Source organism: Carassius carassius, chromosome 19 (assembly GCF_963082965.1).
Source record: "Carassius carassius chromosome 19, fCarCar2.1, whole genome shotgun sequence".
Lineage (NCBI taxonomy): Eukaryota > Metazoa > Chordata > Actinopteri > Cypriniformes > Cyprinidae > Carassius > Carassius carassius.
The window spans coordinates 12635810-12751855 of record NC_081773.1 but is presented as its reverse complement, the minus strand read 5'-3'; the positions used below and the strand labels follow the sequence as shown (position 1 = coordinate 12751855).

The 116046-nt window shown below is 36.8% G+C and overlaps 5 protein-coding genes across 6 annotated transcripts; 2 read left to right on the top strand and 3 right to left on the bottom strand.

Moving 5' to 3' along the window:
• The first annotated feature begins 8805 nt into the window (after positions 1–8805).
• Positions 8806–12910, top strand: rnaseh2b (ribonuclease H2, subunit B). Its single transcript, XM_059499876.1, has 11 exons — positions 8806–8985; positions 9231–9302; positions 9429–9536; positions 9663–9739; positions 9823–9937; positions 10039–10103; positions 10198–10300; positions 10380–10461; positions 12117–12162; positions 12438–12515; positions 12745–12910. Exons 1-11 carry the CDS (start codon positions 8922–8924, stop codon positions 12853–12855), a joined length of 921 nt encoding a protein of 306 aa, XP_059355859.1. The 5' UTR covers positions 8806–8921; the 3' UTR covers positions 12856–12910.
• A 2213-nt stretch (positions 12911–15123) lies between these two features.
• On the bottom strand, positions 15124–18721 carry LOC132095651 (uncharacterized protein C13orf42-like). The gene is made up of 5 exons (XM_059500785.1): positions 18581–18721; positions 16761–16904; positions 16509–16519; positions 16154–16290; positions 15124–15950 (listed from the first exon to the last, which is right to left on the bottom strand). The coding sequence occupies exons 1-5, from the start codon at positions 18719–18721 to the stop codon at positions 15700–15702; spliced, it is 684 nt and encodes a 227-aa protein (XP_059356768.1). The 3' UTR covers positions 15124–15699.
• A 3192-nt stretch (positions 18722–21913) lies between these two features.
• On the top strand, positions 21914–22818 carry LOC132094699 (TLR adapter interacting with SLC15A4 on the lysosome-like). The gene has a single exon (XM_059499356.1). It carries the CDS (start codon positions 21964–21966, stop codon positions 22777–22779), a length of 816 nt encoding a protein of 271 aa, XP_059355339.1. The 5' UTR covers positions 21914–21963; the 3' UTR covers positions 22780–22818.
• Positions 22819–24089: 1271 nt separating this feature from the next.
• Positions 24090–24703, bottom strand: LOC132094698 (zinc-binding protein A33-like). Its single transcript, XM_059499355.1, has 2 exons — positions 24473–24703; positions 24090–24388 (listed from the first exon to the last, which is right to left on the bottom strand). Exons 1-2 carry the CDS (start codon positions 24492–24494, stop codon positions 24180–24182), a joined length of 231 nt encoding a protein of 76 aa, XP_059355338.1. The 5' UTR covers positions 24495–24703; the 3' UTR covers positions 24090–24179.
• Positions 24704–29914: 5211 nt separating this feature from the next.
• On the bottom strand, positions 29915–105360 carry il1rapl1a (interleukin 1 receptor accessory protein-like 1a). Of its 2 annotated transcripts, XM_059499871.1 has the most exons (12): positions 104984–105360; positions 89222–89319; positions 69343–69628; positions 65641–65827; positions 64863–65016; positions 53835–53909; positions 41307–41439; positions 35745–35890; positions 33441–33587; positions 33086–33256; positions 32434–32478; positions 29915–32215 (listed from the first exon to the last, which is right to left on the bottom strand). In XM_059499871.1, the coding sequence occupies exons 2-12, from the start codon at positions 89304–89306 to the stop codon at positions 31494–31496; spliced, it is 2151 nt and encodes a 716-aa protein (XP_059355854.1). In that variant the 5' UTR covers positions 89307–89319; positions 104984–105360; the 3' UTR covers positions 29915–31493. The 2 variants fall into 2 exon arrangements, with proteins under 2 accessions (XP_059355854.1, XP_059355855.1); XM_059499872.1 differs by lacking the exon at positions 32434–32478.
• Between the last annotated feature and the right edge of the window lie 10686 nt (positions 105361–116046).

The window sequence follows — 116046 nt, the reverse complement described above, 5'->3', positions numbered from 1 at the left end:
TACAACTAGGCCTTAAATTATCCGACAATGCAACCTGGTTATGTAATTTCAATTTACAGGCCCGCTCGTATAAAAGTATGAATACGTGTCCATAACACTTAGTGTGATTTACCAGGGGTTCAAATTGCAAGAGAGAAATGTGAGTGAAGTTGCAATGCTGTGGTACAGTAGCGTTGGATCAACACAGTATGACGTGTTCGTTCGATCGAGAGATGATCTTGTTCTATAAACGAACCAAACTCTCTTTCATCGCATCTTCTTCGTTCACATATCCAACTCCTATTTACTTTTTTTGTCAAACAGTTAGTGCCTTTTTACACTTTAGATGGAAATTGTTTATTTCAATACATTTAACGTTACCATTGCCCCACACACAAACAAATATTTATTTTCAAATTTACGAACCAAAAACATTTTATGTAAAATATTACACTTACCTAAAACACCTGGACATATTTGTAAATCCACACACACAAAAAAAAGTTTGCAGTTAAAAATTCTGACGGCGCACTCAATACAGTTCTTGCAAGAAAAAAAAAATCGCAAAAAAAAGGCACTCTGGTCATCGTCGTTTTCTCGCTGAAAGAGGAAGAAAAGCTGTAGTAAAGAACAGCAGTGTTGGTCGGTGTGGCATCCCGGTGTATCGCTCGCTGATAGGCTGTCGGCTCGCCAGCAGTCTCGCGCACATCACCAATCCCGCTCAAACTTAACGTTTAAAAAATGCACAAAACCACCTCGCTCCACCAAACAACCCACATCGATCTATTCGTCGTCGCCTGCGAGAATTTTCCGAATTTTTTATAGAATTTTCAAGTCATCCGCGTATTTGCTAGATTTTTTCGAAAAATAATACAAAAATATATCGTTTCCACAGCGCGGCTCCGATCGGACGCCCCTTCTCGGCTGGAGATGCTAGCCGGATTAGCCTCCTAGCTCACTTCAGTCTCCACTTCATTATTTGTTGTCACTACACATCGTCTTTTGTGTCCGCTGCATTCATCCACCGGGAAACAGTCGTCTCAAATTTGAGGTCGAATTCAGAAGGAAAATCTCTCTTTGTTTTCTGGAAACAAAAAGAAAAAAGTGTCCCCTCACTCAAATGACTGGACTACAGTGCGGAGCTCTCTGTGCAGCTGTTGTTGCTGGAGCTGCTGCTCAGTCGAAAATGGCGCCGAAAGCTTCAGTCTTCATTCAAATTGGCCGGAGCCTCCCCCTGCCCGCATTGGGCATGCCGGGACCTAGAGCACCGCGCAGGATTGGTCGAGACAAAATGCACCCTCAAACCGGCTAGCAACCCAGAGCCCACGCACAATATCCTCCTTACACGGCCACCAGAGCACGTTTTAACTCTAGCTCTGCCAGTCGCTGTTTGAAACAACGATGGTTACCATTGCAATCGCCTTCACACTATTGATAGTCCGTGTGTGCTTACATACTAAATTTAGTTTAAGGTTTCAGTTGCTTAAAAACCAGATACGTTTCTAGGCTAAAACTGCCGTTGATTTAACGCCAAAATTAACGTGTATCGTCTGCTTTTCTGGTGCATGTATCACAAAGCAAGCGAGCTTTATTTTTCATCATTCGTGAATTTAAGAGGGAAATAAAACAGGGTATTAGCGGTCATGCTTTCTTTCTCTACGTCCGATTTTGACAGTGCGCGTGCAGTCGCTCGAGAAGGATGAATGCATGAAATGAACGGAGCGTCAGTCGATGCTTTCCGTGAAGACGGAGCGAGTAGCTTGGCAACAGAGGCTGCGCTTACTACAGCAGCAGACAGCGAGAGCGACCGCGAGCTGCGTCACTCACACCACCAACAGCGTGAAGGCTGATTGGGAGAAGAAAGAAACTGCGCTCCATCTGTCAAACCCGCCCCTTTCTGACTACTGCCGACTGCATCATTCGGATAATGGCTTTCAAAATTTGGCACCGCTTTGTGACCATTTGACCAGCAACCCCTGATGATGCATTTAGGAGAATTTGGTGGCTATGTGACTAAATACTTTCTAAACCTCAGCCCTAATTTGGAAGCAATAACTGCAACAGTGCAAACCAAGACAAAGGCTATCTAGTGCTTCTGCTAAAGAAAACACTATGGGTTTATACTACAGTCATAAACTACCCACCTTTTAGCTAAAATAATAATTGGGTGACATCATTGCATCATGCATATTTCTTATTTTTAGACACACATAAACTCGCATGACACTGCTGACACAAATAAACATTAAATATCTGAGATTGAGTGTCCCTACACGGTCAACAGTACAAAACATGTCTTTGCGTTTACGTGTATGGTAGCATTAGTGGATGTGCACAGTGGGAAAAGGAACTGACTCATTTTATTTGGAGATAAACAGAACAGGAAGCATGTCTATAGTAAAAGAAAAGAACATAAACTGTTCTCTACTTATGCACCATGATGACTAGGCAGAATGCTACAAATCTGCACTGAATATGTGTACAATGAACTTCTTTCAAAGTAAAATACTTTATGGAAAATGTTTGTGCCTACTCTTTGCATGTCACTTGTAAGTTTAACTTTAACTGAATATTTCTGGATCTGGACTTTGATGCTGGATATACTAAACTTGACCGGCTATTATTATTATCCTAATCTATTCAAATCTATTTTGTGAGGGTATATGTGTCATATAGTTTAACAAATCGCTTGTTTTAGTCCAGTCTTTTGAAAATGTATGCGTACGCAAATTTAGGCCTCCAATATTACTTCCACTCAAGGCCACTTTGAAGAGCAACAAAACCTCAGTGTATAAGTTATAGCATGTCATAAACTACTATAATTTCTATTCTTTTCCTCCCATCATCACAATAGGTGACTATACAACTGAACCGTGTCACCACCCACAACATTCAAATTCACATCAAGGTCAAGTTAAGACTCGATTTTCTCCTTTCTTGTCATTCATCCACCTCTACATTTATTAATTCAATCACTTGGTATTGTATTTATTAAAATCACGTCGCCTTTACTCCCTCCCCTCAATGGTTACAGTGAACAACTTTATATTTAATAACCACGACAGACAATTCATTATCCTTTCATCGTAAATAAATAGTCTGTTAGTTTCTCTATGCTTTAAAAATGTTGAAAGAACATGCTTCGTGTTTTGATCCGTGACAGTTTTTTATATTTTATCGGCGGGGAAAGTAATAACAAAGCGCACTGCTGGCAAGTCCAGACAAGCGCGTCAATCCTCGCGGATGTCCCGCCCCTCAAAGGCAGTCCTCCGATGATGTAACTCTTTCCAAATATAGCGTGTTGCCGAAGCAACCCTGGCACGCCATTGGCGCAGCGCTCTGTCAGTCTTGCCTCGTCGTGAAGCTAGTGTTATTATTGTAAACAGGGTGCTTACTTTCCACGGGCTCTCGGGTCCCGAGCCTTTGCTACGCGCTTCTTTGTTCACTGCATGAGAAGATCTACACGACAAAAGACTACTCACGAAAACTCTTTGTACACGTTATGGGTATCCTGTAATCGTTCTTGGACAATGCAAATAAAAACCGAGTAGTTTAATTCGGTTCTAAATCAAACCTGTTAGATACTTTAAAATAACACGACGTATCTCGAAGACAGCCGGTAACTAATGCATAGCAATTGTTGCTGAAAATTTGTCAAGCAGCGCGTTTTTTAGTTTTAATAGCCTACAGCGTTGTACATAGTTGTTTACAGTAACTTCCTTGATTCACGGAACGCTAGAATGTAACAACTTTTTAGAACAGTAACATCATGATGTAAAGACAGCGACTCGGTTAAGAGTCAAAAACCTTTCGACAATAGTTCGACGCCGATATTCCGCTCTCGACTGTTGTCACGCATTGTTTCAACAAAACATATTTCAATTTCCTCATTTACTCTTGCTCTGCCACTTTAATACCTCACAAAACGCTCAAACGTGAAAACAGTTGTGCTCATTCACAGATCGAAGAAACTGATCAGCAGCTACCTCAAAGTCAATATGAATGGCACTTACCCAAAGCGCTGAGGGAAAAATTGAGGATGTGTATGAAGACATCATTTGACTCAAGGGGGTGTTCTAATAAGTAGCCTACCTCCTCTAGCACGTTTACAGGTTAATTTCAGTTCGCATAACAGTTTCAGCTTATTTACTGCCGTTTCACAAGGTATCGAGGAAGTTCTTCTTTTGTTCCAGTATTTATGCACAGCGTCAAAGTTGCGCTTTGAGGAGGCGGAGCGGTAGCGCTACGCGAAAGGAAGGAAAAAAAGCAAGCGCCAGCGCTCGACCATAGATACTCAAGACTCAAACCCTACGACCCACACTGGATCAAATTAGGTCACGTGCTACTGAGACTACCGAGTCGGGTGTCATAACTGCACACAACTCTGATCTCGACGACGTAAGACCGGTGTTTCCACAGCATGGCGCGAGAACCAGACTTTACTTTTAGCTGCGCGAGAGATCCCAAGTGCTTTACTATGATCCGCTCAAGTGCACGTTCATAGATGACTCATCTTGTGTAGGCCTATTGTTAAGTCTCCTTCCAGTATGTGATATTTTGTTGAAGTTATGATAGAGGTAAAAAAGAAATCAGATGAGATGAGATGAGATCTTCAAACTGATACGCGATAATAAAAAACATTTTCTCGGTGCATGTCATGCATGGGGAAAAAAAGAAAGAAAAAACATTGTTTTCAAAAATTTTGAAGTTGATCTGCATGTCTTTTTTTATTTGCCATACACATGCATAAGCATTTTTTGAGAGTATATTTGTGTTTTATGGGGGAAAAAAGTATAATGAAAGAACTCCCTGTGATTTGAAACAGCTGACTTCATGCTATTGGCTGGTGTTTGGTGTGTTCAACTGCACTAGAGCAACTAAAGCCTGTCAAATATCATCTTTATGCTAAACCTCACTTTGGTTAGGATGCGTGGCACGAACGTTCAACAGTCAGCATAGCTGCTTAAGCACATGTGTTTTCCGTTTCAACAATTTCGTCTTTAAACCTATAATGGTATAAAAGATTAACATGGATCATAATAATGGGTACAGGGAATTTTGTGTGTGTGTGTTTGACCTCAGCTCCTTAAGACAAATAAGCACTTTTCACCTTTGAGTATATATATATATATATATATATATATATATATATATATATATATATATCAAAAAGCACTTATAAAACAATATCTATGGGTATGCAAAACAGTGATTTCGAAAGTTAAGGGTGATCCAGCTATTAGTTAATTAACAAGGGATTCTGCTGATTAATGCTAAATGTTGCCTACAATATAAATATTTTATTTGAATAGTTTTATTTTGGATGGCACGTGGCGTTTAGGAAGTTAATTTGAAAGTGGGGCTATATATAACAGGCAAAAACACTCGGCCTGTTGACACAGCTGAGGTGAGGTTTTCAGCATTTTCCAACCCTCCACTATACACACTCTCAAACGAGCAAATACAGTCGAACGATTATCACTACGTGACTGTAGGTGATTTTAGGATTAAGTAAATATATAAATAGGAATCCAGCAAAATAGACTAGAATTTAATTTAATTAAAATGATCTAAGCAATTTAGGGTAATAGCCTACAGTTAATAGGCTATTTACGCCGTTTTACTGGTGAAACAGTCAGATATTTGCCTGTTTTCGTTATTATTATCATTCTCTTAGTGATAAATCAAATCATCGTGACTAATTCCAAACACCATCAATCAGTCTGCTGGTATTTTGCAACGATTTGTTACGTTAGTAAATAGGAGCATTTTCTAAATAAAAGTTTAAAGCAACAATATAGTCGATCTGCTACATAAAAAATGCATAACCCACGGATTTCAAGCTGCTGCAGAACAAATGAAAATGTAGAGTAACGAATTCACTCTTTCAACTAATGCATTCATTAAACAGTACGTTACCTGCTCGAATGACTAACGAAAAAGTTTGTATCCTTTCATTCCCTGTTGTTTTTTCCAATTATGAAAATGATCAATTTTCACAAACAGTTTCCGTGTATAAAAATACATAAATTCATCATCACATCCATATAGTAAAGCTGCTTATTTTAAAACACAGTAGGCTACATTTTGTAAAATGGCACACGTTTATCTACAACAGTTTTGAAACAATCAGTTTGCTATCTATCACACAATAAGTTTTTTATTTTTTATTTTGGAAAGACAACGCAAAATAAATGGTTTCATCCAGCTTGCGATCTTACTAGTAGCCTACCTTCACGTTTGAGCTTCTTATACTCTTGAAAGTAAGAGCCTAGCTCGTATTCTAACTGCGACATTTTTAAATTACATTTTTCTTTTTAAGAAGTCAAAACAAATTTTCCTGTGGATACGAGTCAAATGATAGCTCAAATAGATCACGCTCAGTTTGACTCATCAGACCTCTAGTGACAGACCTGTAGATGGACACCTGACTGTATAAATAATGCACACAGTACAATAAATTAGCGCGTGACTTCGAGGAGCGATTGTAAGATTACGCGGTCAACCCTGTTTGTGGCCCGATGTTCAGGAGTTGGAAAGCATTGTGTGGGCTATACTTCGCTCTTGTGAGTGTGTTAGTGAGTGTGCAAAAGTAAAAAAATAAAAAAATAAAAAATAAAAACCCCACCCCAAGAAAGATGTCACTATTTTCTTAACAGCAATGTTATAGAGCATGTTAATGTGAAGGTGTGTTTGCCTAATTTTGCATGTGTGTGGGAGGAGGTAAGGCTCAGATGCAAAATAAGAATCGGTATTCTGATCTGTTCCATCAACCAGTTTATAAAACAGAGCAACAAGTCAGATGTGTATAACAAGCCTTAGCTGAAAAAGTCACTGTGTGCCTTGAAGTTGTGCCATGCTCTTTTTTCCAACCAGATTTCATTCAGTCTGTCTCTTACGACACTAATGGATTTACTCAATACTGTCTTTGTTATATCTGTGTGGAAGTGAGAAAAAGAACAGACAGGGTGCAATGAACCTCGTAACTAATAGTTAAATAAATTAAAATCTAAACTGTGATGGATTTTTGTTTCAGAAAATTAATCCATCTGACAACTGAATATATGCAGTATATATAGAACTACTCTTGTACAGCTGGGATGTCCTGAAACCCCTCCTCCCCTCCACATGTCCTTGCTCAGCAGACCTTGGTTGACCTGAATACCTCAGACTTATAGCAGAACAGGGGGTCCCTGATTCTTAATCAGCAACACATGAATGCACACGCATAGACCGTGTCAGGACATGTCTTGGTTAGCTGTTTTAATGAGTGACACAAGTGCAAAAAGACACATTTTCCCTCTCACACAATATGAGAGATAAAGTCAGTGATAAAGACAGAGGGAATTGTCAGACATGTCAAGCTGAGACACAGTCTGACGAAGTTATCAACAGACTCAGCAACAACTGTGTTGTAAGATCCTGAAAACCAAGAGAGAGAAGGTAAGAGAGCAACTGTTATGCATCTGGATTCTACATCACAGTCAACATACACAGCTCAGACTACTGCTTTGCTTTATAAGTCTCATCTCTCTTTATCCCATTTTTTTATAGCATTTTTTATTTTTATTGTACATTTTATTGTACTTTATTATTATCATATTATTATTTTTTTTGCCAATTTAGGCTATTTCCGGTGTCATCTATGTTTGTAGGCTATAATGTTTAAATGCTTTGATTATTGTAGGCTAATCTGTTGTGACAAAAAAAAAGCTTCTTTCTGATTAATATAGCTAAGATATGATATAAGATCATAATGACGGCTTACAGCATGTTTACAACTTTCATGCTGGTAATATACTAACAATTAATCCGCAGTGAATTCAGTCTAAGGGCATTACTTTATGCATTTTCAAGACTCTGGCGCCACCTTGAGGTCACTGTGAGAAACATCAATTTTGTATGGAGGATGTGTCTTGTTTAATCTTTTTTGCTGTAAAATCTTTTTTTGCTCGTTCATTATATTAAATGTATTGTCTGTTGGTCACAAATTGTGGACACATTGTATAAAACATGTCCCATAACTTACCCTGCGTTTATATACAAATATTTTCTCTTAATTTCCACATTTAAATTGTGCTATCAGAAATGTAGCCTACCATTTGATTTGATTTTCTCAAAATTATGACATTATATTATCACTCACCTTTCATCCATTATTTCAGTTTTATCAATAATTATTGTGATGAATAAATCATAACATTTTACACAAAATAACCATTCTTTTAAGACAAAGCTGATTTTTATATATATTTTTTATCTTTGGGTACAGCACTTTGGGTTCTGCCTCTCATTTTCAAAAGTAAACAGATCAATCCAGTTTTTCTTTTATTTATTTTTTTTAATTCACAAAATATTCTTGCTTTTTGTTTTGTCCCAGTTCTAACGGTGAACTTATGTTTATATATTACTGTAATTTAAGCAGGCGACCAACAGATTGCAAAGATAGTAAATATGCGACAGCCATATTTGTTTATGACTTTTAAATAAATATCATGCCACGCAAAGTAATTACGAAACAATACGAAGAATATTGCTAAATATCTTCCCAGCGGTACATTTAATGGTGGAAAAAATAAATGTGCTACTATGTCTTTAAGAAATGCTGGGAGATTGTACCATTTTGAGAAAGGGGTGGTTGGTGACGCGGTTTCAAATTAGGCGCTGTTCTCTTTTCACATTTATCATTTATTTTGGATAAGATTTTTTTATTTAGATATTATATAAAAAAAAGTAGTTATATAAGCCTAACCAGACTTGAAGTAGTATCAGAATAAAACGTCACTTCGAGTTTCAGCCCCTATCTGTACTGTGCACAAATATTTGCCGCCATTTCTCTGGAGGCAGAACCTCTGCTAAACAATGCTTGCGTCCTTACGTTATTATCATCATCATCAGACAACCGGTTTACACAGTTAAACTATTTAAGACAGTCCTTCAAAATGACTTCTAAAAAGAAACGCTCTGCGCACAGCGATAGCGACAACTGGGTTGTCATTGCTCCAGGTAAAGTTACCTTACATCTGAAGTTGATTGTGTTGCATGTTACACACGTTTTTTACAGAAACATTGTTACAGAGTCTTCATTGCTCAACTTATTTTATTGTGGCTTTGTAATAATGACACATGTTGCATTAGTAAGTATGCAAACTTTAGGTTCAGTATACTTTAAAGTTCACCTAAATCTCCATGCAATTCTGTTTTCTTTGAATAAATCTAATTTAAATATTATTTTAACCCTTCACTATTAGATTCAGTACTGGACACATGCAGGTCTGGAGAGGGTGATCCGTCCTTCATCAAACTAAAGAATCCTGCTACTGGTATTACTATATCAATTCAATTAACAGCAACTTGCAGTTTAGTATTATGTAGTGGTGATGTCTATCAGAGGTTTATCTAAATAAACTGCAGCTGACTGACAAATCTGCCTTTGTTTGTGAATGCAGGCAGTTCTTCACTGTACCTGTTTGGCTGTGGTGATGTCAGTGTTTATGAAGTAAAAGCCTTTTCTGAAGACTTTCGGTCTTGGTTCATTGGACAGATCGTACAAAGAGGTAAGTTTTTCTCACAGAACATGAACTATCCATTCGATGTGATTATGGATCATTGATGTATATGCTCAGTGTTTAGTAATCTGCTCATGACATCTAAATTGTTCACTTTTTCATCTGTGTCCTCAGATGGTAGATTGCTGTATGTGACTCCCGTTGATCCTTTATTTCTGCTGTTGCCGTACATTAGCAGTACTGCCACCGAGGTTAACAATTAATTAAAATACAAATATTATGGTAAAAGCCATTGAGATGAGCTTCATCTGTAATGACAGCACTCTTCCGGTAGGGAAAGTTCCAGCCGGCGAAGCAGATGATTATGGATGAGGATTACCCTGGATGCACAAGACTTCTGCATTGCAAACAGGGACTGGATTCCCTTCATCATGTGGCTGATGAAAAAGGTGTGTGTTTGAATCCGTAGGCACGTATGGGCCAAATTAGTTACAGACACAGTGTGATGTACAAATTTTGTGTTGAATGTAAATTGAATCCTCTTTTTCAGAGGCAGGCGGTTTAAAGTTTCACAGATATAACCAGGAGAAGACCTTGGAGTGGCTCAAGAAAAAGGTTTATAAAATGTTTAACTTGTATAAGAATGATAAATTATGTCAACTAGGAGTTTTTAAGTTGCATTTAAAAATATTTTAAAAATATCTTTCAGGTCCAGCGCACAGTAAAAACACTCAGAAAGAGCAACCTATCTGTGGGTGGAGGAGTGAAATCCAGCATGTTCGTCAGAGTGAAACATGAAGATGCTACTGAAGGTAAATGGATCAATAAATATGGTTGGATTATGTTTGTATGGATAACTCATTAATTTTAGTGTGTTTGTTATTCTTTTAGAGGACTACTTACGTTATGCACATGGTCTCATATCAGAGTACATCAGTGAAGACCTGAGCAAAGCTCTCCTCAAGCATCTGCAGTATGTGCACCTACACTGATCTAACACTGATCGTTCACATCACCTCACAAAGAGTGGTTGACTGATATATATTGCCAAGGCTAATATATCAGCTTATATTTGGAGTTTATTTTTTTTGTTTGTTTTATTTATAACAAACCTTAAAATATTTTTTATAAAAACATTAATGCCCTGGCCGTGTCAAATAGCTGGTTTTATATTTAATTTGATTACATTAATGTTATAAGTTGAGATTTACAAGAAATATTTGAACTGCTACTATGTAAACTGGATACTGCTGTAAAAAAGCACCTGATTTGTTTAAAGTATTTGAACTTTTGTTCATATAGCAGTACTTTTAAATGCATTATTGAATTTTGCGCATTACAATGCAATTAAGTGCAATTAAACATTTTAATCATTGCCCAGCACAAAAAAATTATTACAGCATTGCATTATTATTAGTAATAGAAAAGAAAAATATATGTATTTTCTTATCTACATCAGCATTTAGCAAATTCTAATTTTATTTAATGGAGTCTTTTTATATCTATTTTTTATATTTATATATTTTTTATATATTTAATTTCACTAAAATTACAAACTTTGTAAAATTTAGAGATCCTCTAAAAATGTGCATTTGTTGACTGCATAAACACACATTAATTGTTGGCCCATGCAAATTATTTATTTTATTTTAAATTATACAGTCAAGGCCAAAATTATTAAACACTAGTATTTTCACCAGCTAAAAAAATGGTTTTAAGTCAGTTATTTCCATCTTTTTCTGTAGTGTGTCAGTAGGAAATATATGTTTACATTTTCAAAGATTAATTTTGCCATTAATTGTAATAATCCAGTGAGAATTTTGTTTGAACAAGGAATGGCATGTAGAAACAGAACAAACTGAGACAGACTAAATCCAGAACTGTGACAAAGTCTCCAAGGTGCTTCAAGAAACCTACCTGCAAAGCTACCTGAAAAACAATGCGCAAGTGATTTATGTTGATTTAATTTAGTTAATAGAAGTTAACTGATAAAGGAAATCTGTTTATGACATTATGACAGTATCCTCATTTTACAGCATTTTTACACACTACTTTTAACAGTGCTGTAGCTTTTCAGGTAGGTTTCTTAAAGCATCTTGGATATGTTGCACCAGTTCTTCTGTACTGAGTCTGTCTCGGTTTCTTCAAGTTATTCCAGACAGACTGGATGATGATCAGATCTCTGTGTGGCGCACTGGCTGTTCCTTTTGCAAACAAAATTCTCACTGGATTATTACAATTAATGGCAAAATGAATGTTTTGGAAATGTAAACTGATATTTCCTACTGACACACTACAGCAAAAGATAGAAATAACCAAGTAAAATAGACTTAAAACCACTTTTTAGCCAGTGAAAATACTAGTGTTCTAATAATTTTAGCCTCCACTGAATAATTTGTAAATGTAATGTAAAATAAATATAAATTTTAATTTCAACAATTGTTATGCATGTATCTTTAAATTAAACTGTGTCTGTGGCATAATATTCAGTGGCTTTACATCAGCCTTGGCCACTCTGCTCACTTTTGCATTTGCCATAAAAAAAAAAAGTCCACAATCATTTGACCACCACTTTGAAACATGCAGGTCATATAGTTATGCTTTTTGTTTTGTCTCTTATGTTACAAGGTTGCCAGAGATATCCAGCCCTAAAGAGACAGAGCCGCCTTCTAAGGTACAGCTTTCTACTTGAACTACCAGTGTTTTGTTTCACTACTCGCATGTTACTGCCATGCTTGAATGTTAATAGTTGAGTTATGTCTGGTCTTGCTTCACTTCAATTTATGTCTTGTTAATCATTTGCTTTCTGACTCCTGTTTCTTCTTAAACTCAATCAGCTTGTCATTGTTTCATGCAGCATCAAACATGCTTTGTTTCTGAATGGTGTAGCAATTCAGTTAGATCTTTTGATGGTCTTTGTGTTTCTGACTGCTGTCTTGCATTCGATAGAAACGGAAACTGTCAGATAAACCAGTAGAGGCTGGGGAAGACTACACCAAGTTCAACAGTGCTGATTTTGCACGAAAAGTGAGTTAGAATTGCAAACACAGTGGTGATGGGATTGATGATACAAGCATTGAAAGAAATGGCATTACTACAGCTGAAGTGTCTTTTTCTCTGTCTATGCCTTAAAAATCTTTCAGCAGTTCATGCTTCAAATACTGTTGGTCGTAAATGCATTTTCCTGCTTAATTTGAGATACTGTGCTACAGTTTTGATAAATCTAATTTTTAAAATATGTGCTATGTTATCTCAGCCCTCAAAGAAGATGACTGCAGCTCAGAAGAGTCTTGCCAAAGTAGACAAAACTGGCATGAAGAGCTTGTCAGCATTCTTCAGCCCCAAAGTCAAACAAGAGAAGAACTGAATGAGTGTCTGTGTGAGTGTCAAAACATTTTGCTAATAAAGTTATTAGAAAATAATTTCTGTTCCGTTGTTTGATTTGTTTGCAACTCATTATGTGCTGTGCCTAATGCAAAGCTGTACTAAATTTTTTTTTTTTTTTTTAAATCACTTTTGGTGAATTCAATGCCTCCTTGTGGAATAAAAGTATTAATTTCTTAAAAAAAAAAAAAAAAGTAATTGACCCATAAATTTAAACACTAATATATATATTATACACATAGTCTTCGCTGGTCCATGATTTGAGATAGTTTCAGTGTGTAGTAGTAGTTAATTTCCCTTAACTTTATTCACTATTATTTGCTGATAGACGAAACCTGACATTTTTATACTCTGGATTCAAAAACATGCATCTAGTTCCTCTTTATAGGCTTTAATGCTTTAAAAAAACAATCTCACTAGTAGAAATACATCACTTGAAAAGTAACTGAAATAGTTAACACACAATCGAGCACTCTTTTGCTGCTTTGCTTACTTAATTGCAAATCATCATAGACATAAACATAAAAAAAGATTGTACAAACCTACCCACTTAGGCACCTAGTACCAGTTTGAGGGATTTAAATAAAGAAATGCTATAATAAGGATCCCTAAAGATTTACTGTATTAGATTAGACTTGACTTAAATGCAAAGTGGAGGTGTTAGTTTAGCATTTGGTTAATTAAAGGGATAAAATAAAAATTTGATGTTTATCTGCTTACCCCCAGGGATTCCAAGATGTAGGTGACTTTGTTTCTTCAGCAGAACACAAACAAAGATTTTTAACTCCAACCGTTGCAGTCTATCAGTCTTATAATGGAAATGAATGGCAATCACAGCTTTTGAGAGTAAAAAAAACCTACATAAAACCAAATTAAACCCTGTGGCTTGTGATGAAACATTGATGTTTAAAGACAAAATGATCAGTCTGTGCATGAAACTGAACAGTATTTATGTTGTTTTTTTTTTACCTTTGATTCACTGTAGTATCCAAACTTTCCAGAGTAAGTTGTTCTTCTTGCTTTATGGCAGACCGCAGACTTATAAGTCCCTTACTGCCACCTAGCTCTCAAATGGGTCATTGACACACTATCTATAATCTCAATTAGGAGTGTCAATAGCCGTGTTTCCACTGTCAGGCCAGTGCGAGCCAGGGCTTAAAACGGGAGGGGCGGGGCTAATAGCCTCGGGCCAGTAGCACCGAGGCCAGAATAGCGCAGCGTTTCCACTGTCGGTCCTTAAGCACTGCTGCACTTCAATAAAACACGACCTTTACATGCCTCTCAGGAACAACGTCACGAAACCCCATCATTTCAGCAACAAAGAGAAGTTATCAGAAAACTAAGAAATAAATCACTAGAACTAGCGCGATCACAAAACGAACATGATAAAAGCGGCCGTTTGTTTGCATGCTTTGTTAAATATTTAAATTCAAAAGCATCTATGTTTTACTATAGAGAATAAGAAGCTGACGTCTGATTTCTCCAAGTGGTTGCATTTATCATGTTTATTTTGGTAACGTTAATGTTTAGCGTGTCTTTTGCATCGCTTATCAATATTTCTGCCTTTTTTAGTGATTATAATCCACATCGGATCAAGTTATTTCAAACATTCGCTGATGACTGAAAGTTTTGAGCTCAAGTTATTTTAAAAAGATTTTAATGCTGGTGTTAAAGTTGTTATCTTTCTGAAATGATCTGCGGTGCTGACGATCTCCAGACGCGGAGAAACTCTGCCTTTGTTCATAACCACTCCTCTAGCCCCAGCTGGCCCACTTTGGCCCAAGGTTTTCGTCAGGCCAAAAAACCCGGGCCGTTGGCCCAGAGGAAGCCCCAACGAGGCACGATCAAGCACCGGAAGTGACAGTGAAAACGCAACTAGCCCTGGCACGCACTAGCATGCCCGGTTTAAGCTCGACAGTGGAAACGCAGCTAATGGTCCACTTGAGAGCTAGGTGGCAGTAATGCACTTATAAGTCTGCAATCTACTATAAAGCAAGAAGGAGAAGACGCCTCATGTGGAGGCTGAAGAAGTAGAAGATAGTTTGCGTAAACGCACTCAGTAAGGTTCAGTCATTGCAGTGAAAATCAGAGGTAAAAAACTATATATAAATATTGTTCTGTTTCTTTCACAGACCAATCATTTTGTGTCTTTACAAATCAATGTATCGTCACGAGCCGCTGGGTTTAATTTGGTTTTATTTATTTTTTATTTACTCTCAAAGCTGTGATTCCCATCCACTTACATTATATGACTGGCCGATTGTAACGGTTTGAGTTAAATTTCTTTTTTGTGTTCTACTGAAGAAACAAAGCCACCTACATTTTGGATGCCCTGGGGGTAAGCAGATAAACATCAAATTTAAATTTTTGGGTGAACTATCCCTTTAATGTTCGCCTATAACAATTAGGCAGTAAATAGCTATCTCCTTGACCTTTATGTGTTTAGCATCACTCATATGTCTGATCCCTGTCTAATTATCTGATTATTGTTCATCAGATAGGTCATCCTCAGATCTGTGTTACTGTTGTAAGGAAATTCCAGTTGCTCTGTCTGGAATCAGTGCACAGGGTTATTGTTCAGTGGTTACGCTCTATTAATGGCCTTAAGCATTTGCTATCGCAAGCTACCGAAAAAGAGATTCTGATCTGCTGTGTATAATTTATGAAGCTCTGGCAGTGAGTACACACTGACATGCGTCACAGAGGTCACATCTTCTGTGGTGTGTCAGATTATTCCTTATTCTTTCTTCCAGATCCAACTTCTTGATTGCACAGCTGTGAAGTTTTAGTTGTCCTCTGGGCACAACAAGTGGAACCGCTTAAGCAGCTAGTCTTTCTTCTTGAGCTTGGGTTTGAAGCGTAGAGTCTGAAAGGCACTCTCCACCACTTTTGGCAGGTGGATTGGGTTTCGTTGCAGACATCTCCTGGTGCCTGTGCTTCCCATGACCCCCTTCTGCTGGGCTGCCTGCCTGTGACTGATTTCTGAATTCTTGGGCTGCGACTCCGTCATGGAGATTCGACGAGGATCCCGAAGCACCCAGTTAGAGTGAAGGTCATGCTCACTGGTACTGGTTGCCACTGTAGAAACATTAAAATGGTAGTATGGAATGAAACAGACATAACGAACAATAAAAAAACGGAGGATTGAAACATGAAGGGGAAAAAACTAAATACTTCTAGTTGACCAATTTTTCTGTTACACGTGTGCAACATCCCACAATTGTATTTTCCATGCTGCCTTTAGAGTACACTAGAGATTAAGTAATAAGCTCCACACTTACCTATGAAGTCTACATCTGCATGTCCATTGTCCACATGTGGTTTTCGACTGGGCTCTGGGTCACAGCTTGCAATGACTGCATCAAAGAACTGGAGTGTGTCTTCTTCACTTGGGATAGGTGGAGCAGAAGGTCCAGGCCTTGAAATCGTTGAAATAAGATGATGGATACATTTTTATATACCAATTTTTTTGCTTTTTTTGTTTTGTTTTTGACTATATGACGATACATTTTATAGTTTAGAGTTGACAAGAAACGAAGTGTGAGAGAGATGGATAGGGTCCTCGAGCCAGGATTTGAACTCGGGAATCTTGTAATAAAATAACACTTAGACTAAACAAAACTAAAACTGTTTTACCTCTTAATATTCTTAATAAACACCTCACGACTAGATTATAAATAGGCTATCCATAAGAAACGAAATAATATGCAGAATAAGACTGAACCTCTATTTTCGTGAGTCATATATGTTTTTAACAGAATGCAGATATAAGTTAATGATTTCGGTTGATAGCAGACAAACTGGCATAACTTGCTTTACTTTGCCCAAACAATGTTCAACACTTCTTTCTATGTTTAAAGATGTAAGCCTTGTCCTGTTTCCTCTCACCTGTGCAGCTCTGTTTTGCGGGGTCCGGGGTGCGGGCTTCTTCTTGCGGAACGCGGTCTCGCTGTTCTTGAGGTCGCTGATGCTCTTGGTGTACTGCCGCCTGAGCGCGACCAGTTCCTGTAAGTACTCTAAGCAGTTCTGGTTCTGGGAGTAGCCATCAGTGTTGTGCCTGAACGCGTTCATTGAACGATAGTTCATGAACTCGTTCATATTTTGGGCGAACGTGAACTGAACGTGCTGTATTACTGCCTGATGAACGTTCCTGTGAACTCGTTCATTCTGGTGTCTGTGAACGGCACGCTCTCTCACGTTAACTTGGTTCAATAGGGTGCCAGATTACTATAGGGCCTTCCAGGCGAAAACCCGGCTAAAACAAACCGTAAACGGGTATTAGTATGTAGAGGAAAAACACCCAATCTGGCAACACCCGCCACCAGTGTCGCACAGCCGTCCGCCGCATGCGTGTCGTGTCATCAAAAAAAAAAAAACATCTTACGACAGCAGCATGTAGTTGCGAGGTAGTAGTGAACCTTTTAGGCAATCATTGTTTAAAAACAGGTTTTGCTAAATGGTGTTGATATTAAAGATAGGAAATGTAATAATATGTAATAATACATTTTTGTAATAATAATGTAATAATGTAATAATACATTTTTCAGATGCCTAATTCATTGCCCTGCAACACCTCGAAATAAATACTTTTGGAATGACCATTTTGAAAATATTAATTGGAGATTGATTTGGACTTATAATAACAAATATTGTATCAATAATAAAGTTTATGAAATATACTTTAAAATTATACATAAAATATATCCTACAAACCAGTTCCTAAAAAGATATAAAAATGACCTTCCTGAATCTTGTGCATTTTGCAAAAAGGATACTGAAACTATTTTGCATCTTTTCTTTGAATGTATCTATGTTAAATTATTTTGGATTGATGTGGAATTTTTATTTAATAGGTTAAGTGGATTTAAAATTCACATAGAGAAAAGATGTTATTTTTTATTATGACAAAAAGGATATAGAAAAGAGTTACATTTTTATGTTAAATCTTATTATATTACTTGGTAAGTTCTATATACACAAATGTAAATGGTCTGAAAGGATACCCAACATCTTCCATTTTAAGGCTGACATGAAAATTTACTTTGAAACATTGCAAGGACTTTCCAACCGAAAAGCAACCAGAACTATGGACATCTACAAAGATTTAAACTCCTCCTCTGTATTTTGATTATACAAGTAGGCTATACCTCTTTCTGTTTCTATTTTGTTTTATTTTTTTTCCCTTCCTTTTAAGTAATACATAATGAGTATTATATGTGAGTGTGAAATATTTGTTTATATTGTATTATTACATGTACAATGTTGGAAATAATAAAAAAAAAAAAAATAAAAAAAAAAAGACAGCAGCATATGATGTTTATGACAAGGTCGGTGAGAATGGGAGACAAAGCATTAAAGCAACAATGGGGAAATGCTGTCCTCTCAATGCTAATGTAAACCCTGGTTGGATAAGGATTCAAAATTGGATATGAAGATGAAATCTGACGCATAGCTTCATTGTTAAAACTGATAAAATAATTGCTGTCTGTGATTCTATATGGGCTGTGGCAATAATTTTGAAAAATAATAGCTCGCTGCAACTTATGGAAAAAAAGAACTATGAACTTGTTAATTTTTGGAACTGTGCACTTTAGTTCAAAATTTTGTAGTTTGAACTATGAACTGAACTAGTTCATTTTAAAATTTGTGAATTGAACTTTGAACTAGTTCATGTAGAAAGTGAACTTTCCCAACACTGGTAGCCATACCTGGTCCTCTCGGCTCTGGTAGTAGTACAGGGCCATGCTGACCTGAACACTCATGGCACTCACGCTCCGCTTCAGCGTGGAGTCCTGCGGCGCGCGACTGCTCTCCCCCACCACGAAAACTGCGTTGATTTTCTTAAACATCACAGTCGGTGTCTGGGTGCAGCAGTTTATTGGTTAAATATCTGGGCTTCAAACCCCACGAGGGTTCTATCACCATTGTGCTCTTTATCAAAACATTTTATACCATAAATCACTTGAAAATATTAAAAGACGTCATGCTGGTTTATTAACCTTTAAATATAAAATTACTTTTACTGGTGATAGTCAGCGTGCTCTGCTTCTTCATATCCCTCTCTCCATAACTTTATATCCTGAAGAAAGTCAGAGCCAAGACAGAGATTTGTTGGTCGATTTTGTCCATGGTGACGAAGTGCTGTTTTTGATCCAAACGCGTTAAGGACACATTGCAAACGATGACCATTTCTTACCGTATGAAAGAAGCCACGGAGACGGTGCGCTTGTAACGCTACACTAATAACATGAATAATTAACCAGCATTAGACATAGTAGGCCTAGGCTACACACATGTGCTGGCTATCACAGTTAGTCATGATGCACTTGTTACATAACATGCATTTTCGTATGCATAAACATTATTTAATCAGAATGTAGATGTGTATCCACAATTTCAGGATACTTCAGGTAAACCATAAATCACCCTGGATAATATATCTCCTATATAATAGCTATTATAACCTATTTTCTTTTCTTTCCAAACATATACTAGATAATAATTTAGAAAAAAAATATTTAATTTATTTATCCCCTATAAAGAATTAACTGTTTCTTTCATCTTTTGGAACTGCATTTAAATATTCTGAATAAACACTTTCTTTAGATATCTTTAAGAAACAAAATAAATTTATAATTCAAAATGTTATTTAACATTTATGCAACTAAATATATAGATAAAAGATGGAAAAGGAAAACTGCATTTGTGTTTAACCCACCATTAAGGGAGTTTATTCCTTGTGTGTACTGAAGGATCTATGGATCCTCAAATGCAAACTGTGAGTGTTGCTTCAGGATAGCAATCATTTACTCATACATAATTATGCAATCATTTATAAGATTCAGACATTTAAGTAATTTTTTAATTCAGACATTTAATAATTTTTCATTTGACTATTTACATTATTTAGTCATTTATCTCATTTATCATATAATTATTTATTTAATAACTATTTTATAATGTTTTATTTTATATTTCTTATTTTCTTTGCTTATAGTGTTTTCTGTAGTTGTTTAATCTTATGATTGTGGAGTTTCATGAAATGTGTGTTCAAGAATAAGTGATGAGATGGAATATCGCAAATGCAAGGTTTTGTGGGATGTTGCTGTGAAGTAGCTTTGCTGGTCAGATAAAGTCTGAGCACTGAAACGGAGAAAAAAAATAAAATAAATAAAGCAACAATAATAAAAATGACCTGAGACTCTCCGCAAGTTGTTGTACACCTTAAAACATTTTGACTTTGTGATCTGAATTCTAGTCTCAGTCTAAATAAGCACTAATTATTTTAACATTCTGAAAACAATGTTCTGCTTGTGCATATCTAGTTAAGTGCATACTGGGAGAACATTGCGAGAAATGTGCTTGTTCACTTGTTTGTTGGTTCATCAGGCAATCTTTCTATTTTATATAAGATAGACAGATCATCACATGAATAATGAATGTAGGTGATGCAGCATTTTGTCACCGTCCCTTTAGCCGATTAACCACCGCTACGTGGAACGGGGTTCAATCTACGTGTCTAGTATGGTTTGAGTTACATTGGTAAAATGGGGAAATGGGGATATGAAGACTTACTGTTACATAAGAATCCAAAAAGCTGCAGGTGCAGACATTGGTTTTAGGGGAAATATGTGGTCTGTAGAGACATTTTTCATTCTAATGAAACTGCAAAATATAACTGCTGCATGAAGTAGCGTGAGACAGTTTAAGAGAAAAATAATTACATATTACAAGGTGCCAATAAATACCCAGAGTAGGACCATGGTCCAGCACCTATTAGCACAGACAGTCCTTTAATTCACAACAGTAGCCTTTATGCTTTATGTACTTAAAGCTAATATACTTTCAGTTATGGAAATTACCAACGACCCCGTCTTACAAATACTGGAAGTCTGGGGGAAACACAGCAAAGGGAGTGGAATGTGCTTGTCCAAGGTGTGTGGAAATACTCTTAACCTGTTGATGGCTATAGCATATTACAAAAATTGCACAGCTCATTGAAGTCTATTGTAATGAATATAACAAGCTGGCATCATGAGAACAGGCATGCATAAATGCATATAAATGTGACTTCAAACTTACATGGAAGACAGAATCTCAACATACTTTCACTTCCTCCTTCAGTGGAGCATAAAATTGCGCAACTATAGCATAACTTTCACTTACAGTGAAATAAAAACCATTACAGCAGTGCATAGAAACTGAGTCAGAGAAAGAGAGAACAGGACAGATCCACTGCAGCTCAACAATAAAAAATTCTTCAGTAGAAAAAAGGTAGGCTTAGGAACCTTTATATATCTATCTATGATAATTCTCCTTTTGTCACCCATATTCTAGCTGGATTCTAGACTCGTTAGTTGGTCTGACGGTTTGAGTAATGACAATCACAGTAAATTTTGGAAGACGGTGATGCGAATATGTCCAAGATTCCTTTATATTGGGGTAATGTGAGGTGGACTGAGCTATGATATTATATTTTTATATGGGCCAGCCTTGAGATTCCATATGTGTAGTTTATCTTTTAATAAAGTTTATATATGTATGTGTATGTATGTATGTGTGTGTGTGTGTGTATATATATATATATAGTTTTCTATTATATAGTTTTTTATTGTCATTTATTTTTTTTAATATACACTTCATTAGAAATGTTGTCTATAATATTTTATTCTGAAAACAGTGTTCTGCTTGTGCATAGTTATCTAGTTATTTTAATATTTATTTAGACACTCCAGTCTTCAGTGACATATCATCATTCAGAAATCTTTTTAAAATGCTGATTTGATGCTGAAAAGACATTTCTTACTGCTTTTTTTTTTAATTTGGAAAACGTGATGCATTTTTTTTTCAGGATTCTAAAGAATAGCATTTATTTGAAATACCTGTTATTTAAATTTCTGTGATGTTCTAAATGTCTTTACTGTCACTTTTGATGAATATAATGCACCCTTGCTCAAAGTATTTTCTCCTTTCTTCATACAAAACAAACAAACTTGTAAATGCTTAAAAAGCTGAAATAAACTTTTGAATGCTAGGTCTATTGAGTTTAGACTCCTTTTTAAACCACTCATTGTGTTTTTGTGCACTGCAGATGTTGTGTGAAGGTAAGCTGTGGAGTTTGGTGTTTGAAGCTGATCCAGAGTGCGTAAATCCTCCTACGTGCTGCACGGTCAGGGCACAATCATCGTCTTCACCGAGTTACCTCCTCTCAGCACAAAGCCCTGACCACTCATCCCTAGAGGATACAACCCAGACCAGACAACCCCAAGGGGGAACCCATCCTTCCCCCACAGACCCTGCAGCAGGACGGCAACTCGCCATAGGTGTGGATGTCCCCAGGCATGCGCACGCCCCAGAAACAGAGGCATTTTTGGTGCCCTCAAGCTGCCACAGCATCTGCAAGCATTACAGTGATTTACACATTGCTGGTGGCCAGGTGCTGCCACTCAGCCCCAGCACATTGGAGATACAGGGCAATCTCATTCAAGACCCCAAGCCTGGGCCCTTCCTCCTGTCTGGGGATGTTCCCTCCCCCTCCCTCCTGCCTCCTCTGGTCCATGAGAACAGGAATTCGAGGTGCTGGAAGGAAGAAAGCGGGCGCGAGCGTCCCTCTCTTCTGCAATTCAGCCGGCCTTTCTCTAATTCACAGCTCAACAGCTACCTGGAACAGAAGCTTTTGGAGCTGTACAAGCAGTACCTGACCGAGGGACCTGCAGCAACCGTCATGGCCTATGAGCTTCTGCACACCAACCTGGACCAGATGACTCTCCAGCTGAGCCGTGAGCAGAACGTGGAGACGGCTAGGGCCAAAGACATGCTGCTCAGCTGCCTGCTGAGAGTCACCAGCAGTTACCAGTCCAGCGAGATCAGCACTCCTCTACTGCAGATCTCCATTGAGATAAGATGAGTTTGATAGTGGGAGGAGATGAAAAGACAGAGGAGGAAAAAAAAAAAAAACCTTGGAGATGGGCTTTCATGTGTAACATGTAATAGTTTAAAAACTAGCATGTTAATCAGTGATTATGGAAATTGTAAAGTAATAGTAATTCTAAGAATGCAAATTAAATACAATCTGTAATTCAAATGGTGTTGATTATTTGAGTTCCCACATTCATTAAAATTCTGGATAAATACATGAATAAAATAAACATAAAATAAGTTTTAAAAGGTTTTGTTGTTTTACCTAGAAAACAGTATGTAAAACAATATTATTTTATTATTATTTATGTATAATTATATTATTTATTTATCTTTTAAATAAGCTTTTGCATGTTCAGTTTTCATTTTTATTTCATGAACTTGTTATAATGATTAATTTTTTAACATTTCTAAATAGCCTTAATATATTTATTATTTCTGTTTTAGAAATTTAAGTACATGTTTTAATTTAAGAAAATATTTTAATTATCTGCCAGGGCAACATTTCAAAATTTCTCCCTTTTTTTTATACATATAAATGTTTATTGTAGCCTACTTCAGCTTAATTTACCAAAAGTGGTATTTAAGGTTTTTAATAGGTTTAGTTGTCAATAACAACACTGCTGTGAGAGCAATCTAATAAAAATCTGTAAATAGAATTCAATCACTGATCAAAAGGTTCCAAAAAACTATTGTTGTCATAATCTAATCAGACGTAAAAGTTGAATCGCATAACCTGAAAGGGACATATATCTTATACGCAATGTATGATTTGCTTCAAAAAAGACTTTAGATATATAATCTCAGTGGATAATGAAAGTCATTGGAGACTAGCAGCTGTCTGGTTACCAACATTCTTCAAAATATTTTCTTTTATGTAAACGGGTTTGTAATAATTTGTGGTTGAGAAAATTATGACAATTTTCATTTTGGGTTATTTATTCCTTTAAATATGTACATGCCTTTTAATATAGTCTCAACATTATGTCATCAATAAGCATGTTTTATTTCTTTATTTATTATATGTCTAAACATCAGCAGTCAAAGATTATTAAATGAAGACATATTTTAGGTCAAGATGAATAAAGATTTTTTTATACTGCGGAATTTACAGGTAAGATATGAAGAGGAGAAATGTCACAGCCAACACCGAAGGATGGAAATAATCTTTCAGTGAACCTGTGTGTGAAAGTGCATGCGAGTGTCAGTAAGAGGGTCAGAGAACGACAGCTTTCCATTGTCCCAGTCCAGCTGAACTCTGATCCAGTTTCTCTATCACTGGGAGGATAGCTAGTGGTTATGGTGGTTCATAATCGCTTCAGAAATGACCCACCAGCCAGAATCCTCTCCTTGAGAATATTTTATTCCTCCTCTGAGCAGATTCGCACATCACTCTGAGGAACCAGCCTGTGTTTCAACTTCAACATCCCAGCAGTAAGAGCCAGAGTCAAAGCCCTGTGAGCACAGAACACATGCGAACATGTCGAATTGCTCTGGATTCTCAGGAGTCTTTTCCTCATCACTGTATCTCCCACTGGTCAGATCCTCAGACAGGATGATATTACAGTGAGCAGTGTTAGGGTTAAAGGTCACAGGAGCTGAAGAGAGAGACACATAAACATGAAATAAAAAAAACAAATGACTCTTACGATGGAGATTAATTAATTGTGTGTTTTACCCACTGTAATCAACAGTTTTCAGCATCTTCTGTATCACAGTAAACTTCAGGTTGCTCAGGTGTTTTGGCACATTGATCAGAACTCCAGAAATGTCCTCTGGATCTGGCGCTTTACACTGAGACACTCAGGAAAAACACTCAGTAGTCAGTGATTAGGGTTAGAGTTCATAACAACAGAGGAGAAACCGTACAAACCTTTTCAAAGTGGCATCATACTTCTGTGAAAAAATATTGATTATAGAACAACGTAGCATTTGTCTCCAGTATATTGAATCTGCTGTACGTAAACGGACATGCCTCATGCTTGTAGGAATAAAGCATCTTCAGCTTTCATCTCCTTCTCTACAGCTCTGGTAGTGTCTGAAAGAGAGGAAATCTCTGTGTTCATTTTCTCAATATTCTCATTCACTGTCTGACTCTTCTGCTGCTCTTCCTTCCTTCTTTTAGTTATCCTTACTCTGACTCTTCAACACATGGAAACTGGTGAAGTTTCTTAAACTCCTCCTTAATCTGACCCTCTATGTGCTGGGCCTGAAACTAAAAAAGAAAAGAAAAGCATTTTAGACAATGGTAACACTAAAGTTTATCCACATTATTTTTAATGCAAGTGCATGCAGCCATTTATAACTTTAATGAGCACTTCCAGTTATTTTAGCTGTTCAAAAGCAGTTTATCATTCAAACTATTTTATGTGATATTAATTTATTATCGTAATCATAAACACATTAGTTTGAGGTGCAAATAAAACTTCAATTTAGGAGTCGGCAATATGGCTAAAATATCATATCAATTTTTTTTCATGTAGGATTTCGATCCACAATTTTATTACTTTTTTGTCAAGGTGTGTAATGTCAAAATGTCATGTCATTTTTTTGTTGGTTTGTAAGTCTATGTTTTTGCTAATTACTGAGCACAGTCAGAATGATTTCCCCATTTAAAAAAAATATACAATGTAACAAAATTCACAGGAAATGGCTTTTTAACTAAGGGTTAAAAAATAAGTTGAAAAGATATATAAACATTTTCACTTTACTGGAGTAACAGTTGAATTCTGACCTTCATATGTTTTGCTGTATTATGCAAAGTCTGTTGAAACTCCTCAGATGCTCTGATGGAGAATATATAAAATTCATTATAAAAATATAATTATATATTTTTATACATTATAAAAATCAAGTCAGAGTAGGCTACCATATGCTACTACTGTCTGAAACATCCAGGAGTAATGCCTGCTGTTTATTTACTATTTATTAAAACATAACTGACACGTGATATTTATTAAGTACTTTATTCTGAACAAAGGAAAACAGATATGTCACAATTTATTCACGTTTGCCTCCATAAATTTGGCTTCTGGCAAGACATTCAGTCAACAGTTTACCCGTATATTATCCCACAGACCACATACAAGTAACGTTACTCTATGCTGCCAGTGATTTTGGTCCAGTATTTTCTGCTGATACCTTCGCTGCAGCGCTGTCAGTGAACTGTAGTGAGCTGGATCTAGTGTTTTTATCATCATCATTAGCTGCTTTGTCCATCACTTCTCGTCTTCTCTTCCCCTCTAATGTGGAACTGAAGTAGCACACCGTTTCTCCCTGGTCTTCTTCCGCATATCCTGCATGAGCATTTAAATTCGTCCTGCGTCTTCTTTGGACACGAGATCGTACCTCATTAACATTGTTTCACAAGAGCCGCAGATGGCTACAGTCGTGTCCTGAAGTTTGCTAACAAATTCCTTCAACACAACCACATAATCCGCCTTGTTAGCAAGCTTATTTCCATGAAACAGGCTGTATTTATTACATCTGGATGGATTCAAACCGAACACAGAGTCTACACACATTTGCTGCTGTTTTAATGGGTGTTGTCGTCTGTACATCTGGCTGAGACTCTTGTGCCATGATTGAACGGGTTTGCCTACTCTGTTCTTTGTTGTTTCACTTCGGTTAGAGAAGCGGAGTATTATCGCTAACTACTGTAGGCCTACACCTTTTGAATCTTAAATGTCGTCCTCAAGGGGGCGCTTTAAGCCGCATTCAAATCTCAAATCTTCAAGAGTTAATTTGTCCAATAAATTAAATTAACTAATGCTTTACTCACCCTAGGTGTATATGACTTTCTTCTTTCAGACCAATCGGAATTATATAAAATTGTCCTGGCTCTTCTAAGCTTTATAATGGCAGTGGGCAGTTGTTTTTAAGCAGTCCGAAAAAAAAGTCCAATAAGTCCCATCCATCCATATTAAAACGTGCCTCACACGATATTTATCTAAATAGGACATAAAAAGAAACCAATTTTCATTTATCACTGCATTTACTCAAGGATTTAGTTATTAAACAGAAGTGTGTGTACCCTTGGTTTTTGTGGCACTGAATTAAAATAAATTAAATAATATATATATATATATATATATATATATATATATATATATATATATATATATATATATATATATATATATATATATATATATATATATATATATATATATATATATATATATATTAGGAAACATTTATGTCTCCTTTGACATTTCTGATGTGCATTCAAGTTGTAATAAAATAATAATAAAAAAAATATATATATATTAAATAAGGAAACATTTATTTTATTTATTGTATTCGAGTTATTAAACTGGAAAAAGTCAAGTCCACCAAGACAAACTTTAATAATATTGGTTTGACAGACCTTGCCTGAGGTTTAAATTAGTTTTAAAAGCTTAGGTTTGAAGGTTGTATAGGATCGAGATGTGTTTAAGGGGAAGGTTTTAAAGGAGCGCTGCACAGCAGGGATCTGTGTTTACTGTACTGTTTTAGAAACATTATAACCCTGGCCTGGAAGGACATCTCTTACATCCCTGTACCCAGAACTCCATGTGCAAAATCTTTGAATGTTATTTGACCCTCAGTTCTCCTTAAATGCATGAGGCCTCTACAGTATATGTAAAGTATTTTAATCGGAAAAAGGTGAATTAATCGATACCATGCATTTTGCTTATCAAGCTACCTTGCTGGATAATGTACAACAGCATTTGAATAAAACTAACTCTTCTGCCGTTAATACAGTCCAATCCCAAAGTACCTCCTACATGATGTAAATGTGAACAGCAGGCTTGTCCTTTGCATCAAAGCGCTGCTTCAGCAAGTCCGCATGAACAGCCCCTCATCCGATCCAACTGCCGCTCCTCGGGGATGTGTGCTGCTGCATCTCCCCTGTTATATCATGTTAATATATAGCAGTCAAGTGCAGAGTAACAACAGTCACCTGCTCCTTTCAAGTATGCTGATGATACAGCTTTGGTCGCTTGCTAGAAGGATGTAAATAGTCTATTTCCAGTATGTTGACAGTCGTGTCTTCAGGTTTGATAACAGCTCCCTACACATTAATATCACCAAGACGAAGGAGCCATGATTAGAAAGTTACGCTTGAGCTGGCAGCCCAGGATGTGAAGAAGGTCACAAGCTTTAAATATCTCTGCACTATAATAGACAGTAACTTTCACAGCAACACTGACTACATCCAAAAGAAGTCAAGGCAAAAGAAGAAGAAGAAGAAAAAAGTTAATGTTGGAAAATTCCACTGGACAGCAAAATTATATAAATCCTGGCAAAACTTTGCTATAAAAGGATCACATTGTTATCATTAGTTAATCATTATATATCAGAAACTAACAGCTAATGTTAATTTCTCTAAATATTTATTACGGTAATACATTTGTACTATTTCAAGTTTATATATAAATACATAGGTATAAATGAACAATTTAATATATCATGAAGAATAAACAAATTAACAATGAACAATGTCATTTTTACAAATTATAATTAAAGGAATAAAGAAAAATTTGATCAAAAAGATATGACGAGTTTGTTTCTTCACTGGAACAGATTTGGATAAATTTAGCATTATGTCACCTGCTAATGAATGGGTCCTTTGCAGTGAATGGGTGCCGTCAGAATGAGAGTCTAAACAGCTGATAAAAAATCTAAATGACCCAGAAGTAATTCAAATGACTTGCAGTCCATCAATTAATATCTAAAGAAGTGAAAAGCTGCATGTTTGTAAAAGCCATCAAGATGTTTTTACTTAAAACCATGGTTTCCGGCTAAAATACAAGTCCTCTATCTGTAATATTGCTGACTCCAGTGAAAAGCTTGTCTTGACTGAATCAGGAGAGAAATAGGTACAGCTCAAGCACTGTTTAAAAGTGAAATTGTGAATTTTTTTGCAATGTGCTGTTAAAACATCTTGATGTATTTGCTTCTTACAAATCCAGCTTTTCACAAGACGTTCATTGATTAACTAGTCATCTTAATTTTTCTAATGCAGTTAGAAAACGTCCATAATGTTTGGACTCTCATTCTGATGGCACCCATTCATTGCAGAGGATCCATTGATGAGCAAGTGATGCAATGTTAAATTTCTCCAAATCTATTCTGATAAAGAAACAAACTCGTCTACATCTTGGATGGCCTTAGGGTGACAAAATATTTAGTAAATTTTCATTTTTGGGAAAACTATTATAACCTAAATAATAATTAATGTAGAAGTATTGTTCATTGTTAGTTCATGATACCCAATACATTAACTATGAATTAAACTTTACTGTAATGTGTTGCATTGGCCGTTATTATCTTCAAGTTATTGAGATGTCACTTGAGTATTGTTTTTAATTATGTCTATATGTTTTTATTCAATAATTACGTAAAGTCTTTTTATGTAAAATATTTATTAATGGTATCTGTCTACATGCTATTTTCAAAGACACATTTCCATTGTACATCAAATCCAAAGGATTATAAAGCATAAAATATAATTTTTTTAGATGTCACAGTCTGTAGTTATACAGAAAAAAGTGCATATATTAGATGTTGTTTTTCTCTTTTATTTAAAGAGGTGCATTCATATGCATATGATATGAAATGATTTTTTGCTTACCTGTAGTATCCAGTACGTAGCATTTTGTTCATAAGCATAATTGAAATGTTCAGTTTTAGCAACTCACCTAGAACCTAAAACTTTGTGTTTCTCAAATAGGTGTCTTATACAGACTACCCACTGTCAGAGAACCTCTTCACACACACTCATGTAGGTATTTGTGGTTTATGGGGATATGGGTGTAATGGATTTTATACTGTACAAACTGTATATATCGCCCTAAACCTAATCCTACCTCTTACAGGAAAAAACAAACAAACACCATTCATGTTTTTTAAACCTTTTGAATTGTGGGGATATAGGCAATGTCCTCATAAACATCCTTCACATTGTAATACCTCTGTCATACCCATGTCATTATACAAATTTGTGTTCCCGTAAACCACCCAAACCAGTGCATTCCTCACACACACACACACACACACACACACACACACACACACACACACACACACACACACACACACACACACACACACACGTGCACAAAATTTCACTGACCAGCTTATAGTGGTTTGTGACTTTACTGTACACAGTGAGAAACAATATAAAAAGAAAAATGATTGTGTCTCTAGAGAGATCACACATCTCTCTGTGATAGCTATTGTTCTTAATACAGTAAATATTCAAATCAGGATACACAACTAGTCTCTATGCATACTCAAGAGGTAAACATTCATACAAAATTCTAATTATCTTTTATAAACAATTTTTTTTTTGTGACTGAAAAAAAAAAGAACAAAGAAAAATAGAAAAGAAATTACAGGAATCGTTTCTGATCCTTTTATCTTTTTTTATACAGTTAGACCTCTTTTTACTGTCAAACCTCTTGGTTCTGATTCTAGCTTCGTGTTTTTCAGTACATGCTGCCATAATTGAAAAACCTCTAGATCAGGGAAACTTCTAGACAAGATACAACAAATACATGTTGACTTTGGGCATTTATTAAATCATATGGTATGTTATCAAGCGGAGTTATCTGACAATCTATACTAGAATGCGAGTATACAGGCCTGTGTTCCTCTGTGAAACATGCCAGCATGTATCTGAGTCACACAGCAGCTAGAGGAGAAAAAGACAAGCATATAACCAGTGTGTTAAGACGTCAGACTGAGAGTTAACACATTAGAAATGTGAAAGAAGGTGAAAAGGTCTGCCTGTGGATCAAAAGTCCTAGACTACGAACATAAATAAAAATGATTATTCTTTCAGAAGTTAACATAGAACATTTCCTTCTCTCCACAGATGAGAACAATGTAACAAACTGTATAAAATACCCAAATGCACAAATAAGAGAGTCTCCAGTCCCATTGTCCCATTGACCCTGTGGTATTAGAGAGAATCATCACTCTTCAGATATAAAAATAGATTTCTCATCATTTAAAACCCCCTTAATATTTGAGAAATGGTGCTGTTCCTCTTGTAAAAGAAGACAGCACCCATCTCTGCTCACCTCTGTCGACCCCTTTAGGCTTTCATATATTTTGCATAATTTGTAATATATTTCCTTCTTGAAAGTTTTGCAATTAAAACCATAAATACATACCTTACATCGGACAACAGAAAGAGGGACGCAACAAAACGCAGTAGCTTCCGAGCAAAAACGACAGTAGCTAAAATCAAACGAGGAATATTTCAGTCCATTTCAAAAGAAAGAAGAAAAAAGCAAAACATCTCAATCAAATGTCCATGTTATCAAACCTAAAAAAAGAGGAAGGGACAAAACAAAAAGCATCAAGCGTTAACGAGTAAAAATAGATGGCGTGATCAAACCCAACATGGAGACAGGAAGACAGCGGTGCTACAAATATAACGCTAACATCTACACGAGACCCTGTATACCTCCATGTGGTGTGATTTTATATGCTCAGTTCACGCCTACAGATGCGGCACTATGATGTCCCTCGCCACCGGATCAATGCCCAAAAGAAGACGCACATCCTCAGACCCACTTAGCGTGGACAGAACGATCATTCTGCTCACAGGAAGCCACTAACCTCATCGTGTCCTGTGCTGTACGTCAGCTTATTTAGTCCCCCAACTGCCAGGCGGCCCAAACCGTGCGGGTTTCGGATTCTCTGTGTTTACCAGATGACACTGGAGATGCTCGTCTCTCTGGGCAGCAGCGGGAGCATGGCGTTGTTGCCGTGGTGCTCATCCAAGCTGTGCTGGCGCAGGGTCTTGTTGTTGACAGGCCGCTGGCCATTCAGGAGGGTGAGGGGCAGGTTGCAGTAGGTGTGCTGGGGCGGCAGTGTTCCTCCGGCCGTGAAGGGCAGCTCATAGTCGTAGCTGCGATAGTGCGAGTGTTTCTGCCGTGCCAGCGAGTGCGAGCGGTACGAGCTCCGCAGGGATGGGCGCAGCTCGGGGTGAGCCGGCGCCAAGGCGGCAGACGTAGCTGTAGCCATAGAGATGGCCGAGACGGTCTGCAGGTCGGCGAAGGGGCCGGGTTCACTGGCATCCAGCGCGTGATTGGTGAGGGTTTGCTGGGGGCGGCGGTACGGCATGGTGTAGCGGAGCTGCTTCCAGAAGCGCGAGCCAGGCTTGTTGCTCTGTGGGCCATTCCAGTGCACCACACTCAGGCATTTAATGGATTGTTTTAACTCCTCCACGTCCTGGTAGTTAATGACTCCTCGCAGATCGGCACACTCTATTAAGATCACTTTGATGTCCCCTGAAACCAGAGAGTTGCGCAGACGGGACTCCAGCTCAAATATACTCCACCCGCGACGCAGCACATAGCTCGGGGTCAGCACGATGATCAGGCGTTTACTCATGTCTACGCAGCGGGACACGTCCTCTATGTACGCTACAGGAGATAAACACCACAGACAAAGCAAGAAACTGTAATAGCAAAATAACAGGTGGCACAAGGACTGAAAATAATGCACAGCTGAAGACAAACGCACATTTAGGACAGAACAACCACAATCATTCATGAAGAACTATCTGCATGCACAATGTTATGCGTGTTGTGCGCACCGTACATGTGTGCACGTGTGTTTTTGCATTCAAACAAAGCTGTACCTCTAAGAAGATGTGTGTCATCCTGGTAATGTTGACTGCTCATACCTGGACATAAACATTCGGCTTTCAGACACAGCACACACACAGGGCAAAAACACCTGGCATATGATGCAAACAAACACACCGCGTCACATAAACTGGCTCTGATGGCTTGCAATGGAAACAAATGGTACTATTATTATTGCCCACATTTTGGAATATACTTAATTTTGGGAAAAAATACTTATTTTCTTATTCAACCAAGCTATTTTCTAGTCAACATAAGGCTTTCTGGTCATATTAATGCTGATGAGGGAGTTTAATTACAAATTATTAAATTACTTTGCAGTATTAGGAAGCAAGATAAATCCAGTACTGCTATCACATTAATGAACAAAAAATGTCACACTCCATTATGAATGATCAAGGTGTTTTATTAGTTCTGTACAATTAGTGCTGTTTGTCAAATCTTCACACAACTTTCTTTTGTGATTGTTGTGGGTTTCTGAATACACTCCCAAAACTTCACAGGAATTCATTTCTCTGACTATTCCTGACATTTCTTTGAACGTCATGAGCTAATGAAAATGTCTGAAACATTTAAGACAACATTTACAAACACACTAACAAAGACATACTGTACATTCACACAAAACACACATTCGGCACGTACTGCTGGTAGGAATGAGATCTCGGTCAGGGATGAAGAGTTTGTATCCGTAATGTTTCTCCAGGACGTCAGGGAGAATCTCCAGAGCAAAGCGCTCCTCTTCCTGTAATTCCTGACCCCATTGGTCCAGCTCAACCTTACTGTAGGACAGGTACGCATCATACTCTTTATTTTCTGAGGGGAAAAGAAAGAAACACTTAACAATATATTTTAGAAATATTACAATACTTCTGACGCAGAGAAAAAAAGAGTTGTAACTCTAATAATTCCAAAATAATGTAGAAATTAGAATCAAATATGTAACTGGTGCAGTGTCGTGCTCATTAGTTCCTGTAGGGGGAGTGTGTGTGGCGTTTACCTCCGTCTGTATCCTCCCCACCAAAGTGATGCCTGTAGCAGAGCAGCAGCTCGATCCTGTAGCACTTATACACCGACAATAACAAAGCCAACAGCAGAAGAATCGCACCCAGTCCACCAGCCAACTCCATGGTGTACATCAGCTCCACTGAGAGAGACAAAATGGAAAGAGAAAGAACATATTACAAATATAATACTCCTGGAATAACATAGCATAGCATAGCATACTTTTGTACAACATTTGTGAGGGAAGAATCCTATGCAGCATTGCTAATGACAATCAAATTAAAAACAAAAGAGAAATAAAACATTTTATACTAGCTATATAAAGCAATATATTTTACATTTATTGCTAAATATGCATATTACGCATACAGTTACTTAAATACCACCTTTGACTCTTTGTTATTTACAGTGTTTTATGGGAATGGGAGGTCTTTTTGCTAGTCCAGATTCTCTTTCGCTTCTGAATCATGGGTAATGTATTTTTTCACTAGGAATAAGAGTTTAACATGATTATTTAAAAAACAAGTTGAATGACATTATGATTCAACAACCATGAAGCTCACAGCAGATCTGCGTTTGAGGGTTTATAAGTTATTATTCAAAATCAATTCCCTCTTGGAGGAAACAACTAGGATTTAAACTTCCATCACCCGACAGATAGATTCTATTACAGAAACATTCTAAGCCTGGAATACTACTTCATTCGTTTGTAACCATGGCGATTTTAGTTGGAAGACTGAATTCTTGACAGATTTTAATATGTGACTCAAGAAATTACATGGTCACTGATTCCTATTGTAGGATGCTAGGTGTGCTGGCATCTAGCTAAACTGGCAAGACTTCCTTTGTCAGTAAGCTTCACCAGCAAATCTACCAGCCAGATCAGCACCAAACCAGCCTGGACCAGCATTAAAATTCATGCTGCGCTAAGGACATACACAAGGGGTGAGAAATGCAAAATGACTTCAGAATGATTAAGCGCTAATGATGTTCATATTGTTCAAAGCTCCTCTGCGTTACAGCTAATGGAGGAAAACACGCAAGATAAACTCAGATGCTTCAGAGAAGGTGAAAGATTGTGAAAGCATGTGTGTTTGTGACCTCAGCAATGAGCGGAAGGAGAGAGAGGGGTTGCATATGAGAGATTTGGTTTGTGTGTGTGTTTGTGAGTATGTGGCTTTGAGATTATCTGCAGAAATATGTGTGCATGGTTGAGACGAGTTGAAAGAGAGAAAGAGAGTGTGTGTTTATTCATCTGTGTGTGTGTGTGTGAGTACGTTTGAATGAGTTTTGAGTTGGGCTGAGAGGGAGAGAATGTGTCTGAACTGCTGAAGCCGTCTCCTCCTCTGAACTGCCATTAAAAGAGAAGATAGGATGCCTTCAAAGCAGCTCTCTCTAAAAGAGAGTGAATTTTAGATGCTGATGCATTTCCCGAAAGGAGAGAAAGAAAGAGACAGAGAAGAGGAGGGAGACACAGGAACATGCTGTGTTGTTTATGTAAAGAAACCCCATAGCACATTAAAGGGATAGTTTACCCCAAAAATGAAAATCCTGTCATCATCTACTCACCCAAACCTGAATGACTTACTTTATTTTGTGGGACAAAAAAGGAGCAGCTTTGAAGAATGTCTGAGCTGCTTTTTTTCATACAGCAAAAGTAAACAGCCGGTGACTAGGGGCTTTCAAAATATAAAAAAATATCACAAAAGATTTTTAACAATGACAATCATATTTTTTCAGCAGCAAATTGTAATATTAGACTTCTGAAGGATCATGAGACACAGAAGACTGGGGTAATGGCTGCTGAACATTCAGCTTTGTCAGGAATAAATGGCATTTTAAAATACATTTAAATATAACACAGTTATTTCAGATCGTAATAATGTTTTACAATGTTACAGTATCTTTAATCAAATAAATGCCTTGCTAAGCATAAAGGACTTTCAAAAAAAAAAAAAAAATTGTAATGTATATGGGGAAAAAAGATTATATTTTATTATATCTTATATTGCCATCTGTTCATCATATAAAGACACTTTATGTTTTATAAATGTCTATTATATGAACTCATTTGATTGCACTTATTTGACCGCACCTGATCACCATCTGCGTTTTCATTGTCTAAAAAAAAGAACAGCCTTAAAATTCTTCAACACATTGTGTTTTTTCATAAAGGAAAGTCATACAAATAAACAAATGACAGATTTTTCATTTTGTGTGTGAACTGTTCCTTTACATGAGAAGCAGCTGGTATGACTCAGTCGGCTGAGTTCATGTGTGTTATGGCTGAATGTGTTACCTCGTTTCCCAATCTGTACATTGGCTTGTCTTCTCCCGTTGCCGTTTTCTGCATAACAGGAATAATTACCCAGATCTACCTCCTCCAGTGAATCTATGGTCAGAGTTATGGACACTTCCTGTTCACCCAGGTGTTCTCTGACCGTCCTGGCAGAGAAAATAAAAACAATTAGTCATTGTTCACCAAGGGCTGTGGAATAAAAGTTTTTTAATTAGCCCCTTTTGATAGAGGATTTGGGGGATAAATTTTAGACTGAGCAGCTTGTAGAGATTAGAAATTTTGGGAGGAAGGGTTTCAGGTTTGGTCGGCGTTCAACAAATGGGGCTTTCATTTAATTATAACAACACATTTTCACTCTCTTGTTTGTCCTGGCTGAATCATTTGAAACTGAAATTTAATTTAAAAGATGCTGACATTGCGGCTCCTTAACTGCATGTAAATGCAAATGCATTCGGTGCATGTTGCGAGATACATTTCGCTGTGTTATTAGGATGTATTCAGCGCTTGCTCAGATCCAGCTCTCTTTCAGACAGGGGAATTAATAATAGTGTGTCATCACAGCGACCACCCCTGCTAGATATAAATAGGCTCATGTACAAGCTAGTGATATTAGTAATTGAAAATGTACTGTCGACATCTCAGTGAACATTTAAAGTGTGCTTTACCGTGCACTATCTATCGTATTGAATAAGCGATTTCATAGTGGAAGCTAGTTTTAAAAGCAACTGTTTCTTGTACACAATTACAACACTATGGTGGTACAGTGATAGTAATACCACTGAACTTTGATATATGATCATGGTACTGAAAGATAACCTTACAGTTATTCATTTACTAAGGTATTTACACTGAACTCCAAAGTATGGCCAAAATGCTGGCCCCGCTCCCAGACCTGTACATCATCTTGCATTTCATACAGTTGACTTATGATAAATATGATGCAGGATAGTTTCTGAATAAATCCGCATTTTGAGCATAGACTGTAAAAAAAGATTGACGAGGCATCTCCACTTCCTTACACTATAGAAAAGCCAAATCATCTCAGTATGGCCCAAGTGTGCAGCACTTGTCCTCAAAAGTGAAGCCATCGCGTTTCGATCGCCTCCAGGTGGCTGGTCCCAGTACAGGTCATAAACCCCGCCCTCTCTATGTAATCTAATGGGACGCGAGACAAACTTAATAATAAAATTTCACTTTAAAAATGTTATTTTCAAACATGGTTCATGATGTAGAGTTTATCATGCTGATGTAAGTTAGGGTGTTCATTTTTTAAAATAAGTTTGGTTTTATTAAGTTATGTGATGCTAGTTATGAGTGTGACATCATGATTGATAGCTGAGACTGACAGGCGCCAACGGGATCTTCAGGAAGAGATTGGAGTTGTATTTACCTTATTTTAACACAAGCGTCTTATACGAAAATTCAGCAGACAAAAATTGGACCAGTCAGGCTAATTTAAAAAAAGTTAAGGGGCATGTGTTTGAAAATGACTCTGCGGGAGGAGACGTGGCTCCACTTCGTTTGCTACTGCGCAGACTCTGGTCCCAAATCAGCGCGATATGGCTGCGCCCTATTGGGATAATGGTGGCTTCACTTTTCTTCAATGGAAGAGAATGAAGGTGCATCGTTCATCTTTTTTTACAGTCTAAGGTATGGCCGCTGCCATCTTGATTAAATTACATCATTTGGAGTTGGAGAGTCTGCACAGTAGAGATTTGTTTGGAGCCAGAGTCTGCCCAGTAGTGTTGAGAGGTGGAGCCACAGAATCAGACTCCCACCCAAATTCCCGCAGACCCAATCAACCATAACGACACGCCCCATTTTTATAGCATCAAATTACTAGCTAAACTCAAACTTATGACAAAAACTAACAATTTAACATATATTAGCGTGATAACTATCTTAAATGACCAAAACCATCTTTTGGAAAATTGTATTGGAAGTGTAATTTATTTTTTTATTTTGACTCGAGTCCCATTTGTTTACATGGAGAAGGTGTGGTTTATGACCTGTGCTGCAGCTAGCAACCAGGGGGGGATCAAAGAGCCTGCATCTTGACTTTCCAGGACGTGTGAGGTACACCCGGCTTTGAATGAATCGTGTGAATCAATGATTCATAGAGAGAGTCGTTTTCTTCATTCATGAATGAATCAGCCATTTCAGCGAATCGACTCATAAAGACATTTACCGTCACCTGCTGGTAGTTTTAAAAAAAATAAGCAAATAAAAAACATTCAAGTTCACAGAAATAAATAAATTCGGCCATCATTTACTCATAGGGTGACCAGATGAGATTGGTTGAAATTCGGGACGGGGGGGGGTAATAAAGATAATGAATGTCAAACGAAAGTGACTGAACCAATCATGTTTTTATTAATATAAGTACATACATATAATTTGATATAATATAGAAGTAACGTTAGGCTATTTTTATACTTCAAACTGAAGTTAATGAACCAATCATATTTTTATTAACAAGTACATATGCATATAAATTGATAGCCTAATACGTAGCAGGCTATAGAAGTATTATTTTGAACACGGTGCCTCACCCTCGACCGGTCTGACTTCTTCACGCGACTTCTGCCTGCAATTTCCTAACGGCTGCTGCAACTTGCGCTCTCTTCATCTACTCTATAAAGCAAAAAGGGGACAAAATGGTCGTATTGTCTTTGTGCATATAGCCTAGATGAATTAGATAAATTAATAGAAACAATATAACTTTAATTCACACTTGAGCTATATAGCCTACCGAGGTTGTGGAGGCTCGACATCAGCATATTTTGCAGAGCTTTTCACTGCTGCCAGCACTCCCGTCTTTCCCAGGATGTATTTATGGAACTCTGCACAAGTCATCATTAAATTCATTTTTACTTTGATTTCGCTGCGGACCAGGTTAAATGAGCACCTGTTTCTCACATCGGTCCAGGCACCTTTCAATATTGAAAACACTCGTTCCGAGTAAGCATTGCTCACGGGGATGCTCAAAATGAAAGACAGTAGCTTGGCATACTGTGGGAACGCAGACGTGCTCCTGAGTGCTTGGGCCCAAAGCGCACCTACAGGGTGACTGTGTATTTCCAGATGAGGCAATATCTCTTTCAGAACACAGCTCTCGTTGTAGAGCTCATCCAGGTCGAGTTCATCATCCATCTGAAGGGCCGATACAGCGGCCGTTAATTCCCTGTAGCTGATTTCTTGCTTTTCCTTAAGATTGAAACACTGGATGTTGAACAGGTGCCCAGATTCTGAGAAGTTGAACCATTTCTCAAGGTATTGCTCCGCGATATCATAAAAATTTGTGAATTCTCTCTTGAGCCTGTCAACCCTAAGATTAACGGAGGAGAGGAGGACGCGGTCAACTTTTGCTCCGAAAAAAGCATCTTTTTTGCGCTGCTGGAGTTTGGTTCGGAGGCCGTTCATAATGTGTAATAATCAAGTGTATATACTTCAACTGAGGTGAGACTGTCACTCTCAAGACTCAGCACAGCACCAGTGAAAAGCTTTAAAGTGTTTTGCAAGAAGAAGAGTGTGACCTCCAGCTCGCTGCATTCATCTTCCTCTCCATGCTCGTTACCCTGGAGCGCATCCCAGAGGACACGGGGGCACTCCTCCTGTCCCAGTGACAAGAAGTAGCTGCGCACCGCTGGCCAGGTGTTGACAAGTCTGTCAATTGCAGGGTGCAGGCTCAACCAGCGTGTCGGGACGTAACGCAACAGTGTTTGGTACTCCATGTCAGCAAATTCAAACATTTCTTTGAGGGTGGAAACTCTCTTCGCAGAACAGCTGAAATGGTTGAATGATTTTATGACGATAGTCTCCACATCTATTTGCAGTGCATTGCTGGCACGTTTTACTGCATTGTGTATTATGTGAGCTGGGCAGTTTGCGGGAAGGATCTTGCTGTTGATTTTTTTTAGATTTTGGTAAATGGAGTGTTTTCTGCCGAAATTCACTGCCGCATTGTCAGCCGAGTAAGCCGAGATATTATTGATGCTGAGTTTGTGTTCCTTTAATTTATTCAGTAAAGTGTCAGTGACGGCATCTGCGGTCTCGGCTGCTTGTTCAAAGAAATCAAGAACTCTGTTCTGGATGCCCTGCTCAGGAGTCCAGAATCTCACAGAGATCGGGAATGTTTTCACATTGCCTTTATTAGAGGCATCGGTTGAAATGGAAAAGAACATATCTTTTGACTCGAGGCATTGGGAGAAGTCAGATGCGAGGGGTGCCAGGACGTTTGTGACCAGTGCTTCAGCTTTTGTGCGACCGCAGCTAACGAGTTTAGCTATGCCCGAATCCGAGTACAGTTTTGGTGTTAACTTCATCGCACAGTCAAGCGATCTGTATGATTGTTGGTGGGCCACACAGTGGAACACGGAGGTCAGCTCAGCAGCAGCTATTTTATTATACATGGAATCATTCTGCTTCTTAAAGAAGGACGAGACCAACGTGTTGGTCTGTACTGTCGCGGTGTTGGTACAGTGTAATTTGCTGCTAGCATGCAGCCTAACATCTGCCTCCCCCCCGTGAGAGACACCAAACTCTTTCCTACACACTTTGCAGAATGCTTTACTTTCATCATGTAGGGCTTTTGCAATCCATGGATACCTGCCCACCCACTCCTCCCGGTACCTGCAGAGACGTTTTAGCTTTTTTACAGCGTGTTGGGGTTCCGGTACACCAGCCATGTCAATTTCATGAATGAAAATTAGCTTATCAGTGCATATCTTAATGCGCGCCTACGGTATATCTAAAAAAAAAAAAAAAAACAAGATGCTGCAGCCAATGAGCAGCCGGCGGGGGCTGGTTGCCAGGCTGCAGGATGACTCAACCTCGCTCCACGGACAGTTTTTTATGTTTTATCAGACAATAACTATTTAAGATTTTGCTTCAGTATAATTTTCGGTGGGATTTGGGATTAAGATTTTGCTTCAGTATAATTTTCGGGACAATTAGAGCGGGATTCGGGACAGCAGCTTAGATTTCGGGACTGTCCCGAATTTTTCGGGACGTCTGGTCACCCTATTTACTCACCTTCATGTTGTCTCAAACCTGAATGATTTACTTTCTTTTGTACAATATAAATGAAGGTGTTATGGTTATCAGTGACTTTGAATGGATGAACAAAAAATACTGAGATGTTTCTCAAAATATCTTCTTTTATGTTCCATACTTTATTAGGCCGTTGTAGCCTAAACATTTAACACAATAATAGCTTTAAATGATCTTTTGGGGGTATTTTCACAGCCACATTTAGTTTGCCATTAATTAGATTGATTAATCATAGCGCCCTGTAATTAATTATTTTAATCAACTGACAGTCCTAATAAATATACATATATACATTTACTGAAATACAGTAAATAAATCCATCTGTCCATCCATCCATGATGGTCTAAATTGTTATTATACATCTGCTGTGTAATTTGCATGCAACTCTAATGTTTGCATATGTGTTTCAGTCTGATATTCTTAATTAAGAACATAGGCTATCTTTGAAAGATTGTTTGACGAGGGGGTTGTTTTGAGCTTATGTCTCAAAATGTTTGTGTTCCTTCTTACTTGATTTCACTCTCTCGAATACGACTCTGGTCCATGTCCTCAATGAACTTCTCTCCTTTCATCCAGTAAACAAGCGGACTGATGTCCCCACTGTACCCAAAGAAGGCTCGGCATGTCAGGTTCAGCATACTTCCTGCCGGGGTAAAGGAGGTTTGTGATTACACATTGATACCAAACGTCCTTCTGTTTTGATCCAATAGTTTCTCTTCCCAGGGCTTGTTGCCCTCTGTAAGAAGAGGTTGGGCCCACACTGTGTTTATGAAGCCAAAAATATTTTCCTTGCACTGGCCACTAGGGGGTCCCAGTGTAATCAATGGCAGCTGACAACCTCACAATAGTTTTTCTTAGGTTAATGAGACTCACTAGTGTGCTCGAAAATCACAATCACAATCAGGGAGCTATTTCTTAACAAAAAAATAATGTGTAAAATGCAATTTGTTCTCAGTTCTTTCATTATATTTCTTTAAGATTTATTTGAAACACCCTTAATAAAGCATTAAAATCAGATCTATTCTTCTAAAAGCAAGGGGGTATGTGAGCCCTCGGAGCATGCCAATTATTGTTTGATTGCTTACAGATTTTTGTGAAAAAGTGAAGAAAAAAATGCATTAAAATATATTATTATGAGCCAGTATTAAAATGCGACACTCACTTAAATACAATATGTAACAGTAGGTTCCTGCTCTCTCTATACACTAAATATGGAAGCCTGTTCTCGCCTTGGCATAAAAAGTAAAAAAGGTAATTACAGTTCTGAGAAAAAAAGTCAGAATTGCAAGCAAACTTGGAAAGAGAAAGAAAGTCAGAACTGAGATATAAACTCAGTTTTATGAGTCAGAAAAAAAAGATTTCTGAGATTCTTGTGAATCTTAATCTGAGGTCCTTAGTCTGAAGAAAGTTGAAGTGGCTTGTTTTAAAGTATTTGTATGGTTTACACCATTTCCTCTATATAGCACATAAAAATGGTTATTCCCCTTAACTCTGAATTAAATTTCTTAAAGATTACTTTAAATCACTCTCAAAGCATCAAGATCAGTGAGATCTATACTTCTAAAGTAAGGGTCTTCAGCGGGGGGTCTGCACACCCTAAGGGATCAGTCAATTAACGTTTGATCTCATGCTATTTTCTGTGAAAATAAATAAATAAAATCAATAAAAATTGCATTAAAAGTACAGATGCAAAACTGAACTACAATCCCTAACAACAGTGTGTTTATTTCAGTGTATGAACATGATTATCCTCAGTGGTTTGAAGTGCTGCTTCTTTTCTTTCTTTAGTTGCGGTTGAGGTGGTATTTCTGCCTTAATGTTGTGATGTTTGTCGGTTGTTTGACGTTAATTAGGCATGTCTTTAGACTAGCAACGAATAAGGCCCAGCACCAGGGAAGATCTTGCTCCGGGCCCCCAAACAAACCAGAAATAGCGTCTGTCTCTCACCAGGATGTGAAGTACATGTGGAGCATCTGATCAAAGAGATACTGAGACCACAAGTCTGTAAAACAGCACCATATACGCATACTGTTAATGACATCAAGTCACAGAAATTTAACTGATACTGGGTTTGATTTATTGTTGACATAATAATAAAAACAAATTACATTTATGGAATGTTAATGTTCAGATATTCACAGTTTGAGACCTTTAAACCAATTACATTCACATTTAATCATTTAGCAGACGCTTTTATCCAAAGTGACTTTCAAATATGGAAAAACACAAGCTATTTATCATACAGGAGCCAGCGACATTAGCAGTGCTGCGATACTGAATTTCAAGAGTAAACAAAAGCTAGAGCAGAAGTGCGACTGCAGAAGTAGAAAAAAGAGATTTGAATTTGAATTTGATTAGGCTGTCAGTGGAGCAAGACTGAGAGGGGTGAAACGTGGGCCGTCGCCGGTCGTTTAGAGACCAAATACACTGGCATTCTTGTGCCAGGTTTAATTGAGCTAGTTTGAAGGCAGGCCAATACAGCATTGCAGTAGTGCAGTCTTGAGCAGATCTGTATGTACACATTAGAAATCCCTAGCAACCACTTACAACAAGCTAACAAACACATAGAAACAAAATAGCAATTAACCATTCAGAACATTTTATCAACTGCATAACCAAGCGGAACCAACATACTGTTATTCTGCAAACCTGAGTTTTTTTTTAATGACTCATATCAGTCATTCTATCATTCAAATCAGTATCTGTCTGATCTGTTCTAACTGATCAGAGTTATGATTTTTTTCATAGAAGACATTGAAAAATGTCCTAGACTTCCACTGAAACTTTCTGAATCCCACATTTTTAAAGCAGTATAAGTGCTTAATGTTGTATAAGCTTCAAATTTCAAGACTTTTATAAGTTTTTTTTTTTTTACTTTCAGGCAAAGCTTTGTCAAGCCATCTTTTAACGTTTGTCTTGTCAGAATTTCCTTATCTAGATATTACAGTGCTTGCAAGACAGTACAAAGATTCCTTATTCCTCAAATATTGTATTTGTTGCTGTTGTTCTTCTTTTTGTTTATAAAATCTTGCAATCATTTCAGCCCAAACTGTTATGTACATAGTCATGTTCACAATGCTCACCAAGGCTGCATTTATTTGATCCAAAATACAGCAAAAACATTATTATTATATATTTTTATAATTTAAGCATTACTGTTTTCATTTTAATATATACTTCATGAGTTCACCCTTACATCTAATCTGAAAGCGAATAGTAAGCATATTTTGGCGCGCTGTCCTGGGGGAGGGGTCCGGGCCCGGAGCATAGCCCGAACCCAAAGAACTCCCCCTATCCCTAATTTGGGATAAAATAGATTAGAAGTGAGGAGTTGGGGCGGAAGAGGGATGCCGAAAAACTGTCGTAGGACAGGTGGTAGGAAGGCTGGATATATATACACTTGTTGTAGTTAAGATGGTTAACTAAATGAGATGCACCTGTGCCAAATTGGATGATTATCTGATCGTGCTCCTCCCGAACTTTGTTAATAAAAGCCCATTAAAATGTATTCCTGTGTTGATAAAGTTGTTTTTAGCAGCCATTATTTCAGTCTTCAGTATCACATGATACTTACATTTATTTGAAATACTGTATTTTTTGTGTATTTGATTTCAGCCTTAGCCTCAGGTCTGTTAACCTATGCTGTCTACGTTTTAAGAAATCTAAGGATTTAAAATGTAACTGTGAAACTGACAACATAACATTCTGAAGATTTTTCTCTCTAACATCTATTTGCATACGGAATTCAGATTAGTCTTTCCTGCCGTGCCTATAAAATCACAACAGTGTTGCATTGCTTGTTTATTTCTATGCATAGCTGGCATAAAATCAGATGTGTGCTGATTGCCATGATGACATCAGACAGCTCTGATGCAGTATTTCTTAACACATATCCAAGCTTAAAACTCCATCTCTATTCGTTTGCTGCCTTGAAAGCACTGACATTTCCTTTAGAAAATACAAATATAGTTGTTGTCTCCTCTGTTATCATCACAATCTCGTTTGCCTCCGAATCAGAGGACAATGCACTATAGATATGGAATAATTTAGCAATTTCAATACATCATTTAGGAAGCGACTAGAAAAAAGACAAAACAGATGTTTAATAAGGTCTGCCACCAGAGAGAGCTCTAAGCTCTATCCATGGCCATTCTTCTGTTTGGAGTGTGTTTTTCAATGCGTTTGAATAAAAGGCAGGTGTACTGAGCTGTTTGCTTGCGGTGTTTCGCTCCATTTAACAACAGAGTCGAAACACTGACCAAGCATTCCTGTAAAAACATACAGGTCTGAAGACAACACACAGCCACGAATGAATGAATGAATAAATAGAGACCTATCTTAACATTTTGACCTTCACTCAAAATTCAGTTCACTTAAAGAAAGAAATCTCCCAGTGCCGCTGCTTTGGCAGACTGAATGCAAACATTTCTTTGTATCCATCTTTTTTCTCCCCTCTTCCAATTCTTCACCTGATTTGTTCCTCAGCAGTGCAACCCAACGGGGACGTGTAAGACTTTAATTATCTAGAATAGGGCTTTGTGAACAGGTACTCCTCCGCAGATCCTTTCATACTCCCTGTCCTCCTCTCATCCTTTCTTTCCGATGTCATAATAGAGACCCTGTCTCAGCACCTCTCTCACTGATGTTACAGCGTGTGTGTCTGACAATGAAAGAGTGTGCAAATGAGAGAGAAAAGACAATTAGTACAGTTTAATCCGTTTTTTAGAGCTCTGAGCACATTTGAATTGTACAGGGAGATTCGTGAACAAAGAGTAAGTTTTCTATTATAAAACACAGACTCAAAGACACACACATTCGATTTCAGAGGGAACTATTCTAGAGGTATTAAAACATTCTCTCAATTACAAAAGCACACACATACACATACTGACACATATGTGTCCCCTCCCCCTCACACAGGCGGCATTTCTCCAGAGGATCTGTTTCAATCTCCAAAATAAATCCAAATCCAGATATATCAGCGCGTCAGCAGGCCCTTACGTATTCAACCCACTGCTTCTATTCTTCTCTCTCAGCATTCTCTCTCTCGCAGTACAGCTTTCTTCCGCTGACAGCGGGATCAAACCCCGTCAGACCCCTGGGAGATCATGTGTGGAAATCGCACGCATCACGTGACTTCCTGTTGGTACGTGACTATACAAGGCTGATTAACTGCGGTGTGGCAGATTTGGAGATTACATTAGGACAGACTGAGGAGTCAATAGGATAGTCAATTCAGTTCATTCAAACGTGAGAAGCAATGCAATTTTCCTGGTATGACTGATTAGCAAACATAACTGTGTATTCTGACAGAAAAATGGCAAGCAACATATAAAATTTATATATTATACACATACATGGTTTCAGAGTGTAGGGTTTGTCATATTTTTTATGTTTTAGAAATAAGTGTCTTACGCTCATTTATTTAGTTGATCAAAAATACAGTAAAACAGAAATATAGTGAAATATTATTACAATTTAAATTAACTGTCTTCTATTTTAATATATATTTTATAATGTCATTTTTTTCTGTAATGACGAAGCTGAATTTTTAGCATTCATACTCTAGTATTCAGTATCACAAGATTCTTCAGAAATCATTGAAATGCTAATTTGGTGCTCAATAAACATTTATTTTTATCACCATTGTTAATACTGTTGTGTTGCTAAAAATGTGATACATTTTTGACATTTCAGGATTCTTTGATGGAAAAATCTGAGAATTTAAAAAAGAAATGTTTGTAACATTCTAAATGTCTTGACTGTCACTTTTGTTCAATTTGATGAATACTTGCTGAATAAAAGTATTCATTTCTTTATAAAAAATACCTTTTTGATTGGAAGTGTACATATGTATTACCATGTACTAAAAAGATAGGGTTTGGAAGGACACAAGGTTGAGTGTTTTTTCTTTTTATATTTCAATTTAATAGGACTCACAGTCATACTCTCTTCAGTTTCCTTCAGCTTCTAAGATCCAGCAATGAGGGCTGCGTGTATTTATCATTTTAATGATTTGTTCATTTAATATGTTTGCTTAACTGGATTACACATTTGGTAAAATTTATTGATATACTTCATTTACTATGTATTTATTTATTGTTTATATTTAATTTTTAAATATTTGATTCATTTTGGAAAAGGTGAAATCTTTTTTTCCTACAAAAAATGTGTAGTTTCATAAATATATAATTAAATCTTTGCCATTTCAATTCATTAAATGATATTCTTGACTAGTCGAGAACAATTTTATTCTAGGAGTGGGTCGTTTTAAGGCACAGATCATGTTGAACCACACGATCAGAAGGAAAATGCTTGTTTTAGCCCAGTTATACAGAGGCCAAGAGAGCTCTACATGCTGCAAATAATAAAAATAAAAAAATACACCTGCAAATTAAAAAACATCTTAATCAATTTGAAAACATGCGTGCTGCAAATTCTCACAACATAAACAAATAAATAAACGTGCTGCAAAACAGAAACATACTGTAAATAGGCACCACCTTGAAATGTTTAAGGGAACCACAAAGTGAAGAACATGGCTGGGACATAGTTATCAATGTTTGCTTTGAAAGGTCTTTATTTTAATATCCTAATATAAAAATTCATTAGCTTTTGTTTTTTTTTTGTACATATATTTTAAATATTATTAGCTCCCAACAGTTTGTAGATGACTGACTCTGAAACACTCTGCTTTTGACTCGATTGAGTGAGTGTGTGTGTGTGCGTGTGTGTTTAATACTCCTCTTTTCTGAATGCAGGTGAGTGAGTGTGTTAACAGACTGACAGCTGGTTTATGTATGGTTTAAGCCATGCCTGAAACTAAACCTCAGCAGAAGGAAGGAAGGGTGTTGAGGAATGTCAGATGAAAGGATTTCTTCTTACTAAAGTGAAGGACAGAAAGGACAGAGATCAAACACTTTAGAGAGATGTAGAGGATTGAGGGTCAAGGGTTAAGCATCAAAGAGCGATACAGAGACAGAATCAAGTAGAGAGTGAAATGACACTTTATTTGTTGTGTCTCTATGCAAGAACAGGTAATTGGTTACATATGCCATTTATCTCCACATCTACATGAAAGACTTTCGACTATGCATAAAATCTGTGTCCGTTTTTCTGTAATTTTGGCAGCCAACTTTGACAGAGAAATATTGTCTGGATGACATATTTGAATAACCAGCATTTATTTTGTTTGTCTGAATAAATGTGGATATTTTATTTAAAAAGTGAAATATACAGGATCCAGTGCTTTGAGTCTTAGAAACTTTGGCAATACACTTTAATTTTATGGAAAAATGCAGCTCAGACGTTCTGCTAAATCTCTCTGAATCAAAGTCAAAGGAGTCTGGAATGGCATGAGGCTGAGAAAATGATCACCGAATTTAGGGTGAACTTTCCTTTTAAAGGTCATGCCAAAAAGTGCCAGCACATGAAAGGTCGTGGCAGCTCTAACAGGGTCATATGCATGATTAGAAACCGTGGCCTTGTGGACCCAAAATGTGGGACAAAGGATCCTGGATTGGAGTGAACACTTCAGAATAGAGATAAAGCAACCTCTCCGTCTAGTCGTTCCTCTTTTGCGCTCTCTCTCTTTTTCAAATTAAGCTGAAAATGTATGAGCTCAAAAATGTGAAGCAGATAGCTAAGTTGTTGCTTATTGGCTGTTACAATCATTCATTTGCCTACTGCGCATTACATACATATGTTTATTAAACAAGGATTAGATTTGAATGAACAAGAAATGGCATAACAAATAATCATTTAATTCATCATATAATCCACAGCTGTGGCCAGATAGCTGAAAATGGGCTTGTAAACCCCAAATATCTGGTTCCAGGCTATTAAGCTCATATCCTAAGAGCAGAAACACAGCTTTTGCACATATCCACTGCCTTTGTACTGTTCCTTTAAAGATATCATTGTCCGATCTTACCCAATAATAAATTGAGATGTTTATTTAGAGAAATGCCCTCATCTCCCGATGGTTGCTTAGCAACAACTATATTATTTTGGGCAAGGGTGATTAATATTAAGACGTGTTCTCTGAATACCTCTGCACAAATCCTCCCCGCTTCTGCGTTAACATACGTGTGTGTTTCTGCATGTGCGTTTTGTGCCATCTGTGAGGAGGCAAAGCAAAGACACACAGTGAATACATTTCAATTAAGTTAGATTATGTTTAGTTAACCCGCATGTTCATTTGAGATTGCTTTGACTTTTTTGTTGTTTTTATGACTCAGAAGCCCCAATGACTCACATAAATTACAAATAATAATAGCAGTTATAAAAATAACAATTTAATAAGTTCATCTGAGCCAATCACAATCCCGTAGGTAGGTACACTGAAGCTTTTTCCCTTCTCTTTTCCCACACTTTGCAGAAATCTAACAAGCATCCATTTCATTAACTTCACTCTTGTTCTGTGTCGACTGGACCCCTCCAAAAAACATTTTTGAAAAATTCAATAAAAGAAATTAAAATAAACAACTGACAGGGGTGTACACATATAAATTTAGTATGTGAAAATGTATTGGATTTATTAATGCTTTCTATCTGAGTTCTGACTCCAAACAAAAGTAATGAAGCAATTTTTCATAAAGGACAGTTGATGCATGTTATCAAGCTGAAATTTTGTTTATAATCAGATCTCATAAGATTAGAACAAGCAATGGTGTTTCAACCAGATATTTCAATGTTTACTGGTATATTTTCGAGCCCTTGAGGGCTCTAAGAGCCCCTACAGAACATGAAGGTTAAGATGAACTCTCATCAGTCCAATTCAATTAATATAATACAGATAGATAGTCAAGTCTTCCCTCCGTTGTTCCTTTCTATCTGTTCATCTTGGCTGGCAACAGCATAGAGACACAGGAAGAAAGGTCACCTTTTTTCCCCTTTTCCATGTTGAATGTGAGTCAGCCCAGTTTCTTTCTGCCTCGTTGTTTTCCTTTTCTTTGTTTGTCTGCGATATTTAAGTTGTGCTTGTGTGTGTGTGTGTGTGTGAGTGCCCCTGTTGTCATTAATAATGTTTGGATGTGATGGGTTCACATACAGCACACTCTATCCGTCTCTCTCTATCCTTCACTCATCATCCCATCCTCTCACATCATCATCTGTTCCGTGTCTATGGCAGGGAGCATGAAAAATGATTTCGATATCTCATCTCTCATCATAAGCATGTTTATAGCAAAGTAATGGCCATATACATCATACATATCACATAGTATTACACAGTTGCATCAACAAATGCTGGAAATAACTAGTATTAGTGCAGCAATATCCTCTTACCTGCTATACTTATAAAACTGTATGTTTTTAAGTTTGCATGTGTGTGTGTGTGTATCTGCGTGTCCAATAAGATTTCTGCAGGAAATGCTCAGTTAGAAGCGATTCCCTCCTGAAACATTCTAAAAGCATTAAATATTCTTCCACCAGCTCAGAATTCTGTCTTCATCTCTCAGAACCTCCTTGCATGTTTCTTAATGCTCTTCTCTCCTTCAGAATCGCTCTCTCATTTCCACTCAAGTCCTTTCATTTGATGTCACCCGAAAACCACACCTGTATGCCACAAATTTGAGATTTTGAGGATCCAGTATGTCTGTAGTTGATTTGTCAAAACCACTAAAATAAAAGTTAGTGGTATACTTATCATTTTAATGATTTGTTCATTTAATATGTTTGCTTAATTACTGTATATTTATATATTTTTATTTTTTTTATTTATTTTTATATGTTTTATTCATTTTGGAAACTGTGAAATAATAATTTCCTTGAAATTGAGTAGTTTCATAAATAAATAAATAACACTCAATTAAAATAAAATAAATTCAATTAACACATTGGAGAGTCGTGGCCAGTCAAGAATGTTTTTTTTTTCTAGGAGTGGGTCGTTTTTAAGCCACAGATCATGTTGAATCACATGATCAGGAGGAAAATGATTCTTTAAGCCCAATTATACAGAGGCCAAGAGAGCTCAACCTGCTGCAAACGAAAAAACACCTGCAAAAAATAAAAAAACATAAATTTGACACCTTTGCTGCAAATGCTTACAACATAAACAAATAAATGAACGCGCTGCAAAACAGAAACGTGCTGCAAACAGGCACCACCTTGAAATGTTTAAGGGAACCACAAAGTGAAGAACATGGCATATAGTTATCAATGTTTGCTTAGAAAGGTCTTTATTTTAATATCCTAATATACTGTTACTCAGCCTTTATATATATATATATATATATATATATATATATATATATATATATATATATATATATTAGACTAACTAAGCTGTGAATGCAAGCTTGTAAGAATGTAACTTACTTTACAACTTTCCTTACAAGAAATATCCATAGCCTTTGGTTTTACTATTAAAAAAAGGTAAAACATTATATAAAAACATAAATAAAAACAAAAAAATGGTTACTATAGTTAAACCATGGTAACCACGCACAAATGAACCATGGATTTACTGTGTTTTCTGAGGTTGCAGCACGTTGAGCTCTCTTGGCCACCATGCAACTAACACATACTATATCACAGAATAACTTGAATAAGAACAATTGACTGAAAATCTTCAAATGATGCTACATCCTTGCCACCAGGTGTCATTTTAAGTCTAAGACGGCATCATTTACTGAGAAAAGATTTGATTTCACTTCTTTACTACACTAGTAACATCATTTAAATTACAATTAAATTTAGGTTCGCATGATTCTGCAAAGTATTTAGAAATACAAAAATGTCGTTTTTCAACTGAATTAAGAAAGAGAGATGAAACTGAACACAACAGTACAAAGTTCAACTCTATTGGGTTCTATTATTCAGCTAAGCAGCCCACAACACTCACGCCATCTAATCTTAAAAATTACTCATCATGTGGTCAGTGTGTCTCCAGTCGATGAGTGGTGTCCTGCTCTCTCTCTGCTCATTCTGAAGGCAGAACATGGTCAGAGCCACCACAATATGCTCCAATCTGCTCCTGCTTCCAACATGCCTGGATCCAGAGTCTCCGCCAAACAAACAGACGCAGCTCCATCCACCACACACACACACACACACACACACACACACACACATGGTTCAGTTCAATGCACACGCTAACAGACTAGTGCACATTCGCGAACAAGCACATCTCAGTTTGTTATATATATTAAAGCGGATGGTATGCCTGTGTTAACATGCACAAGAAGCTCGGATCAAAACACACACGCACAGCGAAATCCAAAAGAAGGGCCACTGAATGTTTCGGCACCATATGGAGCGGCTATTGTTGGGAGACAACAGCAGATAATTAGCATAGAGGATTTGCATTTATGAGAACGACTTCCATTCAGAGCATAAACAACATAGCATTATAATGCTGACTATAGCAGCTATCTGTCTAGCAGGGGAACTCCTTTCTCAGGCGTTAACACACACACACACACACACACTTACGCAAATGCTGCTGCTGCCGACTTAGCTCATAACTGCATAGCATGAGTTTAAACATTCACGAGTCTTTTAGTAACAGTTTGACGTCTTTCAATAACAAAAACAGTTCACACATTTTTGAAACCGTTTTTGCTTGTGTTTTTGTGAGCAAATCCATTACAGTGACTCTCTTTTTACTTAGACAATTTTTTCACAAACACAATTCAAATGCATGAACCACATTGGCTGAGATTGGAATATAATACTACTGTACTTACTCTGCAGTATACTGCATACTGCCTATTACAGTATTTCAAAAATACAGCACACAGTGTTTCACTGTAATAAGAGGAAAGTTCTTGGATTAAAAGTGTCCATTATTTGCATGCTCTTTCTGCTGTAGCTATACCACGAGTGGGGATTTTTTTTTGCTGGGGCTGTAGAGCTATTAGCTCTTTAAAATGCCAAAAGTGCATTCCGCTGCACCAAACACCTGGATATATGCCCAGTTATAATGCTCTTCTAAATAATTTCATCATTATTTGATGAATTAATTACTGCCATGATCAATAAAAAATGTTCACAAACATCTCTTTAAAGTAGTATTCAATTACCTCCAGCTTTCCAAAAGCAGTACGCCAAACAAAACATTATTGTGAATGCTATTTGGTGCAAACTTTAATGGCATCAAATAGCACTGACTTTTGTAGAACTGGTTCATTAAACTATGCATCACACAATACCTTTCGATCATTAAGGGTAAGATTTATTTATTTATTAATTTATATTATTTGTTTCAGAAAGAAACATATATCAACGATGCATTAAATTGATAAAAATGACAGCAAAGACTTACATTGTTACAGAAGATTTCAATTTTAAATAAATACTGCTCTTTAAACCTTTCTTTTCATCAAAAGAATTTAAAAAACGATCACAGTTTCTACAAAAATATCAAGCAGCAAAGCTGTTTTCAACATTGACAATAACAGACAATATCAGTATTTTTAAATACTGCTGACAATTGCTTTTAAAATATATTAAATCAGAAAACATATTGCACATATTGTGATCAATTATCTTATGCTTTGGGTAGCATAAGACACTTTCAAAATCTTCTAAACTGTAAAAAACAAACAAACAACCAACCAACCAACCAAAAAAATTAATTAATCACTGACCCCAAAAAAGAAAGTGGATTTCATTCAGAAACACTTTGACTGCAATGGTGCAACTGTTTGAATCTTTAACTTAGTAAGCATTCTTTTTATTTCCATTTTCAGGTTTGTTGTAACATTTTGGTAGACCCTTCAAAACAAGGATCAACCAGAAAAATCATGAAAAACCATGATTGATATCGCCTCCAGTTCTTTTGTCACCCTGGAAACAGAAGGTCAAGTCGAGTGCAGTGCATCATGGGATACACTATTCCACGCAATGTGCTCTGGTTCTACACTGCGCATTTCAACAAATGTAGCAAGTCATCTGGGTAATCCACACATTTAGAAAATCTGCATACTGCGCACAGCATATTACATACTACGTTCTTTCAAAAATAGTACATGGCATTACAAACCCCCTCCCTTCCTCCCAAAACACATGCACACAAGCAGAAGCTGTTCTTACCGAGCTGCACATCCATGGTGAGGAGCTTGTTTTCAGAGGGAAAGAGAATCCTGGGGGGCTCTTCAGTCAGAGGAGCTGAAACACACACACACAGAGTTATTTCTACTAAGTGACATCAAGCACCTCTGATGAAGCACACGCTCTCTCCCTCTCTTTGCCCACACGTTCGTGATTGGATGAGTAAACTCCAGCATCTCGCCATCAACATCTCAGCGAGAAATGTCTTGGTCTCCCCAGTGCTCTCATTTCTGTTATTCTTTACTTTTTTTTCCCTCTCCATCAATCCTCCCCACATCCCTCTCTCTCCAGATCTTCCTCTCCCCATGTGGGCACGCTGCTCCAAATTCCATCTCATTTCCTTCGAGTCAGAGGTGTGTACGTGTCTTTCTCTCTGGTGATTATGCTGACTGTGTTTGTTCATTCGGCTTTTCTCAAGCACAGGATTGCTGTAGGTAATACTACATGCATCGTGTCACTGTGGCTGCATACGTGTGCATTTGCATTCAGCTTGTAACTCTTAAAACTCGAGGATGTATATTTGTGTGTGTTTGTCGCGGCTCAAGATTGGTTCTGGGTTGGGTGTGTGTGTGTGTGACGTGGGGGGTGCACTTAATAGTGAGCTGGTGGAAGTTTAAGCCGTGCGATCGCTCATCCAAAATCCAATTTTCACTCGGTGGAGGAAAGCGCACTGGCCCCTCCCAACGGATTATTCCGGGTGACTGACGGATAGCAAACAGCAAATTAATGAATTACGCTTCCGGAATATACACATCTCGCTGCTGACCCATGCTGCACATTTCCCTGTTAAAGTTGTAAGGGATATGGACACATTAGTTCACTGGAAATGGACAGTATGACTAAAATCGTAAATCACTGTGTAAGAAAACCAATATCAAGGTAACGGTATATATCACAATGTAGCTAACATTAAATAACATTGGTCATGTCGTAATGCTTGTTTTTGGATATAAACAACTTGTTTTAAAGGAATACCCTATTTTATGGAATATAAATTGCATTTTTATCATCTGAAAAGCACTGCAATTTATATTCTAAACTTGCGCAAAATGCACACTTTTAGATTTGTGCCAAATGAAAGAGGAATCTTAGCATTTTTAATGGTGCATTTACAGTATCATATATCAGCCCGGTAGTTTCGTTTTTATTTTAAATACATTTGCTTTGGTCTTGACGTTTATAATAAATGCATGTTTTTTTATACTTATATTTTTCATTCATGTTCTGTTCTGGGAACCAATTAATTTAATCGATTTGTTGTGGACTGAGGATAATTACAATGTTTATAATTTTTGCAACTTTTACATTATTGAATGTAACAATAAAATGGGACTTATACACTGATGCAACTTATCTGCGTTTTTATCCTCTCACAAATGCAAAAAACAGCCATAAGGGTCAAATTGTATACATCTGAAAGCTGAATAAATACATTTTCCATTGATGTATGGTTTGTTAGGATAGGACAATATTTGGCCGAGATACAATTATTTGAACATCTGTAATCTTAGGGTGCAAAAAAAAAAATTGAAATATTGGGAAAGTCGCCTTTAAAGTTAAAATTAAAATATCAAATTAAGTCCTTAGCAATGCATATTACAAATCAAAATTAAAATTTGGTCATTATTTACCCACTCTAATTTTTTTGTTCAGTGGAAAACAAAACAATATATATAAAAAGTTTTTCAGACTGAAGCTTCAAAAAGGACACCAGGCACAAACTTGTGCTATATTTCTAAAGTCATTTGATAGTTTTAAGAAATTGTTTTGTTTAAGACAGTAATTTCAGATGAGTTGGATCTTGGTCTTCAATGAATCAGCTGATCCAGTTCACAAAACTGATTCATTTACAAACTGGACTGACATGATTCTTGAAACTACAACCCTATTCAAACTGTAATTGTTTCCAATGGGGATGACTGTAAAAATAAATTTGCAAGGCTCCTCAGAAATAAAACTTTGGAAATCAAAAGAAGGAAATAAAAGAGGAAATAAAATCAAATTTTAAAATACATGCAGATTATTGTGAGGGACAACAACCATACAGCACATGGCAGTGGTCAACCCAAAAAACCTATTTAAAAAGTGCTCTAGGTCCATGGGATAAACAATAAGTGAATAATAAAATTAAATTTTGGCCTGGTTCTTCTTCATAGAGCCATCAATGATTTCGGATAGTTGTAAAACAGCACACCTTTACTTTACTTTTTTTCTTGTGACCTTCAGTCCTCCTTCATTGTAATTGCATGGAAATTGCAGCCAGCATTGCCTTCAAGAATAATCCTTTTGTGTAACACGGAAGACGGCTTTGAAACAACATGAGGGTGAGCAAATGATGAAAAATAATTTGCAATTTTAGGGTGAACTATTCCTTTAAATATTTCTTTTTTGAGAATATGAGGGTCTTTAATGAGCCTGTCAAGACTATCATAACTATCATAACATGCTTTAAACGCAGCTTGAGGACGTGTGGAGATTGAGAGGACGAGAGAAAAGAGAGAAAGCGAAAGAGAGAGGATGAGTCACCATACAAATTGCTTGCTGTCTGGTATAACAATTACACAGCTAATCTAAGCAATGAGCAATGTAGTGTCACCACGACTCGAACCCACAACCATGACAAACACCCTCAAAATGAAGATGCTATCATCTCTATGTCTAAAAGTAAAAAGAGAAAGAGCGAGACAGAGAGGAGAATTCACTAAGATTGAACTGCATCCACTGACAGCACCATCTATTTGCAAACACTGTCTATGTTGTTTCAGCGCCCAATTCACTAGTGTTCACCAAATTGGTTCTGAATTTAGATAGAAAGGAGGTGTTTGCGCAGAAAAGAATCAAAATGGTTAGACTGTATTGCGATTCGTTAGAAGCTGGTTTTTGCCTTGAAATACCGGATGCAAAAATGACACGACTATTTAGTGAATTTGTCCCTGAGAGAGAGGAATACAGAGGGAGATGAAAAGCGAGAGATAGAGTGGAAATGGGGGTTGGCTCTGAAGCAAGGGAGGAGTGTGACGGAAGGATGGCGTGATGCAGAAGAGGAGAGAAATAAAAACACTTGGGCCAGCGCGGTGGGGAGACTGGTTACACTCAGCAGGAGGAAAGCTACAACCCAGAAAAAAACTACAAGAATCAGTCCGCTTTCAAATTCCTCCATGCTCTGTGTGTGTTATCATTCTCTCTGACACACACTCATACACGTAGTTTCTGTGTGAGATGAGTTCACAGAGTTTGAGACTGATATATTGACAGACTGCGAGTAGGAGAGGTGTGATAGCACAGGCTCCCTCTGAGGTTCACAACTCTTCTTCTCTAACACACACACACACACACACACACCTACACAGATAGATATACACATGGCTACAACACACATTTCATAAATGTATATGGCTCGAAAAAGTAACTGGGCATGCTTAAAGTTGTATACAGTTCTATGCATTAGATAACTGTACACATTTCCTGAATTTGAGTGGTGCTCTGTTGTACTTTTCCAGGCAGGAAGTTGCACATTCTGATTTTCTGAGTTGTATGGGACACAGAATCACTAGAGGCACCTGTGTGAAACTGAGGGGAACTGACTCTGCTTCCACTAAAATGACCATGGAATCAGCTGGTTAAAAGTTATAGTAAAATATGTTAGAAATTGCTAATGCAATTACATTCATAAATTGTTTAGTGTGGCTTAAGTGTCCAAATATATTTTGGAAGCCACTGTATACAGACACACACACATTTAAATGCCAGATTATTGGAATATTAATAATGCTAGTAATAATAATTCATTTATAATATATTTTAATATAATATTATTGATAATGAACTGCCCAGAAAAGGTACAGGTGACAAGGGAGCTCCAGTAGAACAACAGTGAGTCAAATATGTCAGTAAGTTTATTTTGATTTGAACCTGACAGAAAGTGATGTCATCTGAGTGGGTGAGTTATTCATTTTGCAATTAATCTGACCATTTCCTCTAATTTGACACATTCAAGTGGATTTATGGAACACAATCGATTCACCCAATATTTAAAAATAGTTATTTTGTGCAATGTATTTATATTTTCAAAATGTTTCCTCCTCAGATGTAGGACTCTCTCTATCATAGTTCATATTGCATAACTATTCTTAGCCAGTATGCAGTGTGCAGTGCAGGTTAAAATATTTACATGGCACTCTGACTACTGTAACACTATTTTTCCATTACAGATAAACCCAAAACAAGGGAACGGCTAATCAAAATCATGCACCTTAAACGCCCGAGACCCTTGTACACAGATGTAGTGCACACCTTGCGGCCTTACTTAGCAACAGCTTAAACTACAAGATAAACCCTGTGTGATCTTTAGCCTGCAAAAGTGTTCTAGCATTAGCCAGAGCGCACGGTTCGCTGGCGAAACTAGGGCAGATTTGATGCTTGGGAGGACACTAGAATGTATTCACTGCGATCACTGCAGCACACGGCGCTGGATACGATTCACTTTTGTAGAGCATTCAGAATATCTGACTCTATTTTCAGTGATGACAGAGATTTTCATGCTGTGCATTATTCCTGTTCAGATGTCCTTGAGAAATAAACTGTGAGATAAAAGGAAGCTCTGAGGGGAAGAACTACTGGAGTGGAATGTAAAAAAGGTGGAATGTGTTTTACTGCCGTGTGTGTGCAGGGCCGGAGCTAATGGGGTGAAAGGTGGGAATGATTCTTGGGAACTAAAAGTCCAGAGGGGCCCATAACAATTGAGACAGGATTGATGTAGCATCTGGTATAATTATTTCAATATATTTTACATCAAAATATGTAAAAAAAAAAAAAAGAAAAAGAAAAAAAGGAAAAATAATGCTTTAACAAATTCTTTTTCAAGTCAGTCATTCAAGTTCGCCCTAAACCTAAATGAGATATATTACAAAATATAATGTATTTTACATCAAAATATGTAATAAAAGAATTGTGCATTTCACCTAAATGAAAAAAATATATTATATTTTAATATTATTAATATAATACAAAAAATTCTGGATAATTAATTTGTATTTTACATCCACATATTTCACAATAATGAAAAACAATGAAAAACTATCTAAATAAAAAACATAACATTTCAAAATATATATTCATATTATTATAAAAAATGATCCTGTATAATTAATTAAATGTGTTAAAAATGTTTATTAAAATACATCTTAAAACATGCATTCTTGTGTTTCAGTCCATGGTCCCCTCCTCCTAACTAAAAAATATCACATTTTGTCATTCATTTTAATATTATTAATATAATATAAATGATGCAGAATCCCATATAATTAAATAAACGTATTTTACATACAAATTAGTAAAAATAATGAAAGCATAACATGGTTCCCTAAATCTAAAAGAAAAATATTCAATTTTTTATTATATATTCATATTCATATTATTATTATAGGAATTGGATCAAAATACAGTATAGTTAACTGTATTTACTAAAAATATGTATCATATATACAGTACAGACCAAAAGTTTGGACACACCTTCTCATTCAAAGAGTTTTCTTTATTTTCATGACTATGAAAATTGTATATTCACACTGAAGGCATCAAAACTGTGAATTAACACATGTGGAATTATATACATAACAAAAAATTGTGAAACAACTGAAAATATGTCATATTGTAGGTTCTTCAAAGTAGCCACCTTTTGCTTTGATTACTGCTTTGCACACTCTTGGCATTCTCTTGATGAGCTTCAAGAGGTAGTCACCTGAAATGGTCTTCCAACAGTCTTGAAGGAGTTCCCCGAGAGATGCTTAGCACTTGTTGGCCCTTTTGCCTTCTGTCTGCGGTCCAGCTCACCCCTAAACCATCTCGATTGGGTTCAGGTCCGGTGACTGTGGAGGCCAGGTCATCTGGCGCAGCACCCCATCACTCTCCTTTTTGGTCAAATAGCCCTTGATGCCTTCAGTGTGACTCTACAATTTTCATAGTCATGAAAATAAAGAAAACTCTTTGAATGAGAAGGTGTGTCCAAACTTTTGGTCTGTACTGTATATATATATATATATGTCAATATGTCATAAAATACTTATTACACAAATTGTGCATTTCAATCTATGGTCATTCTATCTAAATTAAAAAATATATGTAAGTATGTCTATATTAGGATCAGAAAACAAACAGGATTTGGGTCGCCTGCTAGCTATGGTCCTGAATATAAATACAATAATAATAATAATAATAATAATAATAATAATAATAATAAAAACAAGAGCAGTCAAGAGAATGCCCTCAACATAACAGAAAATAAACGTGTGTGTGTTATTGGGTGACTAAGAGAGAGTTAAGTTGTCGCACTCTCACTTGGCGGCATCTGTAATTAATCCTTAATTAAATATGATTACATAACTCTCTACTGATCACGGGCACATGTGCACAAACACACACCGACACTCACACACACAAAACACACACACACTTATCTTGTCCTGATTAGACTTGACAGATGCAAGGTGTTGGGAGCATGTGTAAAGAACGTGCTACGGCAGCCCCAGCGCACTATAGGGGATTTTAAGACAAACAGGGGCTCCAATAAACATTGAGATCAATGGATAAACAAATAAAACGCACTCTTACCCGTGTATCATCTTGTAACCACTTAATACCTACAATGCCACTCAACAGCGTTTCCTTAGACATCTACAGTAGCCATAACCCTTCTGTCATCTATGGGTGACCGGATCGAATCTGGGCGACTGCCCTCTCCTGAGCGGTTCCATGGAGAGTCAGTGGGAAGTGCACGGGTTGGTATAGGTGGGAGCGGTAAAGAAAGGTTGGCATTGTCCCTGGATTGCTCCACCGCAAGTCCCTCCTGGGCACACACGCTTACACTGCTCCAAACCTGCCGTTGGCATGGACACCACGCAAGTGTCCATGGAAACCACATTGTCTGTACTAAAATAGCAATAGGAAATGCAAGCTACTTTTGGAAACTGTTTATCTGCAAGTGCTACTTCATCCAGATCGCGCACACAGCTCTGCATCCGGAAGCTGGATGCCTCTTCTAAAAGTTTTCTAAAATTCCTAAGCAGAAATAAAAAAAGTGACAAATGGGAGATTATTGGGGTCTTTTTTTTCAGAAGCAGGTTAGCTTAATTAAAAGTCTCAATTTGTTCTCCATTTTAATTGCATTGGTGACTAGGACAATTTGTGATTTTTTTAAATAGGTGATATCACTGTAGTTTCAAGGTCATCCACATTCATCTGAAAATTTGAATTTTATTGAGACATGAAACAAACTTTCATATGTAAAAATAGAATTTATATAGACTGTGGTTACCAAGGCATGCTCAAAGCAAAGGCCTGAAGTAAAATAAAATAATAATGAATAACCAGAATAATGAATAATTCATTTACATGGTAGTTTTAATAAATTGAAGGATGCTAGAAAATAAAAAAAGTGTTAGGAAGTCTCTGACACTCTAATGTTACACTTCTTTAGCTGAAAAAGGGGTTATATAATAAAATTGCATTATATTATATTATATTATATTATATTATATTATATTATATTATATTATATTATATTATATTATATTATATTATATTATATTATATTATATTATACATATAACTAGTGGTCTATGAGCGAAAATACCTACATAAATGAAATTTCCCTCAAACCACTGGTTTCAGACACATTATTTGATAGCCTTATATAATGAATATAATGAAGTGACATCAATAGACATGACTTTTCCCATTAAGTGTTAAAAAAAAAAAAATCTAATGCTTGTATTCATTACTGAGCACCTCAACCATTTCTAATGATTTTATATTCTCTCTTGCCATTTATCTAATTTTTTTTTTTTAAACTGCTACATTCACCTATTCAGTGTCTTTGTAAAACGATATGTTTTTTTCTTGGACCAGAGGCAAAGCATGATGAATCACTGGGTGAGAGAGAGGGCAGCAGACCGGCCAGGTCAACGTGCAGGACATCAGACTCTACAAGAGCATGACTCTTCTGTACAATACTGAAAGGCAACTTACTCACGGTTAAAAACCAGCTTGAACTATTTCTATGCCCCATTACTATAATAATCAGCTTCTGTGACTGATATTTAGTAGTAGTATATATTTATTTAATGCCATATCAGCATTTAACAAATACAATAATAAATAATAATAAAAACTAGCAAACAAAGAAACAAACAATCAAAACATGCATTGAGTAGGGTCTTCAGCATGACTCAGTCTTGTACGACCTAAGTGACATCTGGTAAATACCACTTGATCAAATGTATCTCACTCTTCTTGCCACTTACTTAATATAGAACTATTAATAATAGGTCTGATCTCTGAGGGAGGAATTTGACTTGTGTTTACTTCCTGATTAAAAGCCTCCCCTGCAGCTCGCTCATTTCCTGAAAGCCCAACATGGGCTGGAACCCAGCAAAAAATTAAACTATAGAATTGATTCTGTAGATGGTCCACGTTGGTTGAAATACAATCTATAATCAAAGGATGATCAGTTTTTAAAGAGTCCATTACTTGAAGACATGATTTAGAGTCCATAAAATTTCAATATTTTGCAAAGCTAATAGCAAAGCACGTACTTCAGCTGTGAAAACTGAACACTCTTTTTGACTGATATCTAGAGTTTACACCCAACTACACACAATCACGCTCACCCAGGAAGTCATCTCTTCGCTGTTTGTGTGTGCGGGTGTGTGCAATGCACATGATTAACTGTTTAAACACACATTTTTGGCCCTCTGCCTTGAGAGAGGATGTACAATAGCACTGATTCACATCATGGGCCGTGTATTTTTGTAGGTCAGTTTCACGCTTCAAATTTTCAGACATGCACGCGCGCTCCAATCTTTGTTGTCGAAAAGCATGTCCGCAGTAATAGACTGTCTGTAAGCACTCAAAAACAAGAAAATGATTCTGTGTTCTTTCGCTAACTTCCTCCCTCAGGCGCACAGGCAGCTCCACCAGATAACCCGCTGCAGAGATGTACCATCGAGGCAAGTTTCTGTAGCAATTATAGAGACGTACTGCTGTAACCAGCTCAAAACAAATTGAGCTATAGTGCTATGATTCTGCTGTAACTGCTCTACAACTCCTAACATCAAAACTCTGCCTCCGTGACGAGGGTTAAATCGAGCTACGGACTCAATTTTACTGTTAATGGCAGCTTTTCCGTTGAGAATCATTTGCCGTCCTGGACTATAAGTTCCATCCAGGAAATCGTCCCTGAGAGTCTAATGCTGTCTTAAAATAGGCTTTAAATGAGTACGGGAGGAGAGGCACAGAGTTTTTAATAGGTTTCAACTGAATGAGGGCTTAGAAAGGGAGAGAGAATAACGTCTGACCTCTTTTCACCTGTACGTGCCGTTTTATTGACCTGCTATAGTGGCAGAAAGGACCGAATTCGCAAGGGACCAATAAGAATCTGTTTAACCGTAGACAGAGATGTTTAAACATAAAAATATAGACAAAAGTGACCTTTCCGCTGCCGTTTTAGTGTTGTGTGTGTATAAATGTCATTCTCGATCTCTCTCTCTATCTCTGTTATTGTGTGAGTCGAGCAGTAATAGAGGTCAGATGTGTGTAGTGGGTAGTGCACATGCTCATGACACATATGAGCAGTTTTGCTCACAGGAACACAGGTCTGGCCTTGTGTCATAATTCGATCTCATTCCCCCTCATTGTCTCTCTCGACTACCCTAAAGGCCAAAAGCTTATGAATAATAGTAATAATAAAAAACAGCTGTGTTAACATTAACCACTTCATCACCACGTCTATCATTAAAATGACTGTGTTTAAAGCTGCAGTGTGTAATTTATGTGGTACTAAATGATACTTTTCTGAAGAAAATGTGCATGGTGTCAATCTGGGCAAAACATTCTTTACATATTTTATCCATGCAATGTAAAAAAGCTACTGTAACAGTTTAGTCAAATGAATGTTTTTTGCATGTAAAAACTATGATTTACCATACAATTTATGATGAAATACAGAAAAAAAAGAAATTTAAGTCATAAGATATACAGGCAACTGAGTGTGCTGTTAAAATAAACAGACGATACCGTCCGCTGGTGTGGACGCTAATATCTTAATCTTTATCATTATCTTTATAGCTATCGTTCTTGGTGTGAATGGGGCTTAAAGGCCTGTTCACACCGAGGAAGATAACTATAAAGATAATGATAAATGATAACGATTTTCAGAATGATTTTTTGTAGCTGATGAACGACACAAACATTGACACCCAATCATAATCCATCCTGCTATAATGAGCTCGTTTCTGATTAGACGTCAGTGTATCGTTCCTCAGCTGGAAAAAAAATCATCTTGGAGGTGTTTCTCTGTGCCTTTATTATTATAACTGTAATGTGGACTCTGCTATTCTTTAATATTGAGAACGATTTTTAGAATGATACCTTTATCATTTTCTCTATAGATATCGTCCTTGGTGTGAACAGGCCTTAACTCACAATGCAGGATAGTTACCCTAATTAAAAGTAATAAAATATATTAAAAACTTTTTGCCACTATCCTACATTATTCGATTATTTTCTATATACATTCTGTGTTGCAAACTTTTTGATTATCGATTAGAAAATTTATTTTAAAAAAATCCAAAAAATTAATGAAAGAAACAATCAAACTTTCATTCTATATCGTATTTTTTTTTCATCCATGGAACACAAAATGATACAAATGATGGACCGAAAACCACACAAAGTAGTCCATATGACTCATGCACTATATTCGCAATCTTCTGAAATCATGTGAAAGCTTTTTATGAGGAATATACTTAAAAGTTTTTGTCCACTAAAAAACTTGTGCATTAATGACACAATCAGGAAAGTCACTGTTAACAAAAGCACAGCACAGTGAATGCAACTGAAACCAAACAAGAAACAAAAGGAAGACTAATACCTCACGCTTCAAAAAACAACCGGGTATCACAGCAAGTGCTGTCACACACAGACACACACTGAAGAGACTTCAAACTGTCCTACCTGTCACGCTCAGATAGGTCGTCCTCCGCACCAGGAAGCCTCCAAAAACCAGCTCACAGGTGTAGTTGCCGATGTCATCCTCCTTCACTTCCTGTATGGAGAGCATGTCTGCGGTCTGCAGCACGCTGCTCCTCCACTGCTGCACGTTACACTCCTGCACACCAAAGAGGCAAAGAGGAAAAAAATAGAAACAAAGAGACAAAACTACATCATATGCATTTGTATATACCATCATAATGAAAAAAACTCAGAGGGGAATTCAATAAGAATAAACTGCGCTTGCTGACAGAATACAAATCAAGCAACGGCATAAACATGGCCCAGAAAAATCAGTGCTAAACAATTTGCAGACTGGAGTTCCTGATCTTGTTGGTCACTGCTGCAATCCAGACAACTGAATCGGTTCTTTAAAATGCAGAATGTGCTCTCAAATGTATTTTATAACACTTTATAATCATCATTTGATATATTACTGCGTCCATGATTGATTGAAAATGTACATAAACAGTCTATTTTAAATTATTTTCTGCTTACATGATGCATGCACTGTAAAAGCATAATGTTAATTGCCCTCTGCAAATAGCACTGACTTACTGGCATAAAATATAATAACCCTAATTTACATAAAAAGGAGGTGTGTTTGCACTGAAAAGACCGACAATGACTTCATTTAAATTCTCAGGGGGCAGCTGCCATGACGCTGGATCGCAGGTGTTTTGTGAATAAGATGCTGGTTTGTGCACTGAACGGCGCAACTGTTTAGTATCTCCCACTGTACCTTGTACCACGTTATCTGCATTTTTTCTCCAGGCTGAACGTAATCGTGGATATCAGGACAGGAGATGTCTTTACTCTTGCCCAGTTCTCCTTTCTCAGTGTAGCGCAGTTTTGAGTTATAACATCCTGCTGTGTCATTATCAGCAACCAACAGAGTCATAGACACCTTCATACAAAACGTAGAATTCCTGTAACACACACACAGAGAGTATATAAACTGTGCTATCTGTAATCAGATTAACATATACGCACCCAGAGACATCACTGATCCTAAATTGGTTATCATCTCACAGAGCCTATACCCTAAACAAATTATACAAGAATAAAACATGATTTTATTTGTAATTCAACCATGATAGATGTAATTTAACCACGATGGAGCAGAACTATTTTTTTATGTAGGTCTACAAATAATTAGTGTTTTGCTGATGGAATATGAGGAGCAATGAATAGAATGAAATCTTCTCTCAAAGGTTTTAAAGGGTAATTTCATACATTTTTTATCACTTTCCATTTCCCCCCGAGGTCCACTTATAACGTAAGTAATATTTTTCAGCAGAAAAACTTGTCAAATTTAGTATCCTACACTCTCTATGACCCTTAATTAAATTGGATGTTTTTTTTTTTTTTTGCTGCTGTGCCTTTAAGACGTCTGTGAAAGATGTGAAAGTACAGAATGTAATGTTTTTGCAGTTATTCTGAAAACAGTATATTTTCAAATTATGAGCATTTAATTATTTATTTACTTAAAAAAACGAGATTTCTAATTATATGATCCTGTTTTTTGTTTGCAATAAAGTCAGTCAAAGAAAATAATACAACCGCAAAACGCATATACACATGCTCTGTAACTCAGAAGCATTGCATGTCAACACACATTTCTCTACATTGATGAGTGTCTACATTAAAAGTGCATTAGTGTTTGTTTTGTCCAAGGGCTTTGAGTTTAATAGCTGCTGATAAGATTTGTTGAAATTTGACCTTTTCGGTGTAATGACCTCACACCTCCTACCGGGTTACCGTGGTTACAGAGTGCTTGGGGTGGCAACCTGCAATGCCCTTGTCTCTTGTAAAATGCATAAACAAATTTAGCAAAAAACAAAACAAATAACTATAAGCTCTCTTTCGCTCTTCCCTATTAACTTTATACAAAGACTATTTTTACACTCTGTTTTCAGACACCCGCATATGTCAGCACAGTCTCGTTTTATCACCCTATAAACCTAAAAAGAATACTAAAATATCTGCTCTGTTGCTGAAAACTATTGTTTATGGTTTAATCAGCTCAAAGCCAGTCTCAGAGGAAATAGAACAACAACAACAAATCCTATTTCCTGTTTCTAACTGGGTTCTTAATAATCAAACTCTCTAGCTCTGTTTTAAACCTAGTGAGCTGCCTACATAGACGGCTTCCTTCTTAGGCAGCATCCTAACTAAACTGGAATCTCATAAGTGACTGATTTTACAACTACCAGTCATTAATTGGTTCCAGGGGATTATTGTTTGGGTAGTTAATTTAGGCTTTTTTCCACTGCTGATAAATGCAGCAATTTCAACAATATGCTGATGAAAATGGTTGTTTACTCCACTGCCGGCCATTCAAAATGAATTGAACATACAGTACTGACTAAATCTAATTGCTTTTGCAAATAACATATAAATCATCAGAACTTCATCATATTACACTGACGTGAAACAGTTAAATTGTGAGCTAAATCAAGTCAACATTATTAGCATAAGCTAAAAGTGCAATATTCTTAAAGGCTGTTCATAACTATAATGATAAATCTAAAGATTTGATTGTTGTTCTAATGTTCTAATTGTTCCAAATCATAATTCTGTGAAAATGGGAAAGTCCACACCACCACTATAACAATAACAACACAAAAGAACAATATTGGTTGCACTCACTTTCACTTTTTTCACTTTTATTTTTTTTGCTGATGAATGATTAAAATATCAGCAATATTATTTTATTTAAAGTTATAGCTTACTCAAAAATGACAATTCTGTCATTAACTCAACTCTAAACATATGACAATTTTTTTCTTCAGTGGAACTTGAAAGACAATATGGGACCCTGGAGCACAAAACCATTCTTAAGTCGCTGGGGTATATTTTTAGCAATAACCAAAAAAAAAAACATTGTATGGGTCAAAATTATCAATTTTCTTTTATGCCAAAAATCATTATGATATTGAGTAAAGATCGTGTTCCATGAAGATATTTTGTAAATTCCCTACAGTAAATATATCAAAAGTTAATTTTTGATTAGTAATATGCATTGATAAGAATTCATCTGGACAAATTAAAAGGTGATTTTCTCAGTATTTAGATTTTTTTGCACCCTCAGATGCCAGATGTTCAAATAGTTGTATCTTGGCCAAACATTGTCAGATCCTAACAAACCATACGTCAATGGAACACTTAAGACTAGTTTTGTGGTCCAGGGTCAGATCACATCAGGTGTGAAAACCCAGCTCAAGTATTTTTTTTTTGTGATTTACTTCTTTCTACATTAAATCATCCTTCATAAATATTTAGAATATTATATGAAAATATAACCTTATCAACCTAAGTCAACTTTAATATTGACTGAGTAAGGCCATGTCAAAGATTGAAATCCTAGTGAAATTAATGTTTGAAATCAAACTTTGATGCTTATTATCTCATAATTAGATTTTTAGACTTTAGCCTGGATTACACAGACAGGGTCACATATTTTCATAAATTGGACTCCAGAGTTGTTTGAGTCCAATATTTTTCACAATTTCATATTTTGTGTTCCGTGGAAGAAAGAAAATCACACTAGTTTAGAAGAACTATCTCTTTAAAATGTCTTGTGACTCGTCTGCCAACTTGGATGATCATTTTCTCTGATGCATTCTGTTGGGATTGCTTTCTTTGCAAAGGACACATGTGATGCTGCCTTAGAAATAAGGTGTCTTTTAAAACCACCTTCACATTGGAAGCATAGGATTCCTTAAAGTGATTTCTAGCAGGTCTCTGTGTTTTTTTGTGTAAAAATTATTACTGTACTTTTTTCTGAATATTTTATTAATAATTACCGAAATATTTTATATGTCCTAGAAGAATGCTTGAAATTAAGGCAGTTTAAAGGCATTTAAAATTCACTCTTTTCCGGTTTCTGTCCGTCTGTTTTCAGTACACACACACATTACAACACGCATGCATATACAATAACTGTGATATTCTGTGATGCAAAAGTGAATATGATGAGTAGATTATGTGCTTTGACCTCAAGTCGGTCGGAACCTGAGCAAATGAGGACCCTGGAGAATTGCCTGACTGTTTAATATGTGTGACAGTGGCCTGCGGCATTATGGGAGAGTGCTGGAGTGTCAGTGTTTGATTGATGGATGACAGAATGTCTCACTGTCCTCTGCCATCGCTCACTTATTTCACTTCCAGTTTTACTGTCCCTGAGAAGCTTTGGATACAGACACACAACCCTCAAACACACAACACATACAGACACTAATACATACATGCTAATTTTCTCAGCATGGCGCTTTTCTTAAAGGCTTTGAAAGACAATCAAAAAACATCAAAGGAAGAAGTTAAGCATGTTCTCCGATCCGGCTAATGTCCGAAAGGCAAAGTGTGTATCTCCCTGTGGATTTGCATATCTAAGCGTATGAGTTTTCACACATACACATGTGCACGTGTCCCTCTCTCTCACCTCAGAACGCAGGAGTACAGACCGGCGTCCTGCAGCTCGGCAGGTCGAAACCAGATGGCGTCTTCCTCTTTGCTCATGCGTACCCCATCAAAGGATATGGGTTCTTCGAAGTCGCCATGTCCCAACCCAGAACTTCGGTACCACATCAGACTAAGTCCAATGCTCTGTGTCTGGGTGTAGTTGGCTCTGATATAACCATAAAACAGGGCACACTTTATCCTCACCGGCTCTCCGTGTAACACCCGGTATTTCAGATAGTCCACGGACCAATCAGTGCAGCCGTCCACTGCAGAGAGACAGGAGGACAGAGATATTAGTCTCTACAACTTAGAAATTTGCAAAGGTTCTTTATTAATCAACCATTTCGCCATCCTATAAAACATTAAATAAACTTAAAATAAATAAGATAAAGACAGAATTGTCTTTTTCAGGCGCAATATATCTTTAAGTTACATTATTTTTAAATTATTAAATCCATAAACACACATCAGCCCTGTAGATAAAAAAAAAAAAAACTCATTATTTTTTGCAGATAAAGCTTTAGTTACAAACAGGCACATATGCCACTGTGACAAAAGACAAATTTTGAGCTATTAAAAGGCAGATTTTTTCCTGTCAGAAAATCTCATAATTATTGAGATATTAAGTCAACATGAGTCAGAGTTCATTTTAAAGCTTGGTTGCTATAGAGAAGTTAACCCGTGCAACTAATTATACAATACGCTAACTAATTATGTTTCATTGTTGTAATTAACTGCTGTGTTTTATAATGTTTGCATATGCAAGTACGTGTGTGTGTTGGGGGATCGCTGTGCGCATGTGTGTGTGTACTCAGGAGATGTCATGAGCTTGTAATAAAAGCAGTTAATTGCTTTTTGAAACTCTGGAGATGAAGAATATGGAGCTATTAAAATCTGATAGGACAGTCAAATAATCTACTGTCGCCTTCATAACCAAGATATAAAAAACGAAAACCTAAATAGGCCCCATATTTTCTATAATGCGATTTTGCAAAGTGCCCCCAACAAAACCAGCATTATATTTATGTTTATTACATCATTTGATATACTGAGGTACTGGTGGCCTTGAACAGGGATGACTGATGTGACTCTGTGTACAAAGCCAAAAATGAAAAGCCCAAATTGTGACAAATACTATTGCTATAGCAATTCAGAAGCAATACACTTTCATATATTGTATTTATTTATATATTGAGTGCATGAGTATTAAATATTTCAAGCAGTATATTGTTTTTGAGATTAATTAATAATTCAACGGTAAAAAACATGCAGGGAATCGCCAAACTATAAAACAGAAGCGTATACCTTGCCTTAAAAATGCAGTTACCTCACCAGACCAGATCCTTAAATATAGCTTTTATTAGTGCAACTCATTATGTCTCATGTTGTGTTATTTAAATGCATTATATTTTAGCCACTGTAAATTTGAAACATTCCAAGTAAGTAAATAAGGGAAGTCGTGGCCTAATGGTTAGAGAGTCGGACTTGCAATCGAAGGGTTGTGAGTTCGAGTCTCGGGCCGGCAGGAATTGTGGGGAGTGCATGTACAGTGCTCTCTCCATCCTCAATACCATGACTTAGGTGCCCTTGAGCAAGGCATCGAACCCCCAACTGCTCCCCGGGCGCCGCAGCATAAATGGCTGCCCACTGCTCTGGGTGTGTGTTCACAGTGTGTGTGTGTGTTCACTGCTCTGTGTGTGTGCACTTCGGATGGGTTAAATGCAGAGCACAAATTCTGAGTATGGGTCACCATACTTGGCTGAATGTCACGTCACTTTCACTTTTTTTTAATTTTTTTTATTAAATACACATTTGCTATGCTTTTCGTTAAGGATAGTCATGTTGACCTTGAGGAACGGGAACCACATTCTTCCTTAGAACTGGTTCTCTTTTAAAATATAAAAATGTGTAATCCCACGTAGGCTATCTGTAATCAGATGCACATTTAAACCTGGAATATAATCTAATTATGTCACTTACTGTTTCACAAACACATACTTCTTTCTGAATTACAATCCACTATCAAAATAATAAATTTAATTATTCCAGCTGCTGTGAGAAAAGGCTATAAACGATCCGCCTCCTGCAGGATCCTCACATGAGATATAGTCTGGCCGGGACAACTTTTTAAACTTATATTATAATGTTACTGCTGTGAATCAGGCTAAGGCAAGGAAATAGTTTTGAACTCTGGCTGGTTATGTACTTGATTAAATTTTTTTTATTAAATATATATGTGACGAGTGGGGCTGGGCCGAGCGATGTGGGAACACGAGTGAGGCCGGTGGAGTGATTGGGAAATCCGCTACACCTGCGACCCACCACCGGTCTTGAGTCCCACAGAGGAGATGGAAGGATATAAAACTGGAGCCACGACAGTGAAGGACGAGAGAGGACCAGGCCTGGGCTTTTAGTTGTGTTTTTATTTTGTGCGTGTCAGTCGACGTGAGGGGCTGACGCGCTGTTTTGTCTTTAATTTGTATTATTAAAATGTTGTTTGATTGTCCGCCGGTTCCCGCCTCCTTCTTGCCGATGACGAGGAAGTCTAATTCATTACAATATATATATTTATTAGCCCAATAAATTCAGTACTATGAAAATATAAAAAATATAATGATCTTACAATGCAAAAAATATTAATAGTCTGTAAAATAGGCTTAATTTTATGCCCTTTCTTTTTAATACGAACAGGATATTTTCAGTTTTCATGACAACCATGCAACAAAAGCTTTCTGTGTTGACGTGCATCACAGGCTCTTCAAAACACACTCTTTTTACTTGTTGTGAGAGCATTAAAAACACAAAGGCATATTATACAGCCTTACATCCCATAAATTACGATTCTATTCCAGAAAAGCAAAGCTCTTGTCATTGAGCACAGTCCTCTGTGTTTCTGGTTGACTGCATTGCCCTTGACCAAATTCACAAATGGCTAAATCCGTCTCTGTAATAACTTCCCAATTGTGTTCAAATTAAGTGAAACCCATTACAGAACATTTTCTCTCCGATGCGGGGGACAGAACATCCACTCATTATTTCATTTTTCGTCGATGCTAAAAGGTATGGAAATAAACAGCATAAACTGTGCAGAAATGCTTAGTGACATACTGCTCATATACAATATGCACCCCTCAAGACGTTTTCCTTCATGCCAAACCCAGGCACTCATCACTTATGAAAATGCTGAGGCAATAGATGGCAGTTTGCTGAATCTTTTAAATGAATACGATAGCAAATAAAAATTATTCGATGACATGCGCATTCTGCCAGATCAATTACATTTAATATGACAATTACATCACCCTTCTCTCCCATTCCACTCTCCTTCTTTCTCCATCTCTCACTGTTTTCTTTCTGTTTTGTCTTACATCTGTCTTGCATCAGTATGCTGTAACTGCACGGTGTGAAATTACTCTACTAAACCCTGTTAACCTCTTCAGGTGTCATCATACCCTGCTCTCCATTAGGCCCTGTTCTGCCGCTGTCCGTGGTGCTGAAGTCCAGCTGTTTCATTTTATTTTCATGTCCTACTGAGATCAACTTTACTTTTTTATATTTGTGGTCACAGAGATTTGAATGTTTGCATAAAATCTAAAAATCATTTTTATATTAACACCATATTTTTACTCGAAATTTGTTAAATTTAGTTCATCAGATCTTAATCAAATCCCAACAGAAACATATGACTGAAGCTTTATCTCACTGTTCTATCACAATGCACTTTAGAAAAGTGCCTATACATTTTCGTAACATTTTTTCAGTTTATGGTCAGTACTTCCCCACAAAAACTGCAACTGGTATAGTTTGTAATCTAATCATGGCAAAAATGCATGTATTTATTTTATATAATTCCTAATTTTGTTTTCTTATTATATATATTCCTATTATATGTAGTTCCACACTAACATATATACTGTTTTGTACACTAAACAATACACAGTATAGGTACAGTGTTTACACCAATCATATAATCTAATCATGCATATTCCAGCATCATGAAACTAGGAATCCTTGAATTGATCCAGTGTGATATTTATAATGCTGCAAATTTTTTTCTGTTTAAAATAAACAGTTCTTTTGAACTTTCTATTCCTCAAAATAACCTAGAAAAAAATTTATCAAAATTTCCATAACAATAATAAGCAGTTTTCAACATTCAGAATAATACAATTCTAAAATAAAATAAAAGCATGAAATCAGCATATTATAATGATTTATGAAAGATCATGTGACACTAAAGACTGGAGTAATGGCTCTACTTGTATCAGTTATTTTAACAAACTAACAAAACAAATAAATAACCAAGCGAGCTAGCTAGTGGGCCATAAAAAGTGGGCAATGGAACCAGACTAAATACAAACTTGCTTAAATAAGTATTTGACTTTTGGTTAACAATAATACATGCAGCATATGTGATGTGAGAAGAAAATTTTGGAAAAATGACAAAAAACACTTCTTTGAAATACCGTGCACTGATGAATTGTTCACAATAAGACTAGGAACTTGCATTTAAAAAGTAAACAGGCTCCATCTTTATTTCATGTTGAATTAAAGTGTTTTTTTCCCCCAAGCCATTAAAATATTATTATAGTATATTTTTCATGGCTGTGAGGTCCCTTAGACTCCAAACAGAACAAGAGGTTTAAATCTAAAAGGGTCTTTGAGTCGCATCACACTAATAACACAGTCAAAATGAATGAGGCAATTACATGGTCATATTAAACCTGAATGCACTGACCCAATAAACTAGGAGGTATGTGCCTATATACTACAGGCCCGTGGCTCTCAAATGCACACATGCAAACATACAGTTAGCTATGGTTGGCTGCACATTATGCAATGATTTTCAGATGTACGAGGGCTTAGATATGTAGAGACAAGCTTCCACTCTAATATCAGGTGTGCTTTAAACGGCTCCCCACTGCTATAGGAAACTCTGACCTTTTTATGTAAGCAAAAGGGGGAAAGCAAGAGAACAAAGTTAAGAGATGTTTCATCTGTATCTCTAGCTAAGAACGCTGTATTTCTTTGCCCGAGCGATGCTAACAAGCCAAGCTTCCCTGAGGCACTTTGGGTAACAGATAAAAGAAATGAAATGGAATCAAACTGGAATCAACTGCATTGTTTTCTCCCTTCCACCCTTTCTCTCTCTTGGAACGCTCGGATCACTCGCGCACCTAAAGCCTGCTTCTTTCCCCCAAAGCCTCTTTCTCCTACATTCACTTCACAAATGTATCCCATCATGCTCGGTTCCTCTGCATGTACACGCTTTTCTCTCCCCTCTCCCTTTGCATTTCCCATTCTCTTTTCATCCTCTCATCTACCCCCACCCCATCTATCTATCTTGTTTTTCACTGCTAAATGAACGATAACGAGGTCGGTTGTCTCTGGGGTGAGGTCCCTTATGTAAGCCCATAAAACATTCACATGTTCTCAATCCTGTGCAACCTACTGCACTAAAATAGTCAGAGAAAAACAGGAGCTCGAGAAAATGAACGAGAAGTTGATTGAACACTCCCTCTCTTTCTCTCTCTGCACTCCCCTTCCTTCCCATTGTGTAAGATAAAACAACCAGCTTGCAAATCATTAAGATTTTGGATGCATTTCATGCAAATTACATCTGAATCCCTCCACGCACACACACACAATCCTTTCTCAGGTCTCTGTAGCGGTGCATTTCATCTCTCTCAAGCTCCGTGTGACAGGGCTGCTTTCACATTGCAGCTGAATGTGGCCCAAAAATGATTTCTCCTCTCGCATGTGACACAGATCTGTGTTTCGTTTTTTCGAAGAGAGTGTAAACAAAAATCTGAAGATTACATTTTTAATTCTGATCTGGGCCACTATCATATGGGAGAATCATCTGTAATACATTTACATTTACATTCACACACACACACACACACACACACACGCACACGCACACGCACACACACACACACACACACACACACACACACACACACACACACACACACACACACACACACACACACAATGGTTTTCTATTTTAATATACTTTAAAATATTTATTCCTGTGATGCAAAGTTGAATTTTCATCAGCCATTACTCAAGTCTGCAGTGTCATATGATACTTCGGACATCATTCTAATATGCCAATTTATTTTTAATGTTGAAAACAGCTGCTGCTTAATATTATTTTAATTTTTTGGAACCTGAGATACTTTTTTTCAGGATTTAGTAAAAAGTAAAAAAAAAGAACAGCAGTTTCAAAATAGAAATCTGTTCACAATCTTTTTAATGGTAAAGAATATATATGTGTGAGTATATATATATATATATATATATATATATATATATATATATATATTGTGGCATATTTTTGATCAAATAAATGCAGCCTTGGTGAGCATAAGAGACTTAAGACCTAAGTATTAAAAACTTTTGACTGGTAGTGCACATATATTATTATTATTACTATTATTTTAACAATAATATTTAGTCATAATAATTTTAATGACTAAAGGATATTGCTTGCAGGAGCATTTCCAATTGTTTGCACAATAAAATGCCCTCTAGATTGATGTCTCCTTTTTCTAATACCACCTGTCACCAACTAGCTATAGCAATGGTAAACCATGGTTTTGCAAGGCTGTGATGTACTACTAAAAAGCAGTTGGCTATTTGAAAAAGCATAAGCCTTTCGATTTGTTCTGCCCCAGCTAGCCGTTTCAACAGGAAATATGTCAAAACAAGAAAGAAAATTATGTTTCTTAAACCATTTCATGCAGTCTTTAATGGCAGTAAAAGTAAAGCGCTGCTTTGAAACCGTGAAAACATTTTAGAGAGCTTGAATCATGCTCTGGTCTAGAGACAGATATTCGATTTTTAGTCCAGTTGAGGCTTTGTTCCTCTGAAGGGTCATTAGTAAAAATGAGCCATTTGTGATGAAGAATTTTCACATTAAAATGCTTGGTTTATTAAAGTGGAACTGAATACAAATAGATTAGTGTTCCCTCACTGTGTGCTTACTCTAAGAGGTTTTTATTTGTTCGTGTGTGTCCCCTAAGTAAGGTACTAATGATCGCTTGACAGTTTAAGACGCCAACTGTCTTGAGCAATCCCATGTCTGTGTGCACGCAAATATGAGTCAATCACCCAAACTTCAATGAGTTTAAAGCTTGTAGCTGCAGCAAAAAGGTTGTTTGGCTTCTTTCTGTGAGAGATGTGTTGAGCAGAAAGACTGAGAGGCTGCATGCTTAGTGATCCGACCACCGGGGAGTGTCACTGGCCAAGATTACTGCTAATCCACCATGATCCAACGCCTCGACACACACACCAACAATAACCTCTCCATGCATACACACCGACAACAATCACCTCGCTCTGCACATGATCCTTGAACGCTTACACACTGGCAAATATAGAGGTTTTCACACATAGGGCATTACAACATGTTCAACCATACAACAGTGGAAGTATACAGTGCAAGGCACTTCACAGGAAGAAACCGTTAGAAAAGCAGTAAAGAACAGCACAGTAATTAAACATTACACAAGTTAACATACATCCAACGATACAATAAAGAGGCTGTTTACATATATCGTAATTCCTCAAATAAAAGCCGGGGCCTTTATTTACCTGAACTGCAGAAGGTAACATGCTTTTATTTGAAGCAGGCTTTTATTAGAGGCAGGCCTTTATTTCTAATTCCATCTGTTTGATAAGTCATTGTTTTAAATAAACCATTTTAAATTAAAAGCGATGGCGTTCCAGTGGACAGAGATCATAATATTAGCACAGAATCAGTTCAGAATCAATCACCAAAAGAATCAGTTCGGTTCAGATGTGCTCTGTGTGTCAATTGCTTTCACGCTGAATCACACATGCGCAGTATCATCAGCTCCTCGGTTCTCGAATCGGACGCGTCTGACAGAAACGGTTCTCGGTTCAGTGTACTGGTGATCTGAAAACCGATGCAACCGGTTCTTGACTCGAGAACGAGAAACGCTCGGCAGTGGGCGTGTACGTTCGTTATCTGGCTCTGCTGCACAAATTTTCCTCCAGCCTTTATTTGTCCATGTTGACCACGCCCCCGGCCACTATAAGAGGCCCGGCGTTTATTTGACGCCGTTTTTATTTGAGGAATTACGGTATATAGAAAAATCATAAGCAGCATATAACCACAAATTCATACTCTAAAACAGGGTGAAAAGAGGGTCCAAAATCCCAAACAAACTCTAGACGGTGCGTGCCGATAGTTATCTGACATAATGACATCATTATTCACATGGCTCAGCTGATTGGTCTCTTTTGCATCAGCTGCCAATGAGCTTGCTGTTCAACATTTAATTGCAATGCGCTTCAAAAACCCTCCACTTCCCCAGCTCCACCTGTATAGATCTGCTATAGAGTGAGTTTATGTATGTTATATGTGCAGCAGCAGTATTTCCTCCGTGTTCACAGCAGCATGTCTGTGAATATATTGGAAGTAGCACGTCTCAGCACTTGCTCTGCTGCAGCAGAAGCGTAGCAGATCTATTCTGCCAAGTCCAAACACATTAACATTTCCATATATATTACCATGCTAAACTCTCAGAGGTTTGTCGATGCAGGATCTATTTAATGCAAAAATAACAAACATTATGGTACAGAAATACAAAAACAAAACAAAAACACATCTGATCTGAGTCACTTTCATGTGAATCAATTTGCATATTCTTAGATTTACATACATGTACACACAGATATAATTATAAATTAAAGTAATATTAATTTATTATACGATTCAACTAAAAATGTAATGATTCATATTTAAAATATATGTAATATTTTAAGAATTATGAACCCACACTAATAAATATAAACACACATCTAAAGAGACACATATATTCATATTAATATTGCTTCATATTAAAATTATATTAATATGTTTGGTCTGAAAATACAATAATAACGAACATTATTCTATGGAAAAAAAAAACATAATAAAACCACTTAAACATTTACAATTGGATTTTCAAACCCTTTCAAATCAATTTCTTCATAGAACTGCATTGTAACTGCATTACTGCAGTTTTTTGGGGGTGGGGGTTGGGGGGGGGTTTGAGAACGAAGAGACGAGTCTAACTTTAATTTCTGTGGTATCCAACTGCATCTTACAGATTCTGTCAATAGCGCTTAACTTCTATTGAATCTGTAAGATTTTCTTTGCCTTTTATCAAAGAAATTAACTGCTGACATTTAAATTAATTAAATCATGATGGCATACAGTATGTACAGTGCAAACATCTTGTACTGATGTCAATTCAAACTGCAGTTATAGAGCTGACCTGTGCATACGTTCATGTGTCCGAAGGAGAGCGAGAGACTTTAAAGGAAGGGGAGGATTTGTAAATGTGTGGCTTGCAGACTTGTGTGTAATTCAATGCAGTATCGATCATGCTACAGGACTGTCAGGTCAAGGAATTCCGCCTCCACACACACCACAAACACACAACATACAAAAAAACATATGGGCCTCTAGTGAGATGTGTGTGGTTTAATGTTTTAAATGCAGCCCGGATGCTCTCAGCATAAAGGAAGGATATTAAATAAATAAAAGGGAAAGAGGATGAATAATCCTGTTAAAGATCAAACAACTCCCTCTCCTTCTCTCCCCTCTACAGTCCTCATGGGAAATATAATGCACACACACAAATGAAAGCGCATATAGGACCAAATGACAGTGGTATTCCCAGGTCACAACAGTACATGACTGACTTTACCTGTGAGGAAGGAGGGAAGAGGACAACAAATGTGAAGAAAAAAAACATGTTGATGTTACCGTTACTGATCATGCTCAATAGCTTTCAATGTTTAAAGCCAAATCACTATTAATATAACTTAGGGCTCTGTTCTAAATGATTTAACTTTGTTACTACTAGACAAAGTATTAAATGTTGGCACGTAACTCATCCTGAACCATTTGCGCAGTGGTCATAAATTCAGCTGATTATTGAGTAGAGGTGTGTTATTACCTAATATATTTTCTAAGCAACTAAACTTTATCATTATAAATAAACATGCAAAATAAATAAAAATAAATACTATAGACTAGAATACTATAGAGACCTTAGTGACTACATAGTGATGACCTGTCAAATGCTCACAAAATGAATGGAGAGTTTAGTTACTATTATTGCTTTTATTAATGTAAAATTTTAAATGAAATGCTTTAAAAATAAAATATAGCAGTAGATAAGGAGAGATAATCGTACTTGATTATCGTGCAATCTTCCCTCTGTGTACTTGTTTCTTAAATTTGAGGGAATCACTCATCTTCAGGGGAGCTCTTTGTGTGTGTGTGTGTGTGGTTGGGTGGATGGATGGAGGTGGAGAATTAGTTTAAGTGGGTTTCTGTTGCTTAGATAATAACCTTGTTAAAATGCTTCACTACAGAGTTTCCATAACTACAGACACATTTCCAAGCAGCGAGGTCAGGATTAACATCAGATTGGTGTAACATAATATTTAGGTTAATTTAATGATTTTAAATAATTTTATTTAAATAAATAATTCATATTATTATGAATTAATAAAATTTTAATTTAATAAATAATTTGTATTTTATTATATAAAATGAAAGCATACTTTACCACAGGAATAATTTTTATGTATCCCATGTTTTACAAAAAAAAACAAGAGCATCTTGGACATTCTGCAGAGTTCCTTGTGTCCCACAAAACAACAACAACTAAAAATACAGGTTAGGAATGACATTAACAATTCATTTTATTTCTTCTGAGAACTATTTCTTAACAGAACAGAATTTGCACAAATCTATTTGAAATGTCAGAATCAAAGGCTAACAAAAAATGTAGAGAGATGGACATACAAGACATATGACAAGTTTTTTTTCATAATAGTTAAGAACAAGAACAATCATGGGACTGGACTGAACAGATCTCCATCATGGTCACATGGGATGAATATTTGTTATGGAATTTGTTTTCCTCTGCAGCCATCAACCTTGAATCTACATAATTGCATAATTCAACATCTAACAGAAAAGGAAGAAAGAGAAAGCACAGGTCTGGTTTTAAGCTCTGTTTCCTCATTAATTCACCCTTAAATTGGCCCTAACTAGGTCTGAATAAATATTCGTCCTCCGAAGATATTCTGTAATCAATTATGAAATATGCTAATGGTCTGCTGTTGGCCTTGAGTTATCATGTTACTGTCACTAATTGTAGGTCACCTCATCCCTCGAGGTCTCCTAACATTCACTCTCTGTCTTTGTCACTCTTACTCACTCCTCCCGTCCCTCTTGCTCTCTTTCAACCAGAAGGCAGTGCTGATAATATGATGTGATGTGATATTACCGTTGAATGCCCGACCACTGAAGTCAATTACAGTAATATTAAATTAACCATTGTATCTCATTTAATTCAAATGTTCTGCTTTAACAAAGAGCCATTTAAGGATATAGAGTATATCTCGAGCTTACTTAAACTGGAACATCTTAATAAGACTCGACCCGCATTCTGGAAGCTCTTATGCACAATGAACAGAAACCTGAAATGCATCTAAATCCAATTTGAAGTGTTGCAGTTAAAACATAAAGCAAGCACTTCTGAACATGAGAGACTAAAACTGGCTTTTCAGCCGTAATTATGATCAATTCACTGCATTCAGAAATAAATACAATAGTCTGGATGGAAAAACCAAGTCCTGTTTTCCATTAAACGAGAGAACGAGAGTTTCAAAGATGAAACAGTTATTTGTAATTGAGAGATACGGTATGTAATCATGCTCGGAGGAATCGAAAATTCATTTTGACAATCTCGATTGGCTCTTTCGACGCACCCGCGCATTAACGGCCATTCTTTTAAGAGGAAACTCAAATGCTGGTTTCTAATTTTCCATTCCCCGCTTGAATTTGAGCTGGTAATTTCTCTCTCTGATATTGAGGGCAAATGCTAGTCGGTATTTAGTGCAACAATAAATGGCTGTTTGCTTTAGACACTGAGAGCAACTGCACCCCAGTAAAACTGTCATGTTGACTTTGAGTTACCACTGCTCTCTCAGACACTTTGTGTCTTAGTGTGTGTGTCTTTGCGTGTGTGTGTTTGCGCTGGCTTGACGCCATGCAAATCCAATCACCCAGACCCATAAAGTGTGCATTTCCATTTCCTACTGCTCACTGTAGAGATAGAAAGAGAGAGAGCGAGAGGAAGAGGTGGAACGGGGCTCCTTTGCTTCTCCGTGCTTTATGGTTATAGCTGTTTTGAGTAGGTATATTCATATAAACTCATTATGCACCCCATATTTCTAAGATGATGTGTTTTGGGCAAAACAAGTGATTTTAATCTCCCACAATGCACTGCTGCTCTTATTTACTGTTCCCATGGAGTCTCTCGGATCAGCGATTGCAAAAATCACTTTGTCCACCACTAATTTGTCTTAGTCAGAATGCATCGAGCAAACTGAGGACATTTCCATGACGACATGCCATGCCGAGCGAGCGTCTTCCTCCCCGCCCCTCGTTTTGACCTTTCCTCGACCGCGCGCTGACCTTTCTGACCTCGCTGAGTTTCCGCCAACCTCAAGCATGCCTCTGTCGTACAATAGTGCGACTGTTCGTCCCTGATCTTTTCCCATACCTCTCATCCGCTCACCTCCGCCTCTGGCTTGCCATGGTGACGGAGGTCGAGCAGGTTCGCCAGGCAAGCAGGTGGCCTGTTAACCAATGGGAGAGAGCGATTTTCTCACAGCGTTGAGGGGAATAATGGAAAAATTCCTTTAGTTGACTAAGATGGAGAAAAGAGGGATTGAAGTCTTTTCTTTCATTGAATGCCTTTCATTGGCTTGCATAAAGAGAGAGGGTCAGTGGGTCACAGTAACATGACAGCGAGAGAAAAGACAAAGACCTGAGAGAGAGAACTGAAACAAACATGGGAATAAAGAGTGAAAATCCTGAGGCCAGAGCATGGGCTAATCCATCATTTGCATTTAAAAAACAGACATAGATTAAGAGAGAGCGAGGGAACTATAGTGTGCTTAATGAGACAGGATAAACTGACACTTTAAGCGGTGTGCGTTTGTGTTTTCTTGTGCATGTCGGAGTTGTGTTGGTTTGTTTTAATTGGAGTTTCTGTCATTTATAAAGTCAAACTTTCACGTTCACTGCATAAGCACACATAGTGATAGTGATAGTGAAGTGACATTCAGCCAAGTATGGTGACCCATACTCAGAATTTGTGCTCTGCATTTAACCCATCCGAAGTGCACACACACAGAGCAGTGAACACACACTGTGAACACACACCCGGAGCAGTGGGCAGCCATTTATGCTGCGGCGCCCGGGGAGCAGTTGGGGGTTCGGTGTCTTGCTCAAGGGCACCTAAGTCGTGGTATTGAAGGTGGAGAGAGAACTGTACATGCACTCCCCCCACCCACAATTCCTGCCGGCCCGGGACTCGAACCCACAACATTTCGATTGGGAGTCCGACTCTCTAACCATTAGGCCACATATTTCCATCATTGGATATTCAGATACAAACATCTCTAGCTCACACATGCTGTATCACCCCTTAACTCTTAAAGTTTCCCTCATTAAAATGTTTCATATGTAAAGAAAAAGTGCTTTTGACATATACTTCTTGCATATCAAGTCATATCAGTAGCAGTTTTATTCTACTTGAAACGGGTCGCCTCATGGGGGCTGTCTTAATGAGATCACATGACCACTGAATTCTACAATATTCATCTAGGTAATCTCCATAATACTGGACATTTTTCATTGCTGAAAAAATAAATGAAGGCTGATTTTGAATGCATTTACCCATGTATTGTCACCACAATGTTGTAATTGCAAGTGGGAAATTGTGGATTTTCTTTGAGCCTTGAGATTCTGAATTTACCAAAACAACGTGAATGCAGTGGATACAGCTGTAGTTGACAGTAAATTTGTGGAAATGTTTGAAATCACTATTTTTTATTATTGACATAAAATATATAAACAATATATATATAGAAATACTTAATTGTATATAAAAAATACAATAATATTTACAATGAAATGTAAGGCATAATGATTCTGCTTACATCACCATCACAAAAACATAAAAAAATAAAAAAATAAAATTACATATTAAATAAATTATATAAATGTATGCATTTAGCAGACACTTTTATCCAAAGCGACTTACAGTACATTCAGGCTATCAATTTTTACTTATCATGTGTTCCCCGGGGAATCGAACTCCCAACATTGATAACGCAATGCTCTACCAATTGAGCTACAGGAACACTATAAGGGGCCTAGTCTAGACAGATGCTATTTTTATATGACTTAAATCAAAAAGAGGCTGTAAGTGATGCATTTACAGTCTGTACAATTGCTGTTAGTCAATGAAATATGGCTTTTCAAACATTCTAGTGTACAAAAAAAAGAAAAAAGAAAAAAAGAAAAAAGAATCGGCTGGATTGTGGAAATTTTGACTTCACCTATGAACATATAACCCATTAAATTAACTGCACTTCTCACAGCCTTGGTTTCATTCATGTCAAATTAAACATGGTGTGTACATTGACTAGTCCATTTGCAAGCTATTCTTGTTTTATGAGGTCTTGCCCTTCCTTGAAATCACCAAATGTTCTTTTTACAAGCCTAGTACTAATATCATCAGCAAAAATCTTGTAAAATGCAGCAATGAATCAGCCTCAAATCATTTGAAATCATTTCTTTAGAAAAGAACGGTCCCTCTTCATCTCGGAGGATGACATTTTTCCTCTCATTTTTCAAATCTCTTTTCACAAATCTGCATTCAAATTTCAGCATCTACATAATCCATAATGTAAAAGACAATTAGAGCTTGATATTTCATAACCAATCAGAACATGTCCTTGTTCAATTACAGCTGTAAAGTCCTTTAAAACACATCAAGAGGAATGCATGCTGTGCTGATGAGATGTGTGTTTGTGTCGCTCAAAGTCATGAACACACACATTCACACACATACTGATGTCTGGGCCATGCCTTGGGCCTCTGCTGAGATGATCAGATGGAAAGGGAAAGAGTTACATTTTCAGCATAGAGAGTGATGTTGATGTGTCTGACATTTAATAGTGTCTTTGAAGCTTTGATTCTGCCGCAATACAGTCAGAAGCGTCACTGAGCTGAACAGTGCAGTGTATATGAACCATCCAATAAAACTCTCTTGCTGGTTTCAACACACTTCTCCATTTCATTAAAGGAATATTACAGGCTACTTTCCATCTTGAAGAACAACGTGTCAATTGCCACATATAAGAATTTTGAAAATATGAATATTGTGTTTTTTTTAAAGCTGTCATAAGAATTCTGTGTGTTACCAAAGTTGTGAAATTGTCTGAATCGGCCCGTTGAGGTGGGACTACTTTTCCAGGTGGACAAACTTCTGGTCATGCATAAGTGATGAAACTTCTGTGAGTGCAGCTCCTAACATTTGCTTGGAATGGAAAACTAGTGTATTGCATACTACATAATATGTACTGTACACTGCATACTAATCTTTTTAAGTACGTGCAACAGAATGCTGTATGCAGCAGTGTCTCATGACATCATTAAGTTGCATGTCAACTTTAACAAGTGGATTAATTAACACTTTTAACAAACCAATGAGTAAAAAAATGTGTGAATCTGGACAGTGCATAAAAAAAGAGGCAATATTGCATCTGTTTATACATGGAAGGTCAAGTTGAGAAGAATACCAAGCAAAAGTAAACATGCAAAGTAAACATGTCAGTAATTTTATCCCTTAAAACTCATATTTGATAATCAAAATGACATATTTAAATGTTTAAATGTAAAAATATTTTTTTTTTCACTTGGTTAACTGAAGTAGCAAATTGTAACCAATGACAAGTGTCAAAATTATCTTCATTCATCATGTGTGTTAGAACCAAAAACTGATTCCAAAGAAAATGAAGCGCAAATCATGCAGGGTCATCGGCAAGTTGATGTATAAGATTAAGCGCTGTCAGCCAATTAAAATGTATAATTAATTAAATACCTGATGTTTCATTTAATGAATCTAATTAAATTTGACTGTGAAAATACCAACAAAAGATTATTTAACGCTAGTTTTGTGTTAAATGAAAAAGTAAAAAGTAGACATGACAAATTGTAGCTTTAGAATGAAATATTTTATTTGATTCAATATAAAATGTATTACACACAATCATTTAGGCTACAATGGCCTAACATAAACTATGGAACATAAAAGAAGATTATCTGAGAAACATCTCAGTATTTTTTTTTTTCACACAATAAAAGTCATTGGTAATGAAAACAGCTCTGTTACCAACAGTCTTCTAAGTACCTTCTTTTATGTTCCACAAAATAAATGTCTGAAGTGACATGAGGGTGAGTAAATGACGACAGAATCGAGTTTTGCTGTACTGTCCCTTTAATATTTTTTATTATTATTGTTATTTTTGTTTTATGAAATGATACTCTAATTAAGAAACTAACACTGCGTTCCATTCAGAAGGGCTCATCTCTGTGCCCTAATCCCTTAAAAGGGTTTACTCTCCGGAGTGAGAGCTTCAAAGTGTCGACGGGTGTAGGGGACCAAACAACTGTTTCTTGAATTTCCTTTCTGCATCATCATCCTGTGCCCACACAGAGGCACCGTCATCATGCAAAGAATCTGCGCAAAGTATCATGTGAGCCCGAAGTGTCCATCAGTTGTACCCTTCGAAATCCTTCATTCCAAAGGGCCCTCTGTAGTGGCCAGTTTTTGAGCACTTCGGTTTGGAACATACCTTCAGTATGACGGCCATGATTGTTTTCATTCCAAAGTGCCCTTCGGAGGGCACTATATCCTGTTTGGAACACACTGTTAATCTGCCAGGAGGTGGTGGTAAATGTCTTCATTTGATTTGTTCTAATGACTAATTCATTCAGGAATTTAGTAAACCACTCTCTTTATGAATGAGGTTTTGAATCATTGGTTCACACAATTCGTTCAAAATGCGGATTCATTCAGAAACTGATGTGAAACAATTCTGCTAAGGTAATATGTTCTCTGCAAAATTGAACAAAAACATGATTGTGTTTAATATAACACGATATCAACTTATTTACTCAACCTTTGTATAAATCACATTTAAACTCATGATATTCAGGACTAAATCAGCACTGTATGAAATCATATGTTATACAGTACATGAGACAAAAACGCATACAGGGGCATTTTTGCCCCAATATCTTGAATTTTAGGGCATAACTGCATTTATTGAGTTGTTTCTCTGTATCATATTTTTGTATCATATTTCAACAGTATGAAATGTAAGATGATGTACAGGTCTGGGGGCGGGGACAGTGCGTTAACTGCGTTAAAATGTTTTATTCACATTATTTTTTCATAATTAATTAATTAAGTTAAAGCGTTAAACTCACAGCCTGAATGGTAATGCATTTTATGTATCGCTCTCTACAACATGTAAAGGAAATTGATATCATTAGCCTTTGCTTGACTACATTATCAAACAGCTAATAATGTGTTGCTGAAGTTACAGAAATCATGTTCCCTTTTGCCATCACAGACAGCAAATGATATGAAAAGCCCCACAAGTCAAGTTAACAATCAAGTTAACAAGATTGGTTACATGTTCGTGATGGTAGGGAACAAGGGTGCTTTTAAACCACATTTTAAGACATTAGACACATTTTAAGACACATTTTAATGTCACTGCACTTACACTGCACTTTTAAGGAAAAAAACACTCTGCAATGGTTGCTATAGTCAGTGTATTGCTGTAAACTAAATTCCCAATAGTTTTTTTTTTTTTTTTACAGAGTGCATCAAAAATATTATTTTTGGTAATCAACAGCAAGCAACAGACATTGTCCTACGAGGAAAGCCAGCATGTACAAATTTGAGTACATCTTTTTACTTGACATTACATCCAACATGCTTTCATCACACAGCGGTCGGTGGCAGTCCTGCACCACTTTAATTTTAGAGTGACTTCAAAAAACCTTTAAAGTACTGTGCCTTCAACACCCCCATGGTCAAAAGTCTCTGCAAGGCTGTGCTTTAAGTGATCTCAAACGTATGGATTTCAAGTGTCTTTTCAAGGCTGCACTGAGGTGCGTTCCCATAAGATGACAGTGCTTTGAAATATACTTTTTAAAGTCAACATGAAATCAAAATGGACTCTATTTACTTTCTTAACATTGCACATTCTTAACATTTCTTAACATTAAAAGTTTTATCCAAGCAGAAAATAATATTACTTCTTTAGTGAGCAGTTTAAAATCATGGAGATTAACATGAGATATAATTTGCCTTATTAAGGCTGTTTTATTCTACATACGGTGGTCACTATAAGTTGATTATCATTATCATTATCTTGGTAACCCTTTTGTTATCAGATAACCTTTGTTTATGCAATGAATCAATGGTGGCTGACTGTGAATAGCACGTTTCAACAATGGAATCAATACCTAAAACTTATCTATGCCACTATGAGCCAGTTTTAATCTAAGGCAACCAGTGCCACATAAACTAGTGCTAGATTCTTAAAATAGTAGATCTGGATGTAAGCTTGCAGTCGATTGCAAAAATGGATAGAGGTTTAAGTGGACTAAATGATTGGAAGTCAACACCAGGGTTACAACATTCTGATGGGTCAAAAATAAAATAAAAGAATGTCATTCGAAAATATAATCTTTCATCATCAATTCATCTCTGAATTGACTTTCCTTGTTCCTTGATTTTGGAATGAATTGGATAACCAAAAACCAAATAGCATTTAAGAACTGTTTTAGCAAACACTCATGCAGATCTGGCTCTATTCTGGTACATAACAACCACTTTTCACAATCCAATCAAGTGCTGACAGATAAAATCAACTCCCATTCTAAATTTTTTTCTGCTTGAATCCTGTTTCAATCGGAAATATGACTTATTATGGAAGTATAATGGGTTGCGAATGCCATTTCATGCTGACTTTAAGGCAAGACACTGAAATTGGCCTCAAAAGTCTCCTGCCAGTTTCCATCAGACTGTACATAATAACTGTTTCTTCAGCCAATGCTGAAATAGGGTTTATATTTTTAGATCATTTTCAGTGAACGTCTTGAGTTTCAGTAATTGAGTAACTCTTTTTTTTGTGTGTTCTCATTATGCTACAGGAGAAAACTGAGGTATCAGGAAATACAAATTATGGTCCTGAGGAACATCAAACTGCAGCTTAACTCATAACACCTCCCTGCACCTAATTATCTGGAGTACATGGTGGTCTTGGCTCACATTTTATGCTCTTTTTCCCAATCAGCCATACACACACACATTCACACACACACATTTTCTCGCTCCCTTAAACACACCCCCCCCCCACAACACACACACACACACACACATTTTCTCGCTCCCTTAAACAACCCCCCCCCCACAACACACACACACACACACACACACACACACACACCCTCCCTCACACACATTAGAGTATCACCTCTGACAGATGGGCTGGCACTGCTCTCTTCCCAACCTGTTCTCTGTTGCTAAATGTATGTGTGTATTTACAAGTGTTCCCATTTGTGTGTGTGTGTGTGTGTGTTTGTGTGTGCAGTTTGGTGATTATGTACTTGCCTGCTTGTGCGTAAAGGAAAGTACACATACACACTCACTGTCTCAGCACACAAGAATGACCTTCACAATCAATGCTGCATTAAATTAAGCTTTAATATGTACAGTCACATGGCTGGTGGGAGCGGTTTAGCATAGCAGTTTTCATTACGCCGAGAAATAATATTTGATGTCACACTTTAATGCGAAGAGCAAGCCCTCTGTGAGTAATAAGAGAGAGAGAGAGAGAGAGAGAGAGAGAGAGAGAGAGAGAGAGAGAGAGATTGGACATACCTGAGCCTCTCTTTGACACCACCTTCAGAGTCAGAGACACAGAGACACCGCAGAGTAGGAACAGCACTGGGTTGAGAGCTGTCATCTTCCTCTCCAGCCTGACGGAGACACAGAAAGAAACCTCACATGTCATACAGGCAACATACAAGCATAAGCTACCCACGTCTAGACCTGCATTTGCTTTTCCGCCAAACACAAGATTTAAAGGTGAAGTGTGTAATTTTGTCGATGTTAAAAACCAGTAGGCTGACTTCGTGGAGTGGGTAAACAAGGTGACGCTGTCAAACACTGCTCTGTTTGTTTAAGCGGCCCGACATTTTAACTTCTGACTCAACCAATGGCCTGAATTTGGGGCAAGACTACTTTACTGGAACAATAGAAGAGTGAGTTAAAGAAGTCTGTGTATTTGAAAACATCATTATTATTGCAGTCCCCTACTGGTTTACAGTATATTTTTTTAAATGACTGGGTAGTTTTTGAGTGCTAATGCTGCAGGAAAACCCCCATAGACTTAAGCAATACTGTAAAGAGATTTGCTGGGCTATTTTGGTCTGGGCTAGTAAGCAACCACCCAGAAAAGCAACATGCTAAGGACACTCAGTATACATTACCACCCGATTGGCAATCTTTAATATGATAGTTTTTAATATAGTATGTAAAATGGATCATTCTGATTCTTGATTATGATTGGCTGAGCTGCATTGGAAAGTCATTGTAAAATACTCTATAAACAAACACCTGTGAGCTCATTACATCAGTATCACTTCGTTGCTGTGTCTGTGTGTTGCTGCTAGACTTTGCTGAAAAACTTGAAAAAATTGTTATCTGTTACCAGTAAATTAATAATTTTTTTATTGCTTTTATGAGATCTTGCCAGGTATAACAACATCCCTTAGCTGTTCTTAAAATCACTGTAAACCATGGCTTCTCGAGGCTTGTTGCTTTAAAACACCCCTCAGTATACCTTAGCAACCACATAGCAACATACTAAAAAAAACACTCAAGAATAGCAACCACCCACTCACAATTTATTCAGAAATGTACAAATCTAGTTGGTTATAATGGCCACATAGCAACACTCAGAATAAATGCTGCTCAGAATACCTTAGTTACATCAAAGCAACATTTAATAGTATGATTGAATTGATAAATATGATTTCAAAACAATAGAATTACCCAGAATACCTCAACAACTGCCCACCACCCCATTTAAATATGTATTAAGTAAACATGCAAAAGATGTTTATATTGACAAATGACACTACTAGTTATATACTTTTTTGCCTAGCTCTGACATTTGTTATGTAAATGATACAAATTCTACTTTTGTCTTTAGTGTTGAGGTAGTACAAACCTTCAGAAACATACAGATGTATTGTAGTTGTTCAAACTGACTTGTTACGATACTAAAATGTCTAACTTTGTTACAGGACCTTGATATTCAATGGGAAATCACCACATTAATGCTATATAATTTGAACAGTATCCAAGTTAATTTAATTTTGATCATTTTCTTGACGAGAACTCTGTTGCCTCAGATTCTTCACATCATGTGTGAGGAGCTCTGATGGGCATTCTAAAGTAATAATAATAATAATAATAATAATCATCATCATCATCATCATTATAATCTGCATTATTAAAATACAACTGCACTGTAAAAAAAATAAAAAAATGAATATTTCATGAATATATATATATGAATAATGCAATCATATCTGAATATACTAATCAGAGCAATACACAACTTTTCATAATATGGCAAATGGTCCCCAAATATATGTATTTATAATAACTTTCTGCTCTTCTTATACTCGCTTTATGTACAAAGTTCCAGCAATAATGTGTAAATGATGCAAAATTGAATTTCCCTGGAATTTAGACATTTTTGCTTTCTTTCTTACTTTCTTATATATATATGTGTGATAGGAAGAGAGATACAATCTTTAAGCATTTCTTTCTTGGTCAAATCATATTAAAGTATGACTTCTTCACATTTTATCTGATTTCTCTGCCTTCCAACGAAGCCACTCAATCACCTGCATTCTGTGTTCATATTTGAAATCTATTTTAATCTCTGTTTGCACAATTCTCCCATCTAAGAGGTTATAGAAGCCCGTTTTCAGAGGGAATCCAAACCATTTCCATTGGAGAATAAGCACACACTGATTGCTTTGTTCTCTCTCGTTGAATGAGTGTTTCTTAAATGTTTGAGTAATGTAGGACACCCACGATTATTAAAAAGAACTCTGGGTGTGTAACATTTTAAGAGAATTAATTAACAAACTCGTAACAAAGAGGTCAGAAAAAAAGATTTGCAGTAATGATTTAGTGTATCATCTCCCTTTAAAGTGTAAGAACAAATGAAGAGGGCGATCAGAGAGGCCAACTAGATATCTGAATGCTAAGCGCAAGCCTCTGAAGTTTATTGAACCCAAATTTGACTGAAATATTCATTAATAAAGAGGCACATATTTTGGTAACTGGACTCAAAGGCAAATTTATATTGATGGTTAACAAGGAACATGAACATTTTTCAAGATTTTAGGTAAATAATACATTAAAGGATAAAGAAAAGGGGATATTTTAATTGCTGTAACTGTTTTTTTTAACAGACAATTAGCTTTTTGCTGTTAATATAAATAAATACAGCGTGAAAAATACATTTTCTCAAAACACAAGTACTGCATATATAAATGTCAACCACCCATAATCACCTCTGTTTACGGTTTTATTTGAAGTCTCCAGCGGATAGAGCACCATAAAGGTCCATAATTCATTTTACAGTCTTGTCACATGACTCCCCCATGATGCACTGCTTCTGTCACTTTAACACAGACCTCTAAATTACTCCCTGCAGCTATATGGTATTCTTGGAATTCCCTCCAAGACTTGTTATATCTAATCAAATAACACCTATATTCCCTGCTTCCTGTCTTTTTTTTAATAATTAATGTAAACTTAATAAGTGTGTGCAAACCCTTCCTCTTCATCCATAATTATCTTACAATAACATTCTACTGATGATGAATTGCATGCCAAATTCAGACACTGGAAGGCCTAAATCCCATCAGGAACAGTAGCATTTGATAGGTTAATAGACTTTATTTTGTGTGTGTGTGTGGGAGTGTTTGTGTGTCTCTGTGTGTGTGTGTCTGTGTGTGTGTTAAAAAGGCAAAGGGGCGAAAGAGAGAGAGTGCTCTTGTGATCTCTTTAAAGGGCTTATCATCCCTCTCCCACACATAATCTCAGGGTTCTGAGAGAGGAGAGAGAGACTAAGAGAAAAAAAATGAGAAAAGGTAGAATATAAAGATTTCACATTTTCACAGCCACCAGTTAATGCGTATGAGATCACTTATTACGGCTTTAATTAAAGGGATAGTTCACCTAAAAATGAAAATCCTGTCAACATTTACTCATTCTTATGCTGTTCTAAACCAAAACGACTTTCTTTCATCAGTGAAAAATAAAAGGTACATTTTATAGGACTGACCTTTTTAGGCAATTATTAACTGAAAATCTTGATATCCGCCCTCTGATGTTTGCATCCAGGAAGCAGCAACGTCTAAATTGTGAAATTATGGATTTTCAAATCAGATCTCTTCAATGAATTGGTTAATCCAGTTCACAAAATGTAAATGATTCATTCATAAATCTGACTGATATGGTCAGTTCTGCTCTGTCAATGAATCACAACAAATATGTTTTCCCCACATATTTTTTTTTCACCCCTTTTTTTATACGGCACATTATATGGGACATTTCTGATACTTAATAATCCATTTGGAAGCTTAAAAGTTCCAGTCCACATTTATTATAATTGTATTGAAAACAGCAACCAGTTCAAAAAACAAAGAATGCCATACAGGCTTGGTACAGTCATAAAAAGTATGGTCAACCAGATTTCACAGAAAATTTTTAATATGTTGATTTCAGATCAAATTGTACAATGTGAATCATCTGAAAATATACATTTTTAGTAGGGGTGTGAATCTTCACTGGTTTCACACTTCGACTTGATTACAATTATCATGTCAACAATCCAATTCAATTCGATATCACGATGCATCATGATGTGTTGCATCCTCAATTTTTTATATTACTCACATGGCTACATTTTCATATGAATTTTATATAAAATTTATGTTGTGCATTTTTATTAAATTATTTAAGCAGAATCAGAAAATTGCATAAGAGAATTCATATTTTCTCCCACCCGTAATTATGGGGCTTTCAAAGTAACTGTAACTGGGGTGTAAGCAGATTGTATGAAAATATATGAACAAGATCATACAAATTTATATGAAATTGCAAACAGTTCAGCAAAATTTAAAACAGTTACCATGAGATTTTGTTGATTACTAAGTAGTGCCTTTCTATGCAAAACTTGCTGCAATGATACTAGACTGTAGTGGTGTGGCTATGCAGTTACTAAGGTGTCCTGTGTGTCTCATGTAGTGTCACTCAGAACACTATCCCTTAATCTAAATATATAGATTCAACAAATTCTTTCATCCTATTTTAGCACAAAAAGAGGAAATGAACAAATAAGAAAAAAAAGGTAAATTTCACACACACACACACACACACACACACACACACACACACACACACACACACACACACACACACACACACACACACACACACACACATATATCATTTGATTAGTTTTATGTAATTTGCTGTTTTGCACATATATTCTCTCTTTATATATTTTGCATGCTTAGAAAATTAAGTAACATGCCTGTCCTCAACAAGCCACATGATTCAAGGAAGCACAAACAAACAATGTGGAATGAGTTATGTGCCATATTTCCAGCCTTAGGGTTAACGCTTTTTTAACGCTTGACTTAGCAAATAACACTAATCATCCCCAATCATTCAGTCACCTGTTAAATCACACAGTCACCTAATCATCTGCCAGATGGAACACTTTTAGGATCAAATCAGTCCAAATGAGTGCTGCCCCCCCCCCCCCCCCCCACTCACAATAGGCAATTCAATCACCGTCCAGTTAGAGGCGTTCACAAAAGGTCTTCCTCATTTCTCATTGCAGCTAATATCCACATACACATGTACGGTCGCTCACACACATGCACATGGACAGGCGTGTGGCGGCGGGCCCAGCTGTGAATGATTGATGTGGTGATTTTATGATTTAATCCAATTTAAACTCTCCACATCTTCAGGCCTGACAGTCAACACATTTACCATGCGGTAAATATAACAGTGCCCCTGGAGGAAGAGAGCTGCGTTATGAACAGAGATACACACATCGTTAAAAACCCACCCACACACACACACTTACGAGACAGCAGAACGAATGACTCAAGGACAACCTGAGCCACATCTATAGTCAGACAGTACACATATGACGGTTCACAAGAGAGCCAAATAGACGTATGTGCATGTGTGTGTTTGTGTTATTGTAGGTGTGGGCTTGTATTTGTAAAAGAATGAGGGGGGAAAGATAAAGACCACGCCGGTCTTTGTGGACTCCATTATTTATCGTGGCAGTTCCAGCTTTCTCGTGCCAGCCAAATATCAGAGTAGAAGTCGAACATGCTCGGGGGCATAAAGTGTGTGTGTGTGTGTGTGTGTGTGTGTGTGACTGAGTGCGAAAGCAGGAAATGGGAAACAATAAATATAGACTCAAATATGGACTCCTGAAAGATTTTTTTTTATGACACTGACTTGTTAATGCACATGTAACCTTGGCGACAGGTGCTGTACCCTCACATCAAAGCCATGGAAAAGTCAGAGAACACTCATGTAATGGTCTTTCCGTGCCCTTAGCATGAATTGAAATTCAGAATATTGATCAGGTGTGTATGTGGTTTAAGAGGCTTGCAGACTGTTCACACTTCACTGATCGGCCCCAGCTAACAAGGGACCCCTGAGTACTCTTCCATGCTCTGCGCTGCTGATGGTGATTAATTATTGAGTATTACTGCTCTCCTACACCACCTCCAGACACAGCACCACTAATCCCCTCACCAGACACACTCAGTCTCAGTCAGGAGTCAAAAAAAAAAAAGACAAGATAATAGGTGGTCAAAGGGTTAGCAAAGATAATGGATAGCAATGAGAGAGAAGAAAAGAGCTATGCAGGAAACATAAGGTTTTCAATTTAAATAACATCTGACATGACTTTACATGATGAAAGGTGTATATATCTGCAGGGCTCCCATTCCTACTGACTACTGCAGTTGTTTTTGAAGCTTGAAAAACATTGCTGATTCGACGTATTCCTCTCTGTGAGATTTGAAGGCTGCTACTCTCACATTGGCTACAGAAGAAGATAATGATATTTATAGAATGATTGTTATGCTCACTAAAGAACCTTCAATGACTTTTGAGATTTAATTGACTTCCGTGACTTTTACGAGCCTGGAAATCACCATTTTATAATTCTCTGGTTTTTCATGAGTGAGAAACCTGCCACTGGCACATCATGAATGGATAAATTAGTCAAATGAGCTATTTATGCAAAACCAAACTATCCTCCGATGCATGAAACATTACAAATATGTATGAATTTATACTAGTTAACTGCATGGATGATGATAAAACAAATATACAATGTGTACAAGTCAGCATTGTGTTTTTAATTCCTGGATAGTGTTTATATGACTCCAGTGATCCAGTGTCTTGGTTGGAATTATATAATTTGTTAGAATGATATAAAATAATGTTACCATTCTAGTAGAGTAGGCTAGGCTAATAAGATTTGAAATCAAACAGCAATCATGCCAAATAAATGAAATCTGAATTCATTCAGAAACAGATGCTGTTGTGACCTAAACATTTATTTGCATATTCAATTCTGTATAGGTCTACTTTTGATAAATTGGCAATAACTATTAATGATGTTTCATAGATTTGTTTATATTTTAATTCCTTGGACTGTTTCTAATCACTGGTGCACATACAGGTGCATCTCAATAAATTAGAATGTCGTGGAAAAGTTAATTTATTTCAGTAATTCAACTCAAATTGTGAAAATTGTGTATTAAATAAATTCAATGCATTGGTTATTTTAATTGGGAAGATTCTGGCTCACATTTAACAAAAACCCACCAATAAATTACAATATGGTGACATTCCAATCAGCTAATCAACTCAAAACACCTGCAAAGGTTTCTTGAGCCTTCAAAATGGTCTCTCAGTTTGGTTCACTAGGCTACACAATCATGGGGAAGACTGCTGATCTGACAGTTGTCCAGAAGACATTCATTGACACCCTTCACAAGGACGGGAAGCCACAAACATTCATTGCCAAAGAAGCTGGCTGTTCACAGAGTGCTGTATCGAAGCATGTTAACAGCCCACATGGAAAGAACCTATATGTGGATATATGCGCATATATGAAACCTATATGTAGTGTATATGCACATATATGCTGCATATATGCACATATATGATAATATATATGCTGCATATATGCATATATATACTGCATATATGCATATATATACTGCATATATATGTATATATGCCACATATAGGCAAAATTGAGGTGCATATATGTGCATATACAGGAAATATAGGTCTCCTGTACTGCTTCTTCATATACAAATATAAGCCCTATACATACAAGATATGTCTTCTATATAGCTAATGGCAGGATCTGTTAATTTTGTAGCTCATATCTCATTTTTGACTGTCATACATGATGCCTAGCTCATATTTTCTATTATCAAGGCAAAAACTAAAAATTTACGAAAAAAAATATGCAAGAACTTATGTATGTGCGAACACGTGAAATTGGTATCACATGTTATGGAATTTAACTATGGCAATATATTAACATGATATACAGAGCCGGACAGTAACGGAGTACATTTACTTGAGTACAGTACTTAAGTACAATTTTGAGGGATCTGTACTTTACTCGAGTATCATTTTTGGGGAGTACTCATGACTTTACTCAAGTACATTTGAGAGGCATATATTTGTACTCTTTACTCCGCTACATTTCTATCCATCACCGTAAGTACCCGTTACTTCTTCGGCCCCGTCCACACGGAGACGGACCCCCGATCTTTTTTCCCTCGTCTCAAGAAATGTCCGCGTCCACACAAAACCGATGTAGTATACATGCCAGACCAGCATGTGGCGATGTAATTCTGCCACAGAGATACACTTAAAAAGGAAAAGAAGACATGGATTTGCTGATAAACCTTGCGCGTGGTACACAAACGAACATGGAACAATACATTTATTAATCCGTGTTAATGTTAGTTAATAAAAAATACAATCGTTCAGTGTTTGTTCATGTTTTTGTTGCTGTTAGAAAATGTACGAATTCGCCGTCCAGACGAAATGCAAAGGCGGCGTTTTCAAATATATCCACTCTGGGACCCGGTTTCAAAACATCGGTTTCACTCTTCCAAAACGCCAGATCCGTGTGGACGAAAATGCCTATCCGCTAAAAAATTTGTGCACCGAAAAAAAAAGGAAAAAATAAAAATCTCGGACACCCTATCAAACGTCATTGGATAGTGCAGGAAGGAAGAGGAAGATGAGGAGGAGGAGGCGGCGGAGGAGGAGGATGATGAGGCGCGTCATGACAGACCTTCAAAGAATAATAAAGATAATTGTTTTTTCTGTTCAGTTTTTTGTCTTATTTTTGTTCTTGTACTATTTGATTGATCTTGAGTAAATAATGTACATTTCTACATTTTGGACTTTTATTTATGTTGCCTAGCAGCTATGGATTTTAATTTTACTATTATAGGTGAACATATAGGTGCATATATACGTGCATATATGTACCTATATAGGTATATGTATGCACATATATATGTGTACATATATGTGTGCATATATGTACATATATGTGTAAATATATGTGTACATATATATGTGTGCATATATGTACATATATGTACATATAATATAGGAAAACGGCCAATTTTATATATGTCACATATATTAAAAACCTATATCAAAACCTATATTGAAACATATATGTTTATATAGGTTTTTTCCATGTGGGAGAAAGAAAGAAAAAGATGCACAACCAACCGAGAGAACTGCAGCATTATGAGGATTGTCAAGCAAAATCGATTCAAGAATTTGAGTGAACTTCACAAGGAATGGACTGAGGCTAGGGTCAAGGCATCAAGAGCCACCACACACAGACGTGTAAAGGAATTTGTTGAACAACAGACAACGTCAGAGGCATCTTACCTGGGCTAAGGAGAAGAAGAACTGGACTGTAGCCCAAAATCCTCTTTTCAGATGAGAGCAAGTTTTGTATTTCATTTGGAAACCAAGGTCCTAGAGTGGAGGAAGGGTGGAGAAGCTCATAGCCCAAGTTGCTTGAAGTCCAGTGTTAAGTTTCCACAGTCTGTGATGATTTTGGGTGCAATGTCATCTGCCAGTATTTTTTGAAAACCAAAGTCACTGCACGTGATTACCAAGAAATTTTGGAGCACTTCATGCTTCCTTCTGCTGACCAGCTTTTTGAAGATGCTGATTTCATTTTCCAGCTGGATTTGGCACCTGCCCACACCGCCAAAAGCACCAAAAGTTGGTTAAATGACCATAGTGTTGGTGTGCTTGACTGGCCAGCAAACTCACCAGACCTGAACCCCATAGAGAATCTATGGGGTATTGTCAAGAGGAAAATGAGAAACAAGAGACCAAAAAATTCAGATGAACTGAAGGCCACTGTCAAAGAAACCTGGTCTTCCAGACCACCTCAGCAGTGCCACAAACTGATCACCTTCATGCCACGCCAAAGAAGGCCAATAATTCACAATATATTTTTTTTAATTGGTCTTAAGAAGTATTCAAATTTTTTGAGAAAGTGAATTGGTGGGTTTTTGTTAAATGAGAGCCAAAATCATCACAAGAACCAAAGACAAGTTGAGGCAAGTTGTGCCACAAAAACATGACTTGAGTTTTTTGTAACTGACATTATCTGTCAAGCACAGTTGCTTAAGAAGAGAGCCATTTGGCCATAGCAATTTGTATGTTTATTATCAGTTTCAATCAATACATTCTAGTTTACTGTTTGAGCTAATATACAATTGAGAATACTATTGTTGGCTGAGCTGTTTCAGTCTCCTGTTTCTCAGACTTGTCTGCTGAAAAGACCCCAGTAATCTCTCAAGTATTCCCTCTTGAGTTTCAGAAGAGGCTCTTAGGAGCTTCTCAAGCAGCACAATTTGCTTGCTTACTAAATATGTAACGTCAGAGATTTTAATATGATCTCAGACTTTCTCATCTAATTCTTGGCAAATTATCTGAGCCATGTCATTCATATTAATACTTTAGCTCTGTATTATTACTTTATATGTGAACAATTGTTTTACTAGTCTGGTTCTTATTTTCCCTAAGAACTTTTAAGAAACATCTAAGATGAAATTTAAGAGAAAAACCTCACAAAGACAAGAAGTCCAATAATGTCTAGCAGTACACAGCATCACCAATGCCATTACTCAGCAAATACTGTAATACTCCAGTGTCCCAACCAACCTATAATTCCCCCAAAAATGTTTTTAACACACCCAACCTCCAGTTAAATCCTAGCATTAACTCCAAATCATAATTTCAATAATAATTTCAGCTCCAGAAGGCCATACTTGAATCTCAGAGCCAAAAGGTCTGACATGTTCATTATACACTTTGGCTAATTTGAATGAACACTGTGGTTGAGCTTAATGTGTTTAGTTTGTCACGTAAAACAATTGCTTCGTTCAAAAGTTCAAAAATCACTGCAATTACAGCCTATCACTATTTAAAGACTGCAATTGGTTCATTAAAAAATGATTATATACTGTGGGGTCTGAGACCACATCGGAAATCTTTTTTGAAACAACAAATAAATTTTAAATATTTAAGAGGTCTAAGCCAATACTGAGCAAATTTGTCAAATTGACCATGTGAATTCCTTTGTAAAAAATATAAAAATGCTCTTGCATTTAAGCACTAGATTTCCTTTTGAATATTCTAGAATCATGCTGATCATCAGCTTTTTCTTGTGAATTTAATGTCAACTCAAGTGTTGCTGTCATTAAAGGAGAACAAACCAAATACTGAGACATTCTGCATATCATTAACTTTTCCAATTAAATTTCCCCTTCAAAATGCTTTTCTGCTATAATTTGAAGTGAAAAGTACTGGTCTGACTGAGAAACCCACTGTACAGTGTGTTTAAATCTGTCTTTTTCCCTGTGTTTTCCTCTGGGAAATTAGTATTCTAGCTCACTCCAAATCTTCATCCTGACCAATGCTTTCAAAATGACTGTGATTGTCACTATGGAACTACTTTTCTAACTGATGTCTAGGTTCCTGAGGTAGTTTCACTAATGTAAATGACTGCACCATCTCATTTACAAGGAGAGAACTGAAAATTGAGGTAGATTCCCAATTCCATCAAAAGTTGTCCGCCCAAGAATAAATTGCGTTTGTCATGAGGTTATACTCCAAGGTTAAATGGTAAAAGAGAATCAAAATGAGGCTTCTCTAAAACTGCAGCCACTATAAGCCAAATTAATAAAATCAAGAAACTTTGAGGCCATAAACAGTTTGCCATCGGTCTGAAATCAATAATAAATTAATGACCGAACAATGGTGCTTCAGAAACATTCAGAGCTGTTTTATGAGTAAAATCAGTGTAGGAAGTACTGTAAAACTGAAAACTCTAGTTGTACTGCAAACACCCTGTTACATATGAGACTAAATTGGGTCTACACAAACACACACTGCAGGTTTTAGTACTGTTCGGTGAGAATCAGTGAGGATTCTGACAGTTTGACAGTCTCAAGGGAGAGAGAAAGTGACAGTAATAGAGAGGGAGAGAGCTAGAGAAAAAACAAAAACAAGGAAAGATTACATGTCATACTTCATCAGCAACAGGAAAACCAGCAGTAAATGAGTTTGCCTGCATGCGCCAATGGGACCCGAATTGCATATTCTACGCACACAAACATATGAATAAATGAACTCATTGTATTTATTTATTTGTGTGCATGTGTTGTTTGGACGTCCTTCAAATTGAAATTCCTTATGTGTAATGAAAATATGGAATGCTAAATCTCTGTTGCATGACGTTATACCTTCCCACAGGTGTGCGCCAAGCATACAATGCACCATCAAGGTCAGGAATCCATGGTGGCCTTTCCCAAAAGACCAAATACTTCCCACCAACCCAAATCAATAAATTCTCTTCTCTCATTACCAAATGATCACTTTTCTTTTGAGACCTAATCAATCAGCTTGGACAGCAGGTCACAACCATCACCAGGACAAGATCTGACAAGAGCCCTCAACCCACTGGATTCCAATAGTAGCCATTACCGACAAGACATCAGAGAATGAGCTTATTGTTTCAATCATCTAGCAATCCACCTGAGCATCCTCTACTTGCTTCCTGACTCGCTGTACTTGACTTTAATGGCCTGAGAGCACAAACTGTTTTATAATGAGGGCTTTCCCACAGCATACTCCCCTCATTATGCACACAAACACACACATACACACAGATAGCGACAAGCTTCTTATTGATATTGTGCCCATTAAAGTGGTCCCTAAGAAAGCGGGAGGTGAGTCTCATGAGTGCGTTTTATTCGCCGGGAAAACAATACAACTATATTTCATACATGCAAACACTCAGGAAGCCTATGAACTTCCACAGTTAACCCCATCCAAGATTTTGAGCCATTTAACAGCAACGACTGACTCTGCAAAATGCACCAATTCCACTCAAATTCAAAAGCGCAATAGACTCAGAATTCAACTGCAATATGGAGTCCAATTTGAGTGTGGATTCTGCGATTCAGGGTTTAAATTACACATGCATGCTTTTATCAGAATGCCACAGACATGACTTTTAGCTTCCCACAGATCAGGGGCATCAGTCATAGTGGTTTTGTCATTGTAGTGATACTTGAGTTGACCTGCTGATATGTCAAGGCAGAGAGGGTCATAAAAGATGTGTTGTAGTTCCTTGAAAAAGGGAGCTGTTCTTTCAGCACCACTCACAGTCAAATATCCACATCACATCAAAGTGCATTTTAACATGTACTGGTTCTTTTGCAGATTCTATTTCACAGATTTTATCGACAAGTGGCTAACCAATGCCCCTGGCCATTCAGTAAAGCCCATGACAGAACATGCCTTGTTTTTTAATAGGCCATCCAAACGCTGCCGGTAATGGCATGCGCTATAGCCAGATCTCTTTGGAAACTTAAGTAAGCAAGTGTGTGTGGGTCCATCTTCAAACTCACCCTAGGCAATAGGAGCCCCACCATGGGACTGGATGCATTCTTTATAACCGCACACACAACGACACAATAAACCCAGGCTGTGCCCCATACCACATTCAAACCTGAGTGACAGTTCCTTTAAGAGGAGTCAATGGCGCTGTCAAAGACAATTTTCGCCAACGTTTCATCTGTGTATTCTAGGCACACATTTTAGGGAATAAGCTAAAGTAATCATTAGCATTAGGAGATTGGCTTGTTTATACTGATAATGCATCAAATGAAGGAAGTCTATGCATTTGGATGAGAATTTTTGCAGGTGGCATGAGGTAAAAGAGGGCAATGTGAATTTCTGAATCTGCATCCATGACGAGCATGATCCTCATGCCTTGGGTGTGTTCTCACATGAGCCTTGGATTGTAACAGCAACACTAGGCCAGCCAAAAGGCTTTTCATGCTATGCTTAACAGGGTTAAGGCCAATTTTAACCCTGGGTTAAGCAACTTTCACACTTATTTCGAAATAGGTTTAGTTAAGGCTTTTAACCCTGGGATACGAAGCCATGCTTTAGGCTTTGCAGCACTAACATTTAATAAACTGGCATACAGTCAAAAATGATGTTGTGCTGAAATATTAAATTGAGTTGTTTAGCAACAGAAAACCAAATATAAATGCACAGTGCTTACCTCGTTAAGTATTCACGAGCTTTGTATGTTGCATAAACTTTCATGTTATGTTTAGTCTCTACGGTGAGGGGAAAATATAGAACAGTGACACAAATGCATGAACCGGTGATAATAAGAAAATATTAAAGTATTGTTTTGTTGTATGCTTTATAAGGCTTAAAACAACCAGAGCGGATCTACATGGCAACATTTATACTAGACGTGTTGTAGTTGTCCAATCAATGTTACTGACCCAATAAATATGCAAATAAGTACGTCGACTTATCATTTTTAAAAACGTACAGTGAAATAACTCAGTTTAACGTTTAGCCAATATTAGGAATGACTTTGGCTTAACATTTTCAAGCATGGGAAGCCCAATAATGCGGTATTAGAACGCACAAGCATAAGTCAACCAATCATAAACTAAGCAATTGCCTGCCGCATTAAATATTAATGCCACATAAACGTGTATGCACTTAACTTTAGCCTCTGAGTGGGAAAATGCTGAAAATATGAGGAAGTGTTTTTTTTTTTTTTTTTTTTTTTTTACATTGGTCCGAAATGTCATTACAAGACAGGACGCTGTTCACAAAATATGAAGAGAGAAATTTCGTAAGCTGACTATGACTAACCTAGGGCAGTGAATGAGCAGTGGGAAACAGTGTACCCTACAAGATAACCCAGCAGGGATTCAGTTAACCAGGAATAAAAATGACCATGGGTTTACAATTTCAAGTGTGAAAAGCCCACCAGAGGTCTGTGTACCAGCCGGTGTCGGCACAGATTTTCCTGCGCACTCTCTCTCGCAGACTGTGATCAGACGCCACTGCAGTGTGTGTGTGTGTGTGTGTGTGTGTGTGTGTTCTGTCCGTACCATCGCAGTAGGGGGCAATACTCCCGCAAACACCGCCTTTAAACAAGCCATCTCAAACGCTGCCGCACATCACGTCGCGTTTTCTACATTTATTTCGAGTCAAACAAAGCTAACACGAAATTATATAAAACAGTGGTTTGCCAATAATGAATCCTTCGTTTTATCAGTATAAAAAAACCACGATTAAGACCTTGTCTTGTTTTTGCGCGTATGCAAAGTCCGCTGCTCTCACTGAGATCTTAACTGATTCCCACCTGAAATGTTGTTTTAGGAGTGGGTAAATCCGATGGACAAGTGTCCGTTATTGTACAATAAATTGAAGGGAAAAAAACTATAAAGGTATTTGCGTACTTGTAGAGCCATTAAGACGTTTCTATATCGTTCCATTATTTTTATGTCAGTGAAGCATATGTTCGCCCTCATATCGGATGTTTTACTTATAGTTTGTTTAAAATTCTCATAAATATCAATGAAGATTCTTATTGGAGCCGCATTACTATAACACAGTAGCATTAAGAAATATCTTGCCCAGACACCTTGATAATGAAAAACGAGTAGCAATAAAATTAAGACAGCAAATAATACCACACTTTACTTTGATAATTACAGCTATATATATGCTTTTTATGGGGTGGGGGGGAAGAGTCGTGAAATAGTCGTGAAAATAATGTCACAATACAGCCAGATCCTACTGATACAAAATAAGACTTATTGTCTTCTTTCACAAAACATAATTGCCTATTTTATTAAATTTAGGTGAAATATGATCCGGACATGTTTTTGACAGGTCTCACTCTGTAATTCTGCCTTGATGAAAAGAGTTTTATTATTTAAGCATCAAACTCTACATTTACACGGTTTCGATATTTTGTAAAGGTTAGAATAGGCTTCTTCACGAGCCGAAGCAAATCAACTCGCCGCCCCCGCATCACCATGAAACCTGTCCAAAAACACACACTTCAAACTTCGCATGGGTAACTAAAACAGAGCGCGAGCTTACCGTCAGCCCACGTCCAAAAATTGATCCGCGGTCAGTCAATAAGACACTTGGAAACGGAATGAACGCGCATCACGATGAATGAGGAATCTGGCCAAATCATCCATCCGAGCAGAAAAATTCACCAGCTGATAGTTTATTCCAATACAGACGCTGCCTTAAGGAGAATTCAAAGGGTTTCCAAGGGTCTCTATGACTTTAGGACATCATAATGCATTAAGAACTCAAAGGTGCTGAAGAAGGACCCATGGCTTGACCGTGCGCCCTCGTCCAGCGGACAGTCGGTCGCTCCTGCGCATTCCGTGGCGCGCCGTGCGCTCGTCGGTCAGAGGGATGATTTGAGATGTCTCAGGTATCCGGCAGCTCAAGCTCCTGTGGGGGTTTCCTCTTCAAGACGAACTGTGTGCGCTCGCTGCTGTTGGAGAACTCTCCATGGTCCTAAAGTCCGCCCCAAATCCAAGCCTGCGTGCGCGCGCGCGTGCGTAACGACTGTGGTGGGCTGAAGGTATTTAGGAACATCTTCAGTTAAAGGAATAGCTCACACCACAAAAATGAACATTCTGTCATCATTTACTCACCCTCACGTCGCTCCAGAACTTTGCTTTCTTTCTTCTGCAAAAGGCAGAATAGTTAGTGCTTTTTTCTATTCCTCACAATTAAAGCATGTGACAATATGTGACCAGTGCATTTAAGGCGCCAAAAATGCAACTGTAGAGAAATTCCAGTTGCGTGCAAAGGAGATTTATGCTGTATTGCACTGAAACTCTTACACCTTTTAAATGTCATTAAAGGAATATTTCATCCAAAATTATTTTATTTTTATCTACTGACCTTCAGTCCATCATCATGACTCCATGGATTAACATCTTGTGGAGTGAAAAATTGAGTTTCTGTAATAAATCTATCATTGAGACAATAACTCAAAACATTGCTTCCGGCTAATATATGAGTTCTCTATCCCTAATATTGCTTTGTCCAATCGCCTTGAGGAGTGAAATATATACAGATCAAGCACAGCTTACAAAGCAAAAACAGTTCAAAACAAATATGTCAGTGGATTCTGATGTGAAAGGAAAACAGGGGGATGGACTTTTTCACTGGAGAAAATGTTATCATGAATTATTAACTCACATTTTGGCCAAAGTGGCATTTCAAGTTAATGGCAGTTTTATTACAAACACACAGCTTCTCAATATATTAATTGATGGACTGGACTTGTGCTTTAAAGTGTATTAGCTATTTGGAATCTCATTTTCATTTAGTATTCCTTCAAAGCAATACTGTTGTTAAGCTGGACCTCATGGAAACAGAATACTGTAATTATGCTAATGTGATTATGCATATAATTAGAGTAACCATAATCACAGTAAAATGTGCAGTACACAAGCATATTTATGCTTTAATTGCATTTATTCCACCATGTAATAGTGTTGCCATGTTACACTCATGAACAGGTCTGAAATCAAAGCAGAATAGAAAAAGCCACATGGCCGCCAGCAACTGGGAATGCTGTCCTGGGCTGTGATTAGGGGGCCTCACTTGGGTCCTTTATGGTATAGCCTACTCATCTGGCCTTAGGAAAAGGGGTCCACTAATAAAAATGTTGCCTGAAGCCCTGTGAATTTCAGCGACAGCTTTGAGAAGCCACTCTTTTGGGCACAACAATAAAAAGTTTATTTTTACAGCTTTATGTGACATGGATGTGTTTTACCGATGGTAGGAACCAGTAAAAATGAAGACATGGGGTATATTTAGGGTTAAAAAAAACACTAAATAAAAGAATCCCTTCCAAATACAAAGGATTATGCAGTTGAAGCAGGCAAATAATGAATAGCTGCAACAAACAGACCTTCTCTTTTAGAAAAATTGGGAATGAAGGTTTGGGTAGGGGTTAATGGCATTGAAGATGTACTGTAGACATGTAATGTTTTTTTTTTTTTTGCTCTCTGATTTTTGCCAATAATCAGACTATTGTTGTACATGAAATATAGCCACTGGGGATATCTAAATGCACATGAATGCAAATGAGATTTGACAGCTATACTGCAGAAGGAAAGCTGTTCGGTGAATAACAAGTTTAATTTCAGTCTTCTCTGCACAAAGTTATTGCATGACTTTAGAAAACTTGAGAGGAGAAAATGGGACAATAACAATAAATTTACATTCAGTAAATCATAATTTATTTACAACTGGCTCAAATCATGAAGAGTAAGAATATAGATTCATTGCATGTTAAATAACAACCAGTTCATTATGGAACAATAATGTTTTGGAAGCTTGAGTCAGGTTTGGAACAACAGGAAGGTGAGTGAATGATGATAAAATCATTTTACGTGAACTATTTCTTTAAACTTATAGAGAGTGTGTGTATGTGTGTGCATTTTATACACAAGTTCTGAAAAGAGACAGCCTTGAGGCCCAGGTGTGTGCACTGGTGTGTATGTATGTATGTGCATGTGTGAGTGTGAGTGTGAGTGGGAGAGAGAGAGGGAGAGAGTCTTTTCCAAAACACTTTGCTGTCCTGTCCAGGGTGAGTCTCTCGCTCTGTGAGTTGCATAACAACGAGGAGGTTCACAGCAGAAGAAAAGCCCACTCAGAACACAAACACACACAAACACACACTCTTTCTCTGGTGTTGCCTGTTTCTTTACCTCTCTCCCTCTCTCTCATCCATAAAACCACACACATTTCTCTCTGTATATTCCTTCTGCCCAAGGGAAAGTGTTCTCTCCTGTAGTTACTGTCCACGTGCTTTTATAACTTCCAGTATCTGCTGCCCACTCCGCTGATGTCATACAGCTCAATCTCTTGTAAGGCTGATTCTGAACTGCACATCTACAGTAATCTCTCTCCACACACTGCACTCGAAAACCTAGATCCAGACACTAAAAACTTACACAGTTTCACTTTGAGGCTGGTCGACCATGAAAAACAAATGCATAAGGTTTCAATACACCCCCCCACCCTCAATATTGAAAAAATATGAATCTAATAAACAATGGATTTAATAAAGTGTTAATTAAGTGTTAATTTTTACATCATAATAAATGCATTAATCAAACTGGATAAAATCTTTGTAAAACCCCTACAAATGAGCCCATTTCATGAATGCTGCAATACCACAAAGTAAATTTACTTTAAATGGTCTGAAATATTGCAACATTTGTGGAGTTTTTTTATTCAGTTTGGTTAAAACATTTATTCAGATTATTCTTAAAAAAATTAACTGTAAAAATCTTTAATAAAATTTACGGTAAAAAATGGCAGCTGTGGTTGCCCGAATTTTACCGTAAAAAAATACAGTAGCAACATTTTAGTTTAATTTAGTTAATGTAGTTTAGTTTCATTTTACACTTTAATTTACATTTCAATACCAGAAATTCATTAACCGATATAATATTAATATACCCACCCATTGAAGTACTGATTGTTTTTGTACCTTTGTAATACACTGATAACCACCAAAAGCAGGTGGTGATGAAAAAGTCACGATGAACCAAAGCCCATTACAAACAGTTTTTACGCACATAAAATTTGCAAATTATGCAATAAACATTAATTTTACAGCATTAGATGTTAACATACAAACCTAATGCCCAAAACCGATAAGAACAAACTAAAGAAACATAGCTATGAAAAAAACCCATCAAATTTGAAATGTAACACAGAGTATTCTGAATGTCAATTTTACAGTTATTCACTGTAAATTATTTATTCTTTTTCCTCTTCCAAAAAACGGTATACTACCGTACAATTACATGTAATGTCCAAATACAGTTTTCACCGTATATAATAGGAGAACTTACCGTTAACCATTTAACAGGTTTTTACTGAAGCATTTTTACAGTCTTTTACCATTAAAGTCTTTTACCATTTTTTACAGTGTTGTTACGAAATCCAATACAGTAGCCTGAAAAAGTATTTTAAACCTGATTTTTAAATACTGTATAAAAATATTTTAATCTGCAAACTGATGATGTTAGATATTTCTCTGAATTTTTTGAAGGATTTAAATTCCTTTTAACAAGCAGTCTCAAAATAATTTTAACAACCTCCCTGTGATTAAATGTCTCTCTAAATGATGTTAAAATATTGTAGCATACAACAAAATGGTCTCTTTCCATGGCATTGCAGTTAGTCCGCTGATCTGTTTATCTGTCTGCCTCTTTGTGTTTCCATCTGTCTGTCATAGTGTCTGGGTCTAATATAATTTTAACGGAAATTAGAATGGAAAGGAAAATGTCACAAGAGGTTTTAGCAGCTATTTAAAGCCCTCCCCCAACAGAGAGTATTCATTTTTCATACAGTAGGTGATTGTTTTCTGGACTCTTAAAAGGTCTTTTGTCATTTCATCAGCTTTGTAGTTGAATAAATGAAGGAAGTGAGTAAGAGGTAAGGACAGACACAGTGCAGAACAGGTTCAAATAGCAGGAATGAGAACATGTCTGCAATATCTTCAATGTTTTGTAGTAAAAGATTTAAAAAAAAAAAAAATACATGACACAAATGTAAGATGACAAAAACCCAAAGATCAAAAATCTAGTCATAAAGCCTAAATCAGCGCTAAAGTACACTTTCACAAAAAAAGGTACAAAAGCTGACGCATTACAAAAGACTCCTAAGGGGTGCATATTAGAAATGTTTATATTACCTTAAATGTATATATTGGTGCTTAAATGGAACATGTTAGTATATTTTGAAAGGATACAACTCCAGTGACAGATTTGCGTCTTCTGATTTGATAATGTTTGACTGGCACCAATCATTTAATGCAATTTTACTTGTTTGTCCATGGGGATATGATACAATGAGCACCATAATGAAATTTGACATTTAAATGTGATTTCGACCCTGATGCTCATCACATAAGTTATACCCAAGGAGGTCTAAATACCTGGAGAGCACGTTAGCATTCCCATTCATCTCAATAGCAGATGCTCAGCTGGTGTACTCAGCCTCTGAAATACACAACCTGCAACCTGCCATCTTTGCTCTCAGGTACTCAGTTCCTAAGAAACATATTTGAGCTCCTACATTTACGTGAATTTTTTTACACAAACCTGGATTAAAATAACCACATTTATTTCTGAGATAAGTAGACTACACTTGCTAAATTAAAGGAGTAGTTTTCCCCAAAATTTTAATTTGCAAAAATGTACTTACCCTCAGAACATCCCAGTATGAGGTTTTTTTTTTTATCACCACAGATTTGGAGAAATTACATCCTTGCTCACCAATAGATCCTCTTCAGTAAATGGGTGCCGTCAGAAAAAGAAGTCAAACAATTAATAAAAACATGACAATAATCTGCAAGTAATCTACACAACTCCAGTCACTCAATCAATTAACTCTTTGGAAGCAAAAGCAAAGCTGCAAGTTTGTAATAAATCCATCAAGACATTATTAACTTCCAACTGTTGCAAAGGATCCATTGGTGAGCAAGTGATGTAACGCCAAACTTCTTCGTAAAAAGCAATTTGTTCAGATGATGAAGCAACAAACTCATCTACATATTGGATGGCCTGAGGGTGAGTTAAGCAAATTTTCATTTTTGGGTGAACCATTTAACATAGCAAGTTGCATACTGCCATTTGAGATGTTTCTCATTGCATATTGCATACAGTTTCACACAAAATAGCAGTCAGATTACATTATATACTGTCAAATATGCAGTAAGCAGCAGCCTATTTTAATATTGCATTCTAAAGAGCTATTCTCCTTTCCTGCCCTATTTACCTGCAACAATGTGTTTGTGTTTGCAGTGATCAAAGTCACTTTGATGGTTGTTACGTGTTTGCACGTGGATCCCGAAATGGAATACATGTCATCATTTGAGTTCATCCCTTCACTGCTGTAATCTGCATTGATTGCAGATCAAGTCTCAGTGCATCCTACTTTGCATTTCCTTTATTTGTAGAGAAGGAGACTGTTCTCCTCAACCCTGTTTTGAACAGCAAGCTTAATACACAGAGGTTCATATATTGGGATTTCCTTTTCCACATTTACATCTTCGTATTCCTCACGTGCAGCTTGCAGCTGAACGGTTTCTCATGCATATTGTGACTATATTATGCTTTTGCTGACATGACACCCCGCGGGCTTAAAAAATAAAAAACAACAGTTCCTAGGCATCTGCAATATTAAAATGTCAGAAAAATGATTAAGAGATAATAATGTATTAATAATTCATAGATTATAGTATCCCTCCTGTACACATGCACACGCACACACACACACACACACACACACACACACATCACAACCCCCCGTCGAGAATTAAACACAGAAGAGGAGTACCAAAGGTAATTATCTTATTCTGGTTATGTGGGTTAATAAGGCTTTTTTTTTCTGAAGGCCACAAGATTAATGTGAGTCTATATAAAACCCCTCAGCTCTTGCCAAACTTGAGTTTAGTGTCCGTTAGATTCCAGAACTTTCAACGTGGCAGGGATAGAACTGCACATGTAATTATGTGTGTGTCAAAGAAGAGCCTTTTACTGGAACAGTCTACTTAGTATGGTTTACTACCAAAGAAAGGGCACAAATTTAGTCAATTAGTATACAAATGTATTTATTTATTTTAAAATAACACAACAATTAATTATTAAAAAAACATTTAACCAATTATACAATTTCTCAATGCACTAAAAAAATATAAATAAATTTAAACAATTAATATTTCTATAGGGCTGTCAATTTAACATTACTTTTGCATAATGAACTATAAAAAATAAAATAAAATGTATAAAATAGTCATTAAGTATAAAAAGATTAAAAACATAAAAAAACTATTATTTTAAAAAACCTTTTAAAAAGTGAATTTAATAATTAATTATAAATAAATCTCACATTAAAACATAAAAAGTTATCATGTCCCCTTATTCCTTATTATGCAATTTTCCTACCATCAGAGCAATTCAAGCTGTATGCTAAAATATCAGCATATTTTTGCAAGTCTCACCAAACTATGGCACAGAAACAAAGAAGCTGCATACATTCTTCTGTTCTAAAAACAGCTGGAGCAGAACGGAATGGTACTAAACACAAGGGTCTTGGAACACGCTTTTTAAAATTGATCTTGACAGTGCAACTTAAAAACACGGCATGAGATGCTGAAAACCATAAAATGCAACACAACGACCAAAAGTCCATGTATACAAAATCTGCATGTATACACAGACAAAAATGTAAGAAATAGAACAGGAATAATTATTTCTGTGTGAATAGTCTCTAAATCTACCTCAGACTGACAGCTTGATTGCAGCTGTGAAATTATGTGAAAATAAAAATATATTGACTTCCTAAGCCACTTGTTAATGTCCATTTATTGATTTATTAACCAATGTGCTTGAATCATCTTCTTCTTGGGGCTGCTCATAACAAATATTGATATAATGTGATTAATTGAAATGAATGTGGCTCAATAATTGGAATAAAATTTATTCAGTTTTTCCATTACTGAAGTCTCAGTCCCTCTTCACTTTTATTGTATAGAAAAGATCAGCGTGAACATTCTGCCAAACATCTGCTTTTGTGTCCCATGGAAGAAAACGATTGACAAAAAAGGAATGACAAGCTAAATAAAGGGTTATGATGATTACTGGGGATAACTACTAATTTAACAACAATTTCTGTCTTCAAAAGTAAAATAAACAGTACAGACAAGAAGTTTTAATGCAGGAAGGCTATGTAATCATTATAGTTTTTGCATTGGGTTCTCAAGTTCAAAATTCATCAGTTTGGAAATAAGTTTGGAAATGTTTAAACATTGGCCGCCTGTATTTTTGATAGTGAATCAATGCAAGTAAAATTACATCTTAGACATTTATAGATTTGTTTTAGGTTATTTCTAAATTTCTGCAGCATTTATTACTTCTCTGAACATCCCAGTTGGTGTTTAGACAGCCGTTTGTATGTATAACTACTACTGTGTAGAAAAATGCATGCCGGGTGTCTTAATATTGGCCGCTCAAAGCTGTGCATTTAGAAATAAAGCCGCAAGCTGTGAGATGAGTTTCAGAACGAGCACTCGGCCTATCCACATCACGGGTAGTTTATTGATTTGAGTCACATTAGTGGACAAAGGATTCAAAGTTTCGACATTTTGGCTTGATGAGTAAATTGACTATGGTTCTTTGCTTTTTCTCCAAGTACACACACACAAACACACACCGATCAGCTGGTGCAGACTCGCTTGGCTGCACTCACAGTCTGTTTTTCTTCCAGATGAGTCTTTACCATCGATGCCCAGTGTGTGCGTGTGTGTGTCCTGCTTTTGGCATGTCCTTTAGTTTAACAGCACTCCTGTGCACCAACCACAAGCTTGGCTCAGTTAGATCATGGCAGTGGTAGATGACAAGGTTTAACCTCAGTAAATGTATCTGGTTAACAGCAGGGTGACACCAAATGAATATGCCATCCTTTCACACCGACACACACTCGCTGACCCAGAATGGAGAGCAGGGACAGGGTGAGGTATAAGCCTGGGAAAAAGCCAAGAAAACAGCAGAATGCCAAATCGAATGTGCAGAATATCACATTAATCCACGCTGGAACACTGTGACAGTGGCATTTTGCATGAAGCATGGGTTACCTAACGTGGGATGTTAGTAGCAAAAGGCCTCCAGGTTTGAGATGAAATATGGACCGGTGCATCACAGGAATCTAATTTCGATTGTCACATCCTCAAAGTACTAATGAATGCCGACTCTGTCATTGCTCTCTTATGAGCGCTGTCATAGCAATCCATAAAAACAATACATTATGTGTTTCAGTCGGGGGAAGATAAGTGTAACACTCGACTGTTGCATCCTCAGAATCGGCACAAAAAGCCAATATGGAAAGGTGAGCTATTTTAAAATCTGCATTACAAGACATTTCTCAGGAAAAGAATGGAATCAGTCACTCAGCAATCCATAATACTACCCTGACGACACACGGCATTTAAACCTACACAAGTATTGCTGAAAAGAAATATACAGAGGGAAACCAAACACAAATGGCCCAATGTATGTGGACAGTCACTGCTAATTAAATAAACAGCTAAGCAGGAATTCCAGCAAGAATTAATCTCAATGCTACGGTATTCAGCCGTATAACTCCTTTGGATATTAGGATGAGAAGATTTATGTTTAAAGTATAACCGTAACCCTCACAAAACAAACAAACAACAACAAAACAATAAAACAATTATAATTAATTTATTAATGGATTCTTTTTGTCACTATCAAGCAGTGTGTTATTACTGTTACCCTAAAATGTGATGTGGGACTTTTTGAAAATTTGCTAATTATTTGGAAGCTATTGAATAAACTAAATAAAAATATCTTTAATTTAAAAAATACAGAAATGAAAGTTACATAGTTTCACAACAGCTGTATTTTCATTATGACCGTTGTGATCAATTGAAATCCAGATGCAATTGTCTAAACACAGCACATTATATATATATATATATATATATATATATATATATATATATATATATATATATATATATATATATATATATATATATATATATATATATATATATATATATATATATATATATATATATATATATATATATATATATATATATATATATATATATATATAATGTGTGGGGGTGGGGTGGTTGTAGTCCTGAGGGAGTGTATTTGTAAGTGGGGCTAGCTGATTATATTAGCATCTATCTACACTACACTTGAGCTCAGCTCTAATGTAGAACATACGGAACATTTATAATAAGCAGTTCACACGGAAAGAGAGGAGAGAGAGAGAGAGAGAGAGAGAGACAAACCACAGAGACCCCTAATGGGGTCCTGCTTCCACCACTTAATAAAAATAGGCAGAAGCTCATTAGATTTTATAATTTCATTTTTTAAATTGTCATAGTCATACATACATATAACTCTCACATACATTTGGCTGAACAGACCTCTTCCTGTTGAGCTTTTCTAGTATTAAACAGCCAAACCACATGTGGGAAAATGTTGTCAGATTAATGCAAATACGCTTGTCAAATATAGGATATCATAACATTCATAAATGAAACCCTCCTGTAATAAGTGGTTATTTCATGTTCCTCAAAAAAGGCTTTCTAGGGACCTGAAAAACAAATTAGCATGTGCTGTAATTCCATAATACAGGGTTTTTAGGCTTCCAGTTTCATCTTACTGGCCCTACCTTAAATTATTTAATAATTAAAAATAAATAAATTATTTAGAATAAACAAACAATTTAGAAATCAATTAAATAATATTTAATTAAATATTTTGTCTTTATTAAAACTTAATGTTGTTAGTAGTTAAATACTGTTAGATTGCTTTTGTTTAGGCTCTGAGGTTTAGACAATGCTATCCAATGAATTTCTGTATGTGATCTATAAAGGGAACTCATAAAGTTTTTCAGGGACTTCCGGTGGAATCCACAGCGTCTGATAATATACAGGCTATAATAAACACACCGGAGGCAAAGGCCCGTCCTCCTTGGAAAACAGGTAACGGAGATAGATGACTCCTCTGATCCATGCCCTTGGTTACGGCTCCATAACTCCTTCCCTGAGCCCAGATTTGGCTCATAAATGGCATCCAGACTTATTCAGAAAGTTCACTGGCCACATTTCATTCAGAACATTAAAACCGTCACTCTGTCAATGAAGCAAAGGAGGAAGGTTGCTATAGTTACTCTTTTGTCAAAGTATGCCACGCTTTGGCATAAATAAATCACTAAAAACACACAAAAATGCATGTAAACAGATAAACACACACCTATCGATTTATGGTGCAGCCTGTCTCTATTTTTTTTTTACGGGACTGAAGGCACAGCTGCCTATATCATTCATCAAACTGACTTTTTGCAGTACAAATAAGTCCATTGTTAGCCTTTCTGGATTTCAAAGCATACAAATAGCTTTCTAGCAGGAGCACTTCTCTCGTATATAGTCAATATATGCAGCGAGATGGATGTTGAAATTGCCCATGTCATTTCACTCTTTGGGACGCTGCATTTGTGTCTGGGCCATTGTAAGGACCTGAGACCTTGAACAGCAGCCCGGATAAGAGGAGGTGAACAGCTGAAAA

Excerpts from the sequence above, each read along its gene's own strand:
- rnaseh2b (XM_059499876.1), top strand. The coding sequence starts at position 8,922 with ATGACTTCTAAAAAGAAACGCTCTGCGCACAGCGATAGCGACAACTGG. Across the intron at positions 8,986-9,230 it reads CTGGGTTGTCATTGCTCCAG|ATTCAGTACTGGACACATGC; the intron begins GTAAAGTTACCT and ends CTTCACTATTAG. Across the intron at positions 9,537-9,662 it reads TGGACAGATCGTACAAAGAG|ATGGTAGATTGCTGTATGTG; the intron begins GTAAGTTTTTCT and ends CTGTGTCCTCAG.
- LOC132095651 (XM_059500785.1), bottom strand. The coding sequence starts at position 18,721 with ATGTTTAAGAAAATCAACGCAGTTTTCGTGGTGGGGGAGAGCAGTCGC. Across the intron at positions 16,905-18,580 it reads ACCAGAGCCGAGAGGACCAG|AACCAGAACTGCTTAGAGTA; the intron begins GTATGGCTACCA and ends GGCTACTCCCAG. Across the intron at positions 15,951-16,153 it reads TGCAGATGTAGACTTCATAG|TGGCAACCAGTACCAGTGAG; the intron begins GTAAGTGTGGAG and ends ATGTTTCTACAG.
- LOC132094699 (XM_059499356.1), top strand. The coding sequence starts at position 21,964 with ATGTTGTGTGAAGGTAAGCTGTGGAGTTTGGTGTTTGAAGCTGATCCA.
- LOC132094698 (XM_059499355.1), bottom strand. The coding sequence starts at position 24,494 with ATGCTGAAAACTGTTGATTACA. Across the intron at positions 24,389-24,472 it reads GCTGAAAACTGTTGATTACA|CTCCTGTGACCTTTAACCCT; the intron begins GTGGGTAAAACA and ends CTCTCTCTTCAG.
- il1rapl1a (XM_059499871.1), bottom strand. The coding sequence starts at position 89,306 with ATGACAGCTCTCAACCCAGTGCTGTTCCTACTCTGCGGTGTCTCTGTG. Across the intron at positions 65,828-69,342 it reads CTGTACTCCTGCGTTCTGAG|GAATTCTACGTTTTGTATGA; the intron begins GTGAGAGAGAGG and ends TGTGTGTTACAG. Across the intron at positions 35,891-41,306 it reads ATTCGAGAGAGTGAAATCAA|GACGGTCAGAGAACACCTGG; the intron begins GTAAGAAGGAAC and ends TTTCTCTGCCAG.